Below are 113,605 nucleotides of genomic sequence, written 5' to 3'. Positions count from 1 at the left end.
TTTTCAAAACTGGCTTTTAATGCCGTAGCTTTATGAAGCAGGCGATGTGATGGTTTGCTTCCCCATCTCTTCAAGGCTGGGAAAGGGAATATCTGGAACTCAAACACTTGGTCTACAATGTGGGGTTTATGTATGCAGTGAGAGGATTTGGATCCCACAATTTCCCCACTATTAATAATGTGTTTAGCTGCATCACAACCAGGACAATACTTAAAGCTGGCAGATTTGGAAAAGAACATTTTGTATAAAAAGACTTTGCTGTCGCTGGGAAAAGAATGTCCTGAGGCTAAGAAACCCAAAACTGTCATTGGCAGCTGCTAGGTACTGAAGTATCAATGAGCAAAAGGAGCAGGAGGTGGAGGGGGGAGCGAATAACACCTACTGCAAAAATCATCTATTGAAAGAGCTGAAATACAGGAAAACTAGAAATTAGTTTTAAGGCACAACCACACCAAAATAGCAGAAATGCTCACTCCTGAGTCAGAAGGCGATGGAGGGGGAGTGGGGCACACCTGTCTCTGCATTAGTGGTGAGCACGAAGAAGGATGGGGAGGATGGGTGATGCAGGAGTGATGCTGCAAGGAAAAGGCCTTGCAGCTCACGGGCAGAATACATGCATTTCTCTGGATTGTACCTATGGCAATTACACAGCTGCGAGTTAATTCTGCTTTGCTCTGATTTACATACAATGACATTTAAAAGAGTGAAGCATTCCCTGGACCGATGCTCGGAACCAAAGTCTTCTGCAGGGTACAGTAACTTGGAGGCCAGACAGCCGTGCTCTTTTCTTTTCTTCTGAGCTCAGCCTCTGGCAGAGCAAATATTGATTAGTTCATACGCGGTGGCCAACCCCAAGAGGGAGCACAGAGAGCTCCTCAGCAGAACATCCTGTAATCTGGTGGTTCGTGCATTCCTGTGGATGATGGATGTTGAAAGCCTTTCAGGGAGAAAGGTTTCCTACACTTTGCAGATAAAAGGACAGGAGCAGCAGCAGCATCCATTGCTCTAGCTGCCTTTTGAAGGCAGGCACTGCCTCCTCACTGCTCGAAGGAAAAGCCATGAATATTAAACACCAGGCGGTGAGTCCCAGAAGAATGCACTCAAATCCCAGAGGCACACTTTCCTGTCCATAGATTTTATAATTTTATTTTGTTTTTGTTTTTGTTTTTGTTTTTTCATAGGCTACTTAGGCATTTAGAGGGCTGCCAAACACAGGCTAGTTCTTAGTTCTTAGTTCGTTTTATGGAGTGCTAAGTGTATATCTGATCTGAAAAATGCTCCGTGACACCAGCAGTCTGCCAGCTCTGGCTGCTCCTGCCAGGCTGAGTAATGCTGAGTAATCCTGATATTAACAGCTGATGAAAAGAGGGGTCGGGAGTTCATTTGACCCAAGCTGGACTTCTAGATAAGCAAAGATAAATTGCCCAGCTCAATAGGTCATTTACAAACTGGAACAGCTCTCTGTGTGGAAAGGACATGCACGCAGAGGCCATGAGCAGGAAACGGAGAGCAGGGTTTGTGCTGGGGGGCTACACAAATACAGTTTGTGGCCAGCTAAAAGGGAATGAAGCACAGCATTGCATGCAGAGGTAGCAGAAGTGAATACATTTTGGATTCTGCCTGCCAGGCCTTGCCGGCTTTCAGAGGATCTGTGCTGGTTCTCACCTTTGGGCAAGTCATGGGTGTGTGGCTTTGCTATTTCCCTACTCCCAAATAAAGTGACAGCAATAGTTTTGCTATTGAATAGTCTGCAGATAGGAAATGCTCATTGTTTCTGGGTGAAAGGAGAAAAAAATCAACATGCAGATGTCTCACAAGAGAAAAAAAAAAAAGAAATCTAGAAAATTCTAGTTTTGTACCTTAAGCATATGAAGATACATGAAAATAACATCTTAAGAAATTTTAGGTGCTGCCCAAAATTGAAAGAAACACAACAATTTCTAATGGCAGACTGATGATGACAAACCTTACTCCCTGTCCAGTCTTAAGAAGCTTCCTATGAATTAATCTGGGAGCAGTGTTTTATGTCTTTATGACTTACTGACCTTTTAACCTTTTTCTAGGGAAAAGACCCTAATTTGTGCATTTCTGGGTTTGAGCAATTGTATAGATCCTGATGTTACATGTAAAAGGGGCTGTATCAAAACTTTGTCCAGCTGGACATCCTCATGTGTGAAGCATATCTGGTAGAGATGAAGGCTGTATTTAAGGAACTGGCAATGAACAGTGATGGCAGGTAGGGCCCTGTTTTTTGTTTGATCAAAAGAACAAGATCCTTTAAAGTTAAACTCAGTGGGAACACAGGGTGTGCTAGGTGTGGTACCAGTGGTTATTTAGACCCACGGGATAGTTCAGGTTGGTAAGGACCTCTGAGGGTCGTCTGCTCCAAACCCCAACTCCAGCCAGAGCCAACTTCAAAGGCAGGTGTGACGGGGAGCTTTATTTATTTCTTGTTAGCACAGAGCCTGTCCAGAACTAGTAACACGTTGCATTGGCAGCACCTTCACGTTGCACTGGAGATGCAAACCGATGGTCTGATTTGATGGTGTCACTGAAGACCTGGTGGCACTTTTTACGATGATACACACACTGTTCTCAAGACCTTGCCTTCAGCCAGAGCTTGCCTGCAGCTGGAAAGGATCCCGATGGGCTACTCATTCATTTTCCCTGTCCTGAAGCAGGATCAACTTAACACAAGTGTTTTCTGACAGATATTTGTCTATCCTGTTCTAGAAATGTGCAGCAATAAAGATTCCACAAGCTCTATTCAAGTCCATTCGAAGGCTTAATTGTCATTAGCATTCATTAGGAAGGCTTGCTTCCCTAGTATATATACCTTGCTGAACCTTAAGCTCCTGACTCATTTTATTTCCAGAGGACCTATAGAACTGTTCATTACCATCCTCTTCATGCCAGCCCATTGCACACTGAATGACTGCTTTCAGATCTCTCCTCAGCCTTCTCAAGGTTAATCGACTTCAATTCTTTCAGTCTTTCCTCGCAGGTGAGGTTGTCTACATCTCTGATCACTCTTATTGCTCTCCTATGGATTCCTTTTGTTCCACATTTTTTTTCTGAAAAGTAGTCTGAAAATTGTGCACAGAACTCAACTGAGCCCCGGTTGGGGCTGAACAGAGTGGAGGGATTGCTTATACCATTCTTGTTCACTATGCAAATGCCAAAAAATCCCCAAGACTTTTCCTGAAATTGATATCTACCAAGATATTCTACTCCCTACATTTTGGGGAAAATGTTGCATACATTTGGTAGCAGACTTGTTTCTGCTTATGTGTGAGGTGTTGCACTTATCCTCGCTGAATTGCTTCACTTTATTAGTTTTATACTCCTATGTTAAGATCATCTTGAATTATAAACCTGTTGGCTAGAAGAAATTAAAATATTACTTAAATTCTACAAAAATAATATAAACAAGATCCAGAAGCTTCACAGGAAAAAAAAAAAAAAAAAAGAAAAAAAAAAGGAGAGAGAGAGAGAGAGATGAATTAACATGAAATGTTTGTTTTGTTGTGTAACTACAAGTACGTCTGGGAACAATAAGTGGCCAAGACCAGAGGGTAAGGAGAATTACAGAGGTGACTACCAACCTGATTACGATGGCACAGAAGGTGTTAAGGGATGTGAAGAAAGCCGCGGAAAGGTTAAGGTTTGATCACATATGAGAATGGGTGAAAGAACTGAAAATAAATCAGCTCCAAAAGAAAAATCCCATGTATCACAAACCATAATACCAGAAGCAGCACAACTCAGCCAGAGAATCTGACTAAAGCACCGCATTTACAACACTTTTTAACCTCATCTGTGACCCACAGAGGCCCCAAGGGAAGCTGTTGACTTCTCCCAGCTCAAGTGTTACAAAAGCTCATTATATTTAAAGGAAAAACTCCCTGGGAAGCTTATTTAATTTAACATCACGGTTCAAGTGAATGGACGGGAAGATAAACAAAGATGGGGATTGCTGGCAGGCAAGTAGGGTGGCCTAGCTTTCAAAACACTGTGAATTTATTCAGTGTAAAGAAATAAAGTTCTTATAGATGTCCTTCATACACAGTTTGGAACCACTCGTGAATTTGAGCTGGCTTTGGAGCACAGCTGAGAGTTAAGGAGAAAAACTTCTAGCAGAAGCCTTGAAGAGATTTGTGATCTTCACTTAACAAGATACCAGCAAGACATTTCGGATAAAGCAGCAATGAACTAATTTATTGACTCAGCTGGATGAATGGATCAGTGCAAGGAGGCCAAGGTAATCCAGAGAGATCCTTAATTCCCCTCTGACTTTCAGTAATTCAGAGCAGAAATGCAATGTAAGAGGTGGGAGCCACTTGTGAGGAGGATGGAGGCTGGTTCTCAGAAACGTTTAAGTACAGCTCTCAGTTTAACATAAAAATAGGAAAATAGGATTGTAACCTGATGCATGATGCTTTTGAGTAACTAGAAAGTGAGAAATTCAGTGTGCATAGCAGATAAACCTGCCAAAAAAAAAAAAAAAAGGGGGGGGGGGGGGGGAAAGAATTTCCTCAGTCAATTTTTGATGCCATGGAACAACTGATCATGAAGTGAACAACTCCAGTAAAAACCTGGTTAGTCAGAAAATAATCTGACTAAATGCATAAATGCTATGCCAAATGGATGAAAGTGGCAATGAGGGCATGAAGGTTAGAGGAAGAAAGATATGCAACTTTTCAAAAATCTTTTGGGCAGTTCATAGGGTTTTACTACTGATAAGAGTACCTGTGAAGTGCAGGGAAAGGGTAAGCAATGGATTAAGCGATCAGTGTAGATCAGTGTAGATAGAAAAGGTGAGGAAGAAAGAATCTAAATATTAGCCATGTAATTAGTACCAAAAGGAGAGGATGACATGGAAAAAACACACCAAATACCTGGAAAGCTCAGCTGGAAGGTGAAGCTCCAGAATTCAAAATCCAAGTCTGTCCGACGGAGAGAGCAGAGAGGATAACAAATTGCCTGGTTTGCAGAGGGTAATAAATACACACTTGATAACATGAGAAGGCCTTACAAAAATGGGTGGTAGAAGTGCACTTCAGAGATGTCTAAAGAGAACAAGCTGATTGTAGGTTGCTGTTTTCAGTAGAAAAGAGCCGATCAGGCTGTGGAAGATTCCCAGGAAAGCAAAGCTAGCATGTAATTGACACTTATTTTTACCCCCAGACACACTCTACCTACTAAAACCATTGCAGAATGGTAGAAACGAGAAGTGATTCCTTTCCACTCCTTGAATGTTTCTGACAACCTGCTAATACCAAAAGGAAGTTTGCCAACCCAAAGTGAGCCCATGAGCCAGGAAATATAGTAAATGCTGGCACCGAACCAGCCAACACAGGTGGGAAGGAGGAATGAAATCCCCAAACATTTCTGGGGCTTCTTCTGGTGCAGCTCTGTCTACTTCAGTGAGGTACAGCAGAGTATCTGAAGGGAATCTCTGTTTTGTCTTGCAGCCAGATGACTGCCGCTGTTCAGCTGAAGAACGACAGAGGATCACAGGAGGCTGAAGTTGGACGAGACCTCAGGAGGTCTCTCATCCAACCTCCTGCTCAAAGTGGAGTCAGCAATCAGGACAAGACCAGGTTATTCAGGGCTTTACCTCATCAGTTGTTAACAAGGAAGACAGAAGAGACATTTTAGGCCACTGAGGAAATATATCAGGGTGGCATAATTCAACCTTCATCCCATTCTTTGGCATTATTTTCAAGTCAGATTAAACAAGATCTGGCTCTGTGGATTCCCAAATATGAAATGAGTTTACCTTTTAGGGATTTTTCTTAATTATTACCAAGAGTAAATGATGTCCTGGATGCTCTAGCAGATTCACCTTTTTTATCTACTCTCAGTTTTCAAAAAATATGTCAATATGCTTTTTTTTTTTCCCCACATGTAAACACTCTTGCTCTCATAATATCTGAGACCAGTGTTTGAGCTCTGGTTATTATCGAGTCGGACCAACATTCAGGATCAGAGCACCACTGTTCCACAGTGCTATGTGGACATAAAAAGATTCAAGGCCTGGGCAGATATGTATTGGTCATGCCACGGCCATGAAAATGCCAGCAAATAGCTCTGCTGGTACATTTCTCAAAGATATTAAAGTGTTTTCAAATAGTGCTCCTTCCCCAGCAAACAAAAAGATTTGCAGATGATTTCAGGGAAGATTTAGGCCACCAAAGACAAAACTGTGACTAAAGCCAAAGATATAAAGCGATTCCAATAGGGTTCTTGCCGTGTTCAGAGAATCAATTAGGGAAATTTCCACCCACCAAAGCTATGCCGAGCCAGCTATTCCTCTCTCCCCATCATTTCTGTGATGTTTCTCACACTCCTTGATCACTGCTTCTGTAGGGTTCTGTATTTCAAACAGAAGCTCTGTTTGTTGCCCTCCAAGTACCATTTCATAGGTTGTGAGAAAAAGGAATCATTCTGGAGGTCAAACTGAGACTTTTAAGGGTAGAAAAGGGCTCTTATGATTGCTCCCGCTCCAGCCTACCCTTGCTTTATACTCCACGCCAAACCAAAACAACCTGAAAAGGTCACCATTTATAATATTTAATAATAATTTATAATAAGGGTTCACTGGTGTGAAATTATTGTGCCACCCAAAAGGCATTCCTGGCAATCATCAAATACTGAACATTTTCACCTGTATTTGTTTGGGAGGAAATCTGTGGTCAGGACTGGCCTTGCTTCCTTATAATGGCTCTTTAGATTCAGGCGTGCAGCAGGGTAGCTTGCTAAAGGCCTGGAAAAACTGTACTGCTCCGAATTTATAGCAATACATAGGTCAGCACAAGTGATGTAAAACTGATGCCTTGTCCAGAGGATCTTGTTGGGAAACTAATAGCAAACACTAGAAATACTTCTGCTTTTCCACAATTTGAAAAACACAACTGTTTCAAAAACCTACATTCAGTGCAGGATGGGAGGCAGCAGGAATGGATGGCAAAGCCAAAGCAGTTGTCCCAGACAGTCAGCACTCTTCTCGATATCTGGGATTTTATCCATTAAAAACTGATCCTGTCAGGAGCTTTGAGGCCCACTTCAGTGAGTTCTGGAAAACCTAATAACCCACAAAATCTGTACCTTAACACAGCAGAATAGGGCAGGTAGGGAGGACCAGGTACCCATCTGGCTGTTTGTGGGGAACAGAACAAAAGACTGAAGAACACATCCCGGTAGTCAAAACGTTTCATAGTTCATCTGACGATGATTACATGCGCAACATCAAAGAGTTCTGGTTTCCACCCAGCTACAGAATAAATCTCTCTATGCTAATTCACTCACAGCCTACAACTGGAAGAAAACACAGTTTCGTTACTGGAGAACCTGGAGTACTAGAAAGAGATCTTGAGTTCATGGCATGCAACTTGTGGGGACACAAACTGCGCCAAGTCTTGAGACCTTGGTCTTGAACAATCCCCCAGACTTGTATCTGTTTGCCTTTTGCTCTCACCCCAGTGTATGCAAAGCGAGCAGGTGTGTGAGATAAAGCAGTGCCCTTATTGGTTGGCTGTTTTCCTTTTTGGAAATGTGAAAACGGGAAGAAAAGTTGTAAAAGCAAAAGGGTGACCCTGTAGCCCAGAGGAGATCACAAGCACTCTCTAGGAGACAAGGTGAACAAAATATTAACTTCATTCACTGTATAACAATCTGTACAAAGAGCATGTCTCTGGGGAAGTGTGACTGACATTCTTTTGTGAATGGCTGCGTCTGAAAATTTGTTCCGTATGTTCTATATAGCTCCGTATTTGCTCAGACGTTAATCCACAGGTCAGGATCAAGGTTCCTTATATTCTTAAGTGTGTATTTGTTTTTTATTAGGCTGAAGGGCAGGCCTCATATTCTTCAGGACTTGAAAAAAACACATTATCTAGTTAAACTATGCACCCTAAGAAACATATACAAGCTGGAAATCAATGGGGAAACAAAAAAACATTGCCAGTAGTAAGGTTAGTGCTGTAGCCTTTAAGAAGCAAAAGTTACTAAATACAGAACTATAGGCCTCCTGAAAAAAGTAGGTCTTCAAGAGGGAGGAAAACATTTCACACCTATGCAAAGCCAGTGCAAACACAGAAAGCTTAAAAATTCCTTTTGTAATTGTGTATATATGGAAACTCAACAATTTATATATTCATATAAATATCTAAACAGTCAAAAAGCAGAAGAAAATTCGTGCAACCTCTTCTCCGTTGGAAAGGTGGAATCAGCCCCCCTGCTTGCCTGACCTGGCACAGCGTCACAGCCACACAGGCTGGACCCCCCAGCCAAGGAGCTGAGCCACAATTAATATGCAGAAGGCTCTGACTGTGCTTACGTCACCACCACTACTTCTGTAACTATAAGAATCAGTTTTTGGAAACAACTAACTAATTTCAGCTGATGTATGATTAATACGCAACATAAGGAAATGTTGTTTAATAGTTTAATGCCTTTAAGCGTAATGCAAAATTCTTTAAGGATACAAATTAAAACTGCTGCAAACTCTCTGTAACTATACACATTTAAAATTTAAATTATGTTACTTTGATCATTTGAGGTCTAGTGCTGAAATATACTGAACATCTTGTAAAAGTTTTGTGCTTGACTTCAACTTCTAAATAATTAGTAGACTTTGAGGATTGTCTCTTCTTCCACTACCATGGATGCAGAATTTGGCACCAAGTAATGTTTTATAAAACAAACTTCTTTAAAGAATAAACTCTACAGAACACTAAAATATCAATATCAATATATATCAAAATATCAAAAATATTATTGATATCAAAAATACCATTGATATTAAAGTATCAATAATAATAATATCCAAACATAAAAGTAGAAGCCTGAATCCTAAAAAACGTAAGTCTGAATCTCAAAATGTATCTAACCATATTTAGCATTGTGTCAGTAATATAAATAATAGATTAGACAAAACTTCCTCAAAAGTATGCTAAGGCTACAGTGTACAAATGGATTTTGAAATTAATTTAATTGGCAACAATCTGGCTATTTTAAATGCAGCTAATGCAGTTTTTGTTTACTTGTTTTAACTCTAAAATCCTAAATACAAATTAAGGTAGAAACTCTCCATTTCTAAGGAACTTTTTTCTAAGTCTGTGGAAAATGACATTCAGTACCCCAGCAGCTGCCGTCTACTCACAAAGTGTAAAATAAGCTGAACACAACAGTTGAGCAGCTGCTGATACAGTTCAAATAGTGTCTTTCTAATGCCAGATTAGAAGTACTTTGACACAATCGCTTCACAAAATATTTAATATTAAAATCTAAACATCCATCTAACTCAAATATATTTGTCGCGATCCCAAAGGGTTAATATTGTCTTGCTTCATTTCTTACATGTAGTAATTTAGCTCTGAACAAAAGCAGCTCCCTGCTGGTTACCTTGGCTAAAGGAAACACAATGAACTGGTAAAAACCAGTTTTATCTCACTGCTGTTGCCTAGGGCTACAGACAAAATGAAGTAAAAAAATTCACATGCAGAGTATTAGGTGCTTATGAAAGATCCAGCAGCGCTGTTGCCTAGTGATTCAGTGAGGAATCAGCATAGGCCAATGAGGTGTGCGGGTACTGAATAACATCCCCGATGACTGCTTTACATCTCCTGCAATTCTGTCATACACCCCCATGATTTCCCAGTGGTAAGAATCACTTTCAAGGGAACCTGTCAAAAAAAAAAAAAAAGAAAAAAAGAAAAAAAATGCTTTAAACAAACAAACAATCACAGCACTTATAGCAAGATTACTATTTTTGCTTTTCCTTTTGGATGGTGATACTGTTCTAGATTACATGCCTATCCAGTGTGAAATACTCTTCATATCTAGTAATAATTATAATTCCAATTAAGATATCTTAACAATTAAGGTTATCCTTTAGTTTTGAGACTGCAAATATATGTTCCTGAATTGCAAGGAACATAGTGAAGTCCAAAGCAAAATTTATCTTGTTATGCCTTTCAAAAGAGCTACCAAAACCATAGCATTTATAATTTGCAACTTTTTCAATAATGCATAAAGATACTGGGTTTTATGGGTTTTTGTGGTTGCTTTTTTGTTGTTGTTTGTTTTCTTTTCCTTTTTTATTTTTTACCATCCACTTTTCCAGTCCTGGGGTGTATTTGTTGTTGCTTTGGTTTTATTTCAGTTTGTTTTGCAGTTACCAGTGCTCTGTTACACAGTAGATTTCCTGACATGAAAGCTGCCTCATTAGCAAGGACTACGTCTTGGAAAAGAAGCTACTTCAAAGATAAAGGATCCTTTTCCTCAAAGAAGAAAAAGAAATCTCTCCCCATTAAGACGATATGTGTGTTCTACTTTAATGACATTTTTCTTCCCCATTAAAATATAATATTCATATTAACAGAGCATATAATACATATTTAGTTGAAGCAAGTGTACAGAGGGAAAGCAGAAGCATTTCAAAAAAATCTTTTCATCTTCAACATCTCTAATCTTAAAAGACACATTTACTGTATAGAAGGATAAACAACATGAACAAAAATACAGTCTTTTTTTTAAAGATAACTCTCAAATTCGTCACTGAGATCAAGCTGTTTGCACTTTATGTTTTGTATCTGGTCTCTGCCATTGATCCATTCTTGATGTTTCAGAGAAAGATGAAACATCTTCACGATGCATGTAGTCTAATGTGCAGTAGGAGTAAAACTATGTCATGACTCCTACAGTAATTTATTCAGGAAAAGAAGACCAAAACAAGAGAAAAAATATCCTAATCTTTCAAAGCCCCAGACAAATACCTATTGTCCAAGGCTGTGTTTCTTTTTACTATTAAAATGCAGTTGTCATTTAAGAGGGAATTGCTGTTCTCATCAGAATGACATGTAGAATCCATTTGCTAAGGATGAAGATGAATTTGTCAGTGCGTGATAGCAGACACTTCTGACACATGAAAAGACATTGTAGGACAGCGTGTTATGTTTTGTCCATGGGACAAAATGGAAAGACTCACTTCTGCCAGTTAGTGGTTAGTCCGAAATATGTAACACTAAAATGGTATTTTGCCTGTGTGCCTATGAGTACTCTCATTATTGATGTAAATATTTGTCTTTTTTAGAAACCTATTAAGTTGTTCATATTTTATTTTGCAGTCAGGCAAAGTATGAATGGTGTTGTCTCTGACAGTGTCCTCAACAAAGGGTATGAACCTTACAGCAGCATGAGTGTCAGGTATGTTGTAACCATTTCTGAAATAAATAGATTAAATTTTTTCTGTCGTCAAATCTTGTTCAATAATACTGGAGAATGAGTAATCTGGCCAAGTACTCCATTTCTCAGGAAACGGGAAACCGTTGGACTATTGCTTCCTTATTCAGTTTAGGGATTCCCAGAGACTATAGTCCTTAATGAAGCAAGAAAAGCCGAGCGTTGGCCTAGCAGCAAAATGTACCAGTCTTGCAGAGAGAAAAATACAATTATTTTATATAAGAATTACAGTTAGATAAAATGGAAACATACATACAATAGTTGTCTAGTTTTCTACTTGGTTGTTCTGGTAAATGATGGCCTTCAAACTGTGACCAGCAATTTTGTCTGCTTTACATGTTTGGCTTCCGCTCAGAAATGTTAAAAAGATCAATTTTCTAAGTGAAAATTACTAAAGAAAGATCTTTTGCAATAATTTTTCAGCAGTAATGAATGCCTGGCACATTTTAGAAAGCCTGCTAAGGTACTATTTCTCATTCCACCACACCCATCAGAAATGTCATGGCATTAAATCAAAGGGATTTTGAAGTTACTGCACTTGTATAGGTAAGACAAAGTGTACTACAGTTATGCTTTACAAAATGGATTTTGAGTTTCTTTCTTTTTTTTTTTTTTTTCCATTAGAATTTTTATGGTAATTTTAAAAAGCCATTACTTGTAAATATGAAAATGAAGCAGTTGAAGTGAAGGTTAGCATAGTTGTCTCTAGATTCTCAATATGATGATAGTAACAAACAAAACTATATATACCTGAGACAATAATGGAAATTCAGAATTGCCCCTACCTTTAGTGGCACTTCCAAGGCTGTAGTTTGCTGCAGGGACTCCATTGTTCTTTTTACCAATGCTGTAAGGCCAAAAAAGTTGAAAATATACAGCTTTATTTCCAGTTAAAACTGTTATGTAGGAAAACAAACAAACAAACCAACAAACCATGCCTTATATTCCATTATATAATAGCTGCATTTCTACAAAAAATAAATATCCACCCATTTAAATGTATTGAGATTTTTTTAAAAGTTAAATTTGATTTCTTGTGAAAGAATTTAATTCTTTTTTTTAAATTGAAATTTAGGTGAAAGCTGGAAATTTATTTAACTTACATATTCCATTAACACAAAAGTAAAGCACTGATATACATTCTAAAAAGGTACAGCTTGCCTGACTGCTGCATTTCTCAGCTTTCAAGTTCACTGCAAACAAAAATAACCTTCCCTGTGGGATAGCTGAGCTATCAAGAATCAAAACAATTGAACTTCAGCATGATTTACGTAATTTAACAACTCATCGTGTCATAACCCCATGCTCACTATTACTGTGAAAAATGCCTCTATTATTATTCCAAATCAATCATTTGGGACCTGATTTGTCATCCTTGGTCAGGCCAATTAGTGTTTTGCTTGACAAAGATTTCTGCTGGATAACAAAATGTGGTTGTAAAAAACATAATCAAAGAGAGATTCAGTGGATAAATAGTTTTAAAAAGGAGGTAACTTTTGGCTAGTGGAAGTGAAAAGGGAATGCCGGGGAGCCCCAGTGAGAAAGTTATTGAGCAAGCTCCATTGCTTTGACGTGATGGCTGCCCACATAATATATGTCATCATGTGCCTCCCAGAACTGAGAAATAACAGAGCATGCAATATGTGGTGATAACTACTAGGCTGAAACCCACATGATTGCTTAGAAGGATTCTTTGAAGTTCTCCCTCAATGCACATCACGGTTCTCGTGCAGCTGAGGTTAGATGTAAAGAAGCAACGAGAACTCCAAGAAGCAGCATATGGTGGTTACTCTGGCTGCTGTCGAAACCTTTTCTAATGATGCCAGCACTGAAGAGCAGTATGTGATGTTTTGTGTCACATCTGTGACACCGAGGATCGCTTGGTAATAATGAGGAGGATAACTAGCGTCTGCCTGAACAGAAATGGAGTGCTTCTCTGTTCTGTGCTGGCTCACTCAGACTTGGGTGCTAATGAGCTGTCGTAAGGTTTTCCACAAAGTCCAAATTATGCAGTAACTCAAAAGATCAGTGGCTGAAGTGCCAAGGCTGGGGAAAATGAGACATATGTTGACACATGTTGACACCTATAGAGTTGCTTCATGTTGGATTTGAGGTAGTTTATGGTCCGGCATGGGACACAGCATCATTTTTGGAGAGCAGAAACAAACATGAAAATCATAACTTGTGAAAGCATAGGGAAGTTTTGGTCTAAATAATTATCCACTTAAAATTCATTCCAAGTCAAGACGCCTATCAGTACAGCACTGTTGGACTGCCTCCATCTTGAGAAGCCCAGTCTGAATTTAAACAAAACAAGCTGCCAACTCCAGGAGATCAGCAATGCAGCAAACATCAGGGCACTGTGACCAGGCAGTGTGCCTTCAGAAGGCTAGATGGATTGCCAGGCAGTCCTCGGGTAAACAGTTTATCATCGGTAAGTCATGGCTATGACAGAACAAAGCTTTTGTGAGAGCACAGCTTCTGGATTCCGCTTTTACAGAATCACTCGGCTCTGTAGTGTTCCACCAAAGCACTTATGTACAATCTAAGGGCACACTCAACTCTGTGCAACTTGGTTTTTTTTGAGCTGTTAGATAAATAAACAGCAACAGACCATCAAGGCAACGGGAGGAACAGCCCTTTTAGATGAAAAGAGCTCCAATGGACTCTTCTTCCAAAAGAGGGAGCGTGAGTCAGCAGCGTTGATTCATGGGTTGAAAGATGTGATAAAAGATGTGATGTCTGATAAAAGGTGCTGCACGCGTATGCACTGGATTAGAACAGTTTTTGCCCTTATGCTCTAGACCTCCAAATTTGGGTAGTTCTCTCCCATATAATTGTTATTCCCCAAAGGGGGTTCACATTGGCCCCGATGGTTGCAACACCTTTCTCTGCTGGTTCATACACTTTTTGTTTTAGAGCATCTGGCATGACCAGAATTCTGTTGCATCCTTAACTATTTTTAATTTTAAAAAGCATGGATTAATGTGGCCACACCAACATCAGCAAACCTAATGGTTCCTCATTCACTTTGATAACCCATTAGCCACCTCCCTTGGATTTGTTCCATTTTCTTCCTATTTTTTTATTTCTGTGTCAGTTCAGCTCCTTGTTCTATTTCTTATGTCACAGTGACTTCTCTGTCTCTTCCCAGAGTTTAGTGGGTGGCATGGTAAAACCATTCATTTCAAACAATCTCAAGTGGTTTTGACCGCATTTCAGCCTTTTGAAATCATACCTTTGAAAGTTTCCAAAAGATTTGCCTATACCGATTTTATAGCAGATTTTGAATTAATAAATATAAAATGATAACTGAAATGTCAAGAAAAAGCAGCTGTATTACCATTCCTGTTCAACAGTCTGCTAAGACAGTAAACAGTGAATAAGGAAGCGTTTACATTAATGTCTGGTTTTGCGCAAAAATAAATAGGTAAACTGACTGAATACATTGAGGCTGGAAATTAAAAGTTCTAGATTTCAGAAAGAGGAAATTCTGGAACAGTCTCCCAGTGGGAGTAATTTTTCATATGGAGATGATCATTTATAAAAGAGACCATATGGTGTGGTGATATGTAATCACAGGAGAGATCCCCTTTAGTCCTATGTACATAATGTCTGATTCTCCCTCTGCACTCTCAGATCTCCTGAAAAACTCTCCTCTCTGAGTGCTCAAAATAAAGTATCCAAGCATATACAATTATATTATATATACACAATTGTCTCATATACTTTCCAGAATAAAAACACAATGTTTAAATAGATCTGTCTCTACCATCCCTAATTTTTTGTCTCTTTTTAAAGATTTACATTGGAGGCTTTTAGAGGAATGATTATTTATGTTCTGTCAAGTACCTAGAATATCTAGGGCACATTAATTATTAATTTTAAAATGTTCCTTTGCAGTCAGCCATATACTGCAGTGGCATCTGTTAAATGCTGTTCTCCCAGCCTTTGCAACTTCTCTCTCAAACCCCATAGTCAGCAGTTATGGGATTTGTTGGTTACGCTCATTCTGGAAGGTTTTGTAAGTATGTCATTTTAAAATATTATATATATTTCTTATTTACTCCCCCGATATTAATGACAGCAAAGCAAAGACATCACAGAGCTAAAATTGTAATACATAATCAGATTTTTCCTGATACTGGCCTGAATAAATGTGCTTATTGAAAGAGTTGTGAATAGGAGCAAAGAAAAGGCATGCGTGCCTGCTGTGGAACAAAAGCTTGTTTGTCCCTATCCAAGTGAAGACATTTTTCAAGCTCATTCACCTATGAAATTATGACTCCAGAAGCAAGTCAAAGCTGGCCAGACATATGATCTATGGAATAGGGATTCTTACAAATTAAGGGCTATCTAGAGGCATTTTAAGCATCAGTGTCTTTCCAGTTAGAAAAAGGCAGCTCGGAGAACACAAAATGTCTCTACCTTGTGATGACCAGTTCATTCTTTTGTCCTGGTACTTTAATCCCCTTTTGAACATGTGCACTTTTTTCATGCAGCTGCTTCAGTATTCATTAAGTGAGAAAATGTAGCAGAATAAAATGAAACTTCGTGGACTTTGAGCCACAAATTTCTACTGACAGATTTTATTTTTTATATATCTAAGATATTGTTCTTACATTACAACAACCTTAACTGATCTTAATCTTAAAACAAGTGGGCCTAGTTTAGTTTAATTTTTTTCTTAGATTGGTCCTTTTGGTGTCCTTATGCTGCAAGTAAGTATTTCAGCTGAAATATACCCAGTAAAGTCTGAAAAAAAAATATTTAAAACTGTATGCTTTACAGATATGAAATATAAGAAAGGATGCAGAGATGAATTTCTTTACTTGTATCAATAATGTGTAGTTATAAATGAGTTCTAAAAAAAAAAACTTCAGAAATTACTCTAATTCATTGTGATATTGAGCAGTACAACATGAAGTACTGGAATACATATATTTCTATAAAAATATGAAAAATACATTACTTCAAGTAGCAAGTGGCTTTCATTTAATTATACTTCTCACTAATGGATGCAATTAAGCAAGTATAGTAACAAGGAACATTCCACAGTGACAAAGTTTACCTTTCAAATCCAACAGGTATATATGGAATATATATCAGAAACCAGATCTTACAGTTGTATCTATGGGTATCCCTGTACCGTAAAAAAAATAAAATTTACATTTCTCTGCCCCTAGGTGCATTTCCCCTTTCAGCAGTCATGTATTCAGAATAGTCTAAGGGCAAATAGGCATTTCTAACTGAGTGTGGAGACATAGTCTCAGAAATGGGCAGTCTCCCACAAAAGGAAAAATTGGGTTCTGCAATTCCTGAACACTTTCCTGGAGTCCCTGTGAAGACTCACAGTTTGATTTGAGCACCGTCTGTCTACCTGATTACACAGATTTCAGAACTCCAAGATGCTGAGCCCTCTCAGATCCAAGAGCCCAGTTTTTGCCATTCCCAAAATACCATCTCTCTTTCTGCTTCCTGGGTTGCTTGAAAGCTCAGGATGTGAGGAAGCCAGACAGGCAAGCTGGCTAGAAACCAGGCAGATTATTGATGGTAAAACCGACAATCTTCTGTCAAAACCAAACCAATCGCTGCCAAATGTTTTGATTTGATCTTTTCAGGCACCCTCCAATAGAAAATGAAGATTTTTAAAAAAGCTCTTTTGCTGTCCTTTTCTTGCCCTATTTAGGGAATTTAGAGAATTGAGTCAAAGAATATGCCACATTTTTGTTGAAAATTAGACAAATCAGAGTAGCATGTGCTTTATTGTATTTCAATGCATGCCAAAGATTGGACATTCAAAGCTTCATTATAAAAAGAGAATGTTTTGCCTTGCCCTGTCAGAGTGAACAGTATGCATACTACGAAACTGTGGGTGCCAGAGTCTGTTTGAGGAAAGTATCCCCCCAATATACAGGTAAAAGCTAAAAAGTAATCAGGATCATGACTGGAATGCAGATACTCTGAATACTAGGCCAGTGCTTTCTTGGATCACACAGAACGCAGGAGAACAACACAGCACTGAACTGTGGTCAATTAAAGCCATCACACCCTGCTCTTTAGCTTTAAGTCCATGCCTTTACCTTTACCAAGCTTGGTAATTGCACAACTGAGATTTTTCTCTAGATCATTAAGGTGGGATCTGCAAGTCAGCAGATTCTGTAATTTAAAGCTTCTGAATGGACAAAAAGCCCAATTAGATATGGAAAGATGAAGCTGACAGCTAAAAATTATCAGCAAATAAAAATAAAGGTAAGGACTTTACAGAGAGAGAGAACTTTGAGTAATGGGATGAAAATCATTTCTGGACTTGGAAAGCACTGAAGTGAATGAGAAGCCCACGTCCTTCCGACACTCCTCTTTAAACTCATACTAAATTTGTTACCTCAGTTAACAGCTCCTGAAATAACTGGAAAAGATTAGAAAAAAGTCTTCCTATTTAGTTTCATCCGAAAGGAATCTGGGTCACCTGCTCTCAGACTGCTCCATGATGTGAACCCAAACTGTTCACATCGTGGACTGGGGACAATAGGGAGGTTTACTCATACTTCTGGCTGCAAGTTACATGCTAATTGAGATGTACTCTTCCTCTGCCTATCCGGGTCATGCAAAACCCTCATTAATGACACCGAAGCCAGCTTCGGTCACTTTTAAGAGCACTATTAGTTCTTTTAGCAGCAGCAGAACTAATTACTGCTTAAAAGAAGGCAGCGTTCAATGTCTCAGGTTGGTCTTCAGTGTTCAGGACAAGACATTTTATCACTCTTCTGTTCTGAGGTATGTTGAGTATACCTGAGAATTACTGTATTGCAGAATTTTCTTTTTCTCTTTGCCTTTTAGGGTAAAGTAGAAACAAACTTAAAAACCAGTCTTCAATCAGTAGAATGAAACAAACTTCCACATTGAATTCTGAAGGCTTGGCAGCCTGTGTTAAGAACGAGGGTGATTTCCAAGGTATCTCAGACCTCCAGACTGCATAGCACAAGTTGTTTAAATATAGCAGAGCAGTCAAGGATTTGACAGCTGGGATCTGCTACATACAGAGAAGGGTATTAATGATGACCAGTGATTCCCAACCTCTGACTTCCACCAAGGTTCAAATTCAGCAGCAGCAAGCACCTCTCACAGATGAAACCACCCTCAGTCAACTAGCTAGTGTTATCTCGCATCTTTGAGGAATGGCACGTACTAGCTTCTGAGGAGTTTCTACCCATACAGCAGAACTCTATTAAGGAGAATAAAAATACAACACTGTTTTCAAAAGATTAATAATTTCTGAAGTAAAACATTCTCCTGGTCATTTCATTCTTTTTGAAGTTTCTTATATGGTAATCAAGTGTTTTATCTGTTTTACTGGAAAAGTATTGATTTTGCTGAATTTACTACAAATTCACACTAATAACTGGACATGGACACGCTGTCCACCTGGACACGGTGCTGGGTCATGTTCAGACAGCTGTCAACCACCACCTCCAAGTCTTTCTGCTGGGCAACTTTCCAGACACTCCTCCCCAAGCCTATACTGCTGCATGGGGTTGTCACAACCCAACTGCAGGACTCAACACTTACCCTACTTAAAGTCATGCAATTGGACTCAACCCATCCATGTAGCTTATCCAGATCCATCTCCAAAGCCTTCTTTCATGCAGAACAAGAGTCCCACCTAACTTGATATCAGCCACAGACTTATTGAGAGTGCACTTGATCCCTTCATCCAGATCACTGATTAAAACGTTAAACAAAAATGATCCCAATGTTGGTGTAAAATACAAAAATGAAAATCATTCTATGCTGTTTTACTGATCCCATTCAATGTACTATACTTCCAAACTCTGAAACTACAGCACTTTTAGACATTGGCCTTTTTGGAGTAGATACTGCAATCTCTGGTAAATTGAACAGTGTTTGTTGTTTTTGTTTGTTTGTTTTTAAATTTAAACAAAGATCTGAACACCTGTATTCAAAGGTCAAATGTTAACATATGAAAATAAAGCATTATAATTCCCCCAATATCTTGAACTTAAATATTTCCCAGATTCTTTGTTTTGATTAGATGGTAGCTTAATGTTCTCATTATGAACCAATACTCACAAGAGGAATGTATGATGAAATGAGACAGATGGCAAATTGTACCAATTAAATGAATGCAACACAGGAAGTTGAAATTGTTATTTAGATACTTAGGTTATAATGCAATATATTTCTTATACTGGTTAGTTTAAAATAGTCATGACCTTATGATAATTGTTTTAGCCAAAAATATTTTTCACCTTCAAACTTGACCAAAGTTTCTGAATTAATATTTGGTACCTATAGTAATGACTCCACTACTTACTGGAGAAGAGACCCAACAGCCCCATATGTGCCCTCATTTTCTAGCTAAATTTGTACCAGATGCAGAGAAAAACTCTAGCTTAGGAAATAATGTCTGGAAGTAAGCCAGATGAGAGGATTAAACTGTAGGCAGGAACTTTTACTAACCCTTAACCTTGAAAGTTCCACCATAAAGTTCTCTTCAAATAAAAGAGCTGTAAATTAACTTAGAAATTACTGTACCTTACATTCTTACATTAAGATTTCGTACCTCTTTATGTAACAGGCCCCAGTGATAAGTATTTCGGAAGTTACTTCCAAAGACAATTTTTTCAGACTGATTTATTTCCTTCTACAATCCTTGAAACCTCAGGGAAAGTATTATTGTTTACTTTTATGATTATATGCTATATTAATTCTTGTCGTCTAAGCAATAGATGATCTTTGAAGGTCCCTTCCAACTGAACTATTCTATTCTCGTCTAGTCTAGTCTAGTCTAAAGATACCTCAAGTTATTGTGGAAACAGAGAGACAGGGAAAAGAGAAAAAGATTACACTTACCTGAAAATTCCTGAATTTGAGAATCTTCTACTTCAAACAACAACTCATCATGAATCTGAGCAATTAACCTGAAAAAATTCAGACTTTAGATAACATACACATGAAATTTCTAATAGTGCTTTCAACTCATACCATCAACTAATTTTCAGGTGCACAACGGATACACTAAAGTGAATATAAGCATCTTAAGAAAGTTAAAAAATCATTAATGGAGTTAAAAGGACTGCTGTTCCACATAGGCTGAAAAAATAAAGGCCATGGTCTTAAACCAAAACTGTGCTTGCTAACTTGTAAATGCCATTCAGGGATTTGGTGATGTGACAAGGTATTACTTAAAACTAATGGAAATTGCAAAAAATTGCAAGAAATAAGTCAGGGCTTGTTTTGTTAATATAGCTTGTTTTTCTCAAGCTGAGTTGGAATAAAAGTGCAAGTTAAGTCAATAGCAAGAATACTTGGCTCACTGGTATACCAACAGTAACTCTTAGTATAGTGTTGGCCAGTGACTTGAATCCTTTCCAGGAAATAATCCTTTCATGTAAATGCAAAATAAGACTCCTCATGCTGTAAACAGGCTGAAGAACAAAAATGTAGGCATAAATACACAATCTGATCTGTAGCCTCTGCTATTAGTTGTCTTCATAAGAACAGAGTGTACAACTGAAAGTAACATCTTAAAATCCATGCAACTACATGTACCTGAGATCTTAAGTTTTGTTTTTCTCATTGTCTGTATTAGCTCTATACTGATCGGTCTCTTGCATATGTATTGTGTCTTAATTGTTTAGTGCTTACGGGAATAGCACCCTAAATTGTTGGTTTGGGTGTAAAAATATGATCACAGTGGAAAAAAGAAATGTTTTTAATTGAATCATGTCCAAGGCAGAGTAGACATAATCTAGCACATAAAATCTGAGTGCAGTTCTCACATAGAAAGGAAAACTAGTATGTGTCTGATTAGACTGTATTCCTACTAGGTTTATTTTATTACTTATTTAACTGTTACAGCTGAGAGTCTAAGCCATGAAACTGTAACACCCATCTCTGAATTTCTTTGCAATTCATATATAAAATTTAAATTAAATATGCCCACTGTGGACTTCTTTTTTTCTTCTTTAATACCTAGCAGTTATTAATTCTGTAGAAATGGCTGAAACATCAACATGGTTACTACTTATAACTTTCACAGCTTTCAGGAAAATAGCCTAAGATAGTTTCACACTGCCTTAAATTATAATGTGACATTGACTAACAGTGTGGTGAGCTCTAATAATAGATCTTAAATTATTAGTCACTTACACCACAGTCAGAAGTAGAGTGAAACAGATTAACATATTTCTAATAGGAAATGGGGACACAGGATACAAAAAGAAATAGATGAAAAGACCAGGATCATCTACAGCAAGAGAATACAATTACATGAAAAGTTCTAATTTCCAATGCAAGTAAATTAATTAAAGCAAGAGATTCCTCATAATCATTAAAGTGACATGCAAAAAGACATAAATCAGACAGAACTGTGGACATTAAAACCTCTGAATATACTGTGAGTCAATTGAATAAGTGAAAATAATTGCATTGATTAAACCAGTGCGATAAAAAATGTGATAGACTGGTTATTATTTGTATCAGAGTAGTGTCTCATGACTTCAATCAGAATTAGAGCCCCATTCTCTGAATATGTAGTAAAAAACTATCCTTTCTTTGATGAATTTACAATATAAATCAAATATTTTATCATCAATTTATCAGGATCTAGTAACAGGGGAAGAAGTGGATTTTCTAAAGCACTCAGCATTAGATCAACAGGTCACCTCAATTCCATGCTAGAAGTAAAGCTGAGCTGAGGAAGAGCAGGGTTGGACCAGAGATTAGTGTTTCCTTCAGTGAGTCAGAAAATCTATGGGAGCAATGTGAATTCATCCCAAATTTTCTGTCTGGACAGCACAATAGACTTGACCCAACTCTACTTGTTTATCTACTGAAAGCAGCACAGCTAGTGTCGCTTGATTCTCCATCAGAGCTAAAAGACCCTATTTCTTAGTGCTTCTCGTCCTCAGTTATTGACTTGGTTACACTGCCCACAGCTATCTCAGTAACTGCACAAAGCTGCAGAATTACATCTACCCAGTCTTAATTATCCAGTGCTTCATCCGAGGTTCAGGGCAATATTCTGTCTGCTAAACTAGAACCGAACTAGAAGTCAGAATCGCTGGTCTCTTTCTAGCTTTGTTACTCTCCTGCTAAGCAATGCACATTCATTTAAAAAATAGAGATGGTGTCTATCTCAGATGTGTGATCTAACAAATAAGTATTTCTAACATTGAAATTTTAATTAATGCTAAACATGATTTCCCAGCTTGATGCCAAGAAATGGACTAGTATCAACTATTTCCTTCTTAATTTTCATCATACAATTTTTTGATGTTCTCTTTATCTTGTCCCTCTCACATCAACATCACAGGTTATCCTTTGGGAGGTTTATATAGTACAAGGCCATTTGTATTTTTTCTTTTTTGTTAAAGTAGTGAAATTCTCATGTATTACACAGTTCCACAGAACAAAGCACTCAATTTGACATCAATACAGGTGAATAAAAATCAAAGTAATTTTTATGTTTAAAATGCATAGCTTTTACCATTCCAGTGTGTGTACACACCTGTTGCACAACTTAAATGAAAAAGTTTGAAAAAAATACACACTTTTGTATAATAGCTTAACTGAGTGATCACCACTTTGACGGAATATTGAAATAGCAAACTCCTCCCATTATTGCCTGCTAAAAAGTACGGTAAACTGAATTAGAGACTGCAAGCCAAGCAGAGGGTAGCATTTTTATCATTCTGCAGATGACAAGGATGCCTTTGATTTACAAGTTAATATTTTCTCAATTATTTTCACAGTATTCACAATATGCTTAGTACACATCCTTCCTGAAATCATGCTGTACCACAGAATTTTAGCAAGAAAATATTTTTAATTCTCTTCTACATTCTTCCAGTTTCCCATGAAGCAACAGACACTAAACTCAGATCTTCAGTGTATCCACCCAGTCATCATTACTGTATCATAATCATATAATTGACCCAATATATGACAAAACAAATTAAACTATCATCAAAATATTTTTTTTCATAATGTTCTACTGATGAGACCATATTGCCTCCCTACGGTTTAATTTTTCATAGTACCAAGCCAGTTTGTTTTCTATTATAAGAACAAATAAGGGCTTTGTTTGTTATTTTAAGGCAATATATTCCAGATCTGGACATCTCTGACCAAAAGTACAGAACTGCAAGCTTTTCCATGACTACTTCTAATGTGTTGCCTAAAAATAAGTACACTATTGAACTGACTTCATCAAAACAGCTATTACCTTATTGGTAAGCAATTGTATTTCTTTACCATTAAAGGAAACAACATTTTCTCTAAACTGCAAATGAGACTTCTGTGGTGTGACACACTGCAGATGCTATTGTAGGAATATAGGAATATCATGTTGAAAATGCCAGTGGTAGGACAAGAGAAAAACAAAACAAATAAACAAAAACAAAAAACAAACAAACAAACAAACCCTCTTCCTAGTAGTTTTTCTCAGAAGCTTTTTTTTTTTTTTTTTTTTTTAAACAGTTATGTGCAGTGTTTCAGGCCATTACAGTGTGCCAAGAGATGCTCCAACTACTTAATTCATGCTCATCCAATAGCCAAGGGACAAAAGCACTTACTTGTTTTGAGCTGACTTCTTGAAAATCTCATCCCCATGTATTGACTTTGTGGGACTACCACCCCCTAAAACAGCTACCTACATCGGATACCTGAAGTCAGACAAGGAGAATAGCCCTCTGTACATTTTTCTGATACATTTTTGTATTATGAGAAAAATCTTTATTGCTGTTAACAACATTTCCAGGACATAATTTGGTCTAGTTTTCCAGATGGGTCTAAATGAAGATAATAGAAAAAATAAAGTATCAATGAATTCCTACAACCAAATTGTAGGTTAATTTACTCCATAATTTGGAAGCAGGCAATCTGGACCCATCACACAGCAGTTCCAGACCACTTAAAACCCACCTCAATTAAGACAGCTGTCTCTATTTCCATCCCCCTCCAGAGCCCTGAACACTCCCATGGGAGGCCTCACTAATTGCTGGCAGTGTGAAGGAGGAGAATGAGATAGACTACTCCACAGGTGTAAGGCGCTGAGTAGTGGCTTAAAACATATCTTAGAGGAGCTCAAATATTACATTGATGTGGCTGGCTTAAGTGTTTGAATAAAAAATAAATTAAAATGAGGTTTGAAATTGGGTAGGTGGGAAAGCCTTAAGAGGGTCCAATTTTCATGCATAATAAGGAATTAAGGGCACTTTATTATGACTAAGAACAGGGCTAAGGAGCCCAGCAGGGTTAATTTTTTTTAATAATTATTTAATGTTTATTTACTTAAAATAGTTTAAGATCTACCTGTGTCCTGGTGCTTAAAGTTTCCTACAAGTTAGCTCTACATCTTCAGGAAAACATATGTCATGGCACCATCAGGTAGACTGATCTTGAGCTAGAATATTTCAGTGTAAAATTTCCATTAAAAATTACACATTTTATATCTAATTTGAAGGCATGTTGGCAATTAAATCATAACTGGAGAACAGATTTCCTAAAACCAAAGGATTCTCTTTGAAGAACATGCAAAAAATATTCTTTATTTGAAATCCATCATAGCTCTTGTGTCAAAGTAAAAATTTAGCTAAATTTTTACAAATTTCTGTAAATCATTACTTAAGAACATAAAAAAGTTAATAATTAAGCTTTTATACAGCTAGAGTAAAAAAATGTAAAAATGTTAAAAGTTACTTAAAGCACGCTGCTTCAGAAAAGGAGTTAATGATCACTTAGCAGCACAACACACATTAAGACATTCCTTAAAAGAATCAGTCCTTTTCTGGTTGCATAGTTTTCTTATAAAAGCACTGTCCCTGAGCATTAAACTTCATATGATTTTCTGATACAGCAGTATCAGCTTTTATTAACAGAGATTTTTTTTTGGTCATCCTATGTTGTCCCCTTTTTTATAAATTATCATCCAACTAATGAAATTGCCTTTTCATTTTGAATGTGAAATTCCTAAATGCATAATGGGAGCCTATAGAATTGCTCTGCATGACAGTACGTGGTTAAAAACTTCATATACAAAGCTGTATATATATATGTGTATATATATATATATGTATGTATATATATATGTATATACAATAAGTTAAAAAAAATCAGAAGAGCACAGAAGATGTTAAGTGGTTAGAAAAAATAATAAAAAGACAAAGATATTTTTAAATCAGATAAATGGGAAAATATGAAAAATGTAAATATAATATCAAATAGAAAGCAATTCATGTTTATTTGTATTTATAATATATATAATTCATATCTATTAAATTCAATTTTTATTAAAAAAATATTAGTTTACAAGGCATTTAATTAAACACCTTGCCAGAAAATGCCAGAGTGCCTGCTCAGGTGACAAACACCTTCATGGCTTTCAAGAATATTTAGAATTCTTGACATACAATTACTCTGAGGAAAGACTTAAATCTCCTGTTTCAGAACCTAGACTCATCCCCACCATAGCAGCAAGATGAGAATTTGCAGACAGACAGCCTATCCCTACTAAAAATCTTACACCTTCCTCCTGAAGCATCTGCTACTGGCCACACTCAGTGATAATGGACCAGATGGAAGTTGGATCCAATTCTCTTAGAAATCTCTATGTTCCCTACAGTAAAAACGTATTATTTTTTCCCTGAAACTACAAATACTACTTGTTATTTAATTGCTGCACAGTTTCCCCACAAAAGTACATGGATTCAAGCTCAAAGAATGCTTATTAAATTGTCATGTAAGTAAGGAACAAAGTTAATTTTGTAACATTTTGTAGATTTTTCAAGTTTCTTTTGAAGCTCCATCAATAAGGATTTCTAATGCAGTAGTATAAGAGCTATAACTTAAAATATATCATGCCTGCATAGGTGTTACCTGAATTGACGTTACAGTACTTCTTTTGGTGTTCTCCTAATGAAGACCAAGACACGTTGATATTCTAGCATTTTAACTACAAAAATTCAGCTAACTTGTGAAATTTGTTTTCTCAGCAGCAACATCATGAAGAGCAGGAAGCTGAGCAGATGGTTAATTAAAGAGAATAGAATTTTCACATGTAACCAAAGTGTTTTAAAACATACCAGTCTAAAGGTGACCTACAAAAAGCTTTTATAAACTAGAAGTATTTAATTGTGTTGAATGACCCATATAAAGGAACACTTCAGTGCCTGCTACATCATGTATGTCCTTTTTGGCTGTGATATTTAAGCATATTAAATATATTGAGCTCTTCCTATAAAGAAGACTTGTTTTGGTTTACTCTGTATGAAGTGTTCAGGTAACAGTTCACCATCTTGTGGATACATGCAAAATACTTCTGTGAACGTTGAGGAAAGCAATGATTTTGCTAGGTCACAGCACACCTAGAAAGTATCGTTTGGCAACTTGGGAAGCAAAGAGTTACATACTGGATGGGGACAGCAGCTACAGAGAGCTCCCACTAATTTCTGGAACAGCCATATGATCTAGGATGTTTCCTTCAGCTGAAACTGAAGCATATGTCTGTGAAACAAAAATCTTACTCTCCTCTCAAGCAGAATCAAAAGCTTTTATCTTTTCCTTGTGATTCTGTTTCTCCACTATTAGTCGAAGGATGACACTCTTGCAAGAGTTAATACTTCAGAGCAGATCTGTGACCATATATTGGGAATAATGGGGGAGAGAACAAGCATTTACTTGAAAATCCTGGATAACAGCTACAGAAAGAACATGAGTAAGAACAGTTCTTTAATTCCTTTAGAAACAGATAGGGGGACGTAAAATGTATGCCCAGAACTAACGAAAACCATCCTACACATAGCAGCAGCACCAACCAGTTCACTGAATGCCTTTGAAGCTCTGATATGATCAAGAAGTCATTTTTACCAGTATGCCCTTTTGAGGAAATGTAACTCAGGGAATTTCCTGAGGAAATGTAACCAGTTAATAAAGTACTAGTGCCTGAATTCCTGTGCACCTTATAAAATGTGTCAAACCTCTTGTGTGTAACTAAAACTGGAGCCATTTCCAGTAAGTGAATCATTTGTGATTTACCACGATTTGTACCAGAAAACAAACAAAACAAAAAGAAAACAAAAACAAAACAAAAAAAGCAGGTCATGTAATACAGAACTTGTTCCTGGGATAGTTTGGGTTCTCTCTTACTAATTTAGCATTTGGGACCAAGAGGTTTGTGTCTTTCCCTCTTATTGACAAGGCTCCTACTTTTCAAATCATTCACTTATACCTGGCCTGGTGCTGAACCTGTCTCTTTAACCAGGCTCTGGACATGCTGAGAAGTAAAGCTGCTTGCTTGTGGCACAGATCCAGTGCTGTAGGAACAATAAATTGGGAAGAAAGCAGAATTGCTGGATTCGAGCCAAATTACTCAATAGTTCTGTAGACGTGTTAAATTTAATTTGCATGTTGTTAGGATATTATCATCTTTAATGGCTAAAAGCTTTCTGAGAAGTCCATACAGTGCCAGATAGACTTTGGGTAATATCAGTCTATCTTCGGCTTACCGAGTGATAATTTTTTACAAAAATTGGTGCAGGCAGCAGTTCTTCCTTAGGTTGCCAGCACTGTTCTTCCACGCCAAGTTTCCATGTATCTGCCACTGTAATGATGTTTTAAACATTGAAAATAAGTACGATTGTCAATCAGAGCTCACTGAGTACTCTCATACATTCCACAAATCTTTCTTTAAGCTGCTACTACGTGCCTTGATCTGACTTCAGAAGTTTCTTTGTTATCATCTGCCTGCAGGAAACATTCTGTGGAAGTTCTGTGAATTGCATCAGACAGGTAAAAGCTGGCACTTGAATAATTTATGTCAGCAGCATATTTTCAGTAAGCAACTTGGCCATCAGCTGCAGAGCAGCATCTTAACAAAGATCTAGGTAATATGGAAACAGTCTGAAGAAATAATTCTGATTATTCATCAGTACCACACAAAATGCATACATTAACACCGATGCTTGCAGTTAACCCATACTAATACCAGTTTTTTATCATAGCAATTGCATTTAATGCTTCTTTTCCCCATTTCTGTACAATTATTTCCAGAAACTTTTTTTTTTTTTTTTTTTTTTTTTTTTTTTTTTATTATCAGCAGCATAAATTGCTAGGCTGGCATTTGAATTAAAAGGTGGACAAAGACAAAGAGAAAAATGAGACTGCCAGTTGTCAGAGCAGCCACTGATCAGTCACAGTGGAGCATCCTGCTCCTTCACGAGGGCCTCACCGATTCACCTTCTTGAAAGTATAACTTGATTACCTTTCTCTGATTGTCAAACATGATTTTTTATGTGCAAACAATATCTGAAGATGTAATGATACTAGGCATACTAAAACGAAGCTATATACTGTTGAGTCAGAGCTTGCTCACATCAGAACAGTTTACAATATATGGAATACAATGCTGTTGATGGAGACTGTAAACATAACCATAAACTAACATTAAAAACTGCAAGACCTTGTCTAGAGTGCATTTTTATTATTATTATTATTTCTAAATTAGGGAAGACAAAATATCAAGCATTAGCCACTATTTGGCAATGCCTTATAGGATATACTGTATCCCAGTGTAAATAAAGAGTTCATAAAGCATATATAAATGACATTTCTCTTTGATATGTTGTTCAAAGCAAAAACCCTGATTCTAAAATTAGAAATTCTAATAAGGAAAAAAAAAACTTGCAAGGGGGTAAGATTGAAGAAAAGATAGTAGTGCTCTATCTTTGGAATTAATACGATCCCATGTGATGATAATAGGACACTGATTATATTTATCATTTTGGAAGAGCTACTGTGCATTCCTACTGTTACAACAACAGCACCACTTCCTTTTAACAATGTTTTTCAAAGTGCTTTACAAAGGATGTTAGGATCATTATCTTGACTTTACTGACAAGAAAATCAAGAAACAGACCACTGAAAAAATAACTAGCTGAAAGTCACCTGACAGACAAGTGACTGAGTGGAAACACAAATTTTCAAGTTCCAGTAGCATATTCTACTGACAAGACTGCAGTGATGCTTTCAAATGCCCGAGCCACCTTCTAACCAGGTGAGTGATCACAGAATTTACAAAGGCACTGACTGTGCTTTTCTGACAAGCCTGGCTGAGTACCTACTAAATATTACAGCAAGAAGCCATTCATAACTATTAAAAGGTTCTCCTTTAGCAAAGCCATCCAGTTGTTAGTGGCTGGCAGGAGTTCAAAATTCCAGTTTAAAGCCATCTGTCTCTTTTAATTGACTTTACAGTCTTGGTCTTTCCCAGCTGTGGTACTTAAGATAGGAATAAGAAGCATAGACAGCAATTCTTCTATTATGTCTGGTCTAGCACTTCCCCAGCACTTTCACACCACAAGGAAATCTTGTAAAAGTTCAGTACTCCCCCATGTCTGTTGCCTCCTTAGCTTTCTGATGACTCTACGTGTTTAAAAGAAAGAGTTTTGAGAGAGGAATACTCAAGTAAAATTTTCTATTGAGAGAACAAACATCCACAAGCTCTACCAGACAGGGAATTAATCACAAAAAAACTTTGGCTTTCTCAGAATTACAACAGCTAGTTAGTTATTGAACCTGAACATCTGTGTTAGGTAGGGACTGAGGAAGGGAATATATTTTTGCCCTCTCACCACCTCTACTTGCCTCCTCCAATAAAGACTGTTGGCCGACTGTCACAGAAGACAGCTGTTCTGTGGCTAATTTGAAAGTTACACCTGCTAAAGACATTTTCAACCAGACCACAGCTGCCAGATTCAGGCCTCTTCATACAACTCAGGCAGCAGGAAGAGTTACAATAAGCACAGAGAATCTGTCCGCAAATTAACAACACAATATATTATAGTACGTCATCCAAAATTTAACACATAAAGGTATCGTTGTCTGCCTGTATGGAGTATCTCTGCCAAAGAACAATCTTCCATTTCAGATTTAGAGTAGATGGAGATTTATTATTTGTTTTGGTAATTGTTCAGTGGCTTTTTTCTCATAAGGTTGCAAGAACACTGAAGAGCATTACTCAGAACAAGGGTTGTTTTTTTATGGTTAGTTGTTGGTTTTATTTGTTTGTTTGTTGTTTTTCTTTTGCCTTTGGAGTGACTCTATCTTTGAATCCGACACATACAATTTACATTTTTAATTAGAAATTACATTTTGGAACAGTACATCGATCAAATCAGACAGCACTGCTGTGCGTACATGAAACCCACACATAAACACACACTATTTATAGTCTCAGTATATATTCTATAGTTTATCTTACATAACTGTATACACTAGAGCTATGAACAAGTTCAGATACTAAATAACCCCCTTTTCTTTTTTTTTTTTCTTTTCTTTTTTTTTTTTTTTTTTTAAGAAAAGGAAAGCCATCTACACACAAATTAAAAAATCCTCATTTATTATTTTTTGAGCACTGGTTTCCTGATTCTTTTTTTTTTTTTTTTTTTTTTTTTTCCCCAGACCATTGAATGTTCAATTGCCATTGTACAATACACTCAAAATACAGGAAGGATATGATCAGTGGGGTCGATTTCAAAGATGCGGAATTACCACTGAAGAACTACCACTGAACTAGATCTGACTGAGCTTAAACGGCCCCGAGGCACTTCATCGCCTTGAGATAGATTTACAGATTCAGGCAGTTAAGCAGAAAGATATAACTCTGAACGTATGAAACCATAGCACAAGTTCTTGCTTGTTTCAAAAGCATACACAATATTTCTGCAGCTGTTTAAAATGCCAGAAACCCATTCAACTATTTTTGTTTTAAAATCACTTTTGCAGTCATTCATTACTAACCTGGCTGTTAAAGTTGGAGAAGTGACAACAGAGGTAAAAATCTCAACCATAGCCATTTTACAAAGATCAGCTGCAGATCCTATGAAACAAAGTGGCCTGGTTTTAATGTAAAGCATGCAAAATGAAAAAGTTATCCTTAGAACTATGGCATGGGAACGAAACACATCTGAAGGTTATGAATTACAAGAATTTTCAAAACTAACAGATTCAGTTGACGTAGTATGTAAAACAGATCAAAAGATTAATAAAAAAATAATAGTTGCATGTTAATTAAAACAGAAAATAATAATATTAAAATATATGCTAACTAAGGGTGAATTTAACACTCATGGACATGAGTTGAGAACTTCTTTCTATATAAAAAAAAAATATACTTCTATATAAAAAAAAAAGTCTGAAATCATCTAACTAAATAAATTTTAATTGGATTTAAAATTTACCTATAAATCAATTAAAATTTAATGTCATAAAAGATTAGAACATTGTTTCAGGGACACATTTTCATTTGGTAACTTAATTTATGCTTTTTCATATCTCCATGGGTTTGTAATGTATATTCATTACATTACAGTGTTAAGAGCAGTGGTGCATAAACAGTGTCATGTTATATAATGGATTCTGCATTTCTAGGGATCAAGAAACGGAATGATACCCCAGGCCTGCAGTTTAGTGAAAGGGTCTGTTTTGAACCATGCAACAGGGTTTTAATGCATTTTTATATAAAGAATTATCAGATGAAATACAGAAACAGTCCTTTAACTAAGGACTGGAAACAGTAAGTCTCCTTTCTCCATTAGATATCCTAAATGTACCAAACCATATGCATGCTTTTTTTTGCACCCCCTAACTCAGTGAATCTTGAATTCTTTCTTCCAAATTGTCCAAGTTCCAAAGGTAAAGACTAGCAAGGTTAGGCAAATTGCACGGGTACTCTCCTGGGACCTAAGTGAGTATCTAAGAGATTGAGGAGATCATTATCTCTCAATGACCCAAGAGGGGAAAGACTTCACCTCTTCTTTATTCATGGCTTTCTGTGACAAACTGCCTCCTCTGAGTCCCATACTGAGACTCCACCTTGATGACTTTGCCACAGTTGTGTAATAGTTTAACTGCTATAGAACATCTTAGGAAAAGTATTTTGATTAAATTTTTCTGACCAGTTCTGTAGTCCTTTTTGAAAATATCCCTTGATGTTAAAACAATAAAATAAAATAATAGACTAGATACTTGTGGATATAGTCCCATTATTTCAGTGTATTTGGAACTTGCCAACAGCAAGATCCCAGAGTGAAATTCTTCCAAATAAATGTGATGGTTTCTGTGATAAATATCTTAATAAAATACATGTTTTTCTCTATTCAGCCAGCTAGATCTGAAACATAACTGATGAATAATATGCTGTACGTTGGTAAAGACTATTGTACTGGAATCTTCAATAAGAGAAAAAACACTAAGAATGAACTGTGGCAAATATTGTAGTAAGTTGAAGTTGTAACTCTGTATGAGAGTATGTTCCTCTCAATATTGTGACGCAAACGTCTTCTGCTATTAGTTTCTGCTACTATATGCAAAATGCAAACTGCTTACATTAATTAATTATTATATATAAATATAAAACATGTTATATGCAGTTTACTACGCTAACAATGTAAAAAAATGTTTTAGCATAATTTTGGAAGTTTTTACAGTCTTTAAATACTATCTCACAGCTGAAATGCTGCAATTAAAAATTATTCTAGTCTAGAAGGAAATTTTAAATAATGTTTAGGAATACAGAATATGTTAAAGTTTTTTATATGTGTTTCACCTTATCTTCCAATATTACATATTTTGAATAATTGACACAGTATTTTTCATCAGATTTGTCTTCCAGAATGATTTGAGCTAACAATGAAATATGTTAATCTTCTTCGTGCATGTCTTGATACATACAAGTGAGAATTTTGTAGACAGCCCTGTGGCAGCTTTGCCTCAGCTCCAGGCTCTTTGGACAGATGGACACAAGAAAGTCCTGCTCAGAGGGCCGTGTAGCTTTATTAATGCTACGCTGTACACTCAGCAGGACTTGCTCTATTAGCTCAAGCACTGTGCCTTCAGCTCGAGAGGGCTGCCGGCCAATTGGATGGAAACCCAGGTAAGCTGAACACAAGTCTCCAGAGAAGATTGTGTGGGCATTCCCATATTTACAAAGGCGCAAGCCTTTGCTGCAGATTTTATGACGATGTATTAAAATCCTGCATTTGAGAGCCTAATACAGCAAGACAGCTATCACTTGAACAAAAATTTTACTCACGCAACAGGGCATTAGAATTCTAGATCTATGCATGTTCTTGCAGAGGTTGTACTTAAATTCAGTTACTAATTATAAGGAGTGTCAAACACGACATAATTACTTAAGTCATTTTTAAAATGAAACATTAACGTGAATAATATTTGGAGAGGAAGAAAGAAAAATCAAATGATCCTTTCAAAAGGAAAATTCAAATCATTCTATAAAAAGCACACCCTCACCATATTTAGAAAGCAGTTTTTACTTGCCTGTAAATAGTACATGTCCAATATAACTTAACGAAAACCCTGTCTGCATCTTCCAGTTAAAGAAATAATACTTCCAAAGGATTGTTTGGTAGGAGGGATTTCTGCTCTGGACTGCCAGCTCAGTTTTTTTTCTTTAGGTAGCTAAATTCTTCACAATACTGGGCCCCACACAACTTAAACTGAGTATGTTAATACATCATTAACTAATAGTTGAGCATTTTTATGCTGCTTTTTACATTTTCCAACATGGCAAATTTCCCATGTTGTTCTGTGAAAAAATGCCTTTATTCTCACCCTTCATAGAATTATTTTCAAATGATCTTTACAAAGAATGATTTGGATTTCAAAACAATAATATATGTTCTTGTAATACTGTATATTTCTTAAACTAAAGCTATCTAACAAAATAAAAGCTAGAAATTGCAAGCAGCAAAATCACATAAAACCTTTTGGTGTAACAAACTATCAAAGAAACCAGAAAGGAAAATGTTATAAGACAACAATACATCTGAAGCCCTGAAATATATATTATCTCCATACATAATTTGTATCTATTCCTATATTTAACTACCACAGAGAACTTGACTGTATTAGAACATTGTGTTTTGTGATACTGTTTACTCTCTATTTCCAAGGAAGCTAGAATACTTAAACTTCTCTTTTATAACAAAACTCATGCCCCTCAGTAGTAGCCTACTAAATAATTCATTCTTTTGAGATTATCAGAGCTGTCTGCTAGAGTTAAATGTAGATAGGTAAGTAAATAAGTAGGTACGTAGGTGTTTTGTTTTTTGTTTTTTTTACCTTGAACGACAAAATTGACAGCCTGCCTCTCTGCTTGAGTGCGTAGTTTATAATCCTGTGCATTGATATTAACCAGTGGTCTTTTACGCCCCATAATGGAAACCACATAACCTGGTAGGATTTAAGTAGAAATCCGTATTAGAGCAATTAAACTTCAAACATTCTTTTTGAAGATAATACAGATTTTTGGAATTATGTACTGTTTGAGACAATTCAGTATTTTTCCTTCTGAAAATAGTCATAGCTTATTGTATTGTTGGTCTCAGAATTATTTTACTCAGAGAATTGGTACATGTTATGCAAGAAAAAATTGTGTTCATTAAAGCTGTATTTCATTAGGAATGTCTGCTGATATACTGATAGAAGAGCAAACTCTCTCTGTGGGAGATGAAACTATAAATACCTAGCAGAATTAGCTATCTATTAGCAGCCATAATTAGAGCTTTCCATGAAATAAATAGATTACATGGGAATAGCAAAAATATAAAAAAAATAAAATCAATTTGTGCAGCAATTAAATCATTAATGAATCTTTCCCAGAATTACCAAATAGTTTTGGGGAAAAAAAAAGTTATTTTTTTTTTCCTAAATACAATAGTTTCATGTCCCTTCTACAGTCAAACTTCTTTAACTCTCATTTGTTTTTGTTTTTTATCATTAAACAAAACACATGAAAACAGAGATAAATATTTATTTTAGGCCTGACGATGTTGTATTTTGCCAAAATAGCTGCTAGCACTTGTGAGAAGCTGAGAGATGAAGAGAGATCCAATGATCCTCTTGTCCATATAGCACATATAAAGCCTTATCTTAGCTTTTATTCCTCGCCCTCCCCCAAAAAAAAAAAAAAAAAAAAAAAAAAAAAGTACAACAAGTGAAAAATTAAGTAAGAAAAGTGAAGCCACCCATGTTAAAAATACATCTTCATACAATCTTTTCTTCTGAGTGTCTTGACTTGATGAGTCATCACTAGATACCATGGAAGTTCAGACTGAACGCAGAGTTTCATCTTGTCTGATGTATCTCAGATATGCAAGCAGAGTAAGAAAACCTCTCCAAACACAAAGGTCTGACTTTACCGTGGACAGCACACACCCAGTACTAAGCACAGGGAATGAAGATTCGGGTCACAAGTGGTGTTCCCCAGGGGTTGGTGTTGGGACCCATCCTCTTTAATATCTGTAATGATTTGGATGAGGTAATTGAGTGCACCCTCAGTAAGTTTGCAGATGACACCATGGTGGGGGGAAGTGTCAATCTGCTGGAGGGTAGGAAGGCCCTGCAGAGGGACCTGGGCAGGATGGGTCAATGGGCAGAGGCCAATGAGATAAGGTTCAACGTGGCTAAGTGCTGGGTCCTCCACTAGATGATCCCGGAGGTATTTTCCAACCTTAATGATTCTAAGATGGTTCTGCTGAATTCCTGTTCTGCTGAATTTCCAGAAGTGCTGACACTAAAAGTACAATTTTTGGAACAAGGAACTGAACTATCTGGAGGTTGGGATATTCTCTGGTGAATCACTCTTCTCAATTTAACTAAGATTTTCCTTGAAGAACAGGAAGAAGATGGAATTCTTCGAGCATTGGACTCTCAATGAAAAATAGAATTATTGTAATAACCCTACTCCTAAATGGCGTGCTTCTGATACGTGAAATATCAGACATTCATAACATGCAAATAACATTAGGTGGGCAGATGCTATTAACCTCTGAACTGCAGATAAGTAAAAAGATTTATAATGAGCTCTGTAGGTTAGAAGTTTCTTTCTGGTGAGAATCTGAGGTGGATTAATAAGAAAAATGTTAAACAATGTTTATCTGCTGCAATTTTTTTGAGCTTGTACAACTGAAAAAGGTTATAGTTCTACCATTAATAGTTAAAACAATGTTTGAAAGTTGGGAGTGAATGGAGGAGTCAGTACTATTTAGACTAGTATGTGCCGAGTTTTAATGACAATCAAGGTTGTTAGTTATGACACACTTGTCCACTAAACACACAAAACATCATTTTACACACAATTTTGGTTACAGAAACTTGTTTACTCAAAAGAGAAGAAAGTTATGTTATTTTAAATAGATCAAAGCAATATGTAATAAACTGGTAATATTTTACTGGTTATATTATGTTGGGCTTAATTAAAGTGAAGCTACCGAAAACCTATTTTTTCTTTAGGAATATTAATGAATAAAGAAATGTAATTTCATGACACAAAGACAGTTCGTTCTTCCAGTAGGCTTTTAAGCTCTACAAAGTAGAGAAAATGAATACCAACATTTTCATGACCAGAAAGTCAGAATCAGTTATATGGTTCTATCATGACACTCACCTGTTCAACGATGGGTAATAATAAATTGCAAATTTACTGTTTATTTCTACAAAATATCTTAGTACAGTATGCTGTACTAGGAAACAAAATAAATTAATTCTGACAGTTCTACTAATAATTCTACTAATAATTCTGCTATTTTTCTTCTAAAGTAAATATTTCAAGCAGCTATACTTTCTCCAAATTACTGCACTCTTAGGATTCACTAAATATCAATGAATATATAGACTAACAACAAATCTGATGCAAGAAGAGTTTGCAGCTGTTGTCTCCAAGAATTACTCTGCGCACATCTGTCATAACATATACCACCTGAATTTCAAGAATATAAATTCTGACTGATGCAAAAAAAAAAAAAAAAGTGTTAAAAATTGTCTCTGTAAATTTTTTTGTTTCTTTGATTGTTTTTGTCTAAATGCCTGAACTTCTATGGTCCAGCAGCCATATGGCATATTTATTAAGTGAAAGATTCCTTATGGTTTATTTGTGTTGGAATACGTTATACGTTAAAATGATGCAGTGTAACTTTATGTTAAATAGAGTTCACTCTGTGAACAAGCATCTTAATCTTTTAGCATCTTTCTGAGATAAGTCAGACATATTTAACCAGTTTGTCTTAGGGTTGAAAGAGAAAAACCTGATTCACCAGGAAATGATATTCTATATTTTCTCCCGTATATTCACCTGTAACTATCTGACTTTTGGTTGAGCTGAATCTCTGTCTACATCATTGTAATACAGTGCTGATCAATAAATAAAAGTATGCGTGTGGGCTTTGGATTACCTTTTGTTCGGCATTGTTCAATGGTTTTCTTTGTAAATTCATGTACTTTCTTGTATTTTTGCATAAAACTCTCTATAAAGTGACTGGCTTGAAGAGGAGTAATTCCCAGGCATTCAACAAGACGTTCTTTACCTGGTGCATAGAAAAGCAGAACAGAAATCCACTACACACTGTTACATTCACAATTAGTGGAATTAGTAAAGGTACATATCTGTATGAAAGAGAATGGATCTGATATACTATAGTAATATTTAAACAATGCAAATGTTTAACTTTGAGCTTGAATGTTTCACTGAAGTTAGTGGATTAAGAATACCCTTAATAAGAAGTATATAAAAAGTACATAATTAGGAAATTCCTAGTTACAATTTATACCTATATTGCAGTTGACATCTATTTTGTTCACATAACTTCTGTTGAAGTATCATCAACACTAGGTAAGTGTTGAAATGTGCAAAATTTTGAGGAGCAGATGAAGAACTTGAAAATAATTTTAAATAAATATAAATGTGAATGAAGATCTAAAAAAAGGGATGGAGATGCAGCTGGTTTAGTTTAGCTAGAAGTTTTGGATATAGTGTACAAATCACGGAAAAAAATAATGGCTGAAGCAATCAGACCAAGTGGCTTGATTTGAAAATGATAGTTAGGAGTGTGAGTCCCACATATTTCAGAGTCTTAGGCTCCTCAATTTCTGTAAAAAACAGAGTCCAAGTTGTGAGATGAAAGGGTTGGAAAAAGACATCCAGAATCAAAAAGTCTGTCAGCAGAGACAGAAAGGAATAATACCTTTTGGATAGGACATAAATGCACGATATATATTACATTCTATCTAAGAGCACCTATAAGATAAGATAGAAAATCAAACAAGCAAACAAACAAAACGTAGGACAGTTTTCCAGAGTGTGAAAACATAATACAGGAGCTACAGTTTAAAGACATTTATAAACCAAATAGTTCCAGTAAAAATAAAACATACATCAACATTAGTCATAAGAGGTTTAAAAGACAGATATATTTGTCAGCTGCACAGCAACACAAAGCAGCACTGTGTCTGCAAATAACAAGCTGAGAGGCGATGTCTCAAGGCACTAAAAGCATGGAATAGTTATTGTCACAGTAATACCGTCAAGAAGAATTATCTAGCGTTTTTGAAAGAGAAAGGATTTCAGCCACCTAAATGCCATCACTGTCAGTTTGATGTGCATTTCAGAACAATCCTGTACCATTTTGTTCTCTGTCATGCCAGGATCTCCACTGAGCTCCAGAAACACTAGTCTGGACAAGGTACTAAAATAAGAAATTCACATCTAGGATGACTCTTAGCCTTGAGGCCTGTGCATTTGTTTGACATCTAAGTAATTTTTTTTTTTACTTCTTTGGTCAGAAAATGACAAATCTATCTGTCAATGCACATATTGTTAATAGCTAGAAGACTGCTGTGGCTGCCTTAGAGAACTGCAACATCCATATGAAAGCCTGCTCTAAGGAAGCTGCTTTGGCAGGGGGGTCAGACCCGATGATCTCTTGAGGCCCGTTCCAACCCCTACAATTCTGTGATTCTGTGATATGTTGCAATATCCACATTATCCTTCTAAAGAACTACTGCTATACAGAACAAAGCATTACATAAAATAGTCAGAAAATTAAGCCACAGTATCAATAAGGAAGTCTGAAAAGTTCCAGGGAGATGCAGTTTCTGGGAAGCAAAAAAGAGAGGACTGTACAACTATGTAAGATCACATTTCACGATGCAGGAGCACAGACCATGCTAAGCAGCTCCCAGGAGTGGACTAAAGCTTCCTTGAGACTTCCCCTTAAATTATGTGTGCCAGGGGAATTGGTAGCAACAGCCTGTGAGTTTTAGTGTTCTCCATTCTGTAATATCTTTCAAAACTGAAAATAGCACTATTTGCTTTTTTTTTTGGTTTTCATTTAAACACTTTGACATTCCTCTGTGTTCTGTATAATTCAGGACTTGAACATAGTGCCAGAACTAATTTTTTCTTTTATGGAAGTTTAAATTGTATTTTCTGCAGCTTTACAGAGTGATTGAGGCATAAGCAGATGAATATAACTGCTCAAAATTAAGCAAGAAGTTTGTAATACTGTTATCCATCTCTCTATCTGGTATATTTTTTAAAGTACTGACTCCTAGACATAGAGAGATTCTTTCTTTATTATACTGTTTTCTATCCTCCAAGATTATGGAAAAGACCTTGAAAATATAAACCAAGTGTAACTTAAAGCTAAGAAAACATTAAAAAATATTACTATTTACTACATGAAAGTAAGCATAATACAGGCAAGCTCCTCCAGAGGTCCCTTCTAACCTCAACATTTTGTGATTCTATAAACATGCTTTGACACAACATCTGAATTCCTCTAATTTCACTGCAGTTACTCTCATCTCCATGCACATACTGACAGAATGCAGTTTCCTAAAAGTTATACTAATTTTAGATAAAGACAAATGCTTCAATTGCATCAGCAACAAATAAACACAAAATCAGAGTAATATTTGTGTATGTCAATGTAGCTATATTACCTGGATAATTTTGATACAGAGTAGATTATTTAATAATACTTGATATAAATAACAATATAATACAAAATTTTATTCCTTTTCCTGAATTCAGCACACTTGCATAAATTACATATAAGGTAGGAATATACTGTAGCTGTTTATTTTGTAAGATGCTTACCTGCTCCATAAACTACTGAGTAAACTACACGCTTTGCTTGCTCTCTATCAGCTTGTTTCACTTCTTCACTTGGAATCCCCTTCCTAAATGAACAAAAAAAATAATATATTTTCAGTTAAAACTAATTTAAATTTTTATCCCCACAGGAAATGCAACTTCTTTAAAAATTTTGGGTGATAGTCTATAGTAAATGAAGCTCCTTAATCTTCATCTTGTCCTTTCCTTTGCTTTTAAATCAAATCCTTGGCTAGGGAAAGTCCTACTATTTTACTATTAGTTCTTTGGGGTGAAAAGTCTCCAGTACTGACCCATGAGAAAAGTTAAATCTCCCCAGCAACAGCATTTCTTCAAGACATAAAGTGTATTGAGACTCTGAACATAAGTCTGACCTAAAGCTAATTTAAACAAAGGTTGTATATCAAGAATAATGGTTGATATACATGTAAGCATGTACCAAATCACTTACATGTCTTACGGAGCTCCACAATAGAGATACTTCAAAAAACAGCAGCACTGGCTGTTTCTTAACTGGAGAGTGTAGCTAGTTTACTGGCAGCAAAGCATTGCCCTTTCCACTCCCCATTCACTCACCAATTGATGTAAGCAGTCCTATGAAAGGGTTCATGGATTTAGTAATTTGCAAATTAAAAGCTAGACCTCTGCAATGATCAAGTTTATGCCACCTATGCATTTTCTTATCTAAGTGTAGATTCAGAAAGAATAGTAAATTACTGACAACTGACAACATTGATGAATATTGATAATTGGTTTAAATAGGAGTGCATTGAGGGCAATCTAATCTGATCACACTCTGAAAAGAAATACCTACACAAACTGTCATTGGAACTTAGAGATTTACTGCTGGCAGAGATACCTGATTCACAAGGCACAGCTTACAAATAAGTTTCCTCATGAGTATGTTCATGATGATGTGATTGCATTTTAAAATTCTGTTTGGTATGCTTTGTCATGAAAGCTTTCTGTTATGAAAGATGCTTTATCATGGAAGTTTGTCTGACAAGCTTTGAAAAAAATGTTGTATTTCTGTATATCTTCTTAGAGTCTTTCACCATTATTTCACCATGATATTCAAACACCTAGAAAATCAACAGAGCCACAAATTTGCGCTTGGTTGGCCCATACACTGATTTTAGCCTAGCCTATGAAAAGTGCTGGTATAATTAGGCTCTGAAGGATGAACAGGTAGGCCTTGGGTGCAATCAGTGTTAAGTGTCCTTACAGAAATACAGATTTTTTTGAAGATGAAAAATAAAATTGAACACGATTTAAAATCTTCCTTCGGCAAATAGTCTTCGGTTTTGTAAAAGTTCACATTGTGACTTTGAGCAGTATAATTGCTTCAAATATAAAAAAGGACTTTTCTCTGTTCATTTTTAGGCTGAGACACAAAGAGCTAGATAATCTGATAGACGATGTTTTCAGTGTCAAGATTATTCCCACTTAAGTCAATCATTTTGGTAGTTGGAGGCTCTTATAATTTGCCTTCTCTGCTGTGCCAGGTGAAAAGGTCATGGCTCTTATGAATAAAACAGGCTGAGATTCCCAAATGTACCTGATTAAGATGACAGAGTGGCAATTGGAACTAATATGTGCAGAATTAGGAAACCAGACATCATCAAAGATTTCCTGAAGCAACTTCTGGCAGAAAGTCTGCAGGAATTTCCTGAAGGACCTGGCAGAAAGCTACACATATTCTTGGGAAAACATCTATCCAGAACCAGGAGGGAAAACAGAGTCTGGAGGGAAAACAGGAGTTCCCTAGAGAACAGAGAGTAGAGTCACCTGATGACCATTCTGGAATAAAGAACAAGGACTGAAGAATATATAAATTAGGGAAACTAAAAAATCTAATTCTGTTTTCTTATTAATGCATAATTCAAACTAGATGCCTAGAGAAAACAAGAGAGAGAATTAGAGCAACAGTTTTTACATGCAGACTTGCTTAAGTTTGAGATTAGAGACAACTGAGAGCCAAGGGGTGAGCAGGGGGTATGTTAGCTGCCAACCTCTCTGAAAAAGAAGGGCTATAACTGCAAGAATACAGTGGGCAAAAAGTCCTGGAGATCCGTAGAGGAACATGTAGACTAATCAGGTCATGGTACTGAGGAAGAAACTCAAGCCCAGAGCTTTGCTTTTGCTGGGTGGGACTGGTGGTTTTAGAGGAGCTTTAACAGCGCAAGACACCAGAACTTGGTAATGTGCACAGGAAAACCCAGTGTTAGGATTTTAAGGTTAATTTTGCATCATCCAAACTTCAAGCTGTAGGGGCCTACAGAGAAAAACAGAAACAGACTTTGTTGTAATCATGATAGGCAGTACCAGGAGAAGAATCCTGTTTTGATTGTAAGCAATCACAAGAAAACCTTGTCTGAGACAGTTAATGGTGCAAATGGACCCACATCGTGTGATTACAGCAAGCATGACAGCCGCTTCACGTTTCCTCATCTTCAGTTATTTAAGAAATATATGAGAAGCAGGTAACATTTCTAGAGCATTGTGACAAATTTTTCATTTACTAAAATGCTAAATACAAAGTGGTCAGTCTACACATCCTTGTATGTCAGAGGGGGAAATGTGAGCACTCAGCGGAGAGGCATTCAATCTAGCACCCTCGATATGTGCAAATGTATGTATCCCACTCAAGAATCCTGAATAATAAAAGATGATAAAAGAAATTGCCATATAAATCACAAGTGCTCGAGCAAATAGAAGTCATTAATCAATACTATTCCTTTTTTTCTAATAATGATTTTTTTCCTGTTTATATTAACAATGATTGGTTTCTACCTGTGATGTTTGATTCCTTCTGTAATAGAGCGGTACTCCTGCAGTTTGAGCAGAAGACTATTCCTTTGAATAACAAAATAGCATTAGGGGGTCAATTTCTCATCCATGCAGTAGCCATGCTAGAAATCCTCACTGGGCTTTCTTCTTGAGCCTATTTCCTGTACAAATACATTTATTTTCACAAGAACCTCTTCTATGAAGAAAGGCTGAGAGAGCTGGCGATGTTCAGCCTGGAGAAGAGAAGGCTCCAGGGAGACCTCACTGTGGCCTTTCAATACTTAAAGGGATCTTATAAAAAGGATGGAGCAGGACTCTTTACTCAGGCAGATAATGATAGACAAGGGGGAGCAGTCTTAAACTAAAAGAGGATAGATTTAGATTAGGCGTTAGGAAGAAATTCTTCACTGTGAGGGGGGTGAGGCACTGGCTAAGGCTGCCCAGAGAAGCTGTGGATGCCCCATCCCTGGAGGTGCCCAAGACCAGGCTGGATGGGGCTTTGGGCAGCCTGGGCTGGTGGGAGGTGTCCCTGCCCATGGCAGGGGGTTAGAACTAGATGATCTCTAAGGTTCCTTCCAATCCAAGCCATTCTATGATTCTATAACACATTAATTGATGTCCTACTTATAAAAAGCTATTATGTCCCTCTTTTAATAAGCTATTTGTTCAAGCTCTTCATTAATATGATAATCTTCAAATTCTTCCTGACTTGCCATCTCCAAACGTGCAGTATTTCACCTCTTGTGTGCCTGCACTCTTACATCCCTGTCCTTGGTGCATACTTATTTCGGTCTACTTCCACAATTCCGATTTGCTTGTCCTTTGCCTTCCTTTGTTTAGTACTGCTTTGCAAGTACTTTGCTTTATAGTACATTACTTGATACACATCTGTTAGGTGAAATAAAGAATGGGCTTCTGTGCTGGAAGACACTTATCAAGTGCAGGTTAACAGATCTCATTATTCTTGGAAGGAGTTATCAGAGCTGAAGAACCAGGAAAGGTCTGCGAAGACAGCAAAATAGCAGCATAGAAAGTTATAGAAAATCTGACAAATGTGGTCAGAGTAGAGATATACAAGTTCTCACAAGAGATGGTTCTACTATGAAGTAGGTTGTATGCCAAAAAGGGAATAGCTGCCTGGAAAAGGAAAAAAAATAATAATAAAAATGATAAATATAAATGATAAATGATAAAATGATAGAAATAATAAAAAGAGCATTCCAAAGACTTTCTGCTGAATTGTCTTAAAACTTATGAGCACCAAGTTTCTTTATACCCAAGAAAAATATGGCAATCTTATTTGTGATTTAAAAAAAAAAAAAAAGAAAAGCTTAGCTACAAACCAGAATCAGAATAATATATTTATTACAAAGTAGAGAACAAGATAGAATTATTTTTAAACTGCACAGAATATTATAAAGAAACAAAAAATGCAAATTTTAGTATACAGAAATTAGCACAGAGCACAAAGTAGTTGAACACATGCAGAAAAAAAAAACAGGAATGCCACAGGACATAAAAATTGGGCAATAGCAAAATAAAACTTTGAGAACAGGTAGAAATGGAAGGAAACCAGCCTTAAAAGAATGCGATAAGACATTTCAGTATTTCTGGGAAACGTTGCATTGTGACGGAAGTCGTCTGTTTATGTACAGGACAAGGCAGAACAAACTTCTCCAACACAATATCTGGCAGACATGCATTGCCTTGTTCTGCATTACATTACACCAAGCTAGGCTCAGTCATAACAGCCACAAAACTTTGGCTGCTCTCCTGTTATCTGTCAATTAATCCAAGTCCTAGCTGGGATTTGATGCAGGAAAGGAGCTGGAGTGCCCTTAAATTCATTTTATACATGGTCATTAACGTCCAATAAATGACTGAATATACAAGTGAATACACAGTCATTCATCTGGCTGCTCCTTTACACTTGCTGTTGTTGTTTTAATTTCTTCAGTGGAGTATATAAATCTGCCATTTTTAATCACTGTTGCTATGAAATAGTGGTGAGGGCTATATATTTTGTAAGGTTGTGCCTGGAACTTTGCTGGCATATGAAACTGGTACAGGCAAATTACATAATTAGTGGCAACTGCTCCCTTTTATCGTGATAACACCACTGGATATATCATCTTGGAGGAAAATTTGGAAAGCTTAGTTTTTAAGTGACATTGGCAAGCAGAATATATACCACAATATATTTGGGCATCCTAACCATATGGAAGAGATTAGTTCCACTATAACCTAGCCTGCTCACCATTAATGCAGTGTGCGAGAGTAGGAGATCTTTCTGAAAGTTACCATTCCATGACCAGTGGAAAATACTGACAAGGCTCAGGCATGAGTTGTCTCAGACATTTTTAAATAATGCGTGGAAGAGATCTTGGAGTGACTTTTACGTGGCTAATTTCTGTTACAATACAGAGAATAGGTGGGGAACCAGTCTCCTCAAAGCCACTGTCATTTCATAATAGACTATTACTTTTACCTTGCATGATAAGCAAGAGCTAGGAATAAAGTATGTGCACTAAGCCTAAGTATTTTATCATACACAGTTTTAATGTACAGTTTGATATACAATGTTTACTGAAAACCACATACATAACCTATGAAAGCCATATATATATATATATATATATATATATAGCTTCTCTAACTAGAAGGCATTTACACAACTGTGTTCTAAACAAGAAGTAGCTAGTTTGTCTTCCTCATAAGAAGAGCACAGAGACGTCAGGATGAAAAATGAAACCTGCCTAGACTGCCCAGAAGAGTGGCAATAAAGGCAAGATACTTTTCTAAAATAGCAAAGAAACATCTACAAGGAAATGCAGACTAACTTCTTGTCAGGGGAAACAGCAGGTGAAATAGGTAACAGAAAAAAAAAAAGACCTTTCTGATATAGCCCTAGTATATATTTATTAAGCAGTTTTTTTCTTTTATTCTCCTATTTCTGTCATTTCCAAACACTTTTTATATCTGAATCGGATGTTGTGTTCAATGCCTGTATTTGCATTTTCATCTTGATGTGATCTGCATTAGTGAGATATGAGATTTTGGAATAACACAGAGAAGCTTCTCACCCAAGGATATGCTCCAATCAACGAGTCAATAACAACATCAAATTTCTCACATATCCTCCTTTTCATCTAGAGGATAATATAGAGACTCCTCACTTAACCTATACTCATTCCCACCCTGGCACGGGGATAGAAGAGATGTCTTGCAGTGGCTGTTGCTCATATTGGTGAACCTCTGGTATGCATTTTCCTTGTAAATATGGGAACATACTTAAAGATGGGAGGGGGTCAAAACCTCCCAATCAGGGAGCTTAAATTTGTATTAAAAATGTGTATTAAAAAATAAAATTTGTATTCTTTTTCATTTAGAGGTTTTTATAAAAGCTTTCACTTCAGCTAGTTGTGTTCATCTTCTGTGAATAAAAGACTACAGGACACTTCTGTGAAAGAAACACTACAGGACAGTCAGCTTGATACCATCCTTCCTATACCATAGCCGTTTTTTTTCTGCCACGTTTTTGTCATTGTATCTCTTTTCCCCTTTGCATGCTACTCCACCAAACTGATTTTTAATTTATGCCCTTTTAGCACCAGGAGAAGCTTTACAACCCCTATAAAACTCTTTTTCAAGACTCCATAAGCACTTTATGATTTTAAAAGCCCTTCCAATGGTTAATTATAAAATAATTTATTTTGTCTGAGTAGCCTCTGTAGTCCATTGCATGAAGATTTATTTCATTAGTCCTAAACCTTCTGCAAAAGACCATGATGTTTAGCTTTCAAGCACTTTACAGAAGATAAAGACATATCTTTATAGTTTGCTCTGTGGGCCAGAAGTCTTCTGTTGCTACATTTTAAAGTACCAGGGAACCAGATAAAGAGATTGCAACAAGGTCATGTCATAAATTATACCTATCGTCAGTAACAATTTGTTGAAGGATTCATCTGGGAGTAAAGTGATCCATTATCTTTACTAGGGTATTTACCTGCATGTTAATCTCCCAGGTACAGAGGAGGTATGTTAGGCAGCAGTTATTTTCAGTGCCCTTGACAAAAAAAAAAAAAGGTCAGAGATTTCTCTTTAAAAGGGTACAATTCTGGACTTCATTCAGAGAGATCAGAAAGTGCCTGATACTAAATTGAGGTTCTTGAGAAAGGACACCCTACCCTGGAACCTTCATCTTTTCTCTCCTTCACTCCTGCAGGAACACAAAAGTGCTTTTCTCTCACAATTGTAGTTCTTTCTTACACCACCAGTTTCCCAGACAGGTGATGTTTATTTCTGAGATGTGATTGTTGAAAGAATTAATCTGCTAGAGGACATTCTCATGTCAGAGTCTTCAGCTTTAAAAGCAGAGAATGAAAGTAAGTCATTAACTGGGTGAATGTCAGGGGTGATGGTCACCATCACTGAAAGAACAATGAAATGGAAACAGTTTACAAGGGCCATACAAGATAGGATGACAAAACTCATCAGATCCCACTTGTTTTAAACTACATGTCAGGGATCAACCTCAAATTAATACTCTTAGAGTTCTTTCTTCACTTCTCAAGCTTTTCCATAAGAAGCTTTAAATAGTTAAGGAATGGAAACCATGCTGGGAGACGGTACTGGTAGCGGTAGCAAAGTATCAAATAACCACCAGTACTGGCCCAGGCAGAAGTCTCATGTCTTTATAAAGAAATAGAGTTTCGGAACAGCCTTAGCCAAATACCAGAAGAGTGAAATAGCAGGAAACAAAGTTCTTAGTACACAACCAGAAGATGATGTAACTGCAATTAGTTGCCCCATCAAACCACCAGCAAACAATGTACAAGTTGCTCAGGAAGAACAAGGAGGGGTATGTCACACTACATCAAAATGAGTATGCACAGTTAAGAAAAAGGTAAGCAGCAGACATTTAAAGATCTTAATAGCCAAAGAAAAGAGGAAGAATTCAATGATGATATATATGAGGATTTTCTGCAGAGAAGGATGAGATAATGAATAATCCTTTTCTTTCAGTCTTCACTGAAAATACCTCTGGTAGCTTAAATTCTATTATGCTTATAATCACATTGAATTAAAGACAAAACTAAAACTTCACTATGAGTTGTTTTTAAAAATAATTGGTAGGTTTTAAACCAAAGCTTCAAAAGTGTAGAGGTCTTAACTTCTGCAAAGAGGTGTCTGGACACTTCCTGTTACACCTAGATCAACCACGAAAGATTCCTCAATTCTCAAAGGTGATATGACATATGATACAATACTGTTTTGCACAAGCTTTACTTGCTTTCTTTGGCACATAATAGCTAGATTCACAGTACTATTGTGCAAAACACACCCATTACTTCATCAATTTCCATATTCTAAAAATTCCATCAATGAATATCTAATTACTTTTGTTGGATTCAATCCTAAAAATGATTTGCTTATAAACTGTGTCAAAACGTGCTCTAGCACCTCAAAACATTTTGAAAATAGTGTGGATCTGTAAGACCTGCCTTTGCATTCTTGATTTCATCAAGATTTAGCTTGAAAATCAAGTTAAAGTTAATTGAGTTAAATGAAATAAACCAAAACATCTCATTAAGATCTGGAGTGTGCTCACAAAATGTAGTATTTTATCAAAACCACTGTAGATGAAAATGACTCTTTGAAGATAACTCTTCATATACAAGAAATCCTCTTCATGAAGTTACCAAAGCCAAGCATCGTCAAACACCGCGAAACAACTGAGGACTGCCCTACCTCCCCAGAGCTTGATCTTTCACACTAGTTTCTGTTAGTTGTGGTGATGAAAACTCTAAAGCTTTGTTTTTCAGCTATTTTAGACTGCTAAGAAACCATCTGATGTGCAATAATAATAAGCTTCCAATCTGATATAAAATTAAGCTGTCTGGTTAAGCTTGCAGTTAACGACCTGGTTTGTTTAAAGTGATTGTTTAACTCTTCTAAAAAACAAAACCCATTATGCTTCCTGAAGACTTTATTCCCTCTCCCTTATTATTTGCTAGTCTAAACAAATGTCACAGCTGTACTTCACCAAGGGACTGTAAACCAAAAGGTGAAATTTTCATAAGTTAAGGCTCAGACAGTCTGCAAGGGTACAAGGCAAGTCCAATGTTAAATTTGATTAATATCAACTCTTGCAAGTAAGCTTTCAAAACAGAAATTGCTGTGCTGCAAACGTAAAACTGTTAAAATAGTCCACACTGATGCCCATGAGGTTTTCAACATAGAGCTTAAAATGTTTTAAAACTCTGATTTGAGAAGGCATACCGAACCTCCTCCTTTTTACCAGATTTCAGGGGTGGCAGAAGGAACAGGACACATTAGGAGGGGGATAAAGTGGCAGCAAATTAAACTGCTGCATGAATGCTTTGAAAAAACACATTATAATAATTGAACACCACAAGTCAAAATCTTTATCTATCTCCTGTATCTCAACATAAAAGTTCGTATATATTTATGTATATGTGTATATATATATGTCTACATGTATTTATACCCCAGTTTGTGGAGGCTGTGCTGCCTAACATAGGTATTCCAAAGGCAAACCAAATATTATTACAGCTATCACGAAGCTTGTATTTGAAAATGACACAGTTTTCAAGTGTTCCCTGTCAAAATCTTTTGAGTATGATTTCTTTTATTATGCAAAAATCTAACAGTTACAAGCATTCATCAATAAACAGACATTTCCACAAATGATGTCTGTTGTGAGAGGAATGAAAATCTCAAACTAGAATTAATGCTTTTTGCCTAATGCAAACAAGCCTGATTTTAAATAACGACACTTCTTCAGAACAATGATTTAATCTGGTAGTCTTACAGAAATTTAGGTAAAAATGATGAATTTTATCATTAATGATATTCCAGAGATATAAACTGAGGATTCAATTACAGCTGATTTCACAATGATCTCAAGTAGGTATAAGAGACTGCCTAATCCCAAAGCAAGTGTAATAATAGCACAGAAAAGAGAAACTCAAATGCAATATGCAGAGAACTTGGAGCTTGTCTTTCAAGATACTCCACAACAAATTGTCCTCCAATATACCACACAGGAACAAAATTAGATAGCACATTGACACCATTTCACCCCCTCTAGGCTTTAGTAATTGCAAAGCTATCCCTACACAGCTAGAGAAATACACCCTTTCACAGTGTCTAAATAATAATAATAATAATTAAAAAGACTACTGCTTTTCTGCAAAGTTATTTTATTTGAAAATTAGAATTATTAAAGCATACACTTTTTGCATAAAGTAGGAGGTGAACAATTAGAAACAGAGAAAAATGTAGTATTTGACCATGGAATGACAAGGAAACAGTATGGTTTGGCTATGGAAAGACAAATGCAATTTCAGTATGTGACAAGTGGGTTATTTCCAAACATGACAGGGCAATATTAGTTCTGCTGTACAATGTACTGGCGAGATTTTATCTGGGCAGTTAACTTAATTTGGTCACCATGTTTGAGAAACATTAATTTGAAACAGGTATGGAGGTAGGCTATCTGAATATTGAATAGCAAAAAAATCAACCATATGAAAGGAGACACTGACTATCTCAACATAAAGAAATTAAACCTGTCCATAAATATCCTGCAGCAGTGGGGCTATGTGGAAAACAACATCACCCATCCATAGCTCAAAAATATCTTACCATCCGAACATGGTGCTGCATCCAGCAGCCTAGTGGAAATAATCTCTGGCCCTTGCTAATTCAGGAATTGTGCCCAGGAGCTGTTTGGTCCAGAGCCACAACCACGACAGCAAACAATTCAGCAATGCAGGTATTGAGTGCCAGCAACCAGGAACATTCCCTGGCACTAAACTTACCAGAATAAAGGTAGCCTCTCAAGTCATGATTTCGTGAATTCATCATTCAGCTAGCCCAGTTTAATGACCAGAATTAACTTGCGTTTCTTGACCATGACACTAATATACCAGAGGCTGTATTGTGGCACAGAGATTTCAGAGCTCGCCTAAAAAGCTAGCTATGCTAACTGAAGCAGCTTAGGGAGTCGGTCAGTGCCACAGAGTCTCATTTTCCTTGCCAAGAGGAAATACAGATTAACTTGCATGGAATTCCATGTAGTCATAACTAGCTGCTCCTAACACTAGTTCATTAAGTTATTTGGATGACAAATACCCTAAAAAAAAAGTGTCTAGTTTCCTTAAAGAATGAGGGCTGAGAACACAATTGATTGCCTTCCTGAAGTAGTTATGCAAAGCAAACTCTGGGCATGCAAGGAGAGCTAATAAAGCTAATGGACAATGTTGGCAAGAATAATTTATCTAGATAAACTGTAGGAATAAATAAGGTAGAAAGTAAAAGGAGATTTCAAGCCAGAAGAGGAATGGGGAATTCAACAGCTTCCAGTAGAATTATCTAGGCTAAAACAAGTTCTAAGTTGAGGCCCCACCAATCTATGGAAGAGAGTTTATGACATTATCACCTGCAAGAGTTTTTATGGCTAATAAGTTCCTTCTAGTTTCATACTCCTGTGTAAGAGCAGGCATATTTTTACCAAGTGTAAAGCATTATCTAGCAGCATAAGAAACTGCCTTACTTCTTCCTAGAGCTTCTCTTCTGAATGCTTCTCTATTTCTTAATAACTACTGTCACTTTGTCAGCATCTTTTCCTACCATTACACTTATTTGCACAGAAATTCAATCTGCCACTGTAGTATATCATAGATGTTAAAAATTTCTGAAGTACAACCTGAAGAAATCTGCAATACTACAGCTGCAGGAGCTGCAGGTTACAGCCTCACTCACACTAATTTTAGAAAATAAGTTATTATTAAACACCAGATTAATAATGAGTAGTGTCTCAACAATTAGACTTGCTGCTACAGCATACCTGCCCCTGAACGTGATTTGAGTCGGAAGAGCATGACTTCCCATATAAACTGAATTTGTGCCTGAACAGTATGTATAAAGCAAATTCCTCATTCCTCTCCCCTTATCAGTAATACCGTGAATAAGAAAAGAATGATACAATATACAAAGTAAGAGCTATTTTGGATATTAATCAGAAGAGAAGTGATACATAAACAATGAGATGATGGGTAAGTACTAATAATTATTCAGTTTTAAATACTGCAACAATCATTTCTTCAGAGTCTATTCCAGTAAAAGAAAAATAAAAGCAGAAGCCTTGAAACTAATTAGAAATGATAACGTTATTACAAAGCTGGATAATCCAATGCTAATGAAAGAAATTAACCCTTTGTGAGTCATCTGGCAGCTAGCACTGAGTTCCAAACCTTGGGATTTAGGATGAATCAATACTGGCTGAGTTACACAGCCAGACTGCAGAGCTGAAAGACCACAACACAGTCATGCATTTCTGAATGGAGACTCCAGCAGAGAGATTCAGCTACACATATTTAAGGTGAGTGCCATATAATACACATGAAAACTTTTCTCCACTCTCTTCAAAAGCAAGATTCTAGGAGTTACCCCAAGGACTCCATGGCAAGGCTATGATCATAATTTGTCTGATTTGTCTTAATACTGCAAAACAGTTTCATGATTTTATATGTGCTCAATGGCACAGAGAGTGACTACACTTCAAATCAAAACAAAACAAAAAAAGATTTTATTATTTTCCAATGTATGAATTGAAAAGAGTTAATCCAAATTCATTTTAGACTTGAGATTAAGCTCATAAAAAGTGGGAAAAGGAATCCGAGAAATTGCATGTCTTAATTTCTGGTTAGATGAATACGAAATAGTCTGGATTACCCAAAAATTACTTAAACAAAGATGGAGTCCTAAGAGTCCTGAGCTAGTATATCTCATTATTTAGACAACAAACACAAATTGAGAGAGCCATAGCTGGGGGAAAACAGAGCCGCATAACCTCATGGATGCATCTTGTAACCGTATGTCTGCTTATGGGGTTGGGAGGAAAGGTAAAGCTCTTCCCATCTCCTCAGCAGAAGTCCACCTGGATAAACATGATTATCTCATTACTCTTTAATAAACTAACAAAAACCCAGGTGACATGTCTTGATTAACAAAGGCTTTTTCAAGGGTTTGCTGATATTTTTTTCATAAAATTAAAATAGAAACACAAATAAGAAGCGTTAGGACAATGCTCTTGACATATGGTTTAATTTTAAAGTAGTCCTGTGTGGAGTAAGGAGTTGGACTCAATGATCCTTTTGGGTCACTTCCAACTGGGGATATTTTCTGATTTTAATCATATCTTGTTTGAAAAGCATCTAGCTACAGATGTGGCTTTTGCCTCTCATAAATCCATTTATCTCATTCAAGTTTTACTGGCCTATCTTGCTATTTAGTATTAGCTTTGAATTGAAGTGGTAGAGTTAGGACTAATCTTTAAAGTTTTTTTTTCATCTGAAGCTTGATGTTTGCAGTTTTAAGTAACAATAACTTGAGGGAGTAGGCAGCTCAACTTAATTCAATGTTTGCTACACCATACATTTATATAAAGTAACAAAAAAAAGTCAGTGTTTTGCTAAGGATGAATGTTGATTCATCCTTACAATCTATTTGATAAAAAAAAAAAGTGTGCTTGAAACAAGATTGTATAAAACAGGAATGAGCAAGTGTATATATATTTAGTCTACCTACCACCAAACATTTGTGCATACTTGACCTTATCTTCTTCAAACAGACCCAGTACACTATCTTTTTGTATAATTCAACCCCTGATGACTTATTTTGATTTATTTCAGGAATATCCAAAATCCCTCTGCTTATTTCCTGTGTTCTTCACAACTCAGCAGGGTATCAACAGATAGAACTATTGTCAGTAAGTATCCTGAATTTCCAAGCAGCTGGAAAAACAAAATTCACCTGTTTCGCTATAGTTCTTGATGGACCCAATGCACAACAGTCTGGCTGACATTGACATTAATAGAAATAATCAGTTCCTTGAGTCCCCTGCTTGGCAGGCTGTAATTAAATAAATTTTCCCCACTTCCTGAAGGAAGACAGTCTCTAAAGAACAAAACAAAACTTTCTGCACTGTGGTCTTTTTATTCAGATCTAGTTGAACTTAAAACACAAAAGCCCACAACTTTTGTCCTTCCAATATCCAACTAGTTCTGTGCTTTGCTTTTTTCTAGGCTTTTTCTTGAGTCAAATCCAAAATTAGCATGTCCTTCTCTTACCAAAATGATTTGCTATATATTACCAACATCCTACACACACATCAGCTGAGGAAACATGGACTTTTATATCCAGCACATTTTGTTAACAGCCTGCAGTTCCCGAGATTATTGGAAATTAAGTGTTCAAGTTCCTCTGACTCTGGCACAGATTATATAATGTCAACGAAAGGCTTTTCCATATCTTCAAGTGTCAGCCAACCTCACCTACACTATAAAAATGGAAAGGAATCTTTCTCAGAATGATTAGAGCTGAATAATTTTATAAATCCCTTGGTATTCTATAATAGATACACATATTCTTATTTCAGGTATTAGCTACCAGTGTTACAAAGAAATAATGAGACAATGTCCTCTTATTCTGCAGCCGTTCTTGAGCTCCCTGCAAGCCACATAAGTAGAATGATAATTATGTCTAGTACTAGAAGATAACGTCAATACCTAGAAGGGCATCTATTCATGCTGTTCTCCACCACCACAAGTAAAGCAACAACATGAGGAAGCAGACGGATAAATGAGAGAGAAGTGAATATTTTGTGGTGTCCAATTAACAAAACTTGTGCCAAACTGAAGCAGGAGCAGCTAGACCACTATCAAGCTGCCCAGCCTTCTTTCAAGCATTGCCTTGAGCACAAGCATTGTACGCAACTGACTGTCACAAATCCTCCTCCTTTTTTTTTTTTTTTTTTTTTCCTTTGGTACAAAGTACATATAAGTACATATCACCCTGAAAGAGTATCCACCAATTACCTTGTTACGTTAATTCACCATCAGTAGTTAACGTGTACAGGGTAAATTATAGTTTAGAGGTAGAAATTAATAGTTTAAAGAGAATGTCTGTTTTAACACTGGAATGGTGGCAGTTATCAGATTATTGGGATAATTATCTTTTAATACACAGTACATCTGTGTATTGAACAGTAGTAGAGATATTCCTCTACTACATGGTACTACAGAAATATAGTTATAGTACTACATGGTAGTTATAGTAGTATATGGGACTATAGAAATATAGATATATATTAGCTGCAGAATATAAGGAAAATTCATTCCACATAAGTAAATTTTTATATGTTCTACAATTCCAATACAATTGGAAAGTATATGAAAAGAGTTATGGAATACAACACAAAATACTAATTCACAACTGTCCAACAATCTTATCTATAATGGGATGATTTCTGAGGCAGAGATTAACATGGATTTCATTATGCTGGAGCTACATCAGCTGAAGTGACAACCTATGACACATCAGAGAAGATGCCTAGATCATTTATCTCTGTGTGAAAAAGTTTATGCACAGGGACATCTTTCTACTTCCAAAGAAATGAAAACATGCATTTTACAGTAGTAACAAATTTGTGCTCACAATTAGACCATAATGTAGACAATTTATTAAGAAGCCTTCTGAATCGCTCCCCTTTTCAGGTAGTAAGAATAACTTCTACGAAGGTCTATGTACCTTGAAAAGACATCTAATAATGTTTCTAGTTTCAATTTGCATTGATTTCACCTCAGAAAGATATTGTGGTCAACAGAATGTTCCTAGTTTCACATACTTACATTCTTCCTAGAGCCTACAAATTAGCTGGATATTCCCATAACTAAATTTCCAAATGTGAAAGTGCTAGAGTTTCACTTCAATACATTCGTAACTAATTTACTTATAAGGTCTTTTTCTCTGAAGCTCTTTATTTAAGAGGATATATAGTCTAGATGTTTTCACATCTTAGTTCACAGTTACCATATAGAAAGGGCAAAATATTTTCATAAATCTTGTAGGACATTTACGAGAAATAGATTTAAGTAGAAACTAAAAAGATGAGAGGTTGCAAACGTATCTGTAATATCTGGTTGGTGCCTTAGGAATCACTCACTAGATAAAAGCATGGCCCTGTAATGATTTTCTACAGACTAGAACATAAAGCAAATCTCTGAAGCTCTACCCACTTAGTTTTAGGGACTTGCCTTGGGATGACGCTCACCTCAGAGCGGTAACACTACATTCATTTTTTGAATGAATGGTACACGGTCAGGGTGGAAGTCCATCTCTCACACATCTGTACTGGCAATTGCATAAGGAACTGTGATACCTAGACCAAATCTGAGAAATGGATGTGGATGCCTACATCCAAATCTATGAATGAACCCATTTGACACCATTAAGTGGCCCCTGAAACCTGGATATTCCTGAATTCTTGGCACACCTCAGGGAACACTTCTTTCTGAAATTCTGCATTGTGTACATGTTCATCATAGACCCACTCTGAGCACACCTGACATCTACTTTGATGCCTGTAGGAGCCAATCTAGGAGATGTAATCCGATTACAGCATTATTTACACACAGTTTCTGTCTATAATATGTTTTTATTTTTAATTATTATTATTTCATAGTATAGGTGGAGGGGAATACCACCTTGAAATATTTTTCAGGGTACTAAGGGCCAGCAACTCAGTTCTCTCTTCACTTGGTAGGATTCACAGACAACTCTTCCTCCCAGTGACATGTAGTTAAAGCATGGTCTAATTTCCAGGCCTCACAAATCCAACTTAGATATTGAATCATAAGGCCATAAAAACATGGTTCTGAGACAGAATGAAAAGCCACCTCAGCTATCCTTGGAAATATCTGATTGACTCATTCCTTCTAGTGATAGATATTCCACTGTCTCCATAAGTAAACCATCTCCATATTTATTTACTTTTTCTATTAAAAATCTTTATCAATGTTAACCAAAACATCTCTTACCACAGTGTAAGCTCATTCATTATGCTTTGTTCACTCTCTGCAACAACTTTGATATATTTGAAGATTTTTATCATATTTCTCCTAAATCCTATCTTTTCTCAGCTGAACAAATCCAATTATTTCAACTTTACAGTCTTTGCTCAACAGAATCTCAGCTGCAACAAGTAGCACAGAGTGGAGAAGCTTTCAGACACAGTCTAACTTTGCTCTGTATCTTCCTGAAATGAGACAGATAAAGATTTGAATGCTTGAAGGTTAAAAAAGTTGAACTGAAGTCTCTAAGCACCTAGCTATTGTACAAAAGCTGGACACCATTGCCATTTAAAAAGAGTGAATCCTGTTCACTTTTTTCAAAATAAAATAAAACCTATCAAGCAGGTGTCTTCAGGTATGGATTTCGGATCACATCTGACTGGATCTCCAGCTCTCTAAGAAAAACTCTAAAGAAGCAGGGGAAAGGACTTACCCACACATTGAAGAATAGCAAGAAAGATGCAAGAATTTGCTTGAGTTGGGAACACTGAAGCAGTACTATCCCCATCTCAAAAAAGCACACAGGCAGGAAGGCAGGACATATTTATTGCAAGCTTAAGTGCTTAGCTAAATCAAGATACTCTTCCTGGATTTTGACCCAGTATGGCCTATAGCAGTATACACTACGGCAGAGGAACATCAGCCTACTGAAGAGTGACAAATGAAGAATATGAAGAGACCGGTAGACTGATACAATCATTTAAATTGGAAAAAAATTAAAGCTCATCAAGTCCAACCATCCACCTAACACTACAAGTCTGCTGCCAAACCATGGCCTTAAATGCCACATTCACACATCTCTTAAAGATCTCCAGGGACGGTGACTCCACCACTTCCCTGGGCAGCCTGTTCCAATGCCTAATCACTTTTCTATGAATAAATTCTTCCTGACATCCAATCTAAACCTCCCCTGGTGAGGCTGATGCCTCGTGTCCCATCACTTGTCACCTGAGAAAAAAGACCAACAAACACCCTCCTCACTGCAACTGCTTTTCAGGTAGTTATAGAAAGCAATGAGGTCTCCACTCCGTCTCGTTTTATTCAGACTAAACAGGCTCTCCCCATAAACTAGCCATAGGAGCACAAGATTACAGCCTGGTTTTCTGCAGAGTATTGCCTCTCAGCTAGGTTTACTGGGCTGGGTATGGCGTTGCAAATGACACTGAACTTCAGTTTCTGAATTAGTGCTTTCTTTCAGCCTCTTGCCATGACGCATGGGTATTGTTTGGGTTGACATACATTTGTGCATCTCTACACTGCACTGTTGACTAGTGTAAAGATGGCATAAAATTAATGTTTAGTAGAAACATCAATCCAACAGGTTTCCAAGGCAGACATCTCTACGTCCCAGAGATGGGCTGAATCCTGGTAGAGCATACCCAACCAAATTAAGAAACAAAAGCTTTTATACATAAGAGATCTTAATTCAGTCAGAAAGTCATACTGCTAACCTCTTGGCAGAAACTGCCTGTCATGTATATTCATCACCAAAAGCTAAAAAAAGACTATAAAGTTTTTTTAAAAGATTACATTTTAGATAGAAGACTTTAGCCTGAAGGATATCTAAGTAATGGAATTAAGATTTAGGTGAAGAAGTCATAATACTTAAATATATAATATAAGTGAATAAACTGGTATGAATCTTGGACCGTCTCTGGGATGTGGCTAAGATTTTATATTGTCAATATAAAAACCAAATATTGTCAATATATTATTTATGTTTTAATATTTAATAGTCTAAGGATTTTTAGATGCAGAAAACCTGCTAAGAGATATCTGACACACATTCAGAAGCTGGAATGCTATCAGACACTGACATAAACTTAAATTTTTTCTTCAGAACAAGCTTCTGAAACTAATTCATTCTCTATTGATTTCTTTCAGAAAAAAAAAAAAAATGGTCAAGGCTTTCCAAGATGTGTTAGAAAAGATTTACAAACAGCAATCCCTTCAAACAGAATAAACATTTAGTATACCACTTGGTATATCCCTTGCACAGATTTTAAAGCCCCAGGATTAAGACCTAATAAAAATCAGGAGACCAAGGGGAGATAAAATAGTTTGTTTTCCTCTTCCTTCCTTGTTCTAATAGCAATGAGAGGGGGAGATGTTTGTGTGTGTGTGTATTTCATGCAAACCACACAAGACTTTTTTTCTAAAAGCACGTTATTTAGCTATGTTTTCTAAAGCAACGTTTGTACAGCTACCATATTACACAATAATTAAATTTTGTATCTTGAGACTTTTTCTACATTCAAATAACTAGTTAATTATTTTACATAGTAGATATTTTTGTTTTCAAACTTTTCTAGCATTGACTACATTCAAAACAAGGATACATAGCTGTTTCTCTGATCTACTTTTGTCTTTGCAGTTATGATCCTGTTAAATCTCCTGGTTTTTGACTCGAATAAATACACAAATCCATATCTATACAGGCAAATTAGGTATTAAATAAAGGGTCTGTATACATATTCAGTTACTCAGTCCACATTTGCAAATTACTAATTCACAAGGAAAAAAAATAGAAAATTAATTTCAAAACTATACTCTCAGAGTTGGTGTTATCCATTAACATTCCTCTGAAATCCAAATTTGCTCTGCCATATCACAATTCCCCTAGCAACCAGTCATATTCCACTAATTAAAAATGTGGATTACGAAAGATGAATAAATATCTGGAATGGGAAGATATCTGTGGAGCTCATGATTTTGTCTCTTCTCTTTAGGGTTTAATAAATTAAGGACAAAACTCCAAAACCCAGTATAAGTTCACTAGGAACTGATCCAATAGGAGGAATTAAATTTGTCAGAACAGTGGATGGATGACAAAAAGGATGTCTACATGTGAGCTGGCCATCTCAGACCTACACTATAGTGAGAAATCAACACTTTTAACATGCAATTGATCTACTACATTGGGGGCATCAACAATAGGCCAAATTAATCTCACCAGGTATATAACAGGCATCCAAGGTTAGACCAGAGGAAATCCAACCTTCATGCTTCTGTAATTAATGTCATATAACAAATTCAGTAGTTTCTTCCAAGAATTAGCTTCCCTGAAGCTTAAAGGAAGAGTCAGAAGGAATCATTATGTAATGATTTTGTAGACACACCATGACACTTCTGTCTGATAAAATATTTGCCTGTAATATTTCATTAAATTTAAAGTTACTGTGTAGCAACTATAAGAAGTTGATGGCTGCCAAAAGCTGTGAGGTTGCTGAATAGAATAGTATTTCTGGAGCTTTGCCCAGAGTTGAGACAAAATTTGACTCATCTTCATGCATACATTTGCAATATACCTCCAAACTAAAAAAAGGATTTAACTCCATCACGAGGTTCTAGTGATATGTCAGAGCTAAGAATTGATCATAATGTCAATAGAAGCTTCTAAGTGACTTTAAAGAAAAAGTTGATCTTTCCATAGCTCCATTTGTTGGGATGTTTGTGACCTTGACTTGTGTTTCCCAGACTGTATGTGCATGTCTCAAGCACAGATTCAGTTTTTGGTAGCAGGACAATTAAAAAATAGTTTATTTTTACTACTTCAGTGTATATTAGCAAATAACATATTGAGTAGAAATTTAGAAACTGTAGAATTTGGATTGAGCTAGATCAGGACTGATGAATTCATCTTATCTATTTTTGCTTTCATTTTTTTCAGCTAGCAATTTTCCAACAAAAACAGGGATTAAAAAATACACAGAAGCAAAGAGAAAATATGAAAATTGCATGGCATTTACATGACGTGATTCTGTTCAATCTGCTTACATGTTATATTATTTTATTGGATCTTTACCAATGTTGTATGTTCAAATTGTAAGATCTATCTCCCTGTCTCTGTAAGATCTATCCTGTCCACCTATTGAGTGCCCATGCACTTTTGAATACAAAGTGAATACCAGCATATACTTTTAATAAAAACAGTAATAAGAAACACTCTCATACAGCTAAGTAACTAATATTCTATCTTTTTGGATAGATCATCTATTGGTCTGCATGCTGAAGAGATCAGTAAACAATAATAGACGTAAGAAACTTCTTTATTAAATTACTATGTACCACTATTTCAAAGTATCACACATCATCCATCAGAAGATGGAAGCACTAAATCTTATGAGCTGAAAGGAAGCCCATGAGATCTAGACATATTTCTTGTACATATATAATTTGATGCCAATACTGCTATTGAATAATCAACCAGATTTCAAGAATGTTTTTACTTTTACTAAGAAAAACTGTTCTGCAATGTTTCAGACACATACCCTACTTAAATGCTGCTCTGGAATTCTAAAAAAAGTATTGGCGAACAATTACATAGTGAGAAACTTATCAGCATGCACTATGCAGAATATGTTATTGCACCAGTTTTAGTCTCAAGGATTATACTTGTCAGCTGGATTATAACATTTTGGCACACATCATTAACAACAGTTGAGGAGAAAAGGCTCAGAAAGACAGAAGGGAATTATTACTCCCAGTGTTAAAACACTATTAGATTAACAATAGATACTGTAACAAAATATTGTTTTTATTATCACCACACAGTAATACAATAGGTTTGGGGCAATAAATATGCCAAATTGCAACATTTACTCTTACCACTGAGAAGCCAGTGTGGTAAAGATATCTGTGGTTTCAGGTTCTTGGAACAGTTTCAGAAGCTCTGGTTCAGATGATAAGTCAGCAAGGATCCTTAATTCAATATGGGAAAAATCTAGAAAGAGTGTTAAAATAAATCTATTGCTCTTAAATAAAAATGTTTGCATTTTAACCAAACTATCACAAATCAAAATACAAGCCTGGACTGCTCAGTCATTTCCTCTTGCTCTAAACAAAAACAACAACAGCAGCACAGCTGTAGAAAACACATCCTTAAAGAGTTACAGTCCAGCTACAGATCACACAGTGCCCAATTCCTTCATTATCTTTGGGTGTCAGTTAATCTTGTTAGTTCTCTGTTTCTACTGACAAGGCTTACAAATCATCCACATCTAAAACACACTAAGGAGTATACATCGCATAACAATATTAATTGATACCGAGGGATCTGACAGCCTTCTAAAATATAATGTCATGCAAAGAAGAGGAGAAGAAGACCTCACAGAACTGAGAGTATTAATAACACATTATCTTACCTGCTGCTAAAAACGTATATCCTTTCTTTGAAAGAAATAGTGCTCTTGGGGAAATGGTTACTATTTCCTCTTCTTTTCCTAGAGAGGGAGTAGACATTTATGTACCAAATCACCATTCAAAAATGGTGTTGCAAACCATAACAGGTTGTTAATGCCACTCCCAACACCCAACTGAAAATACAAAAACAACAATATAAGCATCCTAGCAGAGCACCGACTTCCAGCATCACAATTATTTTACTCATTAGTCATCTAGAGCATCTGCATCTCTGACATCCTTGCATTACCACTCATTTCTCCTTCTTTTTCAAAACCTAACCATTCCCTAAACACTAGCTGACAAGTAACAACAATAAATAGCATTATTCACAGATCACTTAATAAAAGATGCATGCAAATAAGAGTCTACAGAGATGAGCTAAAAATGTTTTCTTATCTTTGAACTTGCTGCAGCTATGGGATAATAACCAAATCCTGAGTTATAGGAAGTTGGAAAGTACGATATTAAGAACATGCAGCCAATATAGGCATCCAAATTCCAATGAAATAAACCCTCTACAATATCCCAAAGCAATACTGTACCTTGGCAAGGTATTAGAAACTTGGTGTACTCTAGGAAAGCTCCTTGTCTTAGCGTAGAAAGGAATGTTGTATTTTGAATAACCATAAAAATTCATCTGATCAGTGATAACTGACAGCTGATAGCATAAAAGTGAGGGGGAAAAGTGTCTCAATATAGGAATGAAGAGCTTGGAAACACATCTTTGAGAAGCGCATATAAGAACATTAACAAATTTGATTGAATAATTTCCAGAAAAGTCTACATGCCACTGCTAAGCACTGTGCCACAGATTTAAACAGATTTTTTTTTTAATAGTAACTTCAAAAAAATATTTACAAAAATAATTGAGGAAGATAAAATAAAACTGCTGTCAACATTTTATACCATCTTAAACAGGCCGCTGTCTTCTGATATGTATTATATTAAATGCAGAGACTAGGGAGCTGTTAAAAAGCAAGCCTGCCCTTATCTATTCAACAAATGAGCAGCATTTCCCAGCTGTGACGGTAGGTGTTCAAGAAAGAATTCATATAGGCAAATCTCTCTTATATTAAAGCCTACTGTGGGTTGACACTTTAACACTTGGGTCATCCTTTTCCAGCCTTTGAATCCCTCTGAGTCATCAGCCTTAAATCCACGTCTGTTACCAAAAACAACACATATGACAAACCGTTGGTGCTTGTCTTTGTGCAGGATTAAGACGACCCAGCTCTAACATCTCTTCCGGAAATGTCTTATAAGCTGAATCCACAAAAAAACACTTCTAGGATGTTAAATGTGTTTAAGATACATAATTTCATCTGGAAAAAGGAACAGTGAGACTGTCCATGGAAATAAAGTTCTAAATGTTTAAGACTATTTAGATCAGTGCTGAAACAGCAAACTTTTTGCAGGAACAACAAGCAAAAAGTGATTGGTTTATATATTAAGATATGAGTCAATAGTCTATTCTATTTTCTTGTATTGGAGTTCTTGGTATGCTTTAAAATAAATAACTTGGTAAAATAATGGGATAAAATTACCTTTTCAAATTAATAAAAACATAGATTACCTTTTATATACTGTTTCTTTACAATTCTCACTGGATGTTTAGAGATACCTTGAATGTTCTGCAAATGAGAATAAAAATGCTCAGTAAGTTAATGTTTATGGCAATGTTTACAAAGAGTTTATAAGAAGCATAAAAACATTAGTGAGACTAAGGCCAACATTTTTTTCTCATATATTAAATAAGATTAACTACCTTGCCTTTCAAATAAGTGTTTCCCTTTCTATAACAGGTAATTTTGAATATTTCCCATTCCTTTACAACTGTGAGTTTATGAGAATGATTTCTCATTGGCAGCTTTTACAAATTCTGATTTCTAGATGTACAATTATCAGTAACCCAATTAAAAACATTTTCTCTTTAATTTTAACCTGTATTTTTAGATATGGCGCATTACTTTCAAGAAAAGAATACATTTGAAGTCTACGTAAAGCTAAAGGAACAGACTTCAGCCTCAAGTCTTTTTTTCTGACATCTGTTCCTGCTCTTTTGAAATGCACAACAAAATACAGAAAGAGCTGTTTATCAAGTACAGCATATCAGCCAAGGTTAAAAGTGACCGTTACATTTATCAACAAATATAAGGCAGGACAAAGGTTTACTAGATTTTTCTTTGAAGATCTGGGTTCATACATAGCCTACATCTCATACAGAAAAGCCTGGAAGATGTCACACGACAGCTTCCTTCTGTTATCTTATGACATTATGCCTCCTCATCTAGAAACGTAACACACAACAGGATATAATATGCATCAAGCTCAATTTTCATAATTCCACACAATTAATTTGCAAGTAGTTCATGAATTAGATGAACATACTAATATTATGTAATCCTGTGAATTCAGGAGAAGGAAGTAGTGCTATATAATTTCCAAATCAGAATGATCATTTTCTATATAATTTTGAACTCAAAATCATTATTTTAAACCTAAGAAGGGTGTAATCAAGCTGCAAAAGTTATTGAAATTTAGAGTGGAAGTAAGAGAACAAAAATGGAACAAGATCGTTTCTAGTCTTAGTATCACCCTTAGAGAACCACAGTTGAATATATTAAAGTTGAACCTCTGCCATAGCACCATACACAGAGGGGAAACTGCTACATAATATACATAATATTTCATAGTGTAGGTCAACTAGGAACACAACTCTAAATCCCTCAATACCTTCATATTCTGGTACCTTGTGGTGCAGAAGAAACACTGCCTTTAATATTTTACTCTTCAGTTTCTAGGAACATTTAAAAATACAGTTGTGGGACTTCTTATTATAATGCTACTGACCACAATTTGAAATAAATGGTTATTTAGTCTGTGCACAACACTAATATTTCTAATGATAACTATTGATTTCTATTGCTAAATTGAGGTACATCAGTGCTTATTCATATGAATAGCAAGCGATTTAATTGGCCATGAAAGCCAGTGGATTCTCAGGAATACAGAGAATTAGGTCCTTCATTATGTACCCAGACATTAATGTGGGAGCCTCATTTCACATATTAAAAAAAAAAAAAAAAAAAAAAGTCATAAAATTTTAATTTTGACTTCAGTCATTTTAATGGTATAGAGCATTTTATGGAAGTTTTCATTATGGTCTACTAGTTTATACTAGTACCGACATTTCATTTACTTAAGATATACTCCTATGCTGGAAGTTAGGTTAAAAAGCTCTTTAGAGTTACTCTCGGTGATTATTGTTCATTCCTTAAACGGTTAGATTCAAAATCACAAAGTTAAATAAATAAAGATTTATTTCAAAATCTATCTTATACTGCTAAAATAAATCACTATATTGCCATCTTGTTTTCACTGAAAGCATATGCAGGGAGTCTGCTTTCAGAGCATTTTCAGAAGTGTTACTAATAATTCTGAAAAACACTAGCAAGTAATTGCAAGTGCAAAATGTACTTTCACTTGTAAATTAGCTAACAACTCATAATTTGAATAAATCTTTAGAAAAGAAGTAGCTCAAGAAACATGAAAGTGGTAATGCTCACCTTTAAGATACTGGAATAACTCAATAGATTTCTCTCACCTAATTTTAGACATATTTATATTATTCTTTGGTCTAAACTAGCTGTCTAGTTCCTTCTAGTATCCCTATAGTCAGTAGTCAAAGACGCGAACCTCCAGGGAGTGATTTAATTACCTGTATAAGACACATTTAGAGCAACTTGACCTAAAACTTGCCTGGAGGTGATTTCTGAGATTTAGATTATCAAATTTGATGAGATAAATTTACTTTAGATTTTTTAAAAGACGGGGAAATAGGAGACGATCATAGAAGAGTCTTCCAAATGAAAAGCTTTCCTCCGCTTGAGCTGAAAATTATGTGACAGTATTATTATATCAAAAGTGGAAGACTGATGTGGTAAATGACTGTTACCACCTTGGGCTACAAAACAAAGCTTGGCTTTATGTATTTATTTCAAGCATGTTCCTGAAAAAACATAGCAGATCCAATCTGAAATGTAACTGCTATCCCTTAGTGTTAGAAAAAAGGAATACATGCCCTGTTAGAAGTTACACAAACAAAATTGTTGTCTCTGAACAATTATGCTCCAACAGACGAGAACAAACATACTTGAAATAAAGTTGTGGAAAAGCTGGTTGTGAAAGTTAACTATTAATACTTCATTATTTCTGGATGAGTAAATAAATAAATAATCAGGCTAGTCTAGTGGATGATTAACAGGAAAACCTTAGCATTACTTTAAAAGCTATCTGCAGTTGCCATTTCCGCTAAAGAAATGTTCATCATGAATATAACATACATACATACATATATATATATATATATATCTCAAAACCAGAGATAATCAGACTATGAGTTTGAATTTACTGCCTTAGTTTTGTTGAATAAAAAAATTTATATTTAAAAAAAAATCTAAAAATAATGTTCAGGTGTTCTAATGGATAGGACAGATGAGGCTAAGATTCCAGTTCTAATTATCTTTGAAAGGCTGTGGTGACTGGTGATCAGGAAAGGTTCCTAAGTACTAGAAGAAAGCAAGAGTCACTTGTATCTTCCAGGAGGCCAAGTAGGAGGATGCAGAAAACTACAGGCTGATCATCCTCTCTTTGATTCCTGGGATCTACTTGACTGTGTAAATGGAAATTTACATATTTTGGTTTTATACATATACATATATATACATATATAAATTTACATATTTTGGTTTTAGTCATGACTAGTAGAAAGCTGAAAAAATACCCCACTTCAACTGCACACTTTTCTTTTCAACCTTTTTATTTCCAGTGAAAGTCTTTGTTTTTTACTGCAAGCATTAAATGACTAAAGATGAAATTTTGTAATATAGATATCAAAACTAAAAGGAAAAAAGTAAAAAGGCAAAAAGAATCACACCATGAATCATCAGAGTGAGAAAAGCCCTTTAAGGAAAAATACAACTATACAACTCAAAATCTCACTGAAAGGTGAAAAAATTGAGCAGCAAGGAATCATGGAAAAAGCAATATCAAATTTTATGAGCAAGTGATCATATATATATATATATATGTGTGTTTTTTTTTTTTTTTTTTTGTTGTTGTTGAACATTTTCTTCTACAGTTTGTTGAAAATCTAACCAAAATCCTTTTTCTCTGTAAATACTCCAGCCAAGCACTGAATCTGATCCGTATTAAACTCACTTTGGATATGATAAACAGACTAGCTGCCTTTCCTGGGTGTCCAAAGCTGACACCTTTCTTTGGCAGCGGACCTAGCATGCTCAATCAATTCCTCACCCCTTTTACATTTTCAGTTACTTGACACATTCCTCTAGCATGCAGATGACTGTTGGATCTCTGGTTCATAGTTAAACTCTTCAAAAAAAAACATCATGCTGGAAAAGCAGGGATCAGGCATGGTGGGAAAAAAAGTCACTATGAACACTAGACTAAAACCGTACATACCTAAAAACAAAGACTCCTGATTTCTTTCCTCCTTCCTCCATAATCTGATTTTCCTGCTAGTATAATCCATTCTGACTAATGATCCTGAGGCATTACATACTTTGTTATAGCACAGGTTAGAAATCTGTTTTCTTGGTTCTGAAAATACCACTATTAAAAAGCAGTTCTACTTTTGTCTGTTGTTTCAGGTGAAGATAGCATAGATTCTTGCCTCTGCTGTGAGCTTCTGTATGTAGAGCCTTTCAGAAACAATGACAGGCTTAACTCCAGCAAGGACACTCAGAATTGATGGACTCAATATCTCTGTTAGGGCCTCACAAATATAGCTTTCTCATACGTTGTTCAGCCAGAGAAGAGTACAATTATCAAGGAAAGCAAAAACTAATTAAAATTCAACAAACAATATACACTTCCTAGTTTTATAAGTATATAATCAATCAATTACAATTTCTGTTGAGCTTTCCAGTTTCAGTCTCCAAATTCTACATTTAATTTGATCAATGTATGCTTGATTCTTTCCTAGGTTAAAACAGCACGTTCTTTCAGTTCTTTCACAGGATTACAGAATACAGATGTCTACTGGCTACATTACCTTTGAATGCAGTGTGGTTAGACTTCGCGCAACCACGGAGGCTGAGATGCATCTTAATTATTTTATACTCTCTCAAGTAGAGTTGTTGCTCATTTTTCCTATATTAAATCAACATTTCAGTTATTTCTGTTGATGCAGCTAACCCATATTTCTCTTTTCCTCTCCATACATGTTTCTAGTAGCATAAATTCCTTTTTTTGTTGTTGGTTTTTTTTTTGGGGGGGGGGGGAAGAGGGGTAGCCTCGGTCAACCTTTGTAACTCCCTAGAAATAAATGCCCATACATGTATACAATGACATCTATACCAATTGTACTTTGACTAGAAAATTGCTTGCTCATCTACTAACTGCTCAGATCTGCATGATTTTAAGTACGCAATATGCAACAGAAAAAAGACTAGGAAGTTGCTGAAATAAATGGGAATGCACAGAAACGGCTGCAGACTAAGAACATTTGATTCTAATTAATTTCTGCACTAATCTAGGGTCTTATTTAAAAATAAGAACAGAAACCAAACTTACTCATTGAGATAAGGGTATCCATTCATAAATTAACAGTGTGGATGTGTCATGAGGAAAGATCAAAAACAGCCAAGAAGTTAAACTGAGCAGATCTAAGGAAGCAATTAGCCTTTTCTCCCAGTGTCACTTAGAGATCAGATAAAGTTATAACACATATACATCTTTTATAACACACATATACACATTATAACACAGATATATCCTTTTGTATAGCAACTAATCCACCCGCTGCTAAATGAGGCATGGTGCCAAACTCTCTACAGCAAAATAAAACACAAAAAGAGGAATTAATACTGAGGCTATCAATATTAGTAAAATCCCCAAACTAGTTGCTCTTCTTGTATGCAAGCATATTTACTAGGGCTGTGATCTTGTCAGATGGAATTATTCTAATAGAGGTTGCTTCAGGAATTCTTTTTTTTTTTTTTCTCTCCTATTTCTTAATGTTTGAGAAAAACACAGATTTTCTCTGGAAAAAAAATAAATAATAAATCTAGTTTATCTCATGAAAAAAAGGAAAACTCCAGCTTTGAGTTTCCAGCTTTTTCTCCAGGAAAACTCAAAGCATTACAAGTCCAAAAACTTTCTGGAATTTATCTGAGAATCACCTTCTCCCAAAGCTATGTAAATAATTAAGGCACAAGAACTCTGTAGACTGAAACAGAAATTAAGCTCTTAAATTCATCTGTTTGATGCCTAGCATTGTTTTAGCATTTGGAGCAGAAGCAATACTTTGGTCTGCAAGACTAGGTTTTGTTGCAGTGATAACAAATAGGTAGATGACAGCTCCGTTGAGCTTTATATTACACATCTCAAGAGATATTTTCTTTTATTCTTGTATTCTTCTATTGTAAAATTTTCCTTATATGCATCTTCAAATTTTTCTTACTCTTCTTCCAGTTGTCTTTTCTGGCTCTATGTGGGACTACACCTATTGATAAATTGTGCTCTCAGTAGCTCAGTTAGTCACTTATAGCAGAAAACTAAGCACAGGTTCAGTGAGCTACTTGCTTAATTTTCACCATTCAGCTCATTCCTTTGTTAAAGACCAAAGCTGCTGGAGAAACAGAGAGGAAAACTGCATGCTGCCCAAAGTAGCATTCTCACAAAGCAGAACAGCAAGACTGAGTCCTGAGGGCACTCAACCTCAATTCACTGAAATTGTCTGGCACCTCTGAAGTCGATGGCAACTCACTCATGAGAAATTACACAGCAGAAATAAAAATGTAAAAAAAAAAAAAAAAAAAAAAAAAAAAAAAAAAAAAAAGTAATTCCTGATTTCTCTTTTGGAAAATTGCTATATTTAATTATTGTCCATAGCAGTATTTATTTATTGTTGCAAAAGAATAGGCAGTTTTCTGTGACTTCTATATAAGACATAATTTCTAGACATCCTGAAGATCTAGTTTTTAAAGTACAGCATGTACCTCAATAAATAGAGAAAATATGAAAACGAACAAGGTCACCATAGCAATACCAGTCTGGAATGTATGTGTACTTGCATTCCTAAGCAAGTCTTGACTTATGTGCAATTGCCACCTAGTGGCTAGGTAAAAATCGAAATGTCCATTTTCCTTATCAAAAAATCCTGACTCATACTAAGTTCTGGAAAGTTTTCTTAAGATAACTTTAGGATTTCTTAAGCTTTGGTACTAGTTACTGTTTTCCAGCAATGGACAATCATTCAAAGGTGATGCAGTTGGATGTACCTCTCCCCTCTTGCCTTACCCAGCAGCACAGAATTATCAAGATTTTAGATCTGTCAGTCAAGTGAGAAATGTAGAAGTAATTCATCACCTTCCCACAAACTTAAGAAGCTTTAGAAAGTTACCCATAAGAAAAGAATAGCATATTTGATTTCCTATTATTAATCTGCTTTTTGTTATATATTTCTAAATTTAGACCTGCCAGTGACCTTAGGTAATAATGTTGTAGAAACATGAGAAAGGATTACTGAATGATCTTTTAAATTAAAACAACAACAACAACAAAAAAGTGACCTTGCTAACTTATTGATTTGACATGTTGTGACAACTTCTTATATAAAATTATGGGTTTGGCCCAGCTGCTTGTTTATATACCGACTGATTACTAACCTTTGCACAGTAGGCAACAGAGTTTGTATATACATGGCTCTATGCATCTTTCAAAGAGACAAACTTTGCTTTTATTTCCTATATATAAATAAAATAATTTGTTAACCTAATTTAGTTCATTTTCCAAAAGAAAAATTTTACTCGGAACATAAGCTCTGTTAAATTAACATTCATTAATACAGGAGGCTCTGGGATGAACTTCAGGAAGATGTAATCTGGTTTTAGTGAAAAAAAAAAAAAAAAAAAAAAACAAAACAGTGCTAAGACATGGATGACATGCTTTGGGAAAACAACCTTTTGAGTAACAGTTAGAGCCAGTAACTATTGCACTAATTGCACACTAGCTGTATACTAAAGCCTTAAAGTAAGCAGTATCAAGGGAATATTGCTCAAAGGTACAAATATCGGGCCTTTAAACACATGAAAAAATGACTAGGTTCCCAGACTGGAAAAATTCCAGACTGGAATCTTTCTAAAGAAAAGATGTTACAGTTGTTTTATGTAAGGGTAAAATTTAGCATCTTAAACAAGATTCTTCCACGTACTGAGGAATTTACTGAGTATATGTTAGCAGGGAATTCCTCTCAAAAAGATACAGAGGACTGAACAGGAGGCTGACTGAAGGAATTAAAGGAAACCGTAATAACCAATGTCACTTACTCACTGTGAGGAAAGGACAATTCTTGATTTGGTAGAAGTGGTACTTAATTATGAGTTCTTAACTAATAGCCACAGCAAGCAGATGATAATGTTAGTACAGGAGAACTGAGGACAGAAAAGCTGCACAGGAGTCAGCACCATGACTCTATCCTTATTCCGTTTATCTTCAATGATCCTTATACAAGCCACTATTTATTTTTTGTTCCAAACCTGAGAGAATGAATCTGTCTATAAAACTGGGGGTGAAATTTCCTGAGGTTTTTTGAAAGGATGCTGAGGAAATAAAGAACTGGCAAGTTTTCCACCCATTCATACAGGTAAAAAAGAACTGTCAGCTGAGAAAGATTAATGTAATAGGGATGCAGATTGACAGTGATCGTTTTCCTGAAATTCTTTAGAGAGACAATGACAACTCTTTCAAAAGCAGACCTGTTTGAAAACATGACCATCCAAGACAAGAAGACTCTCCTGCTGTATCTAACTTTTGATCTTTTATAAATCCATTCTCTTTTTATCATTCTTCATTTCTCTCCTTCCTTTTTTGTCCTGCCAGAACTGAAGTTTTTGAAGTGATTTTTTTTTTTTTGACTGAAAGACAGGATGGGAGAAGAACAATGCACAGCAAAATAAACTATTTAAACACTTCTGTTATATTAAAATTTAATGAAACTTGTTCTGAGATCAGAATTAGACTACACATTTTCCTTGCAAAAAGTAATTCAGCAGTTAAAAGAATATACTAACATCTCTTACTTTTCAGAGCTTGGAAGACAAGATGCAATTTTTGCACCTAAGTTCTTATTTTATTTTATTTTTTAATTGTTTGCTCACAATATAAGTCTCCAAGCAGGAGAATTTCTTTGAATAGAAAATCTTTGAATATTTTCTAGAAGTGCATTTCTAGAAATCCCACTGTTTGAATATTTCATATGAAGAATAAATAAAAATCTTCTAGCAGAACTTCTAAAATCTTAATCAACTCACAAGAGTTACCAACAGATTCATAAAAAATTGGCACATGAATATTTACACTGACATGAAGACAGATGCATTTTTGCACATTGCTGGAGACTTGATCTGTGAGCAACTGTCTTACAGATGAGGACAGTGAAAAGGAACTCCAGCCATGGGCCCTATTAAACTCCTAACTGCAGAGGTATAACTGTGATCACATTGTGACTTGAGAGGATGCTAACAGATGTCACTCTCAAGCAAACGTAACTTGCTTAGGTGGGAGCTGAAATGCGTATGAACAAACCATGAAATAATAAATACTGTGATAGATTACAAGTGAATAGCACTACTTTTCTCTTGTAATCAAAGTACCATGCTAACATTGCTCTTAAATTATTAAAATCACATGGAATAAGACTTCAGAATTCCAAGAGACACAACACAGCGTATACATTAACTTTTATACCAGACTACTTTAACTTATAGATATTACTATAATTAATTCTTAAAATAATAATAATAATAATAATAATAATAATTTGTAAGATAGTGGGAACTACATAGCTAAAAAAAGACACATTAATCAAGGGTGACACTAATTTTGTTTGTTGTTAGCTATGTGCTCTAGTCACGTACATATTAGAGAAAAAGACTGGCAGTAGAACAAGTTATATTCCAGCACAGATTTCTACAAGGTGATCGGTGTATAGCTTTGGCTTCTACCTGCAGCAGTTCCAAAATATATCGGCAAAGGCTATTCAAAGGAAAAAATGAATCAGCATATAACCAACTGTCTTAACAAAGCCCACTCAACAGCAATAGGCACTCAACTGCTGACAATTTAATTTATACATAAGGTAATTGAAATGTAGTATCTCAGAAGCTGAACAGAACAGAGGCACACAGTGCCATCTTCTCTCTAGCAAAGAGACACTTAAAAGGAAATTTTTCTATCCCATTCTAGAAGTCTGAGCTTCTCTGAGGAGTGTTTTGCCAGGAACTAAAGGAGAGTGAAGGAGGAATTAGGGCTCTCAGTCAATATTTCATAATGTGCTAGTAGCTGACATTACATACATCTTTCATTTTTTGAGCTGTTAATGCTAATGCTCTATGTATTTCTGTGCTTATGTCTAGTTTGTAGAAGAAGTAGTGACAGACTCCCTCTTTTATCCTGAATTAATAAAATGCAAGCATTTTTTTTCTGTTGATTACTGTACAGAAGCAGATTTATACTGGCTACACATCACCATTGTGTGTATAATTATGTTTTGTGTGGTATTTAAAGAAAGACAATCCCAAATAGAAGTTATCTACATGATTGTATTGCTTCTGTTACTACAAAATTACAGCCCAGATGATGCCCCAAGCTTTACTGAGCCAGATGGAAAACATTATCATGTAAAATGTAGTCTATGCATCCGATACACTACACCCACCACGAGATCCATACACATATACAAAATAGGAGCAGAGAATGCCAAAGATATGCACATATTGTAGAAAAGGATACTAGGAGTACACGCGATGCTAGAAGAACAAAGGTCTATGATGCAATTGTAGGTCTTATTTCTGCAATTTGATATTAAATTAACATGATGATGTTCTGGAGCACCAGACATCGGCGTTATGATAGTGCTAACAGACTTTTCACACTGTAGTTGTCAAACCCATAACGAAGAGCATCTTATTGCAATGTTAACATCATGTAAATTTTTATCACAAAAGCAATTGAACTAAAATCATCAACATGCTCCTTCTTTCATTCAAGTAAAATTTCCTATCAAAACAAAAAACTGAGAAAGAACTGTCTCCCACATTGTTACTATTTCTTTAAATGCTAAAGTCTTCACTAATATATACTTCAAAAATAAAGCAGCAGAGATTGTAAAAACATCAATACTCTAAATACATACAAAATCAGATATTATTTTAGTGCTATTAAAGCAGCCATAACAGCCACACATCTCAAAATTATTGAAACAAACATACTGAAAAGAAACATGACAAAAGAAAAGCACATTTTGAATTCAAGATATACTCAGGGAACACAAACCAACCATAATAAATGGCATGGATGCTCTGATTTTATCAGCATATCAGCACAGTGATAGCTGTTTGTACTTCGAGAAAATATGACACTAAACTGCTTTGATACAAAGGTCCAAGCAAATGCACAGACTGTCATCTCTGTTAAGACAACCATTTTTTTCAGTAAAGCCCATGTCAGCGCATAATTACCTAACAGTGGTTTTGTTAGCCTAAAAGACATTAAAGAAAACTTTCATCAATACGTCTTATATGAACCTGGAACGTATCTGACTCCTCTCTATCCTTAGTGCTTTCCAATAAACATATGGAAAACAAACAAACAAACAAAACAAACACGTAAAACACTCTGAAGTAAAATCAATGCAAACCTAAGACCCACACTATCTGTTCATTTGAAGTGTTAGTTCATTTCACTAGGTCAGCATATGGAAACAAGCTTACAGAAATTGTATTCACAATAGTGCAGTTTCAAAACCAGCCAAGGTATTGGGTCATTTCTGCAAAAAAAAATAAAATAAAATAGGAAGATGAGATCACATCCCTGCTCCCAGACTTAGTGTCTGCCTCCTTACATTGCATGAGCTCTGCCAAACCCTTCCACGAATTGTGAAGGAAAGGGACAGGGGAAGCAAGACACTTCAGTAGTGGTCAGCTACTGTACAAATTTGAAATACCTTGTAGAAATTTCATCTGTGTTGGAATCTAATTGTGACCAGAGACAATAAAGTTGCAGAAAAAAACTATTGGTATTATCACAGATCAGCTTGTAACCTTAATGAGGCTGGGAATGAAATGCCTGACATTTGAGAGCTGTCACAATAGTTTGATTGCCTGATTCTGGTGGTCTGCCTTGCTTTTTGTCCATGTGCATGGGTATGCTAAAGATGTAAAACCTATTGGGATAGCTTTAGAAGGAGACAAATGGGTAGCATCTCATCCACGCTGTCCATAAGCCACAGGACAAACTATCCCAAAGCTACAATTGAGTTTTAATTAGCTTTAATTGACTCAATTACTCCATTCACTCCAGAAGACAGCCTAGAATGGAAGAAATACCTACACAGTGCGGGTACACATGCACTGTCTCTACTTCAATAGATTCTCTCTTCTATGGGAACTGAAACCAGACTTCTTATTCATATTCCAGACACTGATGGAGAGTAACACACACATTTTCTAATAAACGAGGATGCAATTCTCTCTCATGCATTCAATATCAGAAGATATTATTTATATCTGCTGTAAAGATTGATGAATTTTCAATATTCAGGTTTCCTACGGTTTGTCTTTGAGCACATTAACATTCAACATCCCCTAGCTATGTTCTCTTTTTAATGACATTTCTGCTTTCCAAATTAAAGCCTAAGGTGCTTCTTTGATGGGTTAAGTTTCTTGGCCTTTTTGGACAAGCTGGTAAAACTATATTTCCTTGGAAGAAATTGGAATGTTTTCATTTATTTTTTTTTCACCTGCTCTGAGAACGTAAAGAATTTTACTTATCTCCAGCATAAATTTTGATACTCAAAGGAAGGAAATATCCCTGAAGCCCAACAGTTTATGCTTTATAGTTTAAAGATACAAACATCTTATGAAGAGTAGAAATGTAAACTCATTAGTAGCATTTCAATTCTCTTGCTGCAGAAGCCTGGAAGAAAAATGCTTTCTGCAGACTATCTGATTCTAGTGCTGAAGTTTACATCTCAAACCAAATTATAGCATACAATTATAAGCAATCTTTGTATCTAGAGTTCAGATTTTTCTGTTCATTCTGAAAGAGGCTTTATCTTAATTGGCTTTATGTCTTCCAACCTCTGCCATGACTCGCTTTTTCTTTAAAAGGTGAGAGATGGAATAATGATATTTTAAGGGAGGTTTGGAAAACAGAAATATGTCTTTTATTAATGTAATAAATATACTTAATGTGAAAACTACTAATTAGCTATATAATAAAGGAGTATCCTAATGCAGACCAGTCTAACCTATTCATAAATAAAATTAAAAACAAAATATTCAAATCATAAACCTAATTAACTTTTCCTTAACAGTCACAGGCAACTCATCAGAGGATGAAAAAATAGTCTATGGATTTATTACAACATAATTTGACTAAAGAATTTAAGTTTTTGTATTTATTTTCAGTTTTCGGATAGGTTCCCATGCAGCAGCAAATAGTTACAAGGCTATAGCAGGAGACTACATTATCAAATCTACCTCTCTTCAGTGATGCACTACATTAACTAAAATAGACATATACGTGGAAAGCCATTGAATTCAAGTTCTACCCAGAAACCCTCTCTAAGCTGCTGCAACATAAGAGTAAAAAAAAAAAAATTAAAATAAAAATAAAAAATAATGTGAATAAGCTTATCTTTTGACAGAAACCTGCTTAAAGCCAAAAACATACATCATCCATCCATCCATATGTGGATTTGTCAGAAAGATGATCACGAAACAATTTATTTGAAGAAGAAATCCTGTTTTGTGCCTGATATCTGATTATGTCCCCTTAAACCTATGAATAAAACCCCCCTAGACTCCATTTTATATCTTAAAATGACAGATCTATTTCCTTTAAAAATAAAAAAATAATAAAACAATAAAATAATAAAAACCTTTGTTTGAAACCTTATCATCCACAACCACTGCAGAATATGAGATTTTTTTTCTAGTTGAATTTTCACAGTATCCAATGTACACTTCTCTTTTGTTTTTATCACTTATTAAAGCATTTTAAAACACAGTTCAAAATAAATTACCTCAGCAAATGTTCAGCTAATATATGACATCACAGTGACTGCAGAAATATCTATAATACTTATGATTTCTGCCAAGCATTTTCCCAGCCCTTCAGCACTTAGCGAGGTGACTGGGCATTGCACTATATCTAATATATCAATAAACTATTCAGAAACAGATGGTATAAATTCCATAAACACTTCGCACAAAAAAGCTGTGCCAATGTTTTTACTTATACAGAAAAGCCAGACATAGGCAACCCCAGATCCTAACGTTAGCACCATTGCTCTGGAGAAAAACAACATTTTCGTTGATCGAAAATTAGATTTAGTGCCATTATTAAGCATAACGGGCCAGAGGTCATGTTGTATTTTATGTGGTTGTTCAAAATGACTATTCAGCGTCTAACTTGTAAACCCTGTGCAGCACATCAGAACATTTAGCAGTGTGACCTTCATGATCTTCTCTTCCATTCCCTAGCATCTCTTCCCCCCATCTGGGTGCATAAGAAGCAGGAGTAGCAGTAACACTCTCCAGTTCAGTTTTTAATTAAGAATCCTAGACACTGGTTTTTCACTCAGCAGAAAGCACAAACCCCCACTACGAATAGTCCAAAGACAACCTGAATGGAGATGTGCACCAAGAAGGTAGGAAGATATAAATGAAATCTGTTGCACCTGTTGCTTACAGAGCAAGAGAGCTCTTCTCTGTTATAAGGCCTGAAGCCCAATCCCAGAAGAGAAGGGCTTCTCTCATCTTGCTCTTCCTTTTTTTTTTTTTTATTTTATTTTTTTTTTTATTTTATTTTTTTTCCCTCTGGAATCCTTCTAGGGCTCACCAATCCTTTACAAAAAGTCGCTCATGACACCAGTAATTTATGATAAGGAAAAAAAAAAGCATTCAGTAGAAGTCTAGAGGGTGCATGCATAGCTCACGTTTAACTCTACATAATCTTCGGGAAAAAAATATCAATTTCTAATCTAGATGGAAAATATTCATTAAATGTTGTAGAGTAAAACACCCATTTAATACACTTTTTTTGCCTCCAATTTACTTACAGGATGGTGTTAGATTTGCAAGAAAACTAGAATGTTCCATAAATTAAAAATATGTAATATTTTATATAAATTACAGTTTTAAAATTTAAATTGAAATCTTTAAAAGGATCACTTACTGGATGTTTAGATGAAATTCTGCCAGTCACAGTTCCTGTCTGATTCCATGTAGAGGAAATAAATCCCTACAGTCAAGTAAAATAAACATACCCACAAGAAAAGGATGAAGCCATACATCTAAAAAGGGCATATTTCTCTAAAGTTTAATTAATGCTAATATTAGTTATAAAAACTCACTGCAATCAGGATTACAAAGTCAAAAAGAAATATTTTCTAATTTTCCATACATAAAATTTCTTGAACAGTAAATACTTCAATCATTTCATACCTTTTTATGATTTATTTGAAATACTATGTTTTACAGAATACTTTTCTATTTTTACCTTTCTCATACATGTTCGTAGTCCATCCACATAGGTTGATTTTATCTTACGAACCTGAATTACACAGAAGTATTAGAAAAATGCTTATTCATAAAAATAGAATCTCACATTGAAGATCTTAATCTCAAATGCATATAAACTTGTTTTGTAGACTTTCTTAAAAGACAATTTTACCTTAGAAAATAATGGATGCATACTCACTAGTAGCTTGACCTATTAACATATGTTAGGAAAGTGCTAGGTTATACCCTAAAGCCAGGTCTATAAAGACACTAGTAAATAAACTACTGGAATGTATTAATTTGTATCTTATACCCCCCTCATCAATAAACTGCTCAAAAAAAGACACAAACAAAAATTTGCACGTTTTAGTGGTGTTTTTTGTTCGTTTGTTATCTATTTTGGAAACTGATCAGCTGAATTCCCCAAACGTTAAGCATAAGAACTAACTAGGTAATTTCAGGTATTGTCATCTAAAAAAAAAAAAAAAAGATAAGTAGTCATCTTCCTCACTATCTTGATAGTGTTTCTTCAGAATTCAGAAAATAAGTATTTTGTCCTGAGAATGTGCTTTATAGTACTAAAAAAATTTAGCAGTGTAGTTTCCCAAGTGCTTTTGCAGTAGTTTCTGCTAGCTATAATCTAACATTGTGCAAATAAAAGCATAAACTTTAAATTCAAAAACTCTTAAGAATATCTACAGCTTGCATATTTAAAATACAATGAATATTTGAAATAATAAAACTAGATCCAACTTTATTTGTTTGTTCATCTGAGAATATATTTCTTGCTAATTTTGCTTCTGTGCAACTACATTATGTAAAAACATCACCTCACCTGCCGGTATTCTAACATTATCTTAGGCAAAGGATGAAGATCTTGCAACTTACTCAGCTGCAAAATAAAGAATTTGAATTACTGGTATATTTTTCTGCTAAGTGGTATTATTTAGCCACCTTAACCTCACCATTAAAACCCTGATTGATACTTCACATTTGACTGTCAGAAAGTAAAATACAGCATAAGTTCTGGTGGAAGACATTCTCTCACCAAGCTGAGAGGATGAAAAACTCGCTAAAGAATAATGTCCTTCAAGCAAACACAGCCCAGGCCCAAGGGAGCCTTCATTCTTTCCTGCCTTCAGCAGGAGGGCTGGAGATTATCCCTTTGCATTTCATTTCCTTTCCCATTCCAGACAGGGACAAAAAGATCTGCAGACAAAAGCTGTTCCACAGAACATAGCAAACATATAGGGCATGGGGTGTGTATATGTGAATATGGCCCTTTCTTTCATTTTTGTGCTAGAGAGCATCTAAGATAGAGATAGCATGAAAAAGTACACAAAATAATATGCTTATACATATATACACATATATGTATACATACATATATTGTATATGTACACGTATATTTTATACATGTGTATGTATACACACACACAAAATGCAAAAGGAGAATTTATTCCATTCATCCAATAACACAAGTTCCAGGAGACTTTCAATTAAAAAAAAAAAAAAAAAAAAGTTGAAATTATCAAATTCAAAATCAATAAAATGAAGCAAACTTATGATAACCTTGACTGTAAATTGACTTAACATTTTGTTAATAAAAAGAGTCGAATGAGCTTGGATATTTAGAATTACAACAAAAATATCTGGAACTACTACAGTTCAGGGTAGAAAACTGATGCAATTATACAAGGATGATTAAAAACCGTTAAGTTTTTTTCTTACTATCAGGGACAGACAATATATTAAAAATATATTAATTAAATATATTAATTATCTAGTATTTAACTATTATAATGTTTCAGATTACATTTCTTTAATTAACCCAACATCAACAATTGTTGGAAAAAGCAATGAACTAAAAAAAAAAAAAAAAAAAAGCATTGCTTTGATAGACTGCAACAAATCTTATATTCTCACACAAAGACAATGTATTTTATTTCACTGATCCTTCCTATCTCCCAAGCCTTCCCTGTCACTCACCAAGATTACATATTTGATCTATGAAGCCTCATTTTCCATCAATAGTGTGCAATTTTTGTGGTTATGCTGCTGACATTAAGTCAGAGATAGTATCTGGTAGTTCAGACAGCCCAATAGTTGAATTTTGTCTCTCACACTTGAGAAACAAATACTACGTTTCTGTTTTCCCCAAAGGTGCTCATTTTCAGCCATGAGTTTTCAGTTTGATTCCCATGTAAACTAGAGCAATATAACTGCAGCTACACCAAGTTATGATTCTGTGATTATTTTAATAAAAGGAAGGGGCATCCATATTTGCCTCTGAAGTTACCAAGAAGTCTGCAGTTCAATCTTGACTTTATCATTTATAGACAAATGGTTTTGGCATGTTTCTGTCCTTCTGTGGGATCACAGGCTGAGCACATGCATTGCTGAAAATGATCTGTTCCAACACTAGCAGAAGAAAAAAAACTGGAGAAGTTTCACATGTGCAGTATTCACTACACCGTATCTGAAAACACATTTCACCTCTTGTAAAGGTGAATGAAAGCATCTAAAGTGGTCATTATTGCTCTAAGGGAACACGATTCTATTGAATCTTGCAGACAACTCCAAATATAACCGTGTTTATTGTATACAAGAGAAAGCCTGGATTGCTCTTTCTTTCACCAGCAGATTTTACATTTTCTCTCACCAGTGGTCTCTTTCAAAAACCAGTCATACATGTACTTAGCTACCAGCATCTGACCAGTGAGAAAGTCTTCCTCCTCTGAGGAAGATGGTCCTACACGCATGCTGGTACTAAAGTCTGTAACCCTGGTTACAGCTAAAGTTCAGCTTCAGTAGGTGCTTTGCTTGTTTATCAGGGAGAGTAACTTAAAGAGAAAGAAGCCTGCAGAGGCATCAGATTCTTTTTTAGGAGGTGTTCAGTCTGTGAGGGAGAGAAGGCAGGATGCAGTCTCCAATCAGAACACCTGTAAACATATTCACAGGTTGTTCTGGAAAAATTGGAAATAGCACAAATAGTTAAAAAAACATACACCTCTCATTCTTGTTTCAGAGTAAGGGAGAAATCCTAAAAGGTAAACAACTCCAGATTAGTTTATTGCCAGCTCCACACTGACCTATAAGAAGGTAAGGCCCATAGGTAAGAGTAGATTTGGCATTAGATCTCTGCAGAGCCGCTACAAAATGTTAGGAAATACCAAGAATTTCAGATCAAAAAACTACAAATTACTTCCTTCTTTTCTTACAAAGGTGTATTCACTGTAGAGTTGTTTTTCTACCTGAAGCTTGACAAATGTCAAGGGCAGTAGTATTCTCCTCTATCCTTTCCATTCCTGGTAAGTACTAAGGGGACAGCCCCCATCCCTTTCATTTCTGGCACAAATAAATGAAGTGTGATTAATGTGACTTAAAAAATAAACCAAGATTGTTAGGGAAACTTTAGACAAGTGTCGGTTTCACTGAAACATAACTTGGAAGTTTTTCTAAATTATGAAGATAGTTAAAAAAAAAAACAACTCTCCCTATCTCACCACGACTTCTGAGGTGGATGCCACTTGTTGCCTTTCAGTTCTCGGAATTTTCTCACACAGTGTATGCAGTTTTAACTTTTCAAATAGTACCTACATTAACAAAACATGTAAGAAAACTGTTTCAGTATTTCAGTGCTGAAAAAGAATGGAAAATTCTGTGCCTGAACTTCAGTCTAGAAAACAGATTTCAAGGAAAAAAAGAGTATACTGTAGGAAAGAGAATCAACACAGAATGTAAAAGATAAAATCTCTACCTTTGATGTATATTTAACATAACTGCATTCACTAAATTAAAATGCTTTATTTCTTTAAATGCAGTCAAATACAGATTAGCCCAAACTGCCAGATTTATGAGAAAACTAACAAGTCCTCTATTATAATCAGAAAAGATAAGTATTTAGAAAAGAACCTCAAGTTGTAAGAACAAATTTATATGCTTTATAATTCTTTTCTATACATAAAAATTTACAGAACAGAGAGCTTAGGTAATAACAGCAGTATAAATATTACCTCTCTGAGTTGACTACTACTGGTCAAAAGGAATCGTTCTCCAGCAATTTGATGGGCCTCCTGTTCAAGCTCTTTGAGTCTCAACTACAAATGAGTACATCAGAATTATTCTGTTTCAATTATTTTTTTCTTCAATACTCTGCTGCTTCTTAGATTAATGAGTATATTAGACTTCTACCTCCAAAATGGATACTTCATAATGTGTAATCGTTGGCTACCTGGTGTAGTGGATTGCTTACATATTTTTAATTTACAATTCTCTGTGATCTGGGAAGGAGGATTTAATGTAGTAAAAACTACCAAAAGTCATTGGAAAATTATTTAAATTATTGAAGACTACAGAGGTCTGTGAGAAACAGAGCTGTGCAAATTATTCTGGCATACTTTCAAACTGTCAGACCACTACAATCACCTAGTCAGAATTAATGTTACAAAATAGGATTCTCTTGTAGCTATTTTACCAATAGGAAAATGGCAAACTTGGAACTCTCAGAACACATAATTTGTAAAGAGTGTTTTATTTGTAAAGAGAGACAGAAATATGTATAATTTCTCAGAAAGATGGTTACTGACAACTGTAGGTTCAGAAACATTCATTACAACTTTTACTCAACCCATAATCTATTTTGCATTTTGCAATGCATTCTTAGTTCAAGGCAAAGCTAATAAAGCAAATATCTCTTTTGCTTGACTAAATAAACGTAACATAAAAGGTGACAAAACAAACAAACAAAATCCTCCTCTTTTTCACTGTTGTTCTCTGTAAAAGCAGAAAAATGCTATTTAATTTTCAAAAGAAAAAAAAATAAAGACAAAATTTACCCCCAGAATCTCTGATGTTTTTTTCAGTTCTTGTTTGTTCACATGTATTTTGTGTGTTTCCATCACTGTAAACACAAATACAGAGTACACTTACAATTGACAACTGTGATCTTGCATAATTCAGACTGTAAAATGGGAACTCTAACTCACAAAGGTGTTATAAGGATAAGGTAATGTGTAGTATTCTGAGTTATAACTTTAAGGTCTCTTCCAACCCAAACCATTCTGTGATTCTATGGGATAGGATAGGATAACATCCTATGTCAGTAGAGCAAGCAGCTGTGTGAAAAAGGTGAAGAGTCTTATTTTGAGCTGAGTTTTCATACCTGCCAGAATTTTGATCAGTGGAAGCTCTAACGTGCAAAATAATTTCCACAAACCTTGAACCTGTAAAGCAAGATACAAATAAGCATCAGTATCAGCCAACTTTAATTAACACAATCAAACATATAATAGTATCATTATGCATATCCATTTTTCAGTAAGCCACATTTAATTTTCTATATAATCCCTTTTCACATGACAAGGCTGTCTGTGTAATGAAATACTACTTAGTGTGAATTATAGTATCTAAATGCTATAGTCAGTTATCACATCATTTTGTAGGGAAAGGTACAGGAACAGTAATAAAGAAATACACACACCTCATTTTTTTCTAAATGGTTTATTTTTGGAGTAAGATCCATTATAATAGCACATACAGTTATCCCTTTATTTACTTGAGCAATTAAGCAACTCCTCAGAATTCACAAATTTGTTTTCATTAGGAAGAATATACAAGATAATGGGGTTATGTACCCAATTCAGTTACAAAGAACAGGAAGTCTTTTTTCTCTAACCACTGAAGCAATTAGACAGCAATATTTGTCTAAAATCTCCCCCTGTAGGCTGGTGATGAGTATTTCTGTGCCTTAGATGTTTCCCTATTGCCTTCTTTCACACATTGAAGGATTGCTGGGCCACCTAAAAATCCAGACTAACCTGGTTCAACTAATTGTCTAATCCCTTAAAACATATTTCAAACAAGTTTCAAGGAAACCCCTAGCATCCCTCGGATAGGGATGGTTTGGATGAGACATTAAGAAGAAATTCTTTACTTGGTGGGGTGGTGAGGCACTGGCACAGGTTGCCAAGACAAGCTGTAGGTGTCCCACCTCTGGAAGTGCCCAAAGCCAGGTTGGATGGGGCTTTGGACAATCTGGTCTGGTGGGTGGTGTCCCTGCCCATGGCAGGGGGCTGGAACTGGATGGGCTTTAAGGTCCTTTCCAACCCAAACCATTCTGTGATTCTAGGTACCTTTCACCAGAACCTGAGCATATCCCTGAAGTCAGACACGTTTCCAGACATATGATCACAAGAAGAAAATTAAACAGAACAGAATAGAACCCCCACAAAAATAAAAGAATTCTTGAGATGCATTCTGAACTTCAATAAGGGCTAACATAACCCACAGAGCTGATAGACATGCTTAGAGTTTTTATACCCAAGGAAGACACTCTCTAAACATGCCTACCTGCCTACGAAGAAAATCCACTACATTGTTTGAACTCTTAATATTTTTAGATAGTTTCTTATAGCTTTAAAATGTAAAATGAAAAATCACAAGTCTGAATTTTTCCTGTTCTTACAATCTTTGTTTAAATATTTAAGTTAACTGTTGCATAGGAAGTTTCTTCAAGATACCCTTTCAGAGTAGACACTTCATTATTCTGAAAAACAATGGCAAATTTGATGGACAATTTTAAATGTTGATCAGCATTGTAAATTGGTAAGGGTTGAAGATTTCTGCTTTACTCATATAGAGATTCTGATCTGAATGAGAAGCATGTCACTAGCTGTCTTTAATTTACAATACCTCAGAAGTTATAGCTGAGTAACTACTTTTCAAATCTTACCTGTAAGTCATGAGTAAGGTCTGCCATTACCGTATAAAGCTTCTCCAAGTTTACACCTAAATTTTGGTACTGATAAAAAAAAAATAATAATAAAGACTTTTAAGATTAAAATATTAAGAATACTACCTATTTTAAAAGGGATTAAACTACTTAAATATTTTTTTTTTTAATATATATTTGTCTCCTGTTATATTTAAAACTTCAGTAATGTTTTTAGACCTCTGGAAAAAAATCATGAACACAGGATATATTAGATTTTAACTGTTCCTTTATTTACATTTTGCAAAGACAAGGTACTGAGAAATAGTATTATTACATGCTGCCTTTGATGTTGAAGTCACAATTCTATTACTACTTGTAAAATGAGGAAAAATACATTGCAAATTTCTTTTTCTATCAGTACTGCCCTTCTTCTGTGCCTGAATTGCTCACTTTCTTCCGTTCCAGGGAAGTTCCACACAATCATACTACCTTGTTTAGTTGACTAGAAGATCATTTTGACAGGAATATACAGACTGAAAATTTAAGAAAGATTTTAGTCTAGTTCTGTAATGCATAATGTAGAAAAAAACAAAAACAAAAACAAAAAACATACACAGCAAGAACAAGAAGGAAAAAAAAAAATCCCTGGAAGGAAAAACCGTCCTGAGAGAAGTCAGAGAAAATCTACATTAAACCCCACAAGACTATGGAATTTTGAGGAAGTCCAGAAACCCAGAATGCAAGATAATGATGCCAGACAGTGCAATACTGACTGCAGCTTCCTGTTGATAATATTTTGGAAAAAAATATCTATAGCATATAGAAATGCAGAATGCTCAAGCTTACTATTTTATGCTTAACAACATGAGCATAATGTACATCTGATGGAAGACTCAGAGCAGAAGCCAATTTTGATGCCAATAGAATCCTAACCACTTTAGAAGATAATCTGATTACACTCACTGCTTCCTTCTCAATAACTGCATAGCAGGGGACTGACCTAGATTTAGCTAGATTCTTGGTGAGTAGGGTATTCCAAGATAATTTTTTACTAAAATAGTACACATAGTCAGGGTTCCTACTAAATTCAAGATCTGTTTCCCAAGTAAATTACATCTTTCTGTCAAGAATAGTAAACAGACTCATCCTGATTGACAGGACACCAAATGGCCATGAAATCACATGGAAGGCTTCTCAATTGAAAAAACGCCGACAGCGTTCCTTGGACACCTTGTAAGTATCTCCACATTTATCATTCACCCTACATATATTTTGAAGGAATCCTAATTATTCTGTGCTCATTTTTATTATTTGCATGCCTGTCCTGAAGCTGGCAGAATACAAAGAGGGGATCTTACACCATGAGCTGCAGAAGTCTCTCTTTTCTCTACAGACCTGCAGATATTCTATAACCTTCTTACCTTAACTGATTTCATGAAATATCTAAAAAGTTGAAAAGAAATCTCCTCCAGAAGAAATATGTTTTGCTTTCTCCACTCAAACTGAGCTAGAAGGTGTTTTGCTTACCAGAGTAAGCTCTCAGAAATTATGCTACCAAATCCAGCTTTGCTGACCATTCCACAGTTTCATGGTTTTCACTTGATATATTCAGAATCTGCCCTTTAGTCCTTCTGTGATGAGAATGCAAGGACATTCTACTTGTTATCAGATTCACACTCTAAGACTGCATGGAAAACGAAGAAAATGCTTAAATTTGAATGAAGCATCTAATGTTTTGAAAACAACAAAAACAAGATTACGTTATCTGGAAGAGCATATGCAATGAAACCAGATATGGTATCACTACTAAATTGGATGTCATTAAGTTATGAATTATGGATTAAACCAGGAAGATTGCCATTGAAATTGTTGCCAAGAATATCTTCTTAAAAACAGGTCTGATGTCAGAACACTGTGGTCCTCCAGGGCTTTTAATCTGCCCAGCCAGGCAGTAATTCTTTTAAAGAAAAAGCGGGTAAGTATAATCAAAGTGGTAGGACAATTTTTTGTTTGTTTCAGTGATGACACTTCACAAATATCCAGCCTGAGACAACTGCACTGTCTTCAACTGCATGCAAATAGTTGTCCTTGTGAAAATACGGCTTTAGTTAGAAAACTGCTACATTAGAATGAATTGATCAGTCTGGTTGGCTAGGTATTTATTATTCTGATCTTTTTGCTATATCAAACCTTTAATTTCTTGTTGCAAACACCTCTGCATGTTCTTTCATAATGAAGCTTTACATAGACTAAGAGCCATAATTTTCTGGTCAGCAGAAGTCTTTCAAAACTTGCATTTTAATGGATAGCAAATTAAAATTAGAGTTGATAAAGATTTTAAGAAAGCACATATAATTCAAAAACACAAAAGAGAGTTTACAAGTAGATAAAGAAGTGGATTAGGTGGGCACTAGTCTAGTAAAATCAGGGCTAGAATTTAGAAGACTCAAAGAGAGGGAGAGGGGAGATGAAATGTCAAAAGAGCCTTTTACTGAAATCCAGAAAAGAGGAGGTTGTGTTTAAATGAACATGACAAATGCATCAATGAGGCATGTGTGCTCAAAAAGAACCAGGCAACAAAAGAAAGATACTCTCAGCTGAGAGGAGTGATTGGAACAGGTTAGAGAATGCCACTGGTCTACATGCCAAGGTATTTCTCTTCTGACCTCTGTATTGTATAGCCCTCCAGTGCCAACCTTCAGCCTCACAAAAACCTACATACTTTCCTACCCACCCATACCATGAATATAGTTACCACAAGCAACATACTATGAAAAAAACTTGACAGATGGAAGTAGCTTGCTCACCATTTCATCATGTGAGTTATTTTTGCCACAGCCCTTTCCAAAAAAAGAGGAGGAAAAAATTCATTTGCACAGCCTTGGAATGTTGAGAACCCTCAACTCTATTACTCCACTTTGGGGGTAATCTTTGCTGCAACCATGTTTTCCTACCACATACCAGAGAAAAACAAACAAACAAACAAAAATTGACCTGACTGCAAGAAACATTGTCCATATCCAGTGATCCTGGAACAAGTGATCTGTCCGTGAAAGACAGTGCTTTCAGCATCAGCCAGCCTAATTGATCTGTTCTGGAGGTGGAAGTAAGCCCAATGGCAGGCTTCAAATGATTTCAGGATTCCTTATCAGCAAACACAGTACAAAAGCAGCATGATGTGTAGCACCTGTTTCAGCAAAGGTTTCAATGGATGTGGACTGCGATCACTTTTGTGGAGCCTTTTGGCACAGCACCTAATATACAGATCAGCAAGTAGTACGCACTCCATGCTACAGAGGGGTCTGAGTGAGTAGCTAGAGCTGCAGGATACAGAAAAAAGTAGCCGTCATTCCAAGTATCATGCTGGGTGGACAAGATTAGCAGAAAAGGGAGCTAAACTGAAATTGTGGGGCACAGGACATGATGCACCACCTGGCCTCAAGCACTCTGGGTGTACAGAGGACTGTTAGGAACCTATCGCCAAAGACAGAGCAAGAAGGCTCCAGAGAATCTGGCAAAAAGATAGGATTCACAGAAAAAAAAATTGCACTGACTGGGCAAACAGAGAAGTCAAACATAAAGTGAGTGGGTCCAGAGAACTAATGAATTGGGTAAGGAATAGGGGGGAGAATAATTACAGCATGTTAGAGGGAGGCATAAACAGGGACTTGGATGAAATCAGCATAAAAGGCACTAGAGGTGGCTGGGGCAAGGAATCAAACTAGACCAAAGCAGGGCAAGAGGAAAATAAGACTTCAATATTTAACTCAGAGATGGGAATCAGGATGAGAAAGCTGAGAAATTAAAACTAAGAATAGATATGATGTAGGAAGAACAAAAGACTGAGGGAAAATATGGAAAGAAACAAGTCAAGGATGCTGACTCACACGACAGGACAGCACATGTAAAAATAACCTGCAAGTGTACAGCTTCTGGCTGTTTACCTTTCTTTCCATTCCCTACACGAATAGCTTGAAGTAGTTTCTGAACAACAGCAGCTTACAGATAGTGTTTTGAAGTAAACTAGCTTTATTTGTCTCAGAAGGGCCTATACAGTTGGGTATGTGCTTATATGAGGGAGCTCTGTCCATATTCCAAGTCCATTTGACATCATTAGGTTTGTATTCCAGAAGCTCTACAATCACGATATGATGCATGTGTCTGAACAAGCAACACCTCTGAAAAGTGAAAGGTTTCAAGAAATCACCATTTAGCCTACTCTACATCTATTTTTTTCATTAGTTCCCTCCAGCACTAGCACTCTCGGCATTCAAACAACCTGTAACAGCTAACGCGTCCAGAGTAGAATGCAATAGCCCAAAATACCAACACCAAAATTTTATAATGTTCAGTAAATAAGTTTCAACAGACAGTAAGACTATTTCCATAGTATGGGGAATAACTTCTCAAGAAGTTCATTAAGCATTCAGAGTAGAACTTAAGATACTTCATACACGTTTGTATATTCATATTTGACTCCTTCCTATCAGCTTATGATATGGTACTTTTACCAGAATGTCATAGGATTCAGTAAAATTGTTAATAATAAACTAAATAAGGGGTACACGTTCACAGGAATTAAGGAGCAAGACATTAGACATTTTGGAAATGACAGCTGGTATCTGTTTGCAGATAGGTGAAAGAGAAAAAGATGAATTTATATTAATTTTGCTACTCAACTTTTGGGTTTAGATACAGAATTTTGCAACTGTTCCTGGAGAATTTGATTCCATCTTGGTAGAATGGAGTGAACCCTTCCTTCTACTCTCTCTTTAACATTAGATTTCCAACAAGTAGTATTGTTGTAACTTTTTTCTATCTGAAAAGTATTATGCTTTTTTTTTTTTTTTCAATATTCTGTAGGCAAGGGCAATAATTTAAATATCTCCTTCTTCTTTTAAACCAACAACAATCTCAAACTACTTACCGATGCATTTCTCAAAGTGCCTGTATCTGTATTTTCTGTTTCCATAGAAAAAGATTTTTCAAAATACTTCTGCGTCAAACATTCAAAAGAGGGAACTGTGTCACTGGGGTTTATCAGCCATGCTGCAATCCTTGGATCTAACACGACGCTATCAGCAACTACAAAAATAAGTTATTTCTGACAATCAAAATGCTTAAATTACTTCCTATATTGAGAAATACTTCTAGAGTTTTGTCCATGTTTCCTTTAGACACACATCATAAATAGACAAGCATTCAAGTGATTCCTAATATTGACCAGTATGAGCATTTCTAGAATTTCATGATATCCTCTTGAGCAGAGGAAGTCTTTCTAGTAAACATGAAACATGAAGCAATTCAACCTTTTCAGCTATCGTCAGGACTGTGTTAAAAGCTTTTGTTTCCACTGGATTCTAACCTTAAACTATTCAATGTTTTTATTCCTACTCTGAGAAGAAATACATAATCTTAACATGCCAACTGTCTGGTCGTAAACCTCTAAAGAAGGGTTTTCTTTTCCATGGTACTAAAATTCCGTTCTCCAATATATTACCTAAACACTAATCTAGTTGCTTCTACACCATGTAATTTTAACAGAAACATCACAGGCACAGAGATTATAGGATTAGGTTATAGATTGGATTAGACAGTTACCTTGTTTCCAGCTAATTTCATTACCATAAATTTGAAGTACTGTCCTCAGAAAATCTTTTGCATTGAAGCAAATAACTGGAACTTTGCGACGCAGCATTTGAAACAACACTCGCCTGCACAAAAAAAAATTATTAACATGTACTATGCTGCTACCAGATTTAGTTAATACGTTTAATTTATTCTTTAATTAGCAACTAATATTAAACTAAACAGCTAATACAAAACCTTTCTTTATTCCTTTAAGAACAGAATATTGTGTTTGAATATTAAATTCTCAATTCAAATCCTGGAGCTTCATTCTATACTAAATTAGCAGATGACTTCCCATGCACTCATAAAGAAAAGAAAACCTTATTTGGCACTTGAAATTAAATTCAACCTTAATCTAAAACTGCAACTTGCATTCCTGTCATACTTTAACATACAAAGAGAGATCGGAGAAGATTCTAAATAAACATAGTAAAATCACGATTTAAAAGTTGTTAGACTATCTAAATTGACCTAATTGCTTAGTTTTAATTTTCTCTAAGTCTAGTATGCTTCATATCGTGCCACATTTTTCCATTATTTTTGAAAATGTCTACAGTTCTCATGTGTTATATGTATAACATTTGAATTATACACAGATTTTACTAATAATGTGTATCATTTTTTGTTAGCTTTATTTTAGGCAATACAGAAAAACAATAACTCTTTATAGAGTTTGAGTTGATATATCTTTAGTGATATAAAACCAGGGTACCAAGATTTTAGACAGATTATAAATTGTGCAGACCATAAGGTATTACTGTATATAGTTTAGATCCACTACTAAACAACTACACTGTTCCTAGAAAAATTAGATAAAGCCTATAGGTAATACAATTATTCAGCTTGTTTATTCTTGAGTTCTTATTGCTCAAAAGAACATGCTTTATTGATGTCATGCTCAGTTCAGAAGAATCAAACCAAAGACACTTTATAAAACTAATCATTTTATAATTCCAACATTGCATCTGGAGAAGTACAGGTAAGCAAAGTGATTTGTTTCAAGTCATACAGTGGTGTGGTGCAGAGATGTGATCAGCAAGCAAGTCTAACATCGTGAAAATTAATGCTTTGTAAATTTAATTCCCCAAATTCAGTAGTTTACAATAAAACAGTCGTTACTGAAAATTATAAAATATTCTGAAGAAATTTTAATATGCGACTATTATTTTGAAAGATCAGTCTCATCCCTGCCATTATAGGATACTATTTCAAAGTTAATAATAAGGAATAAAAACAGATTTGGGCTATGCCAAGTGGACATTTAAAATATAATCCTACTTTTTAAAGATTTAGTTCAACTATTAAACAGATGCACAAAGCATTTACTTTTTTTTGCTTGTAATTTGGATGTAACTTTGTTTCTGAATCCTAAGAAAGCCTCATTCATCATCTCAGTCATTAAACAAGCCTATTGCACTCCATGCTCAGAAACTAGAAATAGCAGCCAGGCTCAAAAAGGATATATATCATAATGATGTCCTGAAACATATTGCGTAAGAAATGCAGTGCAGCAAATGAAAGATACGTATTCTTCAAGCTTTATTTTTTTGGTTTTTTTTTTTTTTTTTTGAAGCCATATAACCATCATGTTCATAAAGCTTTTCTAAGTGAATGAGTAGCTATTACTAAAATTCCAATCTCGAAAAGAAACACCACAGCATAACACCAACACAGGCTGGGCAGGAAATGGATTGAGAGCAGCCCTGAGGAGAAGAAGGACCTGGGGGTGTTGGTTGATGAGAAGCTTGACATGAGCCAGCAATGTGAACTTGCAGCCCAGAAAGCCAGCCATGTCCTGGGCTGCACCAAAAGCAGGGTGGCCAGCAGGGCAAAGGAGGGGATTGCCCCCCTCTGCTCTGCTCTCATCAGACTCCACGTGGAGCCCTGCATTCAGCTCTGGGGCTTCCAGCATAAAAGGGACATGGATATATTAGAACAAGTCCAGAGGAGGGCCGTGAAGATGATCAAGGGGCTGGAGCACCTCTCTTACAGAGAGAGGCTGAGGGGTTGTTCAGCCTGGAGAAGAGAAGGCCCCTGGAAGACCTTACAGTGGTGTTCCAGTGCCTGAAGGGGGCTGCAAGAAAGCTGTGAGGGATTCTTTGTCAGGGGATGCAGTGGTAAGACAGGTAGTAATGGCTTCAAACTAATAGATGGGAGATGGAGAAAAGAATTGCTTCTTCAGAGGGTGGTGAAGCACTGGCACAGGTTGCCCAAAGAAGCTGTGGATGCCCCAGCACCACCCAAGGCCAGGCTGGATGGGGCTTTGGGCAGCCTGGGCTGGTGGGAGGTGTCCCTGCCCATGGCAGCACAGGGTGAAATTAGGTGATCTTTAAAAGGTCCCTTCCAACCCAAACCATTCTATGATTTAATGAACATTATTACTGTTGCCAAAAGCATATGTAAAGCAAAGTAGTATTTTATTTCTATACCCTCTCACCAAGCAAATTTCTTGTGAGCTTGTCCTTCTTGTTCCCAAAGAGGTGAGCATTCAGTTTTTAAATAAATTAATTTGTCATTTTCATCAGCAGCATTCCAAATACGGTCACTTGAAGAGTAACTGGGAGAATAGAGGCGATCTGTCTGATTCTTCACTAATATAACGATTCCTTTTACTGATGAAGTTAAGGCCTGTTAAGTATAATTAAAGCGTTTCCTGACAGATTTTATGCAATTCAATAAAGATTTCACTAGTATTTTACCATATGAATGTCATCACATGCACTACGGTCACTGCACACACCCTTAACAGAATAGAGCAGCAGACAAAAGCATCCTTGAAAGCAAAACCCACTGTACAAAGAAGAAAAAAAATATTCAAGCAGTCTCACTAGAAGTACACTAATGACTGTTTAACCCAAGTGGTTCCATTTGCTTTAAATTTTACTTTGTAGAAAAATAAAACTTAGAAATATTTACTTCATTTTGCATTTATATTTTTGTAAGCAAGAATATCCAAAACTGGTCTAGATTCCATGGACTCAATGAACATAATTTTGTGTTTATTGGAGTCATATGTATAGTCCAAATGGTTCTACAACACTGCCTCTAAACAAAACACATCATTCACTAACCTGCTCTGAGTTGAGCTGTGAAGAACCATCTTGAAATATCATAGTAGTTACAAAAGCCACTGCCTGTTCTATATTTGCAAGCAATTCTCTTTTTTCTTCATTTCCCAAACTCCTGATATCACAAGGATAATTTTCAGAAAATTCTGGTCGTCTGGAAGTCCAGTTATATCTTCTTTCATGTGAAGTGTAGTTCATTAGAGGTAATCTTTTTTTCTCCAAGTGACACGAAGACACATCTTGCTTTCTTTTAAGGGGAGTAGCTACATTCTTTTCATCAACCTTCAGTTTTTTTGCTTTTACTGAAAGATTTTTTTTTCCATATCCCCATTTAGATAAGTCTAAATCCTGGTAATAGCTCAGTATTTTGGTAGCTTGATAGGAAAGCATTTCATTGGTATGTACTGTCCTGACTTTCTGACCAGTACTTCTTGCAGGGCTGGCAGATGATTTCAATAATGCAATTGTGGAATCATTAATTTCCTGGAAAAATCAAATTTTTCAGTGAACTAATTATTCAACTTATTAGGAGACAGAAATAATTACCCCTGAGTTAATTCAAAAAGCTTTTCAGGAAGTGATGCTGTACAAAAGAAAAAAAAAATCTTAGTGATACCATAAAGACAGACAGACAGTTTAGGGGAACTCTATCACATAGGCCAAAATTCAAGTGTCTATCAGTAAAAGTGATTTTGTTGATTTATATTGCTGGCATCCAAAACCACCATGATATTTTTTGTTTGTTTGTTGTTAGTCCAAAACTAACAATGCCAAATTAACAAGAGCCATCTAGTCCAGTAGCCTGTCTTCCACAGGAAGGGAGAGGTGACCTTTCATTTTCATCTTTAGCTTCAATATTCAAAGTTTTTTTTGTTTGTTTTTGTTTTTGGCAAGGGACCATAATACCTGCTTTGGAAATTCTGAATCCACTAAATCTCCACCAACTTTTCCAAAAAATTACAGGATTGCAAGACATAACAAGAATTCATAGGAAAGTCGCATAGAAGGTGCGCCTTATTATCAGGTGTACAGCTAAGTATTATACTCTACCCTGGTTAAATCACTATCCCCGTAACAGCTTTCATATTCCACACATTTCCCTGCATCCTTTTGTAGCAGCGTGTTTTATTTTTTTCAAACTGCTATTAAAGAGCCTTGAACAAGAAATTGCATGCTAACATAATTCTAATCCTTCATCCTTGATTTCCTTGGTATACTACTGGCCCTTGTTATTTTCTTGCTGTTTATTTTGCTAGTTTCTTCAACACCCTCTTCAGCCAAGAGGGATCCTTTGTCTTGTGTTCTTTATGAAATTTACAAGTTCTGTAAAGTTGCAGGATGTTTAGTTGTCTCCTACATACTGTTGTTTAGCCATACTGCTCCCACACCCAGAGAGATTTGTTTTAAGCCTCCAATACTCTGTTTTGTATAAGTCCTTATTACCTGCAGATGTTTTGCTTTTGGAGGGGAAACACCCTATACTTTCTTTTAAAAGCTCCTTCCTTTTTATGCAATTTCCTTTTTGAAATGAGGCAATCCTATAGTGACTTATCTATCTTTAGTGCCTCAGAAAGACTGTAGTACTGTAGTCCCTGTCAGGGCAACCTCCAGCAGGAATATTTTGATCTTGATCTTACACAGAATCAAATCAAAAGCAGTTTTTCCGTCACCTTCTCTAACTGCTTGGCAAAGCCATTGTTTTCTCAGTTTTAGTCCTCACACCGTGCATAAGCATAAAATTTACACACTATTTTAAAGTAACTGAAGGCTCTCGTAATTACTACATTTTCTGCTCTTGGAATCACCAGCCTCCTTCAGCACTTCTGTCATTCCAAAACCTGAGGCCTTCTTGCTTTAAAAGAACCACAAGTTACTGCTGTGCAGGCCTCACATCAAGAACAAGACAACAACTTCCACTGATTAAAGGATATCATCCATTTCTATTCACTCGATTGTTTGAGAAAACCAGAAAGGCAAAGCCAATGCTTTTTTGTTGGTGGTGGTTTGCAATATTCCTTAACCAAGATCCCATTTTCCCAAACCTCAGAACTGTGGAATCAAAAGGATGAAAGAGCCTTAGACTAGTTAAAAACACTTAACAGGATCAGCTCTACAGAAAAAAAAAAAAGTACAATTAAAAGGTTTTAAATAAACAGAAAAAGATTTAATTAAGTTTTTGCTGCTACCAAAATGAATAGTGATTGTTCTGAAAGATGACAAATTGGACTTAGGCAAAGCTAATCACAAAGGAGACACTAAAAAAAGCTACCGTAAGTGGAAAAATATTAGCACAGAAAGACTGACTGTTCAAAAACCATAGACAGACAGCTAATCCACTTAAGTGTATTCTCCAGTCAAATCACAAATAGTTTGCATTGTTTAACATATAGTAGAATTTGAATTAGGACACTGAAGTAATTATAGAATCAGGAATAAGTAATTCTCTTTTAAAAGATCAGAAATAAGAACAAAGCAAATTTAATTATCAAATCAGAATAATATAGTTGGAATCACAATTAGCCACAGAGAGGAGCAGCAGCAGCTTCTGGGAAGAACTGATCATCTATTAGAAATAATGACATAGGTGGAAGTAAACAACAGGCTTTCTAAGTCAGAGGAGGTTGTTTCATAATTTATGTGGATTTAGAAGAATTTCATTAGATCTGGTGTGTCAAAATTAGCTCCTCAACATTACAAAAAGAGGTTCCACTACCACATATGTTCACTAGTGGCTTAAGTCATTCTCATCATGCCTATAGACAAGCCAATTAAATTTGTAAGGAACTAGCTCGCCACGCACACAAGCATTCTTTTCTGCTTCACGAGGAACCTGAACAGACTTGCAGAAGTGTGCACCATGCACCAGTCAGAGTAACAAAGGATGTGTGATCTGCAGCTGGGGAGCTCACTTTTATTATCCACTGCTCATTTGACCAACTTTATGGTCCTCAATCACAGTCTAAGTTGGGACTGCCCCAGTTATCCATCATTCTTGGCTGGCACTTGCATGCACACTGAACTAACTTCAGGGAGATGATTCCACCAAAAATTAAACTTCCTTTAAACAAAGACATTTTTCATCTGAACCAGCTCACTTCATGATTATGTAACTAGTACCTGCCTGTGGAAGGATCAGAAATGTAAAACAAGATTAAGTGGAAAAGAAGGAATGGGTGATGAGACACTGTCATGGTGTTGCAAAGTGATAACTTGAAGAGATTAATCCTATGAGCAAAAAGTACAGAACAGAAAAAGTGATGCAGCACTAGCAACACTAGAGAAGAAAAAAGTTAACACCTGTGGAAAGCAGTACAGCCAACAAGAGCAGTAATTTCTTAAATATGTTTTTTCTAGTATCAATAAGGAAACAAGTATTTTTATTCCCACACCTTTCTTTTATTCTGGGGAAAAAAAAAAAAAAAAAAAACACAAACCAAAAATAAGAAGATATGCTTTAAGAATTCTTTATTTTGTAAGAAAAAAAAAAAAAAAAGAAAAGAAAAAAAAGTCTTCTCCTTCTGTAACGGACAAAAGTAGTGGTCTCCTGTACGAATACATGAATGCATTTGGGTAAAAAAAATAATGCCTAAAGCTTCATCCATGCAGTTGCTCTAAGAGCATTTAGTAGACAGAACGATGCATCAATTTAACGCAGCTTATGTAGAGCACATAGTACCTGACGGCTGTACTGTATACTCCATGGGCATTATATGGGCCATGCTAGTTATGATGAGGTGACAATTTTATGCTGAGGCAACAATTTACAAAACATAAGCCACTCCACTACTACTATGAAAAGCTGCATACTGTATTTCGGGGGATTTTTTTGGATGCCAGTGATTGTCAAACTGAGGTTTGATAACATTTTTATTCCTTAGTAACTATCTAAATGTGTCAACCTCATGTATTTCAGAACAATCTGTCACAATAGACTTGGTATAAACAGGAAAAGTGGGGCCAATACTCTCAAAGGTAGAGTAGATGCCAAGTGCAAAATAAGACTTATACAGGAAAGTTATCTGAACCATCAGAATATGCAATGTACTGTGATAAAACCTGTTATGAAAGAGCCAGTAAATAACTTCTAAACTTCCAGTAAGGAGTGGCTTTTTAAGTAGTCTTTTATCTTACAGTGTGCTTGCCTTTTCATTTTTCAGATGTGCATCCTTATCACCTATCTTATTTTCCTCAGTCTTCTCTATACCTTAAAAAAAAAAAAAAAGAAAACATTTTACAGTACAAATGAACCTGAGATCAATGCATACAGCTTTGGTTACAATGTTACATTACCAACACTAACCAAACCTAAAATAATTGCAATCAAGTTTTCCACGGCAACTGTTTTCCTCAAATTAATATCATTCAAGCTCTAAATGGCTCTGCAGGTTCCTGAATATGCACATGTAAAAGCATGCTCTGTCCCCATGAAGAAAAAGTTACATTCCGCTTTGCTACATAGCCGACAAACATTTTCCATGGTATTCAGAAGCAGCATTACTGTAATATTTTAAGAATGCCTACCACCTTCTTTTAAGAAAACACATCCCTTTTTGGTCAAAGTAAAGATAAAGGCTTGAGCAAGGAAAAAAAAAACAAAAACATTTCACACAGTTGAACTTGGTGTTAGACAGTATTATTCTCCAAATTATTATTCAGGAGTATACTTTATTCACACATGTATCTTTAACTTATGATGCCCTAGAGAAAACTGACCAGGCTTTACCAAGAGGTTAATTTTTTCACATTGTTCATCCTCGCAAGAGAATGAGTATTGTAAGACAAGACAAGAACAGAGAGCAAGGAAGATTCAGACTTCTCAAATAGACAGAAGGGTAATAACAACCAGCATCCCAATAAGGAGAAGGATTATTATTAGACCCAGCTCTAAGACAGAGCCCTGAGGCACAGCACAGCTGTTCTCCTGGGCCCACCACCAAATTACCAGCAACAGTAGGCCTACAGTTCTGAAAGTTTAAGGAAGCTTTGTAAATACACCTCAGAACTCTGCACCACACTGAGTGACAGGGCTATGACATGCCTTCTCTTTTCTGCACTCAACACAGCCCAATAGACCCAAGAGGAGAAGCAAATGAATAAAAGAACAAGGGCTAACAGACTAGCAGTAATTACAGATTCAGTAGGGACAATAAGAGGAGCCAGGCAATGGAGAACTCTCGTGAAGTGCATGGCCCTCCAGAGTTTGTAATTACAAGCCCCGTGTCTCTAGATCCTTCTACTACCCAGCCAAAAAAAGCACTCCTGGGCAAAATACGCATTTTGTCCCTTTCTAACTGCTGGTCCACAAAAAGTCCATTCCACTGCTGCCTTCAGCTACAAAATTTGTATTATGAGAATGTGTCTAGCTTCTGGATCTAACAAGCTGCTACCCGATATCAAACAAGGCATAAGTGGATCTTTTTCCATTTACTAAAACTGTATTCTAAAAAGTTTTGAAGAGGTAAAGCAGGATCCTGTACTTAAAAGACTAATAACAAAATAATTAAGAGACTACCTCAGTCTCCAGAAAAGACTAAGCTTATTACTTTACAATATCACAGGCAGGTTCAGTTATTTTATCTCCAGCTTAGCCCCCTAACCTGAACTGTTAGAACAGTCAATATGGTATAACTGAATTTAGTGTCAAACATTTTAGGTTTGGTTTTCTTGACACTTCCCACAACAATAAAACTATCATTTAACAACGATAGCAATGTGAGTCTACTGTCAGTGCTTTTAATCACTTCATGGCTAGATACTTGTTCTCAATAAATTCACCCTCCAAAGATGAGGATTACATTGCTCTTGTTTAGCACACGGTGTTCAGTATGACTGGTATCTAAATCGCCACACCACCTCGAATTTCTGGTTCATGAAAAAGTATCAGCAGATGGCAGTAGAAACCCATCCTTGCATTCAAACGTACTGCTGGATGGAACTATTACAAATGCTACTGTCAAGATGACAATTTCACCCATGAGTTCAACATCACAGATGTTTGTGCTATTTGAATCCAGTATTTACCTTTTAAAGATAGACTTTCCAATTAAGTAGAATTAAAACTTTAAAGATCTTATCAATAAAATACAGTCCAATATAGCCATAAACAGACCAACTTTTGTTGTTGTTATTTTGGTGTGGTCTTTTGTTTGTTTATTTTAAGGCAAACTTTTCTTCCTCCCCAGATCCATGCTTTGATCAACTAAAGCTACACACACAGGCACTTTCCTAAGAGTGATTCAAATTGTAAGTTTGTTCTTAAGTCTGTAGACTAGAAGCAATCGTAATTAAGATAAGGGAAACAAAAAAGCTAGTCATGTGACATGCTGCCACTAAATGCTTATACTGTTCTTTCAATACCCAGTGAGAAAGGGTTTAGGAACACTACAAAGACTGCAATTACAATTGGCTAAAAATACAGACACTTTCATTGTACTTTTAAAGAAAGCGAATCTCTCATTTTACTGCTTGACAGAGTGAACGGATGGCGAGCAGACAACATAACACTACACAGACATCACACAGAAGGGAGAGTTCCCATATCTATGACAGAAAACATTTAACAGAAAATGACAAGGTAGCAAGAGAAGCAGAAAAGCAATTAAATCGAGGCTGAAAGGAGATCTCACTTTCTTTAAAATAATCTGGGTTTTGTTTTTCATGTTAAGATGAATGTATTCCATGTCTTCAAATGTGCATCACCAATTTACATAGCAATGAGCTACTACCCTTTTCACTGCTACGCCAGACTCCAATGATCCATTATCTTACTAGTGAACGAAGAGTCTGAGCTACTGTTTTTATAAAACCAAGGTTGTAATGAATGCCATATAACAAGAACAAATGCAATATTTAAATCTTAGTTTTAAATCCTGTTGACCAGATAACGTTCCAGGATCTACTTCTCCAGAAAAAAATAGAGAACAGAAATTAAGCAAACCTTTAACATTCTACTTCTTTCCAGAGCTACATGATTGAACTATTAAATACACAGAATTGAGAATAAAAAAAAATCTTGCAAAACGTCACTAGTATCCACTACATTTTGAGTATGATGCTGGGCTTTGCGCAGAGTTAAAGATCTGCTGAGGCTCTTTTAACATTACCTAATTTGCTCTACAATTTGGACTTTTGTTCACTCTTCCCCCTAGAATTTCACAAAGACTGAGTTGGTAACGAGCATGTGTTTAAAGAACAGACAATAGTCTGGAGAACTCACTGGCCTCCTTGCAATTTCCCAGTACCTCTAGTGATATTTAAGTATCTAGCCCAGATTCCAGTTAACATACATTTAGTTTACAGTATTAGTTAACTAAGAGTTTGAAATTCTCATCTGTTTTTATACCACATAGCAGAAACTAGCAGGAACAGGTTAGGAAAGATAAATAAAAAAAAAAGGAATGAAACACAGGGTACTGGCAATATCTTAGTTCCCTGCACTCACACAGCATCATTTAACCAGACGAGTCCCAGCAAATGCCACAGTTAAAGGTCAATTCATTTTCTAAACCTAGAAACACTTAGTTTTCTTCTTAAATAGGGACTGGAAGTTTGATGTTGTTGTTTGTTTGCATTTCAGTTTTTCCAACTGAAAATATAGACACTTAAACAGATCAAAATTTACTCACTCTGGTTATTTTTTCTGCTAGTCTGAATTCCTGTAGGAACAGACTGTAAAGCTGACATAATCCTCTGAGCAGCATCAGATAAAGGCACTTCAGAAATCTCACATCCTATATATGATGTGTAATGTTCCATTTTTACGATTATACCTAAACACGAAATACACATGAATTATGCATGCTGTCAGGGTCACAAAACAGTCTGCACTTAACATTCTTTTCAAGTTAAAGACAAAATAAAGACAAAACATAGTGAATATGTTCAGACCTTCATTTTCCTTAACAGAAAATATTTCCTCCCTGACTTGTTTTTAAGTATTGTAATAAAAATTAGCAAATTATACTCATTTACAAAACCTAAGTGAAACTTCTTTGAAATACAAGGTTTTAGTACACTGATAAAAGTTAAACAGTCTTTTTAAGTACAGCTAAATTCTAATAAAAGAATGATAAAACGAGAATTTTCCTTTGTATTGGAAATATTTCCCCCTCAACATCTTTAAATTAGTCTATATCTAGCGTATCCATGCATTTACTGCTGGTGGTACTCAGGTTTTAAATCAATAAAAAAAATCTTTCAAGAGGTACCTGACAAAATAGCACCAGTACAAGATGAAAGCAGTGTTACTATCAAGATATACAAAGATTAATGATATACGTATTTTCTGAAATAGCACAAAAGACCTCTATTCCTTAAATGTTGTAAAATTGATGTAGTCAAGTAACATTTAGTATTGTTATTACATTTTTTGTCAATTTAAGATCAGCAACATCTAAAGTCTCAATGAGTTCCAAGTGTAGCTATTACTGTTCTAGATTTTATCCTTTTTTCCCCTCCCAAAGCATCTGTTTTTAAAGTTGTCCCACAGCCACGTTCTATAACGCACATAAAAAACTCAGAGCCCCTAGGAACAACACATATGGGAAAATTAGAAACAGAAGGCATCCATACTGACATCTTTCTTGACTTCATAGTTAAAACGGAACAATGCATAAAACTTACCACAAACACAAGGTATCTATGCAATATTTTCAAAATACTTGCATCAAGCAAACATTTCCTTCTGTTTACATGGAAATATTTTTCTCAGCTCAAGACCATAGGCAGATTGCAAGTTTGAAGTACAAACATTTGTATCCAGATTCAAAGAACATCCATCAAGCTGCGTTAAGTTTTGACTAATAGCTGTCTAGCTCAAATAGGTTATTTTTTTTTTCCTGTTTGAACTCACATATGCACTACTCTAAAGATTTCATAATGATCTTAATTCTGAAGCCAATTATCAGTTGGAGAATTGATGTTGCAAAAGACAAAAAGCATCTCAAAATTCTTGTTTGTGAGGATTTAGTCCAAAACAAAAAGGAAACAAGACTAAACTTCAGCACAGCATAGAAGTGCTTACAAATCTTAAGGACAGTGATATAGGGAGGTATCCTTGGAGCCCCAGGATACTTGTGGTCATAGCCCTTGGAAGAAAAGAACTCATACCACATGATGCAAAGTCACAAAGAACTGTCTTTCATGGAACCTAATGAAGGATATGGTAGAAAAAAAAAAAAAAGAAAAAAACAGTTTGTACAAGGCACTGTAGAGTGAAAGCTGGTTTGCAATTTAAGAGTAAACATGTAGAAGGGGGAAGGAGGCAGAATGGCTCTCCTTTCCCTGACATTCATGCATATCATACACCTTCTCCAAACTTTCATAATTAGGAGTGACATTGCTTTCCTACTTGGGGTAAAAACATCCTGACTTCTCAGGGTGGGAAGCAGCAGCCTTCAAACTCTGGGGCACATCAAAATGAGAACCTAGCAGACTAAATACAAACAAGACCCCCAGGCATGAGAATACGTCTAAAACATACAGATTTGCGGTAAATATTGACAACACTGAACTTGTCATGTTTGGCATTTAATAATAATAAACAATGTATGGAGCTAAACAGCATGAAATACAGATATAAAGATATACAACCAGTAAGTTAAAAATTACACATTTAAAAATAAGTTATATTCTTATATAAAAGCTTAAAGTCTGCAGTCAAAATAGTTTTAAGAAAACTGTTACTGAATTTAAAGGAAATTATCTAGCCTTCATCAATGCGTACAACACTTGCAAGCAGGCATGGCTGAGGTCATCAAAAATATGTAAGACTGGAAATTATTCTATAAAAGTGTATCTACTTCCACTGGTGTACTAGGAAGCTACACAGAAGTTTGATAAACAGTCTAACAATATCAGTGAAAGCAGAAGTATGAAAGCATTAAGACTGACTTCAAATGCCTATCATCATAAATTGCATAGAGAACCGCATGCAGTTATGCCAAAACTGGTCTGAAGTCCAAAGGTAAATTTTGGATTAATTTTCTCTGAAAAGTCTGGCTTAAGTATGGACTAGTTTCAATGGAGAGGATAGGCCATAATTTAAGACATATCAAAGTGGCCATAAAAAAAAAGTCTTGGTACTCAAAACAGATTCTGGTATATATTTTAATATGTTCCCATATAACAAAAATATTTCTTCTTAGGGGAACTGTAAAGGAGTCTTTGAATTTCTGCCTCAGAACTTTCCTCTTCAGGAGGGCACTACATTGGTGTTCCAAGATCTGGAATGACTTGCACTTTTTTTTTCCTTTTCAGTTCACCTATCAAAAGGTTCTTATCGTGCAAGAAAGCTGATCTCAAGTGTATGAAGCTTTCTTCTGTGCTATGCTGTGTGCCCTGGAAATCAATATACAGGTTAGCAGAAGAGCAGCCTACATGTAATTCATTCAGCCAACCAATGAATTAAGTCACATCAAAGAACTCAAATTGAAGAACCTGGACAAAATTCCAATTTGCACTCAATGACCAGATGCCAATAGCTGTAAAGCACCACATAATCCAAACTTGGTAACTGTGGGAGCTAAACATCCATTGCAATGACAGACAAATGTTAGCCTTGACAAGCTAATACACATCATTCCGTAAACCTGTGGACTGTTTACATTGACATATTTTCCTATATTAAGAGCACATTGAATGTTAAACATTAAGAACTTCACCAGTGGTGAAATTCTGATTTCCCAGGCCACTGGCTTTAGCCTCCGACTGCCACTCAAGCTTCTCCACCAATTCTTTCAAGTGATCTTCATCTTTGAAAAAATACACATACAAGTTTCTTTCCATCTGATGCAACTTATTGGACTCTAAGAAGTTTCTCTTTGACTTCAAATCAGCAATAAGATCCATAATTAATTGATTTAGTTTATTTAAATCATCCTCCAGTTGATTAAACTGTTCAGTAAGTTCCTAATAAAAAAAATACAAAACAAGAGTTAGACATTGTTAACACACTAGTTGAATTAGAAATATGAAACTTTTTGCTTTTGGAAACCACTTTCCTTGTTAAGTAAAAAAATCATTAGAAACAGAAAACGGAGGTGATAAATTCAATGTATGTAGCTTTTGAGCTACATCAGGTCCTGAAAATGTAATTTCACTTACATGTTTACTAAAACAGATGAGTTGAGACCATAAGAATCTAGCCTAGATAGATGATTGAAAGACATTTAATAAAGTTTTCACAGCAAGGTAAAAGTGAACAAACAAAAACCCAATTCAATTTTAAAATGAAAAAGGTAGCAAATGCGATTTTCCCAACTGTTAATCTTACCACAGTTCAGTGCAGGTAGGCTCCCTTCTAGCTACAAGTGCAGAGCACAGCACTGTATGGGCTGCTGCAGGGAAAGTTAATACCCCAGCCAGACCCAGTACAGTCATCTACTTACATATTATTTCTTTATTAAGGGAGTTAAGTTACTTTTCCTGAGAAACAGTACCAATAGAAAAAGGCATCACTGTTTTAAGAGGTAACGTTAATCAATAAAAAGTTTGTTGATGGATATAACCTGTAATCCCTAAATATGTATTGTTCCAATTCCAAATTTCTGAGTAACATTGTCCTATATGTTGCAAATTCAGTTGACAACTAGAAGCGTTAAAAAAATATATATATATTTATTTCATAATGAAACCCTTCCCTCGTTCCACTTTTAAGATACCTAGTTGCTTACTTGCTTATAACAAGCCATGCCTAACAACCCCTATTCCCTTTTAAAAGAGGCTGTAAAAGCAATGCTCAAGAGCTCTGTAGCAGAATTGTCTTACTACAAAGTTCTCAAAATTTTGAAGGACAGTTATTTCATCCACACAAGTCACCCATGGGCAGGCCTTTTAAGGGGCTGAACCTTACTACTCAGGTACTACAGGGCAAAAAAGCCTTTCTGGAATCAAGAGAAATTTAAGTGACTTTTCCAATGATATATCCAGAAGACATTTTCCACACCACAGACCTACCAGTAGTACATGACTGTAGATGCCTTTGAAAGAAATGAAGGGTTAGATGCAATTATTTGCTCAAAACCAAGAAATTATTACCTGCCAACATACACAAAACCCAAAATTTCCTAAGAACAATGTAACTACTGGCCCACCACCATTAAGGCAACATTTGTTGCTACCCTGCTGTACCAATTTGTGTCCCCAACCTTCATACTACATTTGTCTCAGTAAAAGAACACAACAGACATGAACGTAATAATTTTAGTAACTACATAAGGACATACCCGGCTACTGAATAGTAGCTGATTTCCTCCACAAAAGAGAGCATCATGAAGGGCATTTACATCACTATCTAGTTTGGACAACATAAGAGACTGTTCTTGAGAAGACACTGCTAGTTGGTCTTGTGCTGCAGCACAATCCTGCATCAACTTCTGAGCCATCTGCTGCAGGTTTTTGTATGTTTTAAACAATTGCTTTTTATCTTCTCCTTCCAGAAGCTGGTATAGCCTGTAACAAAAAGTTAGACACATGGTTTTTAAAAGTTACCTAAGCATTCCCAACATTACTAGTCAAGAGAAGATCTTCCTGTTGAAGTCAGACTGAGGACTACACACACCAAAGGACAGGACTGCTCAGGTTACTCTTGATATACTGCTGTATCTCCCACTGATTTTATGATTCCATCTGTATATAGATCATGAATGATTAATAGGATTCCAAATATTCCAACGTTATAAGCAACAGCAATGAAATATTGAAGTAGCAGTTAATGAGTACACAACGAATACCAATAGTTTGCAGAAGCACATGTTGTCAGCTTCTATTTCACTACACTTTTCAAGCACAACAAATTAAGTTGTGTTTTTTTTGAAGTGCTAGAAGACTGAGGACTTCAGCGGCCAGTGAGAAATGAGAAATCTTTATGACATTTTCAAGTTTACTGGACTGTTTCATATCTTGCATTTATGAAGAGACAGCTAAGGAATTCTACAATTAGTTGAGCCATGAGAAGACAGCAATACTTTACTACACCAAACGGTACCTTTACAATACATCCCAGTCTCACAATTACTGATAACTTTGCTCAGTTGCTACTACCACCTCTGCTTATCAAAATCTTTAGGAGTTGAGCCCCACTAAAGAACCGGATTGGTTTTAATAAGAATGCGAGCTATATTTCAAGAGTAACTGAGTTTCTTTAAAGTGTCTTCTGCTTACTAAGCATTTAAGGTTTTCTTGCAACTTCCTTTCACAGTCATGAATACTAAGGCCTGCCTTTTTAAAGAAAGAAAAAAAAGTGAAAAGCAGAAAGATAACATTGTGATTTAGTCATATGGAGACTTAATAATAAACCTGAACAACATTACAAGTTGTCAACACACACACACCTGGAGCAAAATTAATGCTACCTAATGCTGGCAATCAAGTGAGTCTGTGCAAGACTAAACTACCACTTAACATAACAGCTATTAAAACACACACACTTGAAAGAAGGGGGAAGGGGGAAAAGCCTAGCATTAAAACATTAAGTATTATAGAACACACCATCTGAAAAGGTTTTGAGTCTTGAAGTGACATCAACACAACACATGTTTCTACAGTATCACCTGAGCTACAGGGAAACTTCGTTTCTTACATATTGAAAGGAATCTACATGGGCAAGAGGACACAGAGGCCAGATAGCAAAGCAAGCAGCAGCAATGAGCTAACCGTGTTTCAGATGTTTCTGGAGTAGTTCCTCTCCTTTACCACATGGGGGTTTTTGCCAACTAAGCTGATCAGGCCACAGATACCATCTGGGAAATCACTTCTTAGCAGCTCTCTGCATCTACACTTCTGGAGTAACTTCCAAGGAGCCCTAGGTCAGTGCACCATTTAAGAGAGGTTTCGCTATAAACATTCATGATGTTCTCAGCATTGCTTAGGAATGCTCTGGCAACATACACAAAACTGATACTTGAACAGTTTTCCTCAGTCAAACCTGGAAAGAGCCTCTAAGGATAAGCAAGAGGCAAATCTCAAAGGCTTCAGTTCTGGAGCAGTACAAAGTAGCTATAGCAAGCGACTAATAACTTAGCAATGGACATAGCATCGCTTACCAAAGCCTTTATCTCCCCAGCTTTATTTCAAAATAAGCCCAAGTTCAATAGCAGCTGTAACACTCACCTACGAGAGAAGTCATCCTTTGGACCGATAGTGTTTCTCGGCTGTGCAGGTTGAGAGAGCTCCGATAACACCTCCAGTCTCTGTTGTAACTCGTTACTGCTCTGTTTCAGAGATTCTAGCAAATTGTCAAGTTGATGGTGCACATCTTTCTGTTTCTTCAACTCAATTTCATAGGCTAGCTGAATAAGTTCAAATGATGCTTTCTGTCTTAGCAAATGGCTGCAGATTTCATCTTGTTTAGAAATAAAACAGTCCTGCCGAGCAATCTCACGATCCAGGTCTGCTTTCACCACCGGCACAATCAACAGTTGTGCATGCTCTTTCAAAAGAGAAGGCAGCTCTTCATTGTTTAGCTGAGCTATATGTTGCCTAATTGTTGCAATTTCACCTTTTAAACTAGATATTTTGGCCTCAAGGTTTTCTTGTTTTCCAACACCCTGCATAAAGCAAAATAATCGTCAATTTCCATCACATTTCCCTCAAGCTGTTTTTCCCCCTCATCCTTCATAAAACTTCCCTAACATATTTTTTCAGTTCACAGAAGAGTCGTGCATTTATGTGAAAAACATCACAACTATAAAGTTAATGAGCACTCTGTAAGCAGCTTTACAGAACTTCACAACATAAGGCGATTAAATACTTAAAATGCAGATATCAAACAAATTTCAATAGATAGTAATTCAGCCCTACTGCAGGGTCATGAAACAGTTTATTGTGGAAAAAAAAAAAAATCAGGAGCTGTATTTTACTTCACACCTGTATTTCAAACACATCTAACTGAAATCTCACATGCAAACACATTTTTATATTCAGCTGGGTGGCTATCAATACTGCAATCAGAAACAATCTTTTTCAAATTAATCCTTCAAGCCCTATATGCTAAGCATACATAAATGAAAATATACTGACATGAGTTAGTCCACAACTGCGATATAAACTAATTTTGTTTGTTCTCATAATTCCTTCATATTCTTAATTTCCACTAGTCAGATCTAACTGTCACTCACTGAGACCTCTCTGGGTTTCAACTGCCCACTTCACTTATTTGGTATCTAAGAGCATGCCACACCATCACGTATCCATATTACAAGTTTCTGAGTTTCAAAATCACCAGTGAACTAAAACTTTAAGGTTTTGCTACAGAATGTGAACAAGAACATATTTATCATATTAGTTGCCCTATGCTATAAGATCTCAACTAAAGTTACAGTTCTGATTGTTGTACAAAGAGAAACAGTTACAATATGAAATTTAAGAGTTTAACAAAACTAGAAAGGTATTTCTAGGTTCTAGTTTTTCAAGGCAGTAAGTTCTAGAAGGAAGAATTAAAGGCACTCTGCCACACCAAGCAGTTTCGAAGCATAGACATTGAAGCTATTCCACAAGAGCAAGAATAAAGTTTCATAAAAATATAATTTCACTACATAAAAAAAAGTAAATAACAATAACTCAGCAGGTCTTTTTACTAGATGCAGCTGAACATGCCTGTCTCTGTTTAAAACTCCACCTTACATCATCTTTTGTGGCTTACCTCGTTCTTTAACGTCTTTAGCATGCTCTCTGCACACCGTATAGCTGAATTCACGCTTTCTTCTTTAGCTTCCATTTGAATTAGCTGATGCTGAGCACAAATATATGCCATCTGGAGCCTGGCCATCTCAAGACTCCCCTCATAAGCTCCATTAGCCTCATCACAAGCGACTGGTTTGCTCTTATCCCTGAGCTGAACGCTGTCTTCATGCACATTTTCAAACAGTTCAGGCATACCTGGATAAAAATGCTTTTTAGTATATGAGGTGAGCGCTGCAGTGCACTGTTCTTCCTGAGACAAATACTTGTCCAAGGACAGCTGGGAAAAAAACACAGGGTGTGAACCTGCCCCTTGTTCTGAATCAGAAGCAGTGAAGAAAGAGGCCAATTTCTTAACTCCATCCATAAGAGAGAGCAGATCATTGTCAAGCTTATTATTTGCTGCAGTAAACACTGCCAGCCCGTCTTTCAGATCTTTAAGTGCTTCATCCTCTTTTCTTTTTAATGCCTGTAACATACTGCTGTTCTCAGAAATCATCAGCTGAAGCTTATTATGCCGATGAATTTGAAGATTTTTCATCTTCTGAAGAGTCTGAAGCTCATCCTCTAATTTCTTAAGTTCCTCCTTCTCCTCCTCCTGGCTCTGTGAATCCACAGGCTTACAGGTTTTAAGGACTTCATCTAGTGCATTTCCTTCTAAAATGGGCTTACCAGACTCAAGAAGATTATTAAAATCTTGCAGTTCTTTTTCAGATACCACGTGCTGCTCGTTTACATTTCCACAAAACCACTCCAGAAATGATCTGTCTTCCGAAGACTCAAACATCCAGTCAAAGTCTTCTCCATTAAGCTCATCAGCTCCTGGATATCCAATTTTCTTAAGAGTTTCCACAAAGTCCTTTCCACAGCTCATGATTAAAGTATATTTGAAAGCAGAAAAGATCCAAATACATGAAGAAATCTAGAGCATTATTCCAGTGAGGTTTTTTTTTGTTGTTTTACATTAACATTCAGTATCTTAATAAAAAGGGTCTGCACAGCAGAGAAGAAGTGTCAGATCGCACCAGAAAACCAAATACTATTCTGGGTTAGAGCAGTTACTGAAAGACTAGAAACCAATTTTAATATCAAGGATATCTTAACTATACTTGTCCTGATTTGATGACCAAAGTATGTTTAACAGTTAAATCCCAGATCTTTGCAAACACTTATATGTTTGCTTAATTGACACACATTTACCACTAACATAGAGTTTTACCAGTGATTCAAAATTAACAGGTGTAAAATACCAAGTAATTCACTGGCCTGCAAAAGTGTTTTATTAATATAGCTTTCCTCACATTAAATTAAAAAATAAATCTTTTTAACTCTTCCAAAACAAGGGGGAGCTTTCAGTTTGCTCTAAAACCAAAGTTAAGTATTATAATGCACTTAAAATCTTGGTTTTTTTTTTTGTTTGTTTGTTTGTTTGTTTTTTAAACTTCAGCAGCAAGCAGAATCTTGTCTTCTAAGCCTTCATTTTAAAGTTTCCTCTGCAAATAGAACAAGAATCCCTTTAACAAAAAAATATTAAAACATAAGCGTTTTGGCCATTTATAAACAAAAATAAGTTACACTCTGAATGAGTATTCTAGTCACGATTCTAACGTTACAAGTAAAAGGAGAGTAATTCCCAGCCAACAACCTACCAGCTCTGGGATCTCAAAGTATAGCCAAAAGATGAGAAAGGACAGGGTAAATTACCGAGAATTTCAGGCCTGCGCTACTTTAGCAGGGTCCAGATTGTTTTAAGTTTGTTATTACTTAACACGGAGGTTGTAAAACGTACATTTCACCAGAAAAACCTCAGCTCGTCAGCCGGCCGGGAAGCGATGAGCGTTGAAGAAATAAACACACCTTTCTGAAATCCGTGTTTCTAAGTCAGCTTGGAGATTCTCTATGTAATAATAGTAATAAAAAGCACGAAGAGAACCCGTTACACGAGCTACCCGTCACGGGGCAGCCCCGTCTTAACAGCCGCACCTCCACCAGAAGTCGATAAAAACCGCAGGCAGCTCTAGGTTCGCCCACACCCATCACCAAGCCGTGGAGAACCCCCTCGAAAAGGCTTTATTTATTAAAAAAATAAACCACCCCTAAGAAGGGGGCGGCCGCCGGTACTCACCGCGGGGGCTGAGGCGCTGAGGGGAGGTGGAGGGGGGAGGTGGAGGGGTGAGGGGCGGGGGGAGGGGGCGGCCGTTGAGCGGCGCCAACGGCTCAAACCGCCCGCCACGCGCCGCGCTCGCGCAGCCTCCACTGCGCCTGCGCAACGCTCCTCTCCCGCCCACCCGATGGGCGTGGCGAAGGCGAGCCCGCGCGGGGATTGGTCTGATGCCCCGTGACGTCAGGCGGGCGGGCTCTCCTCAGGCAGCGGCCGTTGGGTCGCCTCAGTGGGGCCGCCCCTGTGAGGGCGGGCGGTTCCCTGGAGGGGGGTGGGGTGCTGCTGCTCCTCCTCTGCCCCCGTCAGGGTCTTTTGGGCGTCTTGTTGCGCCCAGTGGGTCCTGAGGGGAGTGAGGGCAATGCTCTCTGCTATTTAACGTGGCTCAGTATGGAACAAATCCACGGTCTCACAAATCCACTGTGTTCACCAGGCTCCCTGAAGCTGAGATGTGGCGGGGGGGGGCTGCCATTATCCTGTAGAGGTGTACCCATAAAGCGACTTTCAGGACAAAGTAGCCAAATAAAACAAACAAACAAACAAAAATAAATAAATAAAAGAAACAGACACAAATTCTTAGTTGCTCTTTAACCTGCCTTCTTTTCATTACATGTAAATGACCCTTGGCTCCCGCATTGCAGGATTTGGTGAACACCACCTCTGCATTTAACCTTATCTGTCGCCTTCATACTAATTTAGAAACCATGAATAAATTCCCTTTCCCTTTTATCCCTATCAGCTTGAAGAGTGGCAAAATTGGGCCTCTGTACAGCAAGAGCTCAATTATTTCAGTTGTCCTTTTCTGCACCTTCTACAGCATCATTTCCTGAAGTGCAGAGAGAAGATGCACGCAGTCCGCAAGGTGCGGGTGCACCAAGGTTTTCTACAACAGCAAAATTCTCCCTTCTGCCATGTTTCCAATGCACTTCCTTATGATGCTCACTGCTTTCTTGGCCTTTTGGCTGCCACTACCTGTTAAGCCAACAAAAAAATCTCAGCAATGACTGTCAGACATTACCTGTCTGACATTATAAGACACCCCTCAGATTTAGCTGCCTTCATTTCCTGGTTACATTTCACATGCCAGGTTTTTCTGGGCTTTCCCATTTCTCTCACTAGCCTCCTTTGCTTTCTTATTGAGTCATGTGGAGGGAAAAAGGAGGGGGTTGAAATCACAGAATCACAGAATCACAGAATTTTCTAGGTTGGAAGAGACCTCAAGATCATCGAGTCCAACATCTGACCTAACGCTAACAGTCCCCACTAAACCATTTCCCTAAGCTATATCAGAGCATAAGCTATATCATTTTCTATTTATGTCAGACATTTTACCTGAGCTTCTAGTACAAGATTTTGAAGTCTTCTGGGTGTTTGCAGGCTTCTTGCTTCTTCTGAGCTATTTTTGTTGTTGTTGTTGCTGTTGTTTGTTTGTTTGTTTTGCTTTGTTTGTTTTGGTGGTGTTTTGTTTGTTTGTTTGTTTGTTTGTTTTTTTGAGGAGGGGGGGACATTTTTCCCATTTTTACAGTTCTTTTTCTTAAAATTGTATATCTGTGTGCTTTATTTGTCTTGCTGTCTCTTGTTACAGCGTGCAGCTTAATTGTATTGTGGT

General features: G+C 36.1%; 2 protein-coding genes across 2 annotated transcripts; both read right to left on the bottom strand.

The window, feature by feature from the left end:
* Window positions 1–9,620: 9,620 nt before the first annotated feature.
* POLN (DNA polymerase nu) lies at window positions 9,621–101,915 on the bottom strand (the record flags this gene model as incomplete). The annotated part of the gene is made up of 24 exons (XM_082758714.1): window positions 9,621–9,689; window positions 12,033–12,094; window positions 20,122–20,189; window positions 31,069–31,147; window positions 34,411–34,521; window positions 37,521–37,652; window positions 40,226–40,308; window positions 61,579–61,693; window positions 62,115–62,192; window positions 63,728–63,785; window positions 78,421–78,486; window positions 78,745–78,798; window positions 79,582–79,638; window positions 82,253–82,342; window positions 82,763–82,846; window positions 83,585–83,649; window positions 83,911–83,971; window positions 85,480–85,548; window positions 90,389–90,546; window positions 91,063–91,175; window positions 93,530–93,720; window positions 94,164–94,643; window positions 98,303–98,364; window positions 101,786–101,915. The coding sequence occupies 24 exons, from the start codon at window positions 101,913–101,915 to the stop codon at window positions 9,621–9,623; spliced, it is 2,535 nt and encodes an 844-aa protein (XP_082614840.1).
* A 1,752-nt stretch (window positions 101,916–103,667) lies between these two features.
* HAUS3 (HAUS augmin like complex subunit 3) lies at window positions 103,668–112,003 on the bottom strand. Its single transcript, XM_082758750.1, has 6 exons — window positions 111,964–112,003; window positions 111,628–111,735; window positions 109,801–111,331; window positions 108,270–108,706; window positions 106,385–106,610; window positions 103,668–105,068 (listed from the first exon to the last, which is right to left on the bottom strand). The coding sequence occupies exons 3-6, from the start codon at window positions 110,710–110,712 to the stop codon at window positions 104,802–104,804; spliced, it is 1,842 nt and encodes a 613-aa protein (XP_082614876.1). The 5' UTR covers window positions 110,713–111,331; window positions 111,628–111,735; window positions 111,964–112,003; the 3' UTR covers window positions 103,668–104,801.
* Between the last annotated feature and the right edge of the window lie 1,602 nt (window positions 112,004–113,605).

The sequence above is a fragment of the Aythya marila genome (genome assembly GCF_965140915.1).
Source record: "Aythya marila genome assembly, chromosome: 4".
Lineage (NCBI taxonomy): Eukaryota > Metazoa > Chordata > Aves > Anseriformes > Anatidae > Aythya > Aythya marila.
Note: the sequence above shows the minus strand (reverse complement) of the source record. Positions and strands in the feature narration are given on the sequence as shown.

Bases quoted from the DNA above. Each gene is read 5' to 3' on its own strand.
- HAUS3 (XM_082758750.1), bottom strand. From the start codon at position 110,712: ATGAGCTGTGGAAAGGACTTTGTGGAAACTCTTAAGAAAATTGGATAT. The intron at 108,707-109,800 runs GTAAGCCACAAA...TGCTTTATGCAG, and splicing joins TAAAGACGTTAAAGAACGAG to GGTGTTGGAAAACAAGAAAA. The intron at 106,611-108,269 runs GTGAGTGTTACA...TTTTTGTTACAG, and splicing joins AAGGATGACTTCTCTCGTAG to GCTATACCAGCTTCTGGAAG.